This window comes from Lolium perenne, chromosome 3 (genome assembly GCF_019359855.2).
Source record: "Lolium perenne isolate Kyuss_39 chromosome 3, Kyuss_2.0, whole genome shotgun sequence".
In the NCBI taxonomy this organism is placed as follows: domain Eukaryota; kingdom Viridiplantae; phylum Streptophyta; class Magnoliopsida; order Poales; family Poaceae; genus Lolium; species Lolium perenne.
Window position 1 is genome coordinate 234,569,946 of NC_067246.2, and position 143,797 is coordinate 234,713,742.

At 43.7% G+C, this 143,797-nt stretch overlaps 9 protein-coding genes and 1 long non-coding RNA gene across 11 annotated transcripts in view; 7 read left to right on the forward strand and 3 right to left on the reverse strand.

Annotated features, from left to right (window-relative positions):
• Positions 1–21,951: 21,951 nt before the first annotated feature.
• Positions 21,952–24,453, forward strand: LOC127339876 (uncharacterized). Its single transcript, XM_071827470.1, has 6 exons — positions 21,952–22,226; positions 22,479–23,072; positions 23,470–23,569; positions 23,650–23,709; positions 23,823–23,915; positions 24,019–24,453. Exons 1-6 carry the CDS (start codon positions 21,952–21,954, stop codon positions 24,235–24,237), a joined length of 1,341 nt encoding a protein of 446 aa, XP_071683571.1. The 3' UTR covers positions 24,238–24,453.
• Positions 24,454–47,442: 22,989 nt separating this feature from the next.
• LOC127343728 (RHOMBOID-like protein 12, mitochondrial) lies at positions 47,443–55,180 on the reverse strand. Of its 2 annotated transcripts, XM_051369913.2 has the most exons (8): positions 54,691–55,178; positions 54,485–54,599; positions 54,288–54,407; positions 49,162–49,272; positions 49,000–49,038; positions 48,610–48,714; positions 48,476–48,517; positions 47,443–47,945 (listed from the first exon to the last, which is right to left on the reverse strand). In XM_051369913.2, exons 1-8 carry the CDS (start codon positions 55,023–55,025, stop codon positions 47,862–47,864), a joined length of 951 nt encoding a protein of 316 aa, XP_051225873.1. In that variant the 5' UTR covers positions 55,026–55,178; the 3' UTR covers positions 47,443–47,861. The 2 variants fall into 2 exon arrangements, with proteins under 2 accessions (XP_051225873.1, XP_071684490.1); XM_071828389.1 differs by lacking the exon at positions 49,000–49,038 and having other exon boundaries at positions 54,691–55,180.
• A 160-nt stretch (positions 55,181–55,340) lies between these two features.
• Positions 55,341–59,160, forward strand: LOC127343729 (uncharacterized). The gene is made up of 8 exons (XM_051369914.1): positions 55,341–55,517; positions 55,612–55,694; positions 55,784–55,822; positions 55,908–55,960; positions 56,047–56,110; positions 56,213–56,255; positions 56,339–56,386; positions 58,722–59,160. Exons 1-8 carry the CDS (start codon positions 55,437–55,439, stop codon positions 58,884–58,886), a joined length of 576 nt encoding a protein of 191 aa, XP_051225874.1. The 5' UTR covers positions 55,341–55,436; the 3' UTR covers positions 58,887–59,160.
• Positions 59,161–60,636: 1,476 nt separating this feature from the next.
• On the forward strand, positions 60,637–62,379 carry LOC127343730 (UDP-arabinopyranose mutase 1). Its single transcript, XM_051369915.2, has 3 exons — positions 60,637–61,083; positions 61,171–61,590; positions 61,702–62,379. The coding sequence occupies exons 1-3, from the start codon at positions 60,781–60,783 to the stop codon at positions 62,038–62,040; spliced, it is 1,062 nt and encodes a 353-aa protein (XP_051225875.1). The 5' UTR covers positions 60,637–60,780; the 3' UTR covers positions 62,041–62,379.
• A 44,840-nt stretch (positions 62,380–107,219) lies between these two features.
• On the forward strand, positions 107,220–108,140 carry LOC127343732 (uncharacterized). The gene is made up of 2 exons (XR_007877478.2): positions 107,220–107,532; positions 107,916–108,140. It is a non-coding gene; the product is annotated as an uncharacterized lncRNA (long non-coding RNA).
• Positions 108,141–108,346: 206 nt separating this feature from the next.
• LOC127343731 (uncharacterized) lies at positions 108,347–109,154 on the forward strand. The gene has a single exon (XM_051369916.2). It carries the CDS (start codon positions 108,587–108,589, stop codon positions 108,926–108,928), a length of 342 nt encoding a protein of 113 aa, XP_051225876.1. The 5' UTR covers positions 108,347–108,586; the 3' UTR covers positions 108,929–109,154.
• Positions 109,155–111,151: 1,997 nt separating this feature from the next.
• Positions 111,152–118,927, forward strand: LOC127343733 (mitochondrial import inner membrane translocase subunit TIM50). The gene is made up of 10 exons (XM_051369917.2): positions 111,152–111,639; positions 111,749–111,837; positions 112,299–112,335; positions 113,050–113,111; positions 113,206–113,319; positions 113,676–113,780; positions 113,858–113,956; positions 117,169–117,325; positions 117,422–117,512; positions 118,475–118,927. Exons 1-10 carry the CDS (start codon positions 111,318–111,320, stop codon positions 118,521–118,523), a joined length of 1,125 nt encoding a protein of 374 aa, XP_051225877.1. The 5' UTR covers positions 111,152–111,317; the 3' UTR covers positions 118,524–118,927.
• Positions 118,928–119,300: 373 nt separating this feature from the next.
• Positions 119,301–120,653, forward strand: LOC127343734 (uncharacterized). Its single transcript, XM_051369918.2, has 4 exons — positions 119,301–119,552; positions 119,658–119,707; positions 120,079–120,160; positions 120,283–120,653. The coding sequence occupies exons 1-4, from the start codon at positions 119,378–119,380 to the stop codon at positions 120,327–120,329; spliced, it is 354 nt and encodes a 117-aa protein (XP_051225878.1). The 5' UTR covers positions 119,301–119,377; the 3' UTR covers positions 120,330–120,653.
• A 1,289-nt stretch (positions 120,654–121,942) lies between these two features.
• LOC127343735 (uncharacterized) lies at positions 121,943–124,267 on the reverse strand. The gene has a single exon (XM_051369919.2). The coding sequence runs from the start codon at positions 124,217–124,219 to the stop codon at positions 122,111–122,113; it is 2,109 nt and encodes a 702-aa protein (XP_051225879.1). The 5' UTR covers positions 124,220–124,267; the 3' UTR covers positions 121,943–122,110.
• Positions 124,268–139,905: 15,638 nt separating this feature from the next.
• Positions 139,906–143,797, reverse strand: part of LOC127338591 (uncharacterized) — a 3,976-nt gene continuing 84 nt past the window's right edge. The window contains exons 1-5 of the mRNA XM_051364644.1: positions 143,515–143,797; positions 143,260–143,347; positions 142,314–142,515; positions 140,292–140,366; positions 139,906–140,190 (exon numbers count right to left, since the gene is read on the reverse strand). The exon at positions 143,515–143,797 is cut by the window's right edge and continues 84 nt beyond it. Coding sequence (XP_051220604.1) covers positions 139,952–140,190; positions 140,292–140,366; positions 142,314–142,515; positions 143,260–143,347; positions 143,515–143,720 — 810 coding nt within the window. The 5' untranslated portion in view covers positions 143,721–143,797 and the 3' untranslated portion in view covers positions 139,906–139,951. The remainder of the gene's footprint in view (positions 140,191–140,291; positions 140,367–142,313; positions 142,516–143,259; positions 143,348–143,514) is intronic.

The window sequence follows — 143,797 nt, forward strand, 5'->3', positions numbered from 1 at the left end:
TCCGATGAGATTGCAAGTACTAGCGATGATGATGAAGAGGAAAGCTCAAGAGAAGTGGCCGCCATTGTCACCACCAACATTCCCTCTTCCTCTCTCTTTGATTCACTCAATGAGAACCCTCAACGCAAGAATGCACATTGCTTCATGGCAAGGTCCACCTTGGACACATCAATTGTGCTATCAACTCAAGAAGAGTACACCTCCGGAGATGAAGATGTTGATGATGAAGAAGATGCAACCTCAAATGGATTGGTTGCCCTTGCCTCCCTCGCTACTAACTCTTCATCAACAAGCGAATCTCCCAATGAGGTCATTCATGTGGAGGAAGAAAGTTGCCTCATGGCTAAATCTTCCGAGGTATCATCTCCTAACCCCTCTATGCCTAACATTGCTAATGATCTAGGGGTTGACCCCGCTAGTCTAAAAGTGAAACAAGAGATGCTAGAGTTTGATGAGTTCATTAGTAGCCTACAAGGTAACACTAAGAAGCATGTTTCAAGTCTCATGGTTCGTATGGCTCAACTAAATGCTACTCTTGAGAAAAAGTGCCAAATAGAGAGAAGACTCTCTAGAAATACATGCTCTTAAAAATGCTCTTGAGGAATGTCAAGAAACTATAGCATCTCTTGAAGAGAAGCTAGAAAGTCTTGAAGAACCTCAAGATAAACTTAACAAGCTCACTAAAGCTAGAGATCTTGCTAGAGATAAGACTAAAGTGCTTATAAAGGAAAAGGCCAAATTTGGTGTTGATCATGAGAAACTTGTGAAGGATCTAGATGAACTAGACAAGGCTCACAAAGCCTTGAAGAGTGAATACTCTCTCCTCTCCGAGTCTTATGAGCAACTTCAAATTAGGCTTGCTTCATATGACATACCTAGTACCTCTACTCCTTCATGTGATCATGCAAATATTATTGAGGAAAATGCTAGGTTGAAAGATGAACTTGCTAAGGCCTCCTCTCCCCAAAGTAAACTTTCCTTGGATGATCTCTTGAGTAAGCAAAGGTCAAACAATGGGAAGGAGGGACTTGGTTTTAATACCAAGGCTAAAAAGGCAAACAAGAAAAAGACCAAGCCCGCACATGAGAAAGCTAATGGTGAAACCCGAAAGGGCAACACCATTAATGATGATGGTGCGGGAATAGATAACCCTCACTATGTTCTCTTTAAAGATTATTATGGTGATGTCTATGCTAAATATGTTGGTCCATATGATGGTTATGTTGCTTGGTATATTTGGGTTCCAAAGACCCTTGTTGCTAACAAAAGAGGACCCATTGAAAAATGGGTACCTAAATCCAAGAATTGATCTCATGTAGGACTATGCATGGAGGTTCAAAATGGGTACTTGATAGTGGATGTACAAGTCATATGACCGGCAGCAAGAACCTCGTCAAGGAGTTGAGGCCCAACATAAATAATATCACCATCTCCTTTGGCGATAATTCTACATCCGAGGTATTGGGTTTTGGCAAGGTTGTGGTTGCACACAACATTACTCTTGTGGATGTCATGCTTGTCAAAACCCTTGGTTACAATTTGCTTTCCGTTTCCGCCCTTGGCAATATGGGTTTCGCCGTCTTTATTGATAAAGATATTGTGGTCCTCTTGTGGAGCAAGACTCTAAAAGTCGCATTCGTTGGGTATCGCGAACACAACTTGTATGTGGTGGACTTTTCGGGGACCACCACGACAAGTGCGATGTGCCTATTCGGAAAGGCGGACGTGGGTTGGTTGTGGCATCGCCGCCTAGCCCATGTCAACATGAGAACTTTGCAAAGTCTTCACAAGGGGAACCATATTGTGGGACTAATGGAAAATGTGTCTTTTGCCAAAGATCGTGTTTGTAGGGCTTGTGTTGAAGGCAAAATGCATGACTCTCCGCATCCAAGCAAGACCATCATCTCTTCCAAGAGGATCTTGGAGCTCCTTCATGTGGATCTCTTTGGTCCCGTTACTCATGCAAGTCTTGGTGCGAAGAAACATTGCTTGGTGATTGTCGATGACTACTCAAGATACACTTGGGTCTACTTTCTCAAGACGAAAGATGAGACTCAACAAATATTCATTGACTTTGCTACCGAGGTGCAACGCCAACACAACCTCCTTATTATGGCAATAAGAAGTGACAACGGCTCCGAGTTCAAGAACTACACACTCAATGATTTTCTTAGTGATGAGGGGATTCGACATCAATATTCCGCTGCTTACACCCCTCAACAAAATGGTGTTGCGGAGAGGAAGAACCGGACTCTTATGGATATGGCAAGGTCTATGATGGCGGAGTATAAATCCCGCTATAACTTTTGGGCCGAAGCCATCTCCACCGCTTGTCACTCCTCCAACCGGCTCTATCTCCGCAAGGGCTTGATCAAGACTCCATATGAAATACTCACCGGGAACAAGCCTAATATCTCATACTTCAAGGTGTTCGGGTGTAAGTGTTTCTACAAAATCAAAGGAGTTCGCTTATCTAAATTCGCTCCTAAAGCTTTGGAGGGTATATTTGTTGGTTACGGTGCCGAGTCTCACACTTATAGAATCTTTGATAAAGCCTCCGGGATTATCATTGAATCTTGTAGTGTGAGGTTCGAAGAAAATGATGGCTCCCAAGTGGGGCAAGTTGATGTTTGTGCAGGTGATGAAATACCTCAAGATGCCATAGTAAGAATGGGTGTGGGATTTTTCCGCCCCGTTGAGGGACACGGTGTGGCGTCTCGGGAAGGACTATGCTCTACCACGGTGGAGCCCTCATCTTCTCAACATCAACAAACCCCATCAAGTGAAGCAAATGATGCACCAACCCAAGAACAAGAACAAAACCCTCCCTCTAGTGTGCAAGATCAAGGACAAGATCAAGGACAAGATCAAGGACAAGATCAAGGACAAGATGAAGGACAAGATCAAGGTCAAGATCAACCAAGAATTCATGATGGTTCCGACGAGTATCCATTTGATATTTGCTCCGCACCAAATGATGTCCAAGATCAAGCACATGATGTTGAGCACTCACAAGAGATTGTAGTTGCTCAAGTTGAAGGTCAAGACGGGGACCCAAAAGATCAAGTTGATCAAGTGATACCTCCAAGGCCAAGAAGAACCAAGGAGGAGATTGAGGCCCGTCGTCTAGCAAGAAGAGAAAGGAACCTTGAGCTTCGTGATCACACTCATGATAAGGTTCTTGGTGATATAAGGGCAAAGGTTTCCACAAGAAGGCAATTGGCTAATTTTAGCAACCATCATGCTTATATCTCCTTAGTGGAACCCAAGAAAGTATTTGAAGCCCTTGAAGATTCGGATTGGTTGGAAGCTATGCACGAAGAACTCAACAACTTCAAGCGCAACAAAGTGTGGACATTAGTAGAGAAGCCAAAGGGGTGCCGCAATGTTATTGGCACTAAATGGATATTCAAGAACAAGCAAGATGAGTTTGGAAATGTTGTGAGGAACAAGGCAAGATTGGTGGCTCAAGGGTTCTCTCAAGTTGAGGGAATTGACTTTGGAGAAACCTATGCTCCCGTGGCTCATCTTGAGTCCATCCGTATCCTTCTTGCTTATGCATCGCATCATAACTTCAAGTTACAACAAATGGATGTGAAAAGTGCATTTCTTAATGGTCCTATACATGAAGAGGTTTATGTTAAGCAACCCCCGGGGTTCGAGGATCTCAACTTCCCTCACCATGTCTACAAGCTCGATAAAGCTCTTTATGGTCTCAAACAAGCTCCTAGAGCTTGGTATGAGCACCTTAAGGAATTATTGGTAGACCGTGGGTTTGATGTTGGGCTAATCGATCCCACTCTTTTTACTAAGAGGGTCAATGGGGAGCTTTTCGTTTGCCAATTATATGTTGATGATATTATCTTTGGCTCTACTAACAAAGCTTTCAATGATGAATTCTCAAAGCTTATGACCGATAGGTTTGAGATGTCTATGATGGGAGAGATGAAGTTCTTCCTTGGTTTTGAGATCAAGCAATTGAGAGGAGGAACCTTCATCAACCAAGCAAAATATCTCCAAGACATGCTCAAGAGGTTCAAGATGACCGAAATGAAAGGTGTTGCCACTCCTATGGTTACCAAATGTCATCTTGCACTTGATCCCAATGGTAAAGAGGTGGATCAAAAGGTATATCGCTCCATGATTGGATCCTTGCTTTACCTTTGTGCATCTAGACCGGACATAGTGCTAAGTGTTGGTGTGTGTGCAAGGTATCAAGCTTCTCCTAAGGAGAGCCACATGATAGCTCTCAAGAGAATCTTTCGATATTTGGTTGATACCCCAAGATATGGTATTTGGTACCCCAAAGGCTCAAGTTTTATTCTCAATGGGTACACCGATGCGGATTGGGCGGGAGACAAGGATGATAGGAAATCAACCTCCGGGGCTTGCCAATTTCTTGGTAGGTCCTTGGTGTGTTGGTCATCTAAGAAGCAAAATTGTATATCTCTCTCCACCGCCGAAGCCGAATATGTTGCCGCCGCAAGTGGATGCACTCAATTGTTATGGATGAGGCAAACTTTAAAGGCATACGGTGTCATTTGTAACAAAGTGCCTCTTTTATGTGACAATGAAAGTACCATCAAGATTGCCTATAATCCGGTGCAACATTCAAGAACGAAGCATATTGAGATCCAGAATCATTTCGTTAGGGATCATGTTGCCCGTGGTGATATTGAGCTTATCTATGTTCCTACCAAGGATCAACTTGCCGATATATTCACGAAGCCTCTTGATGAAGCAAGGTTCACTTATTTGAGGAATGAGCTAAATATCATCGATTCAAGGAGTATAGCTTGACCATCTTGCAAACACACCTTCGTCTCAAAACTTTATTTGGTTTAGATGTGGGCATGGAAATAGGGGGAGTGCGGTTTAAATTATTGAGCTATCCCTCCCCCCATAATGCCAACATTAAAGATTTCATTCTCGTTATATCATATGTTGATATGTGAGCTTAAATGATGAGTATTGGTTTGGACCCAAGATATATCTTCGCGGTGCCATACCATAACACTCATATATGGTGGCCTAGGCCACCACACTCTTCTTCGTGAAGAGTTGGAGTTGTTTGGATTTTCATTGGATTTTATTGACATCTCCATGTTCTTATGGGAAATCACTCTAGTTTGGCCTTATTTGCTCATATCTTGCAAACTTGAGTGACCATGTACCATTAACAGTTTGTATCTTCTAAAAACTAAGCCTACTCTCTCCTATAAGCCATTTCCATCTTGCTCATTTGTCATGTTTGGTAAAAACTTGGAGTTTGAGGTTTTTCGGTCGGATGATCTAGGTTGCTCCATCTTATTGGTAAATTTGCACCTTATATGTGACGTGATACATTATTGCATCGCATATGGGTCATGCAAATAACCAATGAAAGATGGGCCGGATTCACGGCGATTCTGGAATTTTCCAGAACCCCGGATAATCCGGCCCCAGGAGACCCCGGAAAATCTGGCCCGGCCGGATTATCCGCCCTAAGCTAGGGCCGGATTATCCGACCTGGGCAGATCTTGAAAGGGTTGAGGTCGAGGCCGCGGGGGGGGCAAACGGTTCACACCACCCCCCACGCGCCTCTCTCTCCTCTTTCTCCTCTCAAGATCGCCGGACCTCCTCCTCCTCGCCGGAGACGCTCCGTCCGCCCCCTCTCGGAGTTCTTGGGTGGATCGGGTGCATCTCCTCCCTAGCTACCCTCTCCTCCAAGCGGTTTCCACAATGGATGTGGGTATGATTCACAATCTCTAACCCTAGATGTTGTGTTTTATATGTGCTATTTTCTTGGTGGAATTGGTGTCTAGTTGTTCCAAATCACGTGTAGTGTACTCCTCTTGCATGCTATGAGGCCGATCTAGTCTTAGACAAGCTTTTGATTGAAAAACTGCAAATTTCGCCGGGCCGGATTATCCGCCCCCCGAGCAGGCCGGATTATCCGCCCCCAGGGGACACCGGATTATCCGGCCTGGAGCTTCATCGCCGCTGCAGTTTTTTTTCTTCAATCTATCATGTCTAGATTTGTACCGACTTATAGCATGTTTCTCGAGTATATTACTGTATCTTACATGACTTATGAGCATTACCTTCTCTTTGCTACCCGCCTTTGCTTCTCACAGGTGGTGCTTCTCGGTGTAGTCGGAGACGCTCAAGGCATGATCGATCTAGTGACGAGTTTGCACCCAATGCACCTCGCAAGTCCATCGCTTCAAGGCAGAAGAACAAGGAAGTGAGGGAGAACTACAAGGCCATGGACCCAGTCTCTTATTCCGTTATCCGCATGAAGAACTGGTATGAAGATGTTCCAAGGGATGAAGAGATAGAGGGCAGGAGATACTGGTGCATGGAGCAGGAGTTCATCTACAAGGATGTCTATGAGCCCATGAAGAATCTGAGACCCATGCAAGCGATCAATGTGGACATTCTGGCGGTCAACAATCACTTTGAAGATGCAATCTGGGTAGCTGGAAGGATGGGCTTGCATGATATCATGAAGATTCAATGTGACTATAGCCCAGATTTGGTGAAGCAATTCTTTGCCACTTTGGCCATCAAGAAAGATGAGGAACGCACTATGGAATGGATGACTGGCTCCACTCACTGCAGTGCCACTCTGCGCTGATTTGCTGGTATTCTTGGAGTTCCTGTTAATGAGGGTCGTCGCCTTCATGGACCACAACAGACAGATAAGAATGCTCTTGTGGATCTCTATACCTCAGCGGGAAAAATTGGTTTTGCTAAGGGGCTGCTTCCCATATACAGTCAGTTGCTCCTGTTCTTTCGGGCAACCATTTGCCCAAGTGGCGGTAACAATGATGCTCTCCGGGGAGCCCTTGTGGACCTTATGCACCTCAGCTATAAGTGTGCTCGTGATCTTAATGAGGAACGGAACTACACTCTTGATATCATGGACTTTATCTTCCATGAGATCCATGATGCCATGGTCTCCCGGACCACCATACCATATGCACCCTACATCCAGCTTCTCATCAACAACTCTGTGGCTTTGAGTGGTGAAGACTTGAGTGGGTATCCTTTGATGAAGCACAATGTCAAGAAGGCCTACAAGCTTAAGCCAGTCTCTTCAGCTGTACCTGCACCTGACACTTTCATGGGTTATGCTCGTTCTAGTGGTTTTGCTCCTGCTCGTCATCCTGATGTCCCGGCTATGAGGAAGCAAGTGAGCCGGCTTAGTTGGTTTCAGCGTCACATCCTTTGCATGAACATTGAGATCCATAAGGAGAACTATGCAGCTAGCCGAGAGCATTCTGAGATTAAGCATACTCAGGCGGTTATTCTACACAAGCTCAGTGGTGATCAAGGACCCCCGCCTCAGCCTCCAGCTCACCAGGGTTACAATGGATGGCACTCTGCACAGGTTCCATGGAGTGATCTTGATGATTGCCTTCAAAGGTCCAACACCTCTCGCCGCTCTCCGGATGCATCTGACACTGATGAGGAAGAAGAGGAAGCGGCATCCCAGTCCGATGATGAAGAAGCCTCCGAGTGATTCCCATGGGACGTGTAGCATCGCGCTTGTCCCCTTTTTGGCGTCTCGATGCCAAAGGGGGAGAAGTGTTCTATTAGGATTCTCGGGGATTTGCATGGTTTGGGCACAAGCATATGCGTTTATCATTCTTATATTGCTTGTGTTCCCTCTTATTTGAACTATTTGGTTTGTTTGTGTGCCGTTCAAAACTATGTGCTATGTGGTGTGAGACATTGTTATGGTTTTCGGATTTCTATTTGTTGAGATCAAGGATATTACATTATGTGTGATGCTATATCTCCGCATTATATATCTACACATGGGTATGATTTCTTGCATCCTATCTCAACTTCATATGTGTCAATGTCTATTGTTAGAGCTCATGTTGGATATCTCTTGTGTTGAGGCACCATACTCCTATGTGTTGTGTATTTGTATTCAAATGCAAATTACTTATATGCACACATGTAGGGGGAGTGCCTCTATGTTTTGCCATCATGCTTGTCTCTATAGTGATTCTCTTGCAAATCCGTATATTGTCATCAAACACCAAAAAGGGGGAGATTGAAAGAACATCTCTCACATTATGTTTTGTGTGTTTGATGTCAATATATGTGATACACTAATGTTTGTTTAAGTGGTACAGGGATTACATAGATTCATATTTATGTGTGTTGGATTTGGTCGATCTGTCAAAAGTTAACAGCAAAAAGATGGCCAGGCCGGATAATCCGGGCCGGATATTGTTGAAATATCCGGCCCCCTGTTTTTGGCTAAGGACTGGAAGAAAAACAAGTCTGGCATAGGGCCGGATATTTGGCCGGATAAAGTCACGGTTTTGTCCCGAAGGCCGGATTATCCGGGGGGGGGGGCGGATTATCCGGCCCTTACTTAGGCCGGAATATCCGGCCCCCCGGAAGCTGCAACGGCTCAATTTTGAGGGGAGGTATAAATACCCCCCTTCTTCTACCTTGGTTGCTTGCTCAATCATTACACAAGAAATCTGCCAAGCCACCTCCATTAGAGCCACCTCAAGAAACTCAAGATTTGCAAGATCTCCTTCCTCCCCCAACCAAAGCTCTTGATCTTTGGAGATTCGAAGGAGAAGACACCGATCTACATCCTCACCGAAGCGTTCTTCATTTCCCCCTCTCTTGTTTGAGGGATCTCATGCTAGTGTTCCTATTTGGTTCCCTAGTTGATTTGTGTTGATGTATTGTTGTTGATTGTTGTGTTGTAACAGATTTGGGAGCCTCCAATTTGGTTGTGGATGTGTGCCCCAAGAACCTTGTAAAGGCCCGGTTTACGCCTCGAGGAAATCCCTTAGTGGAAGTGGGCTAGGCCTTCGTGGCGTTGCTCACCGGAGATCTGAGTGAAGCCTTCGTGGCTGTTGGTTTGGCTTTCGTAGCAACCACACTCCTCCAAACGTAGACGTACCTTCTTGCAAAGGAAGGGAACTACGGGAATCATCTCCGTGTCATCGCGTGCTCCACTCTCGGTTACCTCTATCCTATTCTATCTCTATATTGCTTAGCTATATCTTGCTTAGTTGCTAGCCTTGTCATATAGGTAAATTCACTTAGTTGCATATCTAGAGAATTTACCTTTTGTGTCAAGCCTAAATTGAAAAAGAACTAAAAATTGGTTAGCACCTATTCACCCCCCCCCCCTCTAGGTGCGGCATACGATCCTTTCACATGTAGGGGAAATCGAAGAGCTCGAGGCCCAAGTCACTTCTTTTAAGAAGGACTTGGTAAAGGGTCATGAGGGGAAGCAATTCCCCAATGACAAGAGTGGACTTGGATTCAACTCCAACAACAAGAACAAGTCCACCTCGCACAAGTGGAAGAAGGGCCAAGGGCATGTGAAGGACCCCGCCAAGATTGTGTGCTTCAAGTGCAAGATTGAAGGGCATCATGTTAGATTGTGCCCCTTGAAGAAGAAGCCACTTGGCGAGAAGAAACAAGGGAAGCGGCCTCAAGATGGAGTTCATGGTCTACCTCAAGGCCAAGCTCAAGGTCTACCTCAACGTGAAGAAGGGCCGCTACCCGAGAAGGATCAAGCCAAGGCTCCCGTTGCGGAGAAATCAAGTGAGAAGAAGGGGAGGAGAAGAAGATGCTACATATGTCGTGAGAAGGGCCACATCTCCTCCTTTTGTACAAGTGGTAACTCATCCAACCCTATCTTGATCCATGGTGCTTACTCTCTACATAAGGATAAGGTTGGCGATGTGTTTGCCAAATATGTTGGCACTCAAAGTGGTTTCGCACAAAGAACCATTTGGGTTGCCAAGCCTATTGTGACTAATTTCTTAGGACCCAACTTAGTTGGGGACCAACAAGCCAAAACTTGATCAATAGGTACATGTGGAGGGCATGGAGGCTTGACTAGCTCATGAAGACTTAGGGGATCTTCATTATTTTCACTTCCTCAAGTCAAGTACTATTCCTTTCATTCTTTACCCATGCTCCTCCTTGCGGTAACGAGTCATCAACTCCTTCACTTTGAAAGTTACTCGCTCCCCTTTTACATGTGTTGGTTTTGTGCCTTGCATGTGATTGTGTATGTTGTGCTTCCTACTTGCTTATCTTGTTCCTTTTTTGGGTGGCACACCATGTACAATTGTTCTTTGTTGAGCCTATTGCATCTTGTTCATATCTTAGTTGTTGGCTCATGTGAGAAATTAATGGACTATCCCATCTTGGGGGAGTGATATGCTCCGTGCATTTCACAATCCTAAAATGTGTGACATGATGAATTAAAATCCTATAATGTCCATTAATTATCTCACTTGGTTCTTATTTGCCTCTTGCACGGAAAATGTCTTTATCACATTATCGGGGAGTATTGTGCCGTGTGCATTTTACAAGCCTAGAAAATGTGAACATTTGAGGTTGTGTCACATAGTGTTGATATTATAGATTATCTTGTTCCTATGTGACATGTGTGCTCAAACAAATCCCACTTTACCATTTGCTTTCTTGTTGAGAAGATAATCTTGGACATACTCACAAACTACCATATTAATATTTCCTATACACCTCTTGTCCTTTGACAATTGGTAATAAATTGTGTAGTATTGTTCCAGATCATCCTCACACTTGGCTCTTGAGCTCAATTGCTTCATTTCTTGCCAAGAATTTGTCCTTGTGGGTTAGACTCCCATTTGTCTTCCTCGCTTCTTTTGAATCTCCTTATCTCACTTGAACCATATTGGTGTTTTGACAAACATGATTGAGCAAATCCCACATTTGTGCATTTTGTATTCAAATGCAAAATTCTAAATGGTGCACTAATTTTGGGGGAGCTCTCCTATGTTTGCTAGAACACTCCCTTGTTTCAAGAATTTGACCTTGGAAGACAAACCTTTTATTTTCGGTACATTTGTGCCATCATGAAAAGTGTTGAGGGTTTGGTTTATTTAGAACCTTGCTTTCTTTGGGAGTGGGTTATCTCATTTCTTATATTTGGTTTAGATTCTTAACATGAGATAAGTCCTTGAGCATGCTTGTTTTGGATATCTTGCTCTATCTCTCTTGTACCTATCTTGTGTGTGCATGTTTCTTTGTGAATAAACGTCTCCGTGATGTTGTCCACTTAGAGAAACTTATACACATAAGAGATGGTGCATATCTTTTGATATCCCTCTTTGTTGGAGTCTATTCCTTCATTCTTATTTCACTCTTTAATGACTTCACAAAGAACTTGGCTATGAGTGCTAATTTTATATCATTTGCATCTTCAAGCACTCATAGTTGATTTTGGCACATGCCTTGAGTGGTCTTGTGGGAGTAATGATGCCATGCTTGTGCACCTTATTCTTCAATGCAAATTGTTTATCTTGTGCACAAACTTTGGCGAGCTTTCACATAATTACTTAGAGCATAGTGTTGGTTCATTGATTGCTTGCTTCATAGTGTCTCACCTTCATATCCTCTTGCAATCTTTGATCCTCAATATATTTTGATTTCCTTCGAATATTCGTCATTGAATATGTGCATTTGATTTCACTCACAATTATGAGAAATGCACAACTTATGGAGGAACGCTCACTATATTGGCCTTCCAAACCTTTCGTCCATTTTGGCAATTAATGCCAATGGGGGAGAAGTTTCGAGGGTTTCGATGCCTTGCATGTGTTGCTTTGCATTGTTGAATATTTAGAGGATACTCCGCTAGGCTTTAATTGCCGGTATATGCAATGAAATTCAAGTTCATTCACACATGCATATATTATGGGGGAGTTTGTTCTAAATATTCAACTTGGGTTGTTCGCTAAATTCCATATCTAAACCCTCTCAAAGAGATTGTCATCAATTACCAAAATGGGGGAGATTGTAAGAACAAGTCCTTTACCCCATGTGTGGTTTTGGTAATTGATGACAATCCCTATGGACTAACGGTTGCATTGAGAATCGATCTTAGGTCAAGTCCATAGCTATGTGTTGGACTCAAGGTTGTAAGATGGAGAAGACGGAGTACAATGATGAAGATGGTGTCGAAGAGAGACAAAGACCATGTTGAAGATGAAGAGAGAAGACGGCGTAGAAGATGAAGAGAGAAGACGGGGTAGAAGATGGATGACGACGGTGGCGTGCGTACAAGATGGAAGAAGATGGTGGCGTGTATGTTCGAGGAAGACGGTGGCATGGACAAGGGTGACGACGGAGCTTGGCAACTCGAGAAGAACGCGCAAGGACTAGGTTTGTGCTCGATAGGATAGTGGGTCGTATCATCGGAGAGAGCTCAAACCTTGCATGCATTGCATCGCGTTCTTGGTTCTTCTTGGTTCTTATGCATGAAACGGTTTTCGGTTGCATCGAATGTTGCATATGCGAGAGTGATGATTTTCCCGATATACCGTATTGAGAGGTTACACCTCTATGACCATGGGAAAATCATCACTCACTCTTTTCCATGATTTTATCATGTGAGAAGGTAGCTCTTGTCGCCCTCTTTCCAACAAAACTGGTTTCATGTCATTCCGATCTTCCTAGCTCAAGATATTGCGTTTTCCGTGTTGCAGAGAAAAAGAAAACGAAAATAATCTTTATTGGGCCGGGCGGTACTACCGCGGGCAGTACCGGACTAGGTACCGCACGCGCGTTTTTCTTTACTGGATCCAAAGCGGTACCAGGCCGGTAGTACCGTAACTCAATTACGGTACCAGGCCGGTACCGGGCCCGGTAGTACCGGCCAGCCCATTTTCCTTTTTCTTTTTCTCCCTGCCTCTCTTCACCTACCGCCAGCCCACAGTGGGCCGCCACTCCTTCCCGCCCTGGCCCAGCTGGCCACTGCTGCGCTCCACCAGGCCGCAGCCGTCGCTGCTGCTCGCTCGAGCGAGCGTGGCCGTGGGTCGCGCCTCGAGGCGTTGACCTCACGCGCCCAAGCTAGCTCCCGCCCGCGCCTCGACGCTTGCGCGTGCGCCCACGCCCGCATGCCTGGCCCCATGATGACCCACAAGTATAGGGGGTGTATCGTAGTATCTTCGATAAGTAAGAATGTCGATCCCAACGAGGAGCAGAAGGTGTTGATAAGCAGTTTTGATGAAGGATTCACTGTAAATGCTCACAGACAAGTATTCAGGGGGGTTTGATGTAACAGTTGAATAAAGTACGAGTATGTAAAGTGCGAGAGTAACAATTGCAGCGAGTGGCCCAATCCTTTTTAGCACAAAGGACAAGCCGGTTTGTTTACTTATAATGACCAAACGTTCTCGAGGACACACGGGATTTTAGTCTAGTGCTTTCGCTACATACGGCTAAATAATCTTCATTGTTGTGATAAGTGTTGTGTGGGTGAACCTATGCTAATGTACCGCCCTTCCTAGGACTAATACATACTTGTGATTATACCCCTTGCAAGCATCCGCAACTACAAGAAAGTAATTAAGAAATAAATCTAACCACAGCCTTAAACTCTGAGATCCTGCGATCCCTCCTGCATCGATATACCAACGGGGGTTTAGGTTTCTGTCACTCCGGCAACCCCGCAATTGGCAAACGAATACAAGATGCATTCCCCTAGGCCCATAAATGGTGAAGTGTCATGTAGTCGACGTTCACATGACACCACTAGAAGAATAACACCACAACTTAAATATCACACCATTGAATATTACTCATCCATAGTTCACTACTAACATTTAGACTTCACCCCATGTCCTCAAGAACTAAACGAACTACTCACGAGACATCATACGGAACATGATCAGAGGTGATATGATGATGAATAACAATCTGAACATAAACTTGGTTCAATGGTTTCACTCAATAGCATCAACAACAAGTAGAAATCGATACCGGGAGAGTTTCCCCTATCAAACAATCAAGATCAAACCCAAATTGCTATGGCGGTGACGGTGTCCAGCGGTGATGACGGCGGTGATGATGGTGGAGATGATGATGATGGTGATGGCGATGATGTCCAGCGCGATGACGGTGACAATGGCGTTGATTTCCCCCTCCCGGAGGGAATTTCCCCGGCGGATTCCTGCCCGCCGGAGAGCTCTTTTCTCTCTGGTGTTCTCCGCCCCGCAGAGGCGGTCAGTAACTCTTCGCGAGGTACCCTACGTGGCTTAGGTCTTCGGGACGAAGGGTTTGGCGAAGAAAAGGAGGCGAAAGGGGTCGTGGGCCCTCCACACCACAGGCCGGCGCAGCCAGGGCCTGGGCCGCGCCGCCCTAGGGTGTGGGCCCACCCTGGCTGCTCCTGGCTCCTCCTTCTGGCTTCCTTCGTCATCTTGAAAAATAGGATTTTTGGTATAATTTCCTTCCAGAGTTGATCTTCCAAAATATTGCGTTCTGACGGTGCTTTTTCCAGCAGAATCTCGGCTCCCGGTGTTCGATCCTCCAATAACGATGAAACATGCAAAATAGATGAAATAACATAAGTAATGTGTCCCAATATGAAATATATCAATGAATAACAGCAAATTATGATATAAAATAGTGATGCAAATTGGACGTATCAACTCCCCCAAGCTTAGACTTCGCTTGTCCCCAAGCGAAATCGAGCTCGATAGACATGACCACATGTTTATGGAGTGAAGAGTCGATAAATAAAATACGGACAAGAAGCATCATATTCATTCACACAGGACATTATAGTAGACAACCTCTTATAACTCATATTGAAACAAGTATAGGGTAATCACAAGTAAAGGTGCATGAGAAATCATGATTGGTGATGGCAAACTTCGTTCTTGGTCGAGAACAACTAACAGATTATATTTATCTTATTGAGCAGCGCTCTCATTTATAAGGCACAACTTGCATACTCAATCATAATGGTCTTCTCATGGTCATTGATAACTTGCAAAGCTATATTCATTCAGATAAAACTTGTACTAAACAAGGAAGAATAAAAGACATGATGTAGCAAATCACAATATTATGGTTTGATCACAACTACTCAAATGCTTGCTTGAGATGGAGGGAAATAGGTTTACCGACTCAACATAAAGTAAAAGACAGGCCCTTCGCAGAGGGAAGCAGGGATTAAATCATGTGCTAGAGCTTTTTCAGTTTTGCAATCATATAAAGAGAATAAAAGTAACATTTTGAGAAGTGTTTGTTGTTGTCAACGACTGGTAGCGGGTACTCTAACCCCCTTGCCAGACAACCTCCTAAGAGCGGCTCCCATATTATTTTCATTTTGTGTGGCACTCCTTCCAACCTTTCTTTCACAAACCATGGCTAACCGAATCCTCGGGTGCCTGCCAACAATCTCATACCATGAAGGAGTGCCTTTTTATTTTAGTTTTATTATGATGATGACACTCCCCCCAACCTTTGCTTACACAAGCCATGGCTAACCGAATCCTTCGGGTGCCGTCCATCAATCACATACCATGGAGGAGTGTCTATTTAATTTAATTAATTTGGGACTGGGAATCCCATTGCCAGCTCTTTTTGCAGAATTATTGGATAAGCGGATGTAGCCACTAGTCCATTGGTGAAAGTTGCCCAACAAGATTGAAAGATAAAACACCACATACTTCCTCATGAGCTATGAAACATTAACACAAATAAGAGATACTAAGTTTTGAATTGTTTAAAGGTAGCACATGAAGTATTTACTTGGAATGGCAGAAAATACCATGTAGTAGGTAGGTATGGTGGACACAAATGGCATAGGTTTGGGTTAAGGTTTGGATGCACGAGAAGTATTCCCTCTCAAGTCTGGTCTTTGGCTAGCAAGGTTAATTAGCAAGCATAAGAGTCGAGGGAAACAAACTAATATACATGTGATAGAAACAATCATGCATCTCCCTTGTAAGCACAAACAATTTTAACTTCAGAATAATAAGCTATGAGCTAACAAGAAAGACAAGGAAACATCTACATGTATTTCTCTTTTCTATTTAAACCTTAAAGTGTTGTTGCTATTGACCAATGCTAAGTTTGCCAAAACCAAATAGATTTATTCAATGCTCCCAAAGTGATACCAATACTAACAACAAGGTGAATCATATAGTAAAGATTGCAAACTAAAATAAGATGTGCAATATGTAAATGATAAGTCTTCTCATTAATATTCCATAACGATAACTCACACCAAGGGATACATAGACAACCAACTAAAGGAGAGATACTTCCAAACGCAACCCATCTTATATGATAACTTCCCTACTCATGATATGACACTACTTGACAATAAAAGTAAAAGGTAGTGATAATGTGATACCGCGGCACTCCCCCAAGCTTGGAACAAACCAAGGGGATGCCAAAACCGATGATGAATTACTCCTTCGGCGATGGTGGTGATGAATTCCTGACAAGCTTCTCAATAAGCTCCTGAAGCTCGTCAATCCTGTGTATGAGATTGCGAATCATCTCTGAGTTGTGCTCGACGCGGTTAAAGAGTCTGTCTGATGGCGAGTCCCAGCTCTTGGAGTTATTTCCCCACTCTTCAGCTTCAGGCTCCTTCTCTCCTGATGGAGATGTTCTCGGAGCTAGGTAATGACGTGGAACCGCTCCTCCAGTGCGAATTCTTGCGCTCTTGTTTGCACTAAAAGGGTTGTCCATCACCTTGATGCTTGCGATGGTAGCACGCGGGCTTGCGCGCGAGTCTTCCTCCACCTCTTCTTCATCTTCTTCCTTGACGTCCTTGACTTCCTCTTTCCACCCAAGATCTCGATCATCTTCATCCGGAAACTCCTTGCCCTTGTTCTTGGAAACCATGGTGCTTCTAAACCGAAAACAGATCCTGGCAGAAACAGCTTGAAACAAAACACGTCGAAAACACGATATACGGACCTCCAGGGGTCCGGGGGATTATATAGCAAATTTTTTCACGACAAACGGAAAGTACCAGATCGAACCAGAGTCGGAAAGGGGCGACGGGGCGGCCAAACCATAGGCCGGCGCGGGCCCAGGTCAGGCCGCGCCGCCCTATGGTGGCACCCCCTCGTGCGTCCTTTCCACTCCGTTTCGAACTCGTAATTTCGCATATTTTCCAAAAACAGCAAAAATATTGTTCGGAAAGTAAATTGCGTACTTTTCATTACCAGTACTGTTACCTATTCAAAGTCGAGTTCTGGCGGACTGTCAATTTGCCCTTTGATGAAATCCTCCGGTGTTTCCACTTGAATAATATCAACATCAACATTATAGGAATCACCTGAGATATAATGCTTGAGTCTTTGTCCATTCACCACTTGCGTAGCATTGCCTTGGAGAGAGCTAATTTTGATTGCTCCTGAACGATACACCTCCTCGACAACATATGGTCCTTCCCATTTCGAGAGTAATTTCCCTGCAAAGAATCTGAGACGAGACCGATACAATAGGACTTTATCCCCAATATTAAATTCTCTTTTGATAATCCTCCTATCATGCCATTTTTGAACTTTCTCTTTAAAGAGTTTAGCATTTTCATAAGCTTCACTTCTCCATTCATCTAGGGAACTCAATTGCAACAATCTCTTATCACCGGTAAGTTTAGGATCTTTATTTAATTCTCTAACAGCCCAATAAGCTTTGTGCTCTAGTTCTAAAGGTAAATGACAAGCTTTCCCATAAACCATTTTATAAGGTGACATTCCCATGGGATTTTTATAAGCAGTTCTATAAGCCCAAAGTGCATCCTTCAATTTACTAGCCCAATTCTTTCTAGTTTTATTAATGAGTCTTTTGCAAGATAGATTTAATCTCTCTATTTGATAATTCTACTTGACCACTAGTTTGAGGATGATAAGCAGAAGCAATTCTATGATTAATACCATACCTAGCAAGAGTTTTTCTAAAACCTCCATGAATAAAATGAGAACCTCCATCAGTCATAATATATCTAGGTACTCCAAATCTAGGAAAAATAATATCTAAGAGCATTCTTAAAGAGGTCTCACCATCAGCACTTTTTGTAGGTATAGCCTCCACCCATTTAGTAACATAATCAACAGCAACAAGTATATGAGTGTTACCTTCTGAAGACGGAAAAGGTCCCATGAAGTCAAATCCCCAACAATCAAACGGTTCAATAACAAGAGTATAATTCATAGGCATTTCATTGCGTCTCGGAGATATTACCAACCCTTTGGCATTCATCACAAGATAAAATAAACTTTCTCGCATCTTTGAAGAGAGTTGGCCAATAAAAACCTGATTGTAGAACCTTTTGCGCGGTTCTTTCTCCGGGCGTGATGTCCTCCATAAGCACTACCATGACATTTACTCAATATCTCCTGTTGTTCATATTCGGGAACACATCTTCGCATAATACCATCCACTCCTTCTTTATATAAGTGTGGGTCATCCCAGAAATAATGCCTCAAATCATAAAAGAATTTCCTCCTTTGCTGAGCCGAAAAGGTTGGAGGCAAGTACTTGGAAACAATAAAGTTAGCATAATCAGCATACCAAGGACTGTCTCGCGAGCTCACCTTTATTACAGCCAATTGTTCATTTGGAAAACTATCATTAACAGAACAGGATCATAAGCAATATTTTCCAATCTAGACAAATTATCAACAGGGATTATCAGCACCTTTCCTATCTACAATATGTAAATCAAATTCTTGCAAAAGAAGTACCCATCTAATAAGCCTTGGCTTAGCATCTTTCTTTGTCATTAGGTATCTAATTGCACATGATCAAGATGAATAGTAACTTTTGAATCAACAATATAAGATCTAAATTTATCACAAGCAAAAACTACAGCTAATAATTCCTTTTCGGTTGTAGCATAATTTCTTTGAGCAGCATCAAGAGTTTTACTAGCATAATGAATAACATTCAGTTTTTTATCTACTCATTTGTCCAAGGACAGCGCCTACAAAGAAAATCACTAGCATCACACATAATTTCAAAGGGTAAATTCCAATCGGGGTTCAACTATAGGAGCGAGTTGTTAAGGCTTTCTTAAGAGTTTCAAACGCTTCCTTACAATCATCATCAAAAACAAATGGTACATCTTTTTGAAGAAGATTAGTAAGAGGCTTTGAAATCTTAGAGAAATCTTTAATAAATCTCCTATAAAACCCAAAGATGACCAAGAACACTACGAATACCTTTAACATCCCTCGGATAAGGCATCTTCTCGATTGCTTCAACTTTAGCTCTATCAACTTCAATACCTCTCTCAGAAATTTTATGTCCCAATACAATTCCTTCATTAACCATAAAGTGGCATTTCTCCCAATTAAGAACAAGGTTAGTTTCTTCACATCTCTCGCAAAACTTTATCAAGGTTTAGCAAGCAGCTATCAAAAGAATTCCCATAGACGGAAAAATCATCCATGAATACCTCTACAATACTTTCACAAAAACCATGAAAAATAGCAGACATGCATCTTTGAAAAGTAGCAGGAGCATTACATAAACCAAAAGGCATGAGTCTATAATCATAAGTTCCATAGGGACGGTAAAAGTGGTTTTCTCTTGATCTTTAGCTTTAACGACAATTTGTGAAAACCCAGAATAACCATCAAGAAAGCAAAAATGAGTATTTTTAGATAATCTTTCTAGCATTTGATCAATAAAGGGTAAAGGGTAATGATCTTTTTTAGTAACTTTATTAACTTTTCGAAAATCAATGCACATTCTATACCCTACAACTACTCTTTGAGGACTGAGCTCATCATTATCATTAGGCACAATGATCATACCTCCTTTCTTGGGAACACGGTGCAAGGACTAACCCATCTACTATCAGCAATAGGATATATAATACCAGCTTCAAGGAGTCGTAGTACCTCATTCCTTACCACTTCTTTCATCTTTGGAATTAGACGACGCTGAGGTTCAACAACGAGCTTTGCATCATCTTCCATATTAATAGCATGTTGGCAAATAGAAGGAGAAATCCCTTTCAAATCATCAAGAGTGTAGCCAATAGCGCCTCGATGCTTCTTCAATATTTCCAATAACCTTTCTTCCTCAATCTCTGAAAGCTTAGAACTAATAATAACAGGATATATTTTCTTATCATCAATATGAGCATATTTAAGATTATCAGGTAAAGGCTTTAAATCAAAAACAGGATCTTCCTTTGGTGGCGGTGTTGTACCCAAATCTTCCACCGGTAAATCATGCTTGAGAATAGGTTGGCGAAGAAAAATTTCCTCAAGCTCATCTCTTTCTTTCCTAAAAATTTCGCTCTCGCTTATCCTCCAAATGTTGCTTGCAAAGGATTATTAGGAACAAGAACAATAGATGCACATTGCTCCATTTTAATATCATTACTAGGCAAATCAGCTTTATAAGGAGTTTTAGTAAATTTAGAGAAGTTAAACTCATAAGATTCACTAGCAAATTTAGTCAAAATTTTCTCTTTCTTGCAATCTATAATAGCTCCACAAGTATTTAGAAAAGGTCTACCAAAGATAATAGGACAATAATCACTAGTAGCAGAACCAAGTACCAAAAAGTCGTAGGATATTTAATCTTACCGCATAAAACTTCCACATCTCGAACAATACCAATTGGAGAAATAGTTTCCCTATTAGCCACTGAATAACCACATCAATATCTTCAAGTTCACAAGAATCAATTTCGTGCATAATCTCCGTGTAAAGCTCATACGGAATAGCACTAACACTTGCACCAATATCACATAATCCATAATAGCAATGATCACCAATTCTAACAGATAGCATAGGAACACTAGCTTGTTTGGGTTTATTAGGATGTGAAACAATATGAGAAGCATCTTCACAGAAAATAATATGACCATCCTCCACATTTTCAGTCACAAGATCTTTAACTATTGCAAAGAGGTTCAACTTTTATTTGTTCTTCAGGTTCTACAGGTTTCTTTTCACTTTTATGAACCGCACTATTTATAACAGAGTACTCCTTCATTTTAGCAGGGAAAGGAGTTTTTTCAATATAAGCTTCAGGAATAACATGATCAGCAGTTTCAACTACAACACATTTATTAATAGATGAATCAATTTTATCTTTATACGGTTCATGATACTTATCAAAATTCTTCTTTGGCAATTCATAATGAGAAGCAAAAGCTTTATAAAGATTTGCAGCAACTTGAGAATCAAGACCATATGTAGCACTCATATTACGAAATTTATCAGTATCCATAAAAGCTTCAATGCATTTATAATCATAAATTATACCTGATTCTCGATCTTTGTCGTTCTCCCATCCTTCAGTATTTTCTTGGATTCGATCAAGAAGGTCCCTTTTAAACTCTTCTTTGTTGCGTGTAAATGATCCAGAACAAGAAGTATCCAGCAAGGTCTTGTCTTGAAAAGAAAGTCTTGCATAGAAATTATCAATAATAACATTACCAGGAAGCTCATGAATGGGGCATTTGAGCATTAAAGACTTCAATCTCCCCCAAGCTTGGGCAATACTCTCTCCATCATGAGGCCAAAAATTATATATGCGATTCCGATCCTTATGAATTTCACTTGGAGGATAGAACTTAGAATAAAACCGGGGCACAATATCATTCCATTCAAGAGAATCCCCATTATCCAATAATTTATACCAATGCGCCGCTTTACCAGACAGCGATAAAGAGAATAGTTTCTTCCTCACTTCATCCATAGCAATACCTGCACACTTGAATAAACCGCATAATTCATGTAAGAACAATAAATGGTCTCCAGGGTGGACAGTTCCATCCCCTTCATAGCGGTTATCCATAACACGTTCAATAATTTTCATAGGTATTTTAGAGAGTGGATTTAGTAACCGCGTGTATACGTGAGCACGCATCAGCCATCGTTGGATTGCCTTTAAGATTCCGCCATCCCACTTTCTGAACTAACGGCAACATACGGTGTTATCTTTTTTTTGTTATCTGTTGTTCTTGACCCGATGCGCTCTTTCTCCTTCCTCTCTCTTAGTACTTCCTCCTCCCCTACCTCGGGTCTCCCTCCTCCCCTACCTCGCGCTCGAGCTCGCAGACGGTGGGCTGGTGAGGGAGATGGGATTGTGGAGGCTGGGGCGGCGGGCTAGCGGGGGAGCTCCGCTCCGATTCGTTTGATTGAGATGTGCAGGATGGACCATCGAGCACGACATGGTTGTTCGATTGGAGAGCAGCGATGGGGGAATCCGCGACCGTCGTCGTCAATTAGAGGGCAGTGGCAGCAGGCCTCCACCGTCAAGCGCGGCAGGCTCGATTCCGCTCCTGGGAGGTTCGATTGGAGAGCAGCTTCACGAGAGGAATCCCGTTCCAGCGCGGCCGTTGTGCAGGCGCGTGAGGTCGGGCGGGCGACGGGGCTCGCTCCACAGACGGTTCCCGAGTTGATTCTCTCCGGCCCGAGCCGCGAGAGGTCCAACGATTCAGGCCGCGAACTCCTGTTTTTTGGTTCCTGCAATTGAGCTGCTGTTTGGGATGGATGAGGAAATCTCGGAGACGTCCCCAAAATGCAGGTGCGGCGGAAGGCGGTCGACGGGTCGAGGACGGACGGGCCGACGACGATGCGCGGTGGTGGAGGGGGCGTACGGCCATGCCATGGATGAGGACGATTGACAACCGCGTCCGCACGCGTACGCCCTCCTCCAATCCTCCTCTACCTAGTCAGTACTACCTCCCACTGCATTCTCCGAACCACCTTCAAAATCCCCACTCTGAATTTAATCCATGGCGCGCTGTACCAGGACGCGGCAAGCAATACCAAGCCCAGCAGAGGCGACAAGGTCCACCCCTGCGCCACCGCCCCTCCCCACTCCGCCGCCCCACCACTGCACCGTCAGCTCTCGTCCAAACCCCTCGGCGGCGGCGCGGACCCGAGCCGCCTGTCGGAGGACATCGTGTGCTGCATGCGGAACATCTTCATCTCGCTCTCGGACTCCCGCAGGGAGGCCTCCAGGTCCAGGACGAACACCAACCCCTCCTCCCTCGAGAGCCAGCGGTCCGTCCCGTCGCCCAGCGGGATCTCCGCCTTCTGGTCCCTGGCCGAGCCCTCCGCCATCTCCTCCTGGGTGCAGAGCCCCCAGGTGGACCTCAACCAGAACAACAGCCTGCTGGCCTCCGAGACCGTGTTCGATCCGTACAAGGCCAGGGAGAAGCTCAGCTGGGCGGATATGGGGACCTACGGCGCCGCCTCTGAGGTCTCCTGGATGTCCGCCGGGAAGAAGCAGCTTGACTATGCTGCAGAGTCGCTAAGGAAGTTCAGGTATGGTGTCCACCAATTTTTGTTATTTTCATCAGAGTATAAGACAACAATCCACTTTGTTTAGCCCGATGAGTTACATTTTGAACTGCAACTTTGAATACCGTAGAACCTGGCAAGATTCCTTAGCATTCATGTTGTATTGATTTGAAATTCACTAGAAAGTACTGATGGATGCTACTGATTAACAAATTTTGTTATTGTCAAAGTCTACTGACTGCTACTTAGTGACCAGTGTTCAAAACAAAACAATAATTCAATCTATCTAGCCAAGGAATAGATTTCTCTAATTGCAAGTTTGAATACCATAAAACATGGACAGCGTTCTTAGCTCTTATGATGCTTTGGTCTTGATTGAGGATTCACTACAAAGTACTGACGGATACTTGTTGGACTGCAGGTTGCTAATTGAGCAGCTGGCAGAAGTGAACCCTGTTCATCTCAATGACGATGCGAGATTGGCGTTTTGGATCAACTTGTACAACGCATTGTTGATGCATGTACGGTGATCTGACAAACTCGCTTCAGTGTAGCATCTCATGCTGAAAATTACTGATGATGATTTGCCCTTTCTGTACAGGCTTATCTTGCTTACGGTGTTCCACGAAGTGATATGAAACTATTCTCACTAATGCAAAAGGTTTTTCCAAGAACTTAATTATTGTCTATTAAACCAGGCACTAGTCTAGCTAATTTCCATGTACTCATAATTTGTGATGCTTCATGTCTAACATTGTTGCAATAATTCTCTAGGCTGCGTATACGATTGGAGGGAATTCATTCAGTGCAGCATTCATCGAATATGTTATTATGAAGATGAAACCACCGAACCACAGGCCACAGATGGTATGCTAACTTCTTCGGTGCATCTTGCTAAGAAATCTGTTTGGTTGATTACCCTTTGTTCATGAACGCAAAGTGTGATAGTTTCTTCTGTGTTTTGTTCAAGGCTCTGCTGCTCGCCCTTCAGAAGATAAAGGCACCCGAGGAGCACAAAAAGTTCTGCATTTCGGCACCTGAACCACTTCTGACGTTTGCTCTGAGCTGTGGAATGTATTCATCTCCTCTCCCGCTGCTACGAGCCAGCGACCTCCTCTCCCGCTGTTGCGAGCCGGTGGCAGGCTCTTCCCCAGATCATTTTCCAGCAGCGATGCTATTTCCATGGTGATGCGTGGTGAAGAGTACTAGTACTCTGTACTTGTTGAGAGGATAAAGACACAGAGGGGATAGATGCAATGAGCAGGGATCCACGTTTTCTAATCACAACGCCCACCGCTCGGGGCCACACGCGCACATGCGCCTCACAGCTGAACTAACGACGTTAGACACGTGGCAGTCAATCAGCGCGTGCTCACGTATACACCCGGTCACCAGGCTTCATCCGGGTATTTTATATGGTATTACTTCCTCACCTGGCGCTTCATCCACTACCGTTGCAGTAGTAGTAGATTTCCCAAATAGAAATTGAAGAGAAGATCTCTCCATAATGACTTATAGCAGCAGGCAGAAATAAAATCAGCACAACAGTAAAGGTTTTCCTTACCAATTCCACTTACCAATAGCGCTTCACTCCCCGGCAACGGCGCCAGAAAATAGTCTTGATGACCCACAAGTATAGGGGGTGTATCGTAGTATCTTCGATAAGTAAGAATGTCGATCCCAACGAGGAGCAGAAGGTGTTGATAAGCAGTTTCGATGAAGGATTCACTGTAAATGCTCACAGACAAGTATTCAGGGGGGTTTGATGTAACAGTTGAATAAAGTACGAGTATGTAAAGTGCGAGAGTAACAATTGCAGCGAGTGGCCCAATCCTTTTTAGCACAAAGGACAAGCCGGTTTGTTTACTTATAATGACCAAACGTTCTCGAGGACACACGGGATTTTAGTCTAGTGCTTTCGCTACATACGGCTAAATAATCTTCATTGTTGTGATAAGTGTTGTGTGGGTGAACCTATGCTAATGTACCGCCCTTCCTAGGACTAATACATACTTGTGATTATACCCCTTGCAAGCATCCGCAACTACAAGAAAGTAATTAAGAAATAAATCTAACCACAGCCTTAAACTCTGAGATCCTGCGATCCCTCCTGCATCGATATACCAACGGGGGTTTAGGTTTCTGTCACTCCGGCAACCCCGCAATTGGCAAACGAATACAAGATGCATTCCCCTAGGCCCATAAATGGTGAAGTGTCATGTAGTCGACGTTCACATGATACCACTAGAAGAATAACACCACAACTTAAATATCACACCATTGAATATTACTCATCCATAGTTCACTACTAACATTTAGACTTCACCCCATGTCCTCAAGAACTAAACGAACTACTCACGAGACATCATACGGAACATGATCAGAGGTGATATGATGATGAATAACAATCTGAACATAAACTTGGTTCAATGGTTTCACTCAATAGCATCAACAACAAGTAGAAATCGATATCGGGAGAGTTTCCCCTATCAAACAATCAAGATCAAACCCAAATTGCTATGGCGGTGACGGTGTCCAGCGGTGATGACGGCGGTGATGATGGTGGAGATGATGATGATGGTGATGGCGATGATGTCCAGCGCGATGACGGTGACGATGGCGTCGATTTCCCCCTCCCGGAGGGAATTTCCCCGGCGGATTCCTGCCCGCCGGAGAGCTCTTTTCTCTCTGGTGTTCTCCGCCCCGCAGAGGCGGCTGTAACTCTTCGCGAGGTACCCTCTGTGGCTTAGGTCTTCGGGACGAAGGGTTTGGCGAAGAAAAGGAGGCGAAAGGGGTCGTGGGCCCTCCACACCACGGGCGGCGCGGCCAGGGGCCTAGGCCGCGCCGCCCTAGGGTGTGGGCCCACCCTGGCTGCTCCTGGCTCCTCCTTCTGGCTTCCTTCGTCATCTTGAAAAATAGGATTTTTGGTATAATTTCCTTCCAGAGTTGATCTTCCAAAATATTGCGTTCTGACGGTGCTTTTTCCAGCAGAATCCTGGCTCCGGTGTTCGATCCTCCAATAACGATGAAACATGCAAAATAGATGAAATAACATAAGTAATGTGTCCCAATATGAAATATATCAATGAATAACAGCAAATTATGATATAAAATAGTGATGCAAATTGGACGTATCACCCCACGCACGCCGCGCCCTGCTCGCTGCTGCCGCGCGCTGCTACATGCGCTCACACGCCCGCTCGTCGCTTGCTGCTGCTGCGCTGCTCTGCTGCGCTGCTCCTGTCCTCTCTCTCTCTCTCTTTGAATTGCTCAGATGCATTTTTCTCAGCACAAGCGGTAGTACCGCCCCAGACAGCGGTACTACCGGTTTTGTAGGATAACGTTGCATAGAAAACAAAAAAATTTCCTACCGCGAACACGCAATCCAAGCCAAGATGCAATCTAGAAGATGGTAGCAACGAGGGGGTATCGAGTCTCACCCTTGAAGAGATTCCAAAGCCTACAAGAGGAGGCTCTTGTTGCTGCGGTAGACGTTCACTTGCCGCTTGCAAAAGCGCGTAGAAGATCTTGATCACGATCGGTTCCGGCGCCACGAACGGGCAGCACCTCCGTACTCGGTCACACGTTCGGTTGTTGATGAAGACGACGTCCACCTCCCGTTCCAGCGGGCAGCGGAAGTAGTAGCTCCTCTTGAATCCGACAGCACGACGGCGTGGTGTCGGTGGCGGTGGAGAACTCCGGCGGAGCTTCGCTAAAGCTACGCGGAAGATCGGGCGGAGCGGGGGGCGGCTTGGGTTTGGGAGGGGGTGGCCGGCCACTTCAATGGGGCGGCCAGCTTGTGGTCTTGGGGTGGCCGGCCCCCTCCCTTGGCCCCTCATTATATAGGTGGAACCCCAAGTGTTGGACTCCAACTCTTCGAATAAGACCCGAAACCAAAACCTTCCATATGGAGGGGAAACCTAGCCAAGCTAGGACTCCCACTAGAGGTGGGAGTTCCACCTCCTAGATGGGGGGGTGGCCGGCCCCCTAAGGGGGAGTCCACTTGGGACTCCTCCCCCACTAGGGTTGGCCGGCCATGGAGGTGGAGTCCCATGTGGACTCCACCTTCCTTGGTGGTTTCTTCCGGACTTTTCTAGAACCTTCTAGAACCTTCCATAGAACCTTCCGCGACATTTTAATTCACATAAAATGACATCCTATATATGAATCTTATTCTCCGGACCATTCCGGAACTCCTCGTGATGTCCGGGATCTCATCCGGGACTCCGAACAAATATTCGAACTCCATTCCATATTCAAGTACTACCATTTCAACATCCAACTTTAAGTGTGTCACCCTACGGTTCGTGAACTATGCGGACATGGTTGAGTACTCACTCCGACCAATAACCAATAGCGGGATCTGGAGATCCATAATGGCTCCCACATATTCAACGATGACTTTAGTGATTGAATGAACCATACACATATAATACCAATTCCCTTTGTCACGCGATATTTTACTTGTCCGAGGTTTGATCTTCGGTATCACTCTATACCTTGTTCAACCTCGTCTCCTGACAAGTACTCTTTACTCGTACTGTGGTATGTGGTCTCTTATGAACTCATTCATATGCTTGCAAGACATTAGACGACATTCCACCGAGAGGGCCCAAAGTATATCTATCCGTCATCGGGATGGACAAATCCCACTGTTGATCCATATGCCTCAACTCATACTTTCCGGATACTTAATCCCACCTTTATAGCCACCCATTTACGCAGTGGTGTTTGGTGTAATCAAAGACCTTTCCGGTATAAGTGATTTACATGATTTCATGGTCATAAGGACTAGGTAACTATGTATCGAAAGCTTATAGCAAATAACTTAATGACGAGATCTTATGCTACGCTTAATTGGGTGTGTCCATTACATCATTCATATAATGATATAACCTTGTTATTAATAACATCCAATGTTCATGATTATGAAACTAATCATCCATTAATCAACAAGCTAGTTTAAGAGGCATACTAGGGACTTCTTGTTGTCTACATATCACACATGTACTAATGTTTCGGTTAATACAATTATAGCATGATATATAAACATTTATCATAAACATAAAGATATAAATAATAACCACTTTATTATTGCCTCTAGGGCATATCTCCTTCAGTCTCCCACTTGCACTGGAGTCAATAATCTAGATTACATTGTAATAGACCTAACACCCATGGCATTCTGGTGTTGGTCATGCTTTTCCCTAGGGAGAGCTTTAGTCAACGGATCTGCTACATTCAGATCAGTGTGTACTTTGCAAATCTTTACTTCTCCATCTTCGATGTATTCGTGAATCGAGTGGTAACGCAGCTTGATATGCTTCAGCCTCTTGTGTGACCTTGGCTCTTGTGCATTGGCGATGGCACCCATGTTATCACAGTAAATGATTAATGGGTCCAATGCACTAGGAACCACACCGAGCTCTACAATGAACCTCTTCATCCATACCGCTTCTGATGAAGCCTCTGAAGCCGCTATGTACTCTGATTCTGTTGAAGACTTCGCCACCGTGCACTACTTCGAGCTTGCCCACCTTGCTGCAGCACCATTCAATATAAACACGTACCTGCATTGTGACTTAGAGTCATCAGGATCAGTGTTCCAACTTGCATCGGTGTAACCATTTACAACGAGCTCTTGGTCACCTCCATAACAAAGAAACATATCCTTAGTTCTTTTCAAGTACTTCAGGATATTCTTGACCGCTGTCCAGTGTTCCATTCCTGGATCACTTTGATATCTGCTAGTCAAACTAACAGCATGTGCTATATCCGGTCTAGTACATAGCATGGCATACATGATAGATCCTACTGCCGAGGCATAGGGGATTTTACTCATCCTTTCTCTTTCTTCTGCCGTAGCCGGTCCTTGAGTCTTACTCAAGACTTTGCCTGGTAACATAGGTAAGAACCCTTTCTTACTTTCGTCCATTCTAAACTTCTTTAGAATCTTGTCCAGATATGTACTCTGTGATAGCCCTATTAGGCGTCTTGATCTATCTCTATAAATCTTGATGCCTAATATATATGATGCTTCACCAAGGTCTTTCATTGAAAAACTATTATTCAAATAACCTTTAACACTGCTTAATAGTTCTATATCATTTCCGATCAATAATATGTCATCTACATATAATATCAGGAATGCTACAGAGCTCCCACTCACTTTCTTGTAAATACATGCCTCTCCATGACACTATATAAACCCGAAGTCTTTGATCACCTTATCAAAGCGTCGGTTCCAACTTCTTGATGCTTGCTTCAGTCCATAGATTGAACGCTGAAGTTTGCATACTTTGTCAGCATTTTTAGGATCGACAAAACCTTTGGGTTGTACCATATACAACTCTTCCTCAATGTCTCCATTAAGGAATGCCGTTTTGACATCCATCTGCCAAATCTCATAATCGAAAAATGCAGCTATTGCTAACAAAATCCTTACAGATTTTAGCTTCGCTACAGGTGAGAAAGTCTCATCGTAGTCAACTCCTTGAATTTGTCGGAAACCCTTTGCGACAAGTCGAGCTTTATAGACCGTAATATTACCATCAGCATCTGTTTTTCTCTTGAAGATCCATTTATTCTCGACAGCCTTTCGGCTATCAGGTAAGTCTACCAAAGTCCATACTTTGTTATCATACATGGATCCCATTTCGGATTTCATGGCTTCTTGCCATTTGTTGGAATCTGGGCTCATTATTGCTTCTTCATACGTCGCAGGGTCCTCATCATTGTTATCCACAATCATGACATTTAGACAAGGATCATACCAATCAGGAGTGGTACGTTCCCTTGTCGATCTGCGAGGTTCAGTAGTTTCCTCGTTCGAAGTTTCATGATCATTATCATTAGCTTCCTCTGTTGCCGGTGTAGGCGATGCGGTACAACTTCCGATGCTGCGCTACTCGATCAACGAGTATAGATTCATCAATCTCATCGAGTTCTACTTTTCTTCCAGTCACTTCTTTAGTGAGAAATTCTTTCTCAAGAAAGGTTCCGTTCTTAGCAACAAAGATTTTGCCTTCGGATTTGTGATAGAAAGTATACCCTATAGTTTCCTTAGGGTATCCTATGAAGACGCATTTCTCCGCTTTGGGTTCTAGCTTGTCCGGTTGTAACTTCTTTACATAGGCTTCGCAACCCCAAACTTTCAGGAACGACAGCTTAGGTTTCTTATTAAACCATAATTCATACGGTGTCATTTCTACGGATTTTGATGGTGCTCTATTTAAAGTGAATGCGGCTGTCTCTAATGCATAACTCCAAAATAATAACGGCAAATCAGTAAGAGACATCATAGAACGAACCATATCTAAGAGAGTTCGATTACGACGTTCGGACACACCGTTACGTTGTGGTGTTCCCGGCGGTGTCAATTGTGAAAGTATTCCGCATTTCTTTAAATGCATGCCAAACTCATAACTCAGATATTCACCTCCACGATCAGATCGTAGAAATTTGATCTTCTTGTTACGTTGATTTTCTACTTCACTTTTGGAATTCCTTAAACTTCTCGAAAGTTTCGGATTTATGTTTCATGAAATAGATATACCCATATCTACTCAGATCATCTGTGAAGGTTAGAACATAACGATAACCACCGCGCGATGCTACGCTCATTGGTCCACATACATCGGTATGTATGATTTCCAATAAGTCAGTAGCTCGCTCCATCATACTAGAAAATGGAGTCTTTGTCATTTTTCCCATTAGACATGCTTCGCATCTATCAAGTGACTCAAAGTCAAGTGATTCAAGTAATCCATCAGTATGGAGTTTCTTCATGCGTTTCACTCCAATATGACCAAGACGACAGTGCCACATATAAGTAGAATTATCATTCAATTTAATTCGCTTAGCATCAATGTTATGTATATGCGTATCACTACTATCGAGATCTAACAGAAATAAGCCATTCTTTTGTGGTGCTCGACCATAAAAGATATTATTCATAAAAATAGAACAACCATTATTCTCAGACTTGAATGAATAACCGTCTTGCATTAAACAAGATCCAGATATAATGTTCATGCTCAACGCGGGTACAAAATAACAATTATTTAGGCTTAAAACTAATCCCGAAGGTAGATGTAGAGGAAGTGTGCCGACAGCGATCACATCGACTTTGGATCCATTTCCAACGCGCATCGTCACTTCATCTTTCAGTAGTCTTCGTTTATTCTTTAGTTCTGTTTCGAGTTCTGAGATATGAGCAACCGAACCGGTATCAAATACCAGTGTACTAGAACGAGAACCAGTGAGATAAATATCTATAACATGTATATCAGATATACCTTCTTTCTTCTTCTTGACAAGGCCGCTCTTCAGATCAGCCGAGATACTTGGAGCAATTACGCTTCCAGTGTCCCTTCTCCTTGCGAATAGCACTCAGGCATCGGGCTTAGGGCCGTTCTTAGGTTTCATAGGAGGCGTGGCAGCTTTCTTGCCACCCTTCTTGAATTTTCCCTTAGACTTGCCCTGTTTCTTGAAACTGGTGGTCTTGTTGACCATCAACACTTGGTGCTCTTTCTTGATCTCAATCTCAGCAGCTTTTAGCATGCCAAAGAGTTCAGGTAACTCCTTGTTCATGTTATGCATATTGTAGTTCATCACAAAGTTCTTGTAACTTGGTGGCGGTGATTGAAGGACACGATTAATCCCGATCTGTTAGGAATCACTATTCCCAAGTCATGAGTTTCTTCGCATGCCGGTCATGGCGAGCATGTGCTCACTAACGGAGCTGCCTTCTTCCATCATGCGGTGAAGAATTGTTTCGATGCTTCATAGCATTCCACGGCTGCATGAGTCTCAAAAATAGCTTTCAGCTCTTTCATCAACTCATGAGGATCGTCTTTGCGCAAAACGTTTTTGAAGATCGGATTCAGACTGCACGGGATGGCACACCGAACTTGAGAGTACCGAATTTTCCGAGTCTCGTAAACAGCTTTTACTTCATCGGTTTCAGTTTCTGCGGGAGGGTCATCTAGCGGTGCATCAAGCACATATTGCAGATTTCCGCCGAGAGGAAAATCCTCACATGACGGAACGATCGGTGAAGTTGCTACCGTTGCTCTTAAGTTTCTCTTTCTCTAGGAACTGATTAAAATTGATTGGGGACGCCATCTCTACAACATATATTTGCAAAAGTTTAGACTAAGTTTATGACAAATTGAGTTCAAATTTTAATTCAACATAATTAAAAATCTAGGTGAACTCCCACTCAAAACAATATCCCTCGCATTGTCTTAGTGATCACACGAACCAAATCCACCGCACCTATGTCCGATCATCACGAGACAAGGTGTGATTTCAATGGCGAACACTCAAAGTGTTCATCATATCAACCATATGATTCATGCTCTACCTTTCGGTATCACGTGTTCCGAGACCATGTACGTACATGCTAGGCTCGTCAAGGCCACCTTAGTATCCGCATGTGCAAAGCTGTCTTGCACCCGTTGTATGCACTTGTTGATTCTATCACACCCGATCATCACGAGATGCTTCGAAACGACAAGTCTTGGCAACGGTGCTACTAAGGATGAACACTTTATTATCTTGAGATTTTAGTGAGGGATCATCTTATAATGCTACCGTCGCGATCTAAGCAAAATAAGATGCATAAAAGGATTAACATCACATGCAGTTCATATGTGATATGATATGGCCCTTTTGTCTTTGCGCCTTTGATCTTCATCTCCAAAGCACGGACATGATCTCCATCATCTTCGGGCATGATCTCCATCATCGTCGGCGTAGCGTCAAGGTCAATGGCGCCGTCTTCATGATTGTCCTCCATGTAGCAACTATTACAACTACTTTGAAATACTACTCAACATGAAATTTAAAGACAACCATAAGGCTCCTGCCGGTTGCCACAATACAATAATGATCATCTCATACATATTCATCATCACATTATGGCCATATCACATCACCAAACCCTGCAAAAACAAGTTAGACGTCTCTAATTTGGTTTGCATGTTTTACGTGGTTTAGGGTTTTCGAGAGAGATCTAATCTACCTACGAACATGAACCACAACGTTGATACTAATGTTTTCAATAGAAGAGTAAATTGAATCTTCGCTATAGTAGGAGAGACAGACACCCGCAAAGCCTCTTATGCAATACAAGTTGCATGTCGAACGAGGAACAAGTCTCATGAACGCGGTCATGTAAAGTTAGTCCGAGCCGCTTCATCCCACTATGCCACAAAGATGCAAAGTACTCAAACTAAAGATAACAAGAGCATCAACGCCCACAAAACCATTGTGTTCTACTCGTGCAACCATCTATGCATAGACACGGTTCTGATACCACTGTAGGATAACGTTGCATAGAAAACAAAAAATTACCTACCGCGAACACGCAATCCAAGCCAAGATGCAATCTAGAAGACGGTAGCAACGAGGGGGTATCGAGTCTCACCCTTGAAGAGATTCCAAAGCCTACAAGAGGAGGCTCTTGTTGCTGCGGTAGACGTTCACTTGCCGCTTGCAAAAGTGCGTAGAAGATCTTGATCACGATCGGTTCCGGCGCCACGAACGGGCAGCACCTCCGTACTCGGTCACACGTTCGGTTGTTGATGAAGACGACGTCCACCTCCCGTTCCAGCGGGCAGCGGAAGTAGTAGCTCCTCTTGAATCCGACAGCACGACGGCGTGGTGTCGGTGGCGGTGGAGAACTCCGGCGGAGCTTCGCTAAAGCTACGCGGAAGATATGGAGGAGAGGGGGGCGGCTAGGGTTTGGGAGGGGGTGGCCGGCCACTTCAATGGGGCGGCCAGCTTGTGGTCTTGGGGTGGCCGGCCCCCTCCCTTGGCCCCTCATTATATAGGTGGAACCCCAAGTGTTGGACTCCAACTCTTCGAATAAGACCCGAAACCAAAACCTTCCATATGGAGGGGAAACCTAGCCAAGCTAGGACTCCCACTAGAGGTGGGAGTTCCACCTCCTATATGGGGGGGTGGCCGGCCCCCTAAGGGGGAGTCCACTTGGGACTCCTCCCCCACTAGGGTTGGCCGGCCATGGAGGTGGAGTCCCATGTGGACTCCACCTTCCTTGGTGGTTTCTTCCGGACTTTTCTAGAACCTTCTAGAACCTTCCATAGAACCTTCCGCGACATTTTAATTCACATAAAATGAAATCCTATATATGAATCTTATTCTCCGGACCATTCCGGAACTCCTCGTGATGTCCGGGATCTCATCCGGGACTCCGAACAAATATTCGAACTCCATTCCATATTCAAGTACTACCATTTCAACATCCAACTTTAAGTGTGTCACCCTACGGTTCGTGAACTATGCGGACATGGTTGAGTACTCACTCCGACCAATAACCAATAGCGGGATCTGGAGATCCATAATGGCTCCCACATATTCAACGATGACTTTAGTGATCGAATGAACCATACACATATAATACCAATTCCCTTTGTCACGCGATATTTTACTTGTCCGAGGTTTGATCTTCGGTATCACTCTATACCTTGTTCAACCTCGTCTCCTGACAAGTACTCTTTACTCGTACTGTGGTATGTGGTCTCTTATGAACTCATTCATATGCTTGCAAGACATTAGACGACATTCCACCGAGAGGGCCCAGAGTATATCTATCCGTCATCGGGATGGACAAATCCTTTGTTGATCCATATGCCTCAACTCATACTTTCCGGATACTTAATCCCACCTTTATAGCCACCCATTTACGCAGTGGTGTTTGGTGTAATCAAAGTACCTTTCCGGTATAAGTGATTTACATGATCTCATGGTCATAAGGACTAGGTAACTATGTATCGAAAGCTTATAGCAAATAACTTAATGACGAGATCTTATGCTACGCTTAATTGGGTGTGTCCATTACATCATTCATATAATGATATAACCTTGTTATTAATAACATCCAATGTTCATGATTATGAAACTAATCATCCATTAATCAACAAGCTAGTTTAAGAGGCATACTAGGGACTTCTTGTTGTCTACATATCACACATGTACTAATGTTTCGGTTAATACAATTATAGCATGATATATAAACATTTATCATAAACATAAAGATATAAATAATAACCACTTTATTATTGCCTCTAGGGCATATCTCCTTCAGGTTTTGGCCCGATCCAGATCTATTTTCTGCGCAGATCGCGTGCGAGCGGTAGTACCGCTCCGACAAGCGGTAGTACCGCTTTGGGCGCGGATCTGACCGTTTTTCCAGCCCAACAGCTATATTTCTGGGTCCCCTATATATATCTCTCTTCCACCTCCAACCCAACCAACCCTGCACCTCCACTCTCTCTCCTCCATTGTTGACCTTGGGTTCTTTCTTCCTCCTCTTGATCCCCCCACTATTTGTTGCATATTTTTGGGGGAAAGGAGAGAGGAGATCTAGATCTAGAGCTTCACCAATTGAATCCTCCTCTAAGTGAGAGGATCTTGCTAGATCTAGATCTTGGAGTTTCTTGGTGTTTCTCCTCACTTTGTTCTTCCTCCCTTATTCCCCCAATTGCTTCTTCTAGCTTTGTTGGAATTTGGGAGAGAAGAACTTGGGCATCCTAGTGGTGTTCTTGCCATTGCATTAGGTGCATGGGTTGTGCTCTCTCCGGGGTTTCGATCTCGTAGGGTGTGTGTGTTCTTCCTTAGTGGATCTTGGTGATAGGGTTCCTTTAGTGGAGCATTGGAAGAGTTCCTCTTGTGGGGCATCGGAAGGGTTCCTTTGTGGGGCATTGGACAGGTTCCTTCGTGGGGCATTTGATGGGTTCCTTGGTGGGGCATTGGTAGCGTTCCTTTGGTGGAGCATTGGAAGGGTTCCTTTAGTGGAGCATTGGATGAGTTCCTATAGTGGGACATTGGAGATGTGCAGCTATGGAAGCTAGCTTGGTGATGTACTAGCTCCATAGGGTGTTGGGAGCATCCTTGTGTGTGTGGAGCTCGCCCCAACCTTGTGAAGCAATCACCGCCTCGACCGTTGCCTTAGTGGAAGAGGGAGAGCACCTCCGTGGAGCTCTCTCGAGGAAGAAGGTGAGGCCTTCCTTCGTGGTGTGGCCGCCTAGTCTCTTGTGCGAGACTAGCACCTCCTCAACGCAGACGTACTTTCTTTAGTGGAAGGAACTGCGGGAAACAAACCTCGACTCGCCTCCGCGTCCTCCGGTTATCTCGCACCTTACTCTTACTATCTTGTTGATTCCTTTACTTGTTGCACATGTCCTAGTATCATTGTAGGAACATCACCTTTGCCAAAGCTATCACATTTACCTTCCGTTGCGCTAAAATTGGAAAAGGCTAAAACTTGCCACACCGCCTATTCACCCCCCCCTTCTAGGCGACGTCCTCGAACATTCAATAATCAACAGCAACAAGTATATGAGTGTTACCTTCTGAAGAAGGGAAAGGTCCCATAAAGTCAAATCCCCAACAATCAAATGGTTCAATAACAAGAGTATAATTCATAGGCATTTCATTGCGTCTGGATATATTACCAACCCTTTGACATTCATCACAAGATAAAATAAACCTTCTTGCATCTTTGAAGAGAGTTGGCCAATAAAAACCTGATTGCAGAACCTTTTGCGCGGTTCTATCTCCGGCGTGATGTCCTCCATAAGCACTACCATGACACTTACTCAATATCTCTTGTTGTTCATATTCGGGAACACATCTTCGCATAATACCATCCACTCCTTCTTTATATAAGTGCGGGTCATCCCAAAAATAATGCCTCAAGTCATAAAAGAATTTCCTCCTTTGCTGAGCTGAAAATGTTGGAGGCAAGTACTTTGAAACAATAAAGTTAGCATAATCAGCATACCAAGGACTATCTCGCGAGCTCACCTTTATTACAGCCAATTGTTCATTTGGAAAACTATCATTAACAGGAACAGGATCATAAGCAATATTTTCCAATCTAGACAAATTATCAGCAACAGGATTATCAGCACCTTTCCTATCTATAATATGCAAATCAAATTCTTGCAACAGAAGCACTCATCTAATAAGCCTTGGCTTAGCATCTTTCTTTTGCATAAGGTATGTAATTGCAGCATGATCAGTATGGATTGTAACTTTTGAATCAACAATATAGGATCTAAACTTGTCACAAGCAAAGACTACAGCTAACAATTCTTTTTCAGTTGTAGCATAATTTCTTTGAGCAGCATCAAGATTTTTACTAGCATAATGAATAACATGCAATTTTTATCTACTCGCTGTCCAAGAACATCACCTACAGCAAAATCACTAGCATCACACATAATTTCAAAAGGTAAGTTCCAATCAGGAGGTTCAACTATAGGAGCAGTTGTTAAGGCTTTCTTTAGAGTTTCAAAAGCTTCCTTACAATCATCATCAAAAACAAAAGGTACATCTTTTTGAAGAAGATTAGTAAGAGGCTTTGAAATCTTGGAGAAATCTTTAATAAATCTCCTATAAAACCCAGCATGACCAAGAACACTACGAATACCTTTAACATCCCTGGGATAGGGCATCTTCTCAATTGCTTCAACTTTAGCTCTATCAACTTCAATACCTCTCTCGGAAATTTTATGTCCCAATACAATTCCTTCATTAACCATAAAGTGGCATTTCTCCCAATTAAGAACAAGGTTAGTTTCTTCACATCTCTGCAAAACTTTATCGAGGTTTCGCAAGCAATTATCAAAGGAATTCCCATAGACAGAAAAATCATCCATGAATACCTCTACAATATTCTCGCAAAAGCCATGAAAAATAGCAGACGTGCATCTTTGAAAAGTAGCAGGAGCATTACATAAACCAAAAGGCATACGTCTATAAGCATAAGTTCCATAGGGACAAGTGAAAGTGGTTTTCTCTTGATCTTTAGTTTTAACAGCATTTTGTGAAAACCCAGAATAACCATCAAGAAAGCAAAAATGAGTATTCTTAGACAACCTTTCTAACATTTGATCAATAAAAGGCAAAGGGTAATGATCTTTCTTAGTAACTTTATTAACTTTTCGATAATCAATGCACATTCTATACCCTACAACTACTCTTTGAGGGATGAGCTCATCATTATCATTAGGTACAACATTCATTCCTCATTTCTTAGGAACACAATGCACATGACTAACCCATCTACTATCAGCAATAGGATATATAATACCAGCTTCAAGAAGTTTTAATACCTCATTTCTTACCACATCCTTCATCTTAGGAATTAGACGACGCTGATGTTCAACAACAGGCTTTGCATCATCTTCCATATTAATGGAATGTTGGCAAATAGAGGGAGAAATCCCCTTCAAGTCATCAAGAGTGTAGCCAATAGCTCCTCGGTGTTTCTTCAATATTTCCAATAACCTTTCTTCCTCAAACTCTGAAAGCTTAGAACTAATAATAACAGGATATATTTTCTTATCATCAATATGAGCATATTTAAGCTTATCAGGCAATGGTTTTAAATCAAAAACAGGATCTTCCTTTGGTGGTGGTGTTGTACCTAGATCTTCAACCGGCAAATCATGTTTAAGAATAGGTTGACGAAGGAAAATTTCATCAAGCTCATTTCTTTCTTCCCTAAAGACTTCACTCTCACTATCCTCCAAATGTTGCTGCAAAGGATTACTAGGAGCAAGAGCAATAGACGCACACTGTTCAACTCTAAAATCATTATTAGGCAAATCAGCTTTATAAGGAGTTTTGGCAAATTTGGAGAAATTAAATTCATAAGATTCACCAGCGAATTTAGTCACAATTTTCTCTTTCTTGCAATCTATAACAGCTCCACAAGTATTTAGAAAAGGTCTACCAAAAATGATAGGACAAGACTTACTAGCAGCAGAACCAAGTAGCAAAAAGTCAGCAGGATATTTAATCTTACCACATAGAACTTCCACATCTCGAACAATACAATTGGAGAGATAGTTTCTTTATTAGCTAGCCGAATAACCACATCAATATCTTCAAGTTCACACGAACCAATTTCATGCATGATCTCGGTGTAAAGCTCATAAGGAATAGCACTAATACTTGCACCAATATCGCATAAACCATAATAACAATGATCACCAATTCTAACAGAGAGCATAGGAACACTAGTTTTCCTAGACTTATTAGGATGCGAAACAATATTAGAAGCATCTTCACAGAAAATATTATGACTATCTTCCACATTTTCAGTCACAAGATCTTTAACTATTGCAATAGCAGGTTCAACCTTTATTTGCTCTTCAGGTTCTATAGGTTTCTTTGCACTTTTATTAACCGCACTATTTATAACAGAATACTCCTTCATTTTAGCAGGGAAAGGAGTTTTTTCAATATAAGCTTCAGGAAGGATATGATCAACAGTTTCAATTACAACACATTTATTTATAGATGAATCAATTTTATCTTTATACGGTTCATGATACTTATCAAAATTCTTCCTAGGCAATTCAAAATGAGAGGCAAAAGCTTTATAAAGATTTGCAACGACTTGAGAATCAAGACCATAAGTAGCACTCATATTACGAAATTTATCAGTATCCATAAAAACTTCAATGCATTTATAATCATAATTTATACCTGACTCTCTATCTTTGTCGTTCTCCCATCCTTCAGTATTCTCCTGAATCCGATCAAGAAGGTCCCTTTTAAACTCTTCTTTGTTGCGTGTAAATGATCCAGAACAAGAAGTATCCAGCAAGGTCTTATCTTGAAAAGAAAGTCTTGCATAGAAATTATCAATGATAATATTACCAGGAAGCTCATGAATGGGGCATTTGAGCATTAAAGACTTCAATCTCCCCCACGCTTGGGCAATACTCTCTCCATCATGAGGCCAGAAATTATATATGCGGTTCCGGTCTTTGTGAATTTCACTTGGAGGATAGAATTTAGAATAAAATAGAGGCACAATATCATTCCAATCAAGAGAATCCCCATTCTTCAGTAATTTATACCAATGCGCCGCTTTACCAGACAGCGATATAGAGAATAGTTTCTTCCTAACTTCATCCATAGCAATACCTGCACACTGGAATAAACCGCATAATTCATGTAAGAACAGTAAATGATCTCCAGGATGGACAGTTCCATCCCCTTCATAGCGGTTATCCACAACACGTTCAATAATTTTCATAGGTATTTTGTATGGAACCTCTTTCTCACCTGGCGCCTCATCCACTACCTTTGCAGTAGTAGTAGATTTTCCAAATAAAAATTCAAGAGAAGATCTCTCCATAATGAATTATAGCAGCAGGCAGAAATAAAATCAGCACGAACAGTAAAAGTTTCCCTTACCAATTCCACTTACCAATAGCGCTTCACTCCCCGGCAACGGCACCAGAAAATAGTCTTGATGACCCACAAGTATAGGGGGTGTATCGTAGTATTTTCGATAAATAAGAGTGTCGAACCCAACGAGGAGCAGAAGGTGTTGACAAGCAGTTTCGATGAAGGATTCACTGTAAATGCTCACAGACAAGTATTCAGGGGGTTTTGATATAGCAGATGAATAAAGTACGAGTAAGTAAAATGCGAGAGAAATAATTGCAGCGAGTGGCCCAATCCTTTTTAGCACAAAGGACAAGCCGGTTTGTTTACTTATAATGACCAAACGTTCTTGAGGACACACGGGAATTTAGTCTAGTGCTTTCGCTTCATATAGCTGATTAATCTTCATTGTTTTGATAAGTGTTGTGTGGGTGAACCTATGCTAATGCACCGCCCTTCCTAGGACTAATACATACTTGTGATTATACCACTTGCAAGCATCCGCAACTACAAGAAAGTAATTAAGATAAATCTAACCACAGCCTTAAACTCTGAGATCCTGCTATCCCTCCTGCATCGATATACCAACGGGGGTTCAGGTTTTTGTCACTCCGGCAGCCCCGCAATTGGCAAACGAGTACAAGATGTATTCCCCTAGGCCCATAAAGGTGAAGTATCATGTAGTCGACGTTCACATGACACCACTAGAAGAATAACACCACAACTTAAATATCAAACCATTGAATATTACCCAACATAATTCACTACTAACATTTAGACTTCACCCATGTCCTCAAGAACTAAACGAACTACTCACGAGACATCATATGGAACATGATCAGAGGTGATATGATGATGAATGACAATCTGAACATAAACCTTGGTTCAATCGTTTCACTCAATAGCATCAATAACAAGTAGAAATCAATACCGGGAGAGTTTCCCCTATCAAACAATCAAGATTCGACCCTAATTGTTACAGCGGTGACGAGGTGCAGCGGTGGAGATGGCGGTGATGATGATGGAGATGATGGTGATGATGATCCCAATGATGTCCAGCTCGATGACGATGATGATGATGATGATGATGGCGTCGATTTCCCCCTCCGGGAGGGAATTTCCCCGGCAGATTTCAGCCTGCCGGAGATCTCTTTTCTCTCTGGTGTTTTCCGCCCCGCAGAGGCGGCTGTGACTCTTCGCGACTATCCCTTGGAGCTTAGGTTTTCAGGACGAAGAAGTACGCGAAGGAGAGGCGGTCAGAGGGGGATGTGGGCCCCCTCCCCACAAGGCGGCGCGACCAGGCCTGGGCCCGTGCCGGCCTATGGGGGGGCATGGCGGCCCTCCTCGGCTCCTCCTTTTGGCTATCTCCGTCTTCTGGAAAAATAAGATTTTCCGTGTAATTTCCGTCAATTGTTGATCTTCCAAAATATTGCATTCTGACGGTGCTTTTTCCAGCAGAATCCTGACTCCGGTGCGCGATTCTCCAACAATCATGAAACATGCAAAATAGATGAAATAACATAAGTATCACCTCTAAATATGAAATATATCAACGAATAAGAGTAAATTATGATATAAAATAGTGATGCAAAATGGATGTATCACCGCTCGAGAAGATCTACGAGTAAGAGAAAAGAGCAAAAGAAAAGGAAAGATAAATACTCTACCGGCCCAGAAGCAATGCAACGAAGGAGGAAGAAGTAGCTGAGTCTGTGAGGCTAACCTGGGGCGGCGGCGAACGGTGGAGACGACGGCCGCCGGAGTAGGATGAGCTTGCGGGCAACGGTGAAGAATAGAGAAGAGGAGGAGAGTGTCATGGCGGCGCTCGGTGCAGGAAAGGCGGAGGAGCGCGGTGAATCCCTGTGGAGCAGAGCCCTGTGGAGCTTCTTCGCAAGTTCGTCGGAGAATAGAACTTCGGCGGCGAACGGCGACGGAAGGAGCGCAAGGGGCAAAGGCTCAGAGCGCGTGAGAAGTGGTGAATGCGAGGAAGAAGAGAAGGAGGAACCGCTTCGCCCTTAAATAGGGAGAGGAGTTCGTGGGCCAGAAACCGCTGGGCCACGGCGGTTCACTTCGTGGGCCGCCACGTGGCGCGATGATACACGCGAAGAAAACAGAAAGCCACAGGGAGACCACACGGATCTGGAACGGCGGCGAGGATCCGGTGTGGCGCCATAAATGCTAGCGCAGAAGTCGAAGGGAAGTGACCCCTGACACTGCTGCGCCAGAAACAGTGCGCATGTCACTGACAGGCACTGTGCCCAAGAAATTCTCGACTTCGTCGAGGAGAGATTTAATGACAAAGATACCCGAGAAAATCGATATGATGAGATAAGTTCGGCAGAGACGCCGGAAAATTTAAACTGGTTGCCGGAAGGTTTAAACCGGTATGTTGATGATGGGAAACTGGCATGGTCCGTCGGATAGGATCCGCCGGACTATACCAGCTTCAGGGACTAATGTTGGGGTGATGACCCCCGGTATGCCAAAGGCATGCCAAACCGGATGGTTTGAGCCATCGAGATACCGGTTTGAAGGTTGTTCCGGACTAAGCACTTAAGCGTGAGACCAAGTAAATCTATACCGGTATCCCAAAAGGGGTATACCGGAATAGGAAAAAAAGGTACCGGATTACCGGTACAGGCTACACTGTAGCACATCGGCAAGACTGGCCAAAGATGCTCTCAAGAGCTAGAGGACAAAGATGAGCGAAGCACTTCAGGTTTAATCGAAGCCCTGGGGCCAAAGCAGATAATGACGTAAAAGGTACCGGAGGATGTCATCGTTCCTGATTAAAGGTCTACCGGTGTCATCCGGGCCAAAGTGGCTTTGTAAAGTAGTTTGTCTAGTCAAAGATGCCATTAGGGTTTCCTAGGGTTTCTTCCCCTGTAAGCCACCCTCTCCCCTATATAAGGAGAGGGAGCACACCCTTGCGCAGGATAGACCCAGTTTGCAGAGGAGAAGTTAGAAGTAGAGAGAAAGACCTTGTACCGTACATCTTCAACCTCTGGCCAAGGCCAAGTTCATCAATAAAGATACCGGAATCCATCCGAAGTTCATCCCATCCTTACCAAAACCCTCCCCCGAATCCTCTAGCGCACATTCGGCCCCAACATAAGCCATCCCATGGCATCTGTCTGTTCACCACGACGACAATGTAGATGGCAGTCGTGGCCTCCTTCTCTAGTTGTTTCTTCTCGCCCTGCTTGGCCGTGGCGTTTTGAGAGGTGGCCAGCATATTCTCCAACCTCTCGCTCAAGGCAAGGGTTGAATCTTTGCGGGCAAGATCGATCTTGGTGGATTTTTAGCCCCTAGGACGAGATGGAAGCGCATTCTGGCCAGGGGCATTGTCTTCGCCATCGATAGTACCGTATCTGTGCCATTCTTGAGGGCTTCCTTGTAGTCCTTGTAGCATATCTTCCACTTGGGAGCTTGCTTCAACCTATTCCAATAATGGACCATGTGGAAGCCCTTGCTCCATTTTGCCTTGAAATACTCCAGGCCCACGGCACCTGCAAATGAAAATTGTTAGGATTTAACATGGTATGTACATAGATGGGATGGTGATGCCCGTCCCCTTACCATTGCAGTAACGCACGTGCCGCTCTTCGGGTGAGTAAGGACATGGTCGATCACAGCGTAGAACTTGTATGTCTCTTGCTTGATGTAGGCCCATTTTTTTTATTGATTCTTCATTGTGATTGATGATGACGGCGAAGGGCTTGTGAAGTTTTCTCTCATTATAACCTTGGCTAACCTTGCGCCAATATGCATGACCTTTTTGATGGGCTCCATTTATGGAGTCTTGGCTAACAGCAAGCCAAGAGACGCAGATCACTTCGTCCTCCTTGGCCCTGAAGCTGAAGGTCCTATGGTTCTCCCCCTCTTCTTGCCACCGCCCATGCTGGCATCGGTAACCATTGGCTGATCAGGTCCCAACGTGTCCTCACCCTTCTGTAATCCCTCCTCGTCGTCAGGGTACACGTTGGTTGTTGCGTCGGTTGGGTGTAGAACAACGGGTCGCCCTTGATGTCTGACTACGTCCACATCGGTTGCATCTCCGTCCACGGCTGTTGCGTTTGTGCCGCGGGATCATGTTCTCCGACCCGACGACAAAGCTGTTGTCGTAGATCACCGCCTGAATTTCGTCCTCGTTGTGATTCTCCTAGTAGGCCTACAAATCACCGGCTGTGAGATGATGGCGGTGCACAATAAAGGATACGCGGGAGTGTGACAGAGAGTGTATCGGATCGTCCATCGTCAAGTCGGGCGCAGTCGTTTCTTCATATAGGTTGTTGGGCACCGGCATGTTTTCCACCGGCATCGCTCGAGTCTTGCGTAAGGGAGCTGGACCATAATCCATGTTTGGTGTGTGGTTCAGGTCAAGACCGGGGGCAGCCACGGGATGCGACGAGCTGAAGGCGGCGAAATGGGACAGCCTGTGGACCTACATACCAGCGGAAGGCGTTGCGGGTGGCAAAATCGGAGGTCTAGAAACTTACCGAGCTCACTAACAAGGCATGCGGAGCCGAAAGAGCATTGGCGACGATCCTCTCTAGCTTGATGTAGAGCATGGCCTCAGCCATGGTAGGCGGCAGCCTCACATGCGCTTGGCGTTCGCCTGCATCTGAAAGGCAAGCGTGGTAGCGGCCACCTTCATGGCTTTGTCGGTTGCATGCTGCCTTAGCTTCTGCTTCAAATTGGCGTGCCGGTCTCGTTGCTTGGCGTCCTGGACGGACTTCTCCTCCGGCTACAGTAGCTTTTCGGCACCTTCACCTTCTGTCGTCGATGGAGGCGGCGCGCTTTGAACCGTCATAGTCCGCTCAGACGTATTTCGATTCCAAAAGCCAATCATTATGCATTTGGCCCCTAGGCTAAGGTTGTAAATCTATTTTTTTTGTGTGTGGACGCCAACTGTCCGCTAGAGATGCCCTTAGGGCATCTCCAACGCGGCGATTCAAACCACGTCCGCGCGTTCGGATGGGTCGGACCGGACAAATCCGCGACCCAGCGCGGCCACACATCGCAAATGCGGATGCCCGCAGGTGTCCGGGATGACCCAAACCCATGGCATGCGGCATCCTCGCGTGTCCGCCTGGTCCGCGTGGCTGGCCCACCTGTCGGTGCTCCAGTCCTATTAAATGTGGACCGGGAGGGGGGGCTGTCCCTATCCAGTCCACACTCTCCACTCCGGCCGCACGCACGCTTCCGCGCCGCCATGGCCCCGAAGCGGGAGTTCGAGCCATCCGCCAACGACCACGAGGCCAACAACAGCCGGCGAACCGCGCCGGCGCCGTTCGAGATGGGGCCGCCGGCTACTCCCATCCGCGACCGGATCTACGTCACCGTAGCGATGGTGCAGATGTTCTGGGATGCCAATGCCCCAATGCCGTGGGGCGACGTGCACCTCCCCGACGGCTGGCACCTGAGCCCAGATCGGGTTCCGGTGCCGCCGATCCCGGGATCCGGCCGCATCGCGGAGATCCGGAGGCGCCGCGCGCATCTGCCGGCGGACCTCCGGGAGCACCCGGCCTACGGCGACACAAGTCCCAACTGTTCGAGGTGGAGCACGATGCACGCCGGCGCACGTGCTTCACCGCAGCGACGGCGCGGCCTCGCGCGCAGCCGCGCACGACTGCTAGGCGGGTTGGTCGCCGCCCCGGCGGCCTCTACATCAACGAGCCCGCGGCGGCGCCACAAGCCCAGCCCCAGCCCCAGGAGGAGGACGACCCCGAGCTGCAGGCGGCGCTGGCGACGTCCCGCGAGCTCAACGATCTCGAGGAGCTGGCCAAATGGCCGCACTTCGCCGAGACGTTGCGCGCCTCCGCGCTGGAGGAGATGGCCAGGAAGGCCCAGGAGGACGCCCATGCGGAGGCGTGGGCCTTCCTCGCCATGGCGTGCCGACAGGAGGAGGACACGCGCCAGGCACGCTTTGGGAGGAGGAGGAGCGCCAGGCCGCGCTCCGGGTGGAGGAGGAGCACCTGGCCGCCGTCCGGCAGGAGGCGGAGCTGCAGGCCACAACGGCGGCGGAAGGAGGCCACGCGGCTCACACGCCTGCGTAGGCCGGCGAGCCCTCCGGACCCGCACTCTGTTTGGGAAATAGCGCAGTGGTCGCCCTGGCCGGAGTCCCCGGCGCCCTCCGGCGTGTCCAGCCGGAACAACGCGTCACCGCCGGGGGACGTCGTCCTCATCGACGACAACGACGACGAGTACTACTGGGAGTAGGCCAGTAGGGTGGCGCACCGGCGGCCACCGCGTCCCAAACCTAGGGTTTCCTCTTTTTTAAAAGTTTAAAGCCCATATAGAGCTTTCTTTTGTGTACAAAATGCTCAAAATAGGGCTAAGTTTAAAGAAGTCTAGTTTAAATTTACTTTTTTGTTATTTTTCTTTTTTATGTTTTTTTTCTTTTTTTTCCTGATATTTGCGCTATGTCCGCGCATTGGACGCAGCGTGCGAGAAGGCGCCAGCGCTTTTGTAGTGACCCCTCCGGGGTCCCGGGTTGCTTTGGCGCGCCCCACCCCGTCAGTCCTGTGTTGTACTTGACTTGACTCTCCCCCGCTTGCTGCTTGCTGATCGCTGTGTTCAAAAATGACACGAAGCTGGATATGAGTAGATGTTGTTGGTCGAAAACGTCTTTCATTCACAATGAACGTGAGTTGGATTTAGAACATCGTGAGACAGTTCGGTTCCTATCTACAGTGGAAGAACTGTGAGGAGCCAACCCTAGCACGTGGACGCCGGCCGCTGTCCGACCGTCCGGGTGTCCACGCGGCCACCCAAATGGCGCTAAACGGACAGACCAGCGCGTCTGTTTGGGTCGCCGCGTTGGAGATCCTCTTAGGTCCGATCTACCCGTCATGGCTCAATCTGGAAAGAAATGGGACGATACTAGTGATCAGTTCCAGTTTATCGCAGAAGCATGTCCATGGTACTAATACTGAGTAGGTCTATTCAATGTACACAGTCAGATGTAACTGCAATCGACTGCTCCATACTGTATGACTAGCTAGCAAAATGAGTCGTATTCCAGAATGGACACATGGTTTCGCCTCAGCCCAGGCGCGTACAGGCGTACAGCGTTCCTCAAGGTTTAAAGAACATCCCCATGATACAGTGTGCAACAACAGTATCTGGGCTCACACCCACATCGCAATGATGTATTTGCAAAACACAAATGACGTTACCAACTTGGATCGTCGTATTGGATGATCAAGTGTCAACGATAGGAACCAAGAATGATCTTAGACATCCATGAATCTTAAACATTACAACTTCATTCCATTGACATCCTCACTTTTCCTACTTTCAGATGACAAAGGTTGCCCAGTCACATCTGCACTCAAATTTGGCCTTGTTAGGCGGTAGCACTAACATTGCAATTCTAGTTGTGGCATGTTTAAGGATGATCCCATCAAGAATAGGTATGTAAATTTCAGCCAACCAGTTGGCAATATCTCCCATGATGCTATCTAGAATTTGTTTGATAAGTAGCAGAGTTATCTCTCTACCCATACGAAATTTGTCAACCAATCTCAGCCGGAGAGGCCACCAGCTTGGGGGAGGGTGGTTGGATTTGCTCCATATGAACTAGCTGCATGATCAGAACCAGCCCTTCCTAATTCGAGCCCACGCGAGGGCAGCCACTAGGGCACCTCCTAAATGAGTAGAAGCTGAACCCTGCCCCTGAAAATTTGAACAAGCGTCAGTTAACCCTAAGACCAGATAGGTACGACAAGCAATTTGTGGTTTTCACAAGGAATATTTTGAATAGAAGATCAACAAAGATATTTGAAGAAACAAGAAGATTTCCGATAGTGCGAGATATTTATGGGAAGATATATGTGACATTGCTTGACTGCCACACTGAATATATCCCAATGCCAGACCAGACACTACCTTGAAGTACATGTGTTTCAATAAAGAATAAAATGCATGTTATCGGCCAAAAAGATACTCCGTACAAATTATTCCAATCACCCTCGACGATTCAACACCAGTTTGATTTAAGACTAGAAATTGTGCGGCTAGGAAAACGCAAGCACACAGAAATTCAGTTCCTCAACTTCCAACTAACAGATAAATGAAAGGAGGAGTGCCCACACAATCCTGTCAAAAACTCATGGCTGATGAGCATAAGCAACAGAGTGGCACAGATAAAATTAACTTATTACGCAAAGAGTAACAAACAGGAAGTTAACTAAAGTTATGTATACCTTGTTGACGCTCAACAAATCAAGGCCAATCCAAGCAGCCCCCTGAAATGAATTAAGTCAAAGAAACTATGTTCTCATTTCCTATCACTCACATCCTTCACTGAAATTTATGAACAAAATGAGAAGGTTCTCACCACTAAGGCAGCTGGAACAGGAAGGACGAAGTAAAGATAGATTAGTCCCTTTGGATTGAGAAAAATCTGAAGAAGCATAATGGCATTAACTGCACCACTCGCACCCTGGGTGACATTGAATAAAAAGGGTCATATTAGTTTGTAACTGACTAGGAATTAGGAACTTAGTAAAATATCACCTATAAGCCTATTTGGTGGTTTTATATTATGTTATCATAAATCACCATATCACCTCTGATTGCCCCATTTATCTTCTAATTAATTATTTGTAGGTGTAAGATGATGAATAGATCGTTGGTTGGCAACATTTACTGGTTATATAGAGATAATATTGCTTGTTTCATTATCAATACAATAAAAAGTGAACTATTAGAACACGAAATCACATACAAGCCCAAACTGTCTTGATCTGTCCCACCCTACATAAACCTGCAAAAGTAGCATTAATTACTAAATTAGGAATAATATCATGAAACTTCAAATACTAATCCCGATTGGACGAATGGTTCTTGAACTGTCCCATCCTACATAAACATGGCTACAGTATGTTACCTGTTTCCGCGGAGCTCTAAAAGCCTTTTCTATCAAGAAAAATGTGGATCCAACAAGTGCTCCAGCTACGTACAAATTCAACAGAAAAGAAGGACCAAACATGCTGGAAATCTGATGCAAAAAAATGGAAGCAATCAGTATATGCAATGGAAGGTAATAAATGGTCACCACAAAAACACAGGTATGTATTCCCTGCTATTGATTCAAAGAAAATCAAAGCTCACTGAAAAACATGCAATACTCTTCGAAGAAAATAGTTAAGTAATATGTTATCTTTTCATTGCAATGGACAAACCTATATGACATAGATGTACCGATAATGTATGACACTATCTCATACTGAATCAGTTCTTGATTTAGGTCTAACGCTTTACCTGCAAAAGCAGCATCCCACAACATTTCTGCATTGAGCCCTGATCGATACACAACTCTCGGGTTGAATTCTCTAGACATACAAAATACCAACCGAGCATAACTACCATGTGGTTAAGATAAAGTGTGGGTGGAAGGGTGGGGGAGCAGACATATCACAGTTCATGTGGCATCTGCACAAAATTTTGTCATTTCTGAAACAGTTCCGGTGCAGCTGATAATGGTGGCACGCAAATCCCTGGTGGCGGTGGTACTAGTCCCTGATGCTTGTGGTGTCTGTGCTAGTTAGAGAAGTCTCGGACTAACGGGTCAGCCTATGGGAATGGGAATGTATTAGTGAAAGTGCATGGAGCCCCCATTGCCACGTGTGGTTTTGGTAATTAATGACATCGTCTATGACCAATTGTTGTTTTGAGTTATATTTGTAGGATTTGTCCATAGGCAATTCTTGAACCATTTATTGGCGTCAAGGTTGAAAGGTGAAGAAGATCAAGCGATGGCCAAGATGTTCAAGGAGTGATCTGAAGAATGGTCATGTGGGAGTTGAGCCTATTGGAAGCATGTCTTGAAGACAAAGAAGAAGATGGAGTGAGCTCTCATTTGTACCTTCAAGATATCAACATAATGAAGAAAGGAGAAATGAAATGCAAGTTCAAGATAAGCCATCTCGAAGAGATCATATGGTTGAAGTTTGTCGTCCTTATGGTGATCATGGATATGTGAAGATATGTCGAAGAAGAGGCTCTCCCATCATGGGGTATAGGGAAGCAATCCACAAAACTTCACCAAGCAAGCACAATCAAAAAGGCATTCCATCTTGAAACAGGCGAGATCCTCATCATCAAGCTTGAGCGAAATGCGCAAGGATAAAGTGTGTTCTTGATAGGATTTCTTTCTTAGCATTCTCGTGGTGTTAGTTGGGTGACCGATTTATTGGATAGTTTGCCGAACTACCAAGACGGGCTCTCGAATGTATCTTGATCGTATTGTTCGGAGAGAGCTCAAACCTTTGCATCTTTGGCATCATATTTCTTGGTTGTTATTTGAATCTTATCCATATGTGCAATAAAAGCTTGTGGGTACTTTCATGGCAAGCTCTAGTTCATCGAAAGTGGATTTTGTATGAGTAACTTATTGCGCTTTTGGTTTTAGAGGTTTTACCATTCCATCTCATCTTGTGGATTTATACTCCTTTTTGGACTATGTTGTTTCTTTGCATCAAATTGTAGAGCTTCGAAATCAGAGCCTCCAATTAAGTTGTGGAGCTTGCCCCAAGCTTGTAAGGGTTCGGTAACCACCCTCAAGGGTCCCATAGTAGATCGAGGATTTCCCTTTCGTGGGAAGGCTCGAAAAGAATACGGTGAGCCATCGTGGCATTCCTGCTTGAAAATTAAATGCTAGTTTTATTAAGCATTTGTTCAAGCTCATCTCGTATCCCTCCCTCCCTCTCCCTCTCTCTCTCGGCAGCATCCTTCCTTTCAGTTAGCCTATTGGATCCAACATTAACCTGGGCTATCCTTGTTGTATTGTATAGTCATGACACTATGACACTTGTCCGTTCGAATCAGCTCATTTTTATAACAGGACTATCCAACAGGTGAATGGGTCAAACCGGACCACCTGCATCCTGATCCTCACTCTTCATGAGACATCACATAAAAGCATGTTATCTAGTGTGAAGTCCCACAGTTAGACCCGGTTGAAGCTGGCAAGAGTCAAATGGAGTATACACTCCCAATTCACCAATTATACTTCCAAAAACAATTATTATTATTATTGTTTGATATAAAAGCTAAAATAAATGTTTTTCATAGAAGAAAATGATAATGGTATCCATTGCAAAAAAAATGTAAAATTCAACAAGATATATTCTTCTTATATGTTTTGAGAATGCAACCAATCGGACTCAACTGCGATGCTTGAGCATTGCTTCCTAGGTATACCAATTTCACCATGGTAGCTAATTTTAATAATAGGTAACTTGAAAACTGATAGATAACAAGAGAAAAGAGAGGAAACAAAATATACTAGATCAAATTCACAACTATCAAATATAATGTTATCACTCAATTCTACACGATCATGAGAATCCAACGCCTAAGAAATAAGTGGGTGATTCTGCACACTAACTCGAAATATAGAGGATATCTTATACTAATTGGAGGCCCCTTTCTAGCCTCCACACATCCTACAAAAGACAAAACATCTGATCACTATTTTTATTATCGTTATCAAATCACAGACAATACATTCTTCTAGTCTAGTTGGACAGCCATCCAACCAAACCATACATGTACCATGAAGGAATATGTATCGTGCAAGGGAAGTTGAACCGAAGAAAATGCGGCACGATGATATGATATTTCCGTACTTTTAAACAGGGATACTACCTCTCTGCTGTTCTGCCTTAGCAATCAATCCGTAGGCTATAGCCACAGAGGCAACGTGTTGTGGACTGATTGATTGGTACGGATCTGTCTTCCGTACAAGCGGGCAAGTATGGCAGCTGCGCATTGCAGTGAGTCGGTGCCCAAGGACCACACAGGACGATCAGGGAGTGTTTTTCCAGACCAGGATATGCTCTCGTATATGGAGAGTTGTATATATATAGTTAAGATTTAATTTTTTGGTTTAGTATAAAACTTATCTAAAAATTATTTTGTTATCCCAGCATATATACATATAGGAGTATTATAGTTTGAAGCATACAATACATACAAATGTAGAAATTATAAGCCACAGAAAACATCTTTTGGTATAAACATTTCCTAAGAAGTAAAGGTGAAATCAACTTTCTGAAACTTTCAAACTCAAAAATTTTGAACTAAAATTACGAACTTACCTATTCAGAGTCATATGCTGAAGCAAACTATTACAGATATACTTAAACTTACATTATTCAAGATGCCTATCTGCCTTGGACAAAAAAGTGCATGTGCATGCTATGTTGCTAGGTTACGCAGAGATTAGAGATTTTAAATAGAAGATCCTACATTATTTGAAAAAAGCGAAAGCAAAAAGCCATCTATTTATCCTATATATTACTTGGTGACTGTAACTGATAGAACATTGCATTGCGTGTGGGTTCCAATTAGTTTGGTAAATATCTGAGCACCCACCAATAAAAAGGCACCCACTAATAACAAGAGAAACTACTCATGTATCATTGATGGAAGACAATTGCATATGTTCTAATCAAGTCTATAATTTAAAGATAAAATATGTCTAACTAAGACACACCCATCAGAAAAGTTATGTACTTATGTACAATCCAATTCCAAACAATAGTATGAAAAACTGTACATAATTAGTGAAATGATTCTTATGATGGGCTGTAAAATTATATAGTTTTAAATCAGACACGAGAAGCCTTTTATATGCAAATTGCCTTCATTTCTACCTTAGGGATAACCAGTGCAACGTTTTCATAGTACCTGTATTTCTAATAGTGAACTTATTCGTAAATATAACTCCTTTCTGCTATATGGGTATAACTAATGCAAAGTTACCCATGCATTTCTAGATTTTATTTCTAAGAGCTATACAATACTTCCATATATGTTAATAAAATATAAATATATAATTCCTTTCTTCTGTGTAGGTATAACCAAAGCAAAGTCAGCAATGCATTTGTTGATTATTTCTAAGTCATATACAATACTTCCATATATGTTGTATAACAACATAGTTACCCCATTGATTGTGCATATTCCAATACGTACATGCCTACGTGTACACCAAAAAGAAAGCATTTCCCATGTCACTTGATCAAATATTTATTTGCGTGCAGATTTCGGTTACACTAATCCGTGAAATCTTATGTCAGATAGACCACATACATGTCCAATTCATCACTGATCATTGGGGTATGAATATACTAAATTTTGCAGAATATGAATCACTGAATCTCCACAACCTTATTATCTCGATCAGGCAGCACGATGTGAGTGAAACAATGCTTATCACTATACAACTGGAAAACCATGCAAATAGCTCTACAGACTTGAAAAAAAATCGTCTAATCAGAAGGTGAACAAATAAATATGACTACTCTACACAATGGTTGTTACAAAGGAAGGCTACTGAAATTTTTAATACTAACACTCTTTTATAAATGCTTGTAAGTGATTTACATTTCTAATTATTACTAACTCTCATGTATGAAGGGTGGGCCTGGTGCAGCGGTAGAGCCTCACCGCCTGTGACCGAGAGGTCCCAGGTTCGAGTCGCGGTCTCCTCACATTGCACTTCGTGAGGGTAAGGCTTGCCACTAACACCTTCCCCAGACCCCGCACAGTGCAGGAGCTCTCAGCACTGGGTACGTCCTTTACTAACTCTCATGTATAATAAAGTTGACCTGAAACTTCTTTGTGAATTATTTTCAAATTCTCTAGCCCGTGCAGGCATGCGGGTTGAGACTAGTATTCTATCCAACGAAAGGGTGTCGTTCAGACAAGCATTTTATTAAACATACATTACTGAGAAAACTCTTAGGGCTGTGCCATTTTAAGTTCAATAAGACCATGGTTTATCAGATCAGTGACATAGATAAGCTAATAACATACGTTTGGTTTGGGGAAGATAATATTGTGTTACACGCCATTGTGGGGATTTTCACGAAAGTGTGAGCGAACATGGTTTACCACAGGGTGGTACACAAGGGAAACTAGGATTTTATTTCCATTATCACTCCTAAAACATACAAAGCCTTTTTTTCAACAAAGCAAAAGCAGGCAGATGAGTGAGCTTCTTACGCTTGAGCCGAAGAAGTAGAGACCAAGCATATTGCTGAAGAGGTGGCCTGTGTCTGTGTGGCTGAAGGCACTCGTGAGCACCGTGTGCAACCGCCCGCTCTTGAAATTTTCCAGAGAAACCTGCTCATCAAATCAAACTTCATCAACCACTTGTGAGATATAGAAGACGGGGCCCCTTTGATTGATTGATCACTGACCGTGAAATGCCTCCCCATGAAACTCGGATCGGCCACTTGCCAGAGCATGTAAACGGCCACATTTGCGCCAATAAGCGTGAGCACCACCTGGTCCGGCGATGGTAGCCAGCGCGCCCTACCAGAGACACGAACACCAAAATGACAAAACAACCAAAAAAAAAAAATCCACACCGTAATAAATTCGTGCCAACCAGTAAAAATCTCACCAAGGTGAGCGGCGGAGGAATGCAGAGGACGAAGAGAGCAAGCCCGGGGACCTCCTCCGCTGCAACGAGAAGAGATCCAGCGACCCGGCGGTAAGCCACCGCTTGGCAGCGGTCCGCACGGCCGCTGCGCTCGCTGGCAGGACCGTCCCGGCGCTGCCCGAGCTGCGCCGCAGGAAGTGGGACAGCGGGGAGCGGGACGCGGCTGCCGGCGGGGAGGGGCAGTGGAGGAAGCGGCTGTGCGGGATGGGTGGGGCTCTGGGCTTTGGGGTAGCGCTGCGGAGGGCTTGCTGCGCGAGGAGGGTCTGGAATTGCGTCAGTCTCCTCCCCATCGACATTTCTGCCTGCCTAGGAGCTCGCAAGGGTTCTCGTTGGCCGCCTCCGCGGCCGATTCTCGCACCTCGGGCGGTAGCCGCCGCCGCCGCCGGTGATTGTGGCGCCGTCCGGTGGGGTTTTTCTGTTGAGCTCGATCGATTCCAGCTGCCGACTCGGGAGTGGGGAACGATAGGCAGATCGACACTGTCCGAAAACCGGCCCACGACGTTTTGTTCTATGCGGGCCATCCATAAAGTTCGTACTGGGCTTACTGGGCCTACTTGGCCCATTAGACGCAGTTGCAGCATCCAACACGATTATACCATCCCTAGACACGCCGTGCAGCCGCCGCAGCGAGGTTTTGTCGAGGTCACCGCAGAGAGAACTCTCCCGGCGGCGGCGGCGCGAAGCAGAGAGAGAGACGAAGGGCAGAGATGTCGAAGCGGCAGGGTCCTCCGAAGCACCAGAACAGCTACGCGTGGAAGCCCAACCTCGGCCGGAAGATCAACGAGACCGTAAGCCCGTGTGACTCATCTCCTTTCGCTGGTCTTTTCTGCGGTTCCCGTCAGACCTAACCCCGTTGGAATCATCGCCGCTCTGCTCGCGCAGGAGCCCGGAGGCAGGTTCCGTCCTCTGTCGGAGATCACCGGCGTATGCCAGCGCTGCCGGGACCAAATCGACTGGAAGCGCAAGTATGGAGCTCTCCCCCTTACCTTATTGGTTCATCGGTTCTTTGGTTTTACTACCAACTAATGTTCCTCTGTTCGTCTCTTCTTTGCAGATACGGCAAGTACAAGGCAATTACTGAGCCCGCAAAATGGTACCTTTCTTGCCCGCTTTCTGTGTAGCGCATGTCTAGGAAAGATGGAACAGGGGATGTTCATGGTTTTCCTTTATTCTTGCAGTCAGAAGTGCAGTAAACGGAACGTCCGGCAGGCGTACCACAACGTATGCACAGGTGAATTTCGGCTGCTCCGTGGTGTCTTCCGCTGCTGTCGTGCCATTTGATTGTCGCTGATCCGTGCTGTCTCGACTCCTCTGCAGGTTGCTCCAAGGAGCTTGGGATATGTGCCAAGTGCTGCACTTCCGTTAAGCAGCTTATCGGAAGGTTGATCCCTGCTATTTCATTTTGTTGGTATACTAGTACCGATCTGGAATTCATGTGTTGTTGTATTTTGTACTTATGTAACGATTTGGTGTTGTCCTATAGGGATGCTGAGGAAGTGGACAATGAGCGCAAAGAGCTAGAGGAGGTTTGATTGTTCTATATTAGAAGGGGATGTTGTGAACCTTGAGAAATCATTTATTTTTTGCTGACCAGTGAATTATTTTGTAGGCCATGAGATTTGCTAGGGAGAGGGAACGGCGCACACTACTTCGCCTTGTGAGCACCTGCTATGCATTTTTTTCTTGCTGAATAAATTTAATGTTCGCGCCCTTGCCCTGCTGTGTATGCTTCTGCTTGGTGATAGGTCTAAAATGACCTAAGGGACCCGTATGTGTCTGAATAGGGAAAGGAACAAGTCCACTGTAACTCCCTCTACTCTTCCTGAAATTTAGACTATAGGAAAACTTGAGGAGGGGAGAAAACACTTCTTAATCCACCTCTGGGACCAAAAGTAGAAGGCTCCGTCCCTCAAGTTTGAGCCTAGCACAGCAGAAAAACCAATTCTAGTTTTTCTATTTCCTAGCAAGTCTCGGAGAGTCCTATCTCAAATTCTCTGATCTTTAGCTTCAATCGTGTTTTAACATAACTAGTCTCTTCGATTGGAAAGAAGAATTTCATCTATTCATTGTGCCTGTTACACTAACTCCAAATATTTTGTACTAAATCGCATCTCTTATTTCATTGTATCATTACTTAGGTAGTCATGTGTGAAGTTGGCTTTCAAGGCAGGCTTAAAAACATAATTATGTACTTGTTGAGATTCTATGCACTTAAGTGTAGCACAAACCCTATTGCACAGTAATCAGAACAGTTCACAGTTATCGTATTCACTCAACATATGAGCATAATCGCAAGCAGGCCTCATGAGCCTTTTATTTGCTCTTCTATATCATTTTGGGATGCATTGGGGCTTTGGTCAAGTGAGATTATTGGCATCTTAGATTTGGAATGGGTCCCTTGTGTTAGCAGTGATGTTTTCAACTAAATGAAAATACACAGGATGCCATCTTATTCTGGATGTTATGTACATGATTTGTTGCTTTCTGAGATGGTAGTGTCATCAGTATGAAAACTTGAAATAAAGCATGTGAGTTACCACTTTTGGACTGGACCCAAGTGTCAACTCTTCGCATAAATATTTCCATGTTTAATCAGTTGGGTATTTAAAATTTTATTAAAGCATAGATGCAGTTACCATGAAGATGGAAATAGTTGGGCTATTTTAGATTCTATGAATCTCCGACATGAGCTTTGCCTCACTGAAAACAAATTTCGTTGCAGACCTTCTCTCTCTTCAAACTCTTGCCCAGGTCCCGTCTATAGCAATCTAATGTCCCATTGTACCAATTTATTTGTTTCTATTTGCTTTCTGTTTCTGTTGGATTCAGCAGATCATGACATCGTAATTGTACGTTTTTCTCGTTGCTGTGTTCCAGATTTTGCATCCCTGTTAGGCCCTTAAGTTTTGAACACGTATCAAGAATTTGTACTTTGTAATTCAATATTACCAAACATGGAAATATAAAGAACTGGCCGGAACTCAAAGTTCTAGCAGGGTCTTCAAACAATTTGGCCGGTAATTATTTGTTAGAGGACAGTCCTCGAGGCATAAGCTTGTCTGCACAAGAAAGAAAAAATTATAAAATGCTAATAGCCAACAATCGCAGCTGTTTTAATCCTGCTGTAGGTAGATTTTGTAGTTTAAACCTCACACAATCGTCTATGGGGTGCAGAGATGTCTGCTGTTAAGTTTCCAAATTTTTTACTTGTCCCGTTCGCCTGGATTTGCACAATTCTGCTGACTTTGACTCTGTAAAGTCGGAATATAAGCAGCCATCTTTGTTCTTGATTATACATCAACATTGCTCCAAATTTACCTCTTTGTTCGTGGGGCCCAAGCAGGCAAGGTTCCATTTGCCAAAGTACTACTAATTGTAGAACCAACCAAATTTGCATCTGCTGTTGGAAATGAAAAATAAGTGCACCAATTGGTCTCTCCTGTGAGAACTGTTACTGATTTAACCTTTTGGCAACAATCCTATTAGGTCGTAGATCAAATCATTTTTTACCTTAAGCGAACCAATTCAAACATTTATCTTACAGTGTCTATGAAACCAACCATTTCCTTTAAGTAACCAAAGGGTATAATGAGCTAATATCATTGTGTAAGAACTTTGATTATATTTTCTCGAAAAAAATAACTTTGATTATACCCATGCTTAGGTTATTTGTCATATGTAGCATTACGAGATACAGTGTTGTAGTTGCATTGAAAAGTAGCATAGTGTTCTGAATTTTGATAAAACGACATTGACGGAATATGCTATAGAATGGTTGGCATGAATCAAAATCCACCATACATGTGTTGTGCAATTCTTCTTTGGAATAGCAATGCTTAAGAATGTGCAAGTCAAATAAGCTTCTAAACGGTCATGTTGAACAACTGGTACTCTGGTTCAGTATCTTATTTTACCGAGTTAAATCGTTGCAACATTTGTTCTTCCGGGTTGGTAATTCCACAAGTATTCATTAGGTTAATATTTGCTTGCAGATGAACAAAAGCAAGGACGAGGAGAGTGGGCCATCAGTCCCAAAGGTTGCAGACCGAGATAGAGAAGGCGACCTTTTCCCTGTTGCATCTCTTGACGAATATGCTGAACAAGCTATACAGAATGATGATTCTGATGAAGAAGAGCCAGATTTTGTAGAAGGTTAAGTTCACAAGGTTGGCACTGTAAAAGGATTTTTAGTTTTGTGCGCAGACGCTCTTACCTGGTGCTCTAACTCACTGGTGAAGCTCCAATACTTATTTTATCAGATGTACTGCCGTTTATCAGATCTGTGTTGCAGTTTTTACAAATTACAACGCTCCCCAGCAATGCGTCTCCCAAGTGTAGGATTCTGAGGCTGTATTATATGGGTCGTATTATATTGTTCTGTCTCCTGTTTAGCTGAAAAATCTTTTCTCATCGGATTCTTTTGGTTTCTCACCTAGGTGGTCTTTTGTACTGTTTTTCCTTCTTATGTCTATATCTACTCCCTCCGATCTAAAATGAGTATAGATAGTACGACTAAATTGAAGTTGGTGGTGGCAATATGTTGGCCATGGTGTACATAGAACTTGAATAAGAAACGTAGACATCTACAAAATGGAGACGTGAATAGCCTGGGAATTGAGCTGAAAGAAGTTGGTGGTGGCAATATGTTGGCCATGGTGTACATAGAACTTGAATAAGAAACGTAGACATCTACAAAATGGAGACGTGAATAGCCTGGGAATTGAGCTGAAAGGCGCACCCGTTTGCTACGAATCCCACTGGAACAGAAATCTTAATCCTACTCAGTTACGGAGTAATAGTCCGACTTAGCCTGAACCAGTTTCGGCAATAAATATACCGTGCTAGCTAAGTAGTAGCTAGCTTAGCTTCAATTAATTAAGCTGCTTACCCGTGCTAGCAATTAATTAAGCTGCTTAACAAGTCGACTTTCCACGGCGAGCTGACGTTTATCGGCGCTTATTACAAATAACACAACGAGGCATCAGGTCTTCCATAGACATCCTTCAGTATTTACAAACAATGTAACGACCCTCAGCTACATATTAGTTATCGTTGTTTTGAATGCATATAGACATATTTTATAAATAGTTACATTCGTATTCGCAAAAAAATATAGTTACATTCAAATGTGCGACAAACTAATATGAAACAGAGGAAGCACATGCCATGTGTAAATTAAATTTACCCAGCAATTCGGAATTTCCGAACAAGTAAAATTCGATGCAGTCCTCACTAGCATGCATACATGCTCTATTCAACTCAAATAAACGAGCGCAGAGGGTACAACTTTGAATGTAAACGAAGTATAATGAAAACAACAAAGATTAATTGGGGTAGGGATACCCTAGTTGATAGACTTTTGGGCAAAATTTAGGTTGCACCGACAAATTCCGTGCACTACGACTACACGAGCATGCTAGTAATATATTCCCCACATTCTGATTAAATTGACAAACCAATGATACTTGAAAGGAGGAAATATAATGCAAAGGCATGTCATTCCCTAGAAATCTCATTTTCTCAAAGCACACTTGAATTAGCGACACTCCTATACTAAACCTAGTTAAAAAGGTTGCCGTTGCCGTCAAAATCAAGCTAAGCGAAAGTAACCATTGACCAGTTCTGCGTACGCCACGCAGAACAGTCTGCCGTTTAACGAACACGAAGAGGACGTGCCAAACAAACGGAACGTCATATCTGACCGTCGAGTCCAGATCGGACGGCTCTCCTCCCGCGTCTGACGGCACCAAGCCAGCCGCTCCTTTTCTCCCCCCAAGCACTCAACGCCGGGCTCCCGATCCGTCTTTCCCGCGGGTCACTCCCACTGCCGCTCGGACGCGTGGAGTACTGAGCACGAAGCTCGCACTGCAGTTTATATAACGCCGCGTGCCCAGCTCTCCTCCACATTCTCACCGTACGTTCATCGCCTCCCTGCAGATCGAAACCACAGACACGCACACCTTCCTCGCTTCTCGCATCTCAGATCAGGAAGAAGGATCGAACGATCTTGACTGGCCGATCGAAGTAATCGATCCAGGCCGGTGACGAGCAATGGCGCCGCTGCTCAAGGACGAGCTGGACATCGTCATCCCGACGATCCGGAACCTGGACTTCCTCGAGATGTGGCGGCCCTTCTTCCAGCCGTACCACCTCATCATCGTGCAGGACGGCGACCCGGCCAAGACGATCAAGGTGCCCGAGGGCTTCGACTACGAGCTCTACAACCGCAACGACATCAACCGTATCCTCGGCCCCAGGTCCTCCTGCATCTCCTTCAAGGACTCCGCATGCCGCTGCTTCGGCTACATGGTCTCCAAGAAGAAGTACATTTTCACCATCGACGACGACTGCTTCGTGAGTATCTCTGATCAGATCGCGTTCGCTTGCATTGTCGATTCTCGGTGTTGCGTTGTTTGTTTGATCGTTGGTGTTGCGTTGCAGGTGGCCAAGGACCCGTCGGGGAAGGACATCGACGCGCTGGCGAAGCACATCCAGAACCTGCTCTGCCCGTCCACGCCGCTCTTCTTCAACACCCTCTACGACCCCTACGCCGACGGCGCCGACTTCGTGCGCGGCTACCCGTTCAGCCTCCGGGAGGGGGTGCCGACCGCCGTGTCGCACGGCCTCTGGCTCAACATCCCCGACTACGACGCGCCCACGCAGCTGGTCAAGCCGCGGGAGCGCAACGGCAGGTACGTCGACGCCGTCATGACCATCCCCAAGGGCACCCTCTTCCCCATGTGCGGCATGAACCTCGCCTTCGACCGCGACCTCATCGGACCGGCAATGTACTTCGGCCTCATGGGCGACGGCCAGCCCATCGGACGCTACGACGACATGTGGGCGGGATGGTGCGTCAAGGTAACGCACTGACACCAACTCGATCGTCAACAATGTACCGGAAGGCTACAGATTTGTAACGCAGATCGTCTATCAGTTTTGATGACTGAACATACATACATTTGCACGCAGGTGATCTGCGACCACCTTGGGCTGGGCGTCAAGACCGGGCTGCCCTACATCTGGCACAGCAAGGCCAGCAACCCCTTCGTGAACCTGAAGAAGGAGTACAAGGGCATCTTCTGGCAGGAGGACATCATCCCCTTCTTCCAGGCCGCAACGCTCTCCAAGGACTGCGACACCGTACAGAAGTGCTACCTATCGCTCTCGCACCAGGTCAGGGACAAGCTCGGCAAGATCGACCCCTACTTCGCCAAGCTCGCCGACGCCATGGTCACCTGGATTGAGGCATGGGACACACTCAACCCCAAAGAGGGTGCGCAAGCCAACGGCAAGCCCAAAGGGAAGTAAATTCAATCGGGAAGGCAGGCAGTGAGGCGGCGTTTGCCGGCAGCAAGCGTGATTCGTCAGTTTCTAGGTTCAGTGCGTGCTTCGTCAGTTTGTAGGTTCAGTGCGTGCATCAGGTATTCAGGTTCAGGCTGTTGTGTCTTATGCGATCGAGTGCGTGTACTTCAAAAACATTACAGTAGTTGTTGTTCTATGTCATGTCTACATTAAGGGTTCCATTAGTTCCTCCTTTAATTTCCTTGGTAAGCGATGGTGTGTTCTATTGTTTTGTACGGTTGTACTTTTAGGCTACTCATCATGTTTCCGTGTAATCTGCTGAGAATAAAATTGTTCCAATAATCATTGCAACTGTGTTTGTTCTCCAGTAGTGTGTAATGTACATGATCCATTTCACTAAAGAATTTACGAGGTACTCCCTCCGTACACAAATACATGGCATATGCTACTATGTATTTAGTCAAAATTCAAAATTTACTACACACACACAAAAAAAGCTTCCTAACATTGACCAAATATATAGAAGGTAATATCAACAGCTACAATATTGGATAAATGCATTATGAAAATATATATTACGTTGGATCAATGGATATTGATTTCGTATTGTGAATCTTTGTACATTTTGTAATATACTTTGTTAAACTTAGAAAGCTTCCACTTTTGACTAAACCGTACGATATGTATTTGTTGACATAAGGATACCCCTTCCAACCCATTGGCGAATATGATCAGAGCACAATCTCTCTAGTATGAACACGCAGCGAATGCCGTGAGCATGGAGGCGTTGGCCATCCGAGAGGAGGCTAGACTTGCGGTGGAGAGAGGCTACAAACATGTGATTATAGAGAGTGATTCTCAATTGGTTGTTAACCTTTGTAATGGAGGGGATCATAATCGCTGGTTAGGGAGATTGGTAGAGCCTTTTCTAGCTTTAGCATTATTTTTGTTTGGCGTGAAGCAAACTTAGCTGCCCACTTATGCGCTAATCAAACTAGTGTTGATAGGAGAAGATGCCTGTGGATTAACTATAACCCAGGTTTTCTTGCTGATACTCTCCGGAGTGATTGTAATCATATCAGCTAATCTATAAGAAGCTCTAAGAATTCGCGAAAAGAACCATTGGCAAAGCTAGGGGGCAATGCCCCCCCCCCCCCCCAACACACACACCCCACCCACCCCAGTATGCCACGGTACATTTGTAATTTTTTTGAAGGTAGTAGTGTGATTTAGATGGGGGTTTTAGTAAACAAAAGTAGCCTTCTTGCCCCCCACTGATGACCCACAAGTATAGGGGATCGCAACAGTCTTCGAGGGAAGTAAAACCCAATTTATTGATTCGACACAAGGGGAGACAAAGAACACTTGGAAGCCTTAACAGCGGAGTTGTCAATTCAGCTGCACCTGGAAACAGACTTGCTCGCAAGAGTTTATCAGTAGTAACAGTTTTATAGCGATGAGTGAGTGAAATAACAGCAGCAGAGTAACAGAGACAGCAGTAGTGATTTTAGTAAACAGCAGGATTAAAATACTGTAGGCACGGGGATGGATGACGGGCGTTGCATGGATGAGAGAAACTCATGTAACAATCATAGCAGGGCATTTGCAGATAGTAATAAAACGGTGTCCAAGTACAAAGCAATCAATAGGCATGTGTTCCATATATAGTCGTGCGTGCTCGCAATGAGAAACTTGCACAACATCTTTTGTCCTACCAGCCGGTGGCAGCCGGGCCTCAAGGGAAACTACTGGATATTAAGGTACTCCTTTTAATAGAGTATCGGAGCAAAGCATTAACACTCCGTGAACACATGTGATCCTCACATCGCTACCATTCCCTCCGGTTGTCCCGATTTCTGTCACTTCGGGGCCATCGGTTCCGGACAGCGACATGTGTATACAACTTATAGGTAAGACCATAAACAATGAATATCATGATGAAACAATAACATGTTCAGATCTGAGATCATGGCACTCGGGCCCTAGTGACAAGCATTAAGCATAACAAGTTGCAACAATATCATCAAAGTACCAATTACGGACACTAGGCACTATGCCCTAACAATCTTATGCTATTACATGACCAATCTCATCCAATCCCTACCATCCCCTTCGGCCTACGGCGGGGAATTACTCACACATGGATGGGAGAAACATGGCTGGTTGATGTAGAGGCGTTGGCGGTGATGGCGGCGATGATCTCCTCCAATTCCCCGTCCGGCGGAGTGCCGGAACGGAGACTTCGGCTCCCGCGACGGAGTTTCGCGATGTGGCGGCGTTACGGAGGGTTTCGGCGACTTCGACTTCTCTCGTGCGTTTTTAGGTCGAGGCCGATAAATAGTCCGAAGGAGGGCGTCGGAGGCCGGCCGAGGGGCCACACCACAGGCCGCGCGGGCCCCCCCGGGCCGCGCCGCCCTATGGTGTGGGGCCCTCGGGCCTCCACCTTAATTGTCCTTCTCGCTCCGTCATTATTCTCGGGAAAATAGGGCCTTCGCATAAATTCCGAGGATTTTCCCGAAAGTTGGATTTCTGCACAAAAACGAGACACAGAGAGCGATTCTGCTGAAAACAGCGTTAGTCCGTGTTAGTTGCATCCAAAATACACAAATTAGAGGCAAAAATAGCAAAAGTGTTCGGGAAAGTAGATACGTTTTGGACGTATCAACTCCCCCAAGCTTAGCTTATTGCTTGTCCTCAAGCAATTCAGATTAACAACCGAGCGATAAAAGAACTTTCACGAACACATTTGCTCATATGATGTATATATTCTCATGCTATGGCTAATACTTAAGCAGTTCATAATGAGATACATGCAAATAAGATCATCTAACAGCTATGTCAATCATGGAGAGGTACCAACAATTAATAAGAAGCATCATGAATCATGTATATAAGCAAGATTGCAATGTTCATAAGAGAGTATGATAAAGTGGTATCTCGCTTGCCTGTATTTGGTTGGCAAAACATAAATGCCCGGGCACCTTTGGAGTTCATAGAAAGACTAGAAGTAGTGATTGTCAAAGATAAATGCATCAAAGTTATACCACAATCAATCATATTTTGAGACAAGCATATTATACTAAGAATGACAGTTGTGCTCTCAAGATAGTGCTCAAAGAAATAATAGAGACACAACATAAAAGTAAAAGATTGACCCTTCGCAGAGGGAAGCAGGGATTAACATGCGCTAGAGCTTTTTATTTTTATAAAGACAGGAGTAAAATTATTTTGAGAGGTGTTTGTTGTTGTCAACGAATGGTAATGGGTACACTAACTACCTCACCAACCGGACTTTCAAGAGCGGCTCCCATGAATTATTGCATATTTATTTGGCACTCCTTCCAACCTTTCTTGCACAAACCATGGCTAACCGAATCCTCGGGTGCCTGCCAACAATCTCATACCATGAAGGAGTGCCTTTTTATTTTAGTTTTATTATGATGATGACACTCCCCCCAACCTTTGCTTACACAAGCCATGGCTAACCGAATCCTTCGGGTGCCGTCCAACAATCACAAACCATGGAGGAGTGTCTATTTAAGTTAATTAATTCGGGACTGGGAATCCCATTGCCAGCTCTTTTTGCAAAATTATTGGATAAGCGGATGTGCCACTAGTCCATATGAGAGTCCGTCAAAAGTAAATGACAAGGTTGAAAGCTAAACACCACATACTTCCTCATGAGCTATGAAACATAAACACAATTTGAGAAACATTTTGAAGGTTTTAAAGGTAGCGCATGAGAATTTACTTGGAATGGTTTGAAATGCCATGCATAGGTATTTATGGTGGACACTTTTGGAACAACTTGGTTTTCAGGTGTTTGGAAGCACGAGCAGAGTTCCCGCTCAGTACAAGTGAAGGCTAGCAATAGACTAGGGAGCGACAAATCAAGAGAGCAGTAACTGTCATAATCATGCTTGCGGCAAAATAAATTAACGGAGGCATAAAAGTGATACAAAAACTCTGAAGCAATATAGATCATCGAGGCTTAATTGACTTTTTGTTCAGTCATATGCATGCGTGAGCATGTGCCAAGTCGATATAAATGAATTATTCAGAGGAGGATACCACAATGCCATACTTACTTATGAATAAAGCAATGCAAACAAACATACATGACATGCTACTCATATTAATAAATTGGAGCTAAACATGAGAGATCATGAACTACTAGACTTTCTCAAATAACATATACCTCACATGAACCAACTAAGCATGCTCACATGGATGAGTATATGTACAAAAATAAAAACAAATAGAGTTCATACCAGCCTCTCACCACAATCCAATTGTTGTAGATCGTCATTATTGCCTTTTCACTTGTGTAGCTTGGATAATATGAAATGAAAACCACGCTCCAGCCACCAAAGACCATCGAACTCATAAAGAACTTTACAAACCAAAGAAGAACAGCAAATATTTTTGGTGTTTTCAAATTGCAAATAAGAACAAGAGGAAACAAACAAACAAAGTAAAATCTTTTTGGGTTTTCTTATAGCAAACTAGCAATAGCAAATAAAGTGAAACAAATGCAAGAAACCAAAGCAAACAAATGGTGAAGAGAAACAACAGAAATATTTTTGGTCTTTTTGTGTTTTGGGAAGGAAACAAAGCAAGAACAAGAAATAGCAAATTAAAAGAAACACAGAAAAGCGAGATGGCAGAAATCTGCCAAAACCTGACAGCAGTACAGAAATCGATTTTTACAAAAATCTTAAGTTGCTCAGATCGAAAAGTGTTCAACTAATGAAAGTTAGATAACAACCTGGGGAACCTGCACAAAAATTGGCAGCTCAAAATGACGCTCTGGCTATTTTTGAGAATTTTTACGGTAACGTTCCAGAATCTGTTTTCAGGCAGTACTTCCCCAAATATCATCTTCCTCTCATTAGAAAACCACTCAAACGAACAAAACAAGTATGTGCAAGTATCCAGCAACCATAATATGCAAAGAATGAGTGATGCTGGTATACCTCCCCCCAAGCTTAGGCTTTTGGCCTAAATGGAGTTCAACCCCAACGAGGGTCGTTGTTCCTCGCCGGTGGGTAGTCCATGGAGTAGTCATAGTAAAGCTCCTGTGCAGAAGAAAAGCGTGGAGGCTCCGCATATCCACCATGTTGATGCGAGGAACTTGCTGCATCGGATGATGAGTCGAGGTGCTCCTCGACCTCCGTGTCGTCTCTTGCATGTTGACCTCCTCTCTCTATATGTGCATCCAGTGCACCTTCTGTGACCGACCAATCTCCCCTGGAATAAAGGTTAGACAAAACAGGCGCAGGCAATCTTACTAGTTTCTCAGTTTTCTTAGTTATTCTCCAGACTTTCTTATAAAATACCATCTTGTAATACAGGTTACCCAAGTTGGAGGAATCAGAAACAAATTCATGTTTAATCATAGAGGCTATGTCAAGTCTTTCTATGGAGAATGGAATATCAAAATGATGAGGTTCTACATTATGAAAAGATAGTAAACGAGAGGCGATGAGACCTCCACAAATTCCACCTTTCTCACGGTTAGTAGCAAGTCTATAGGCTATCAATGCCCCCAAATTATAAGTCCTACTATTTTGCAGTGCCGCAGCTAGAGCAAGTGGAAGAAGAAAGAGATGTTGTTTACCTCCTCTATGCATATAAAAAGTATTCGTTAACAAGGTTGATCAAGTCTTGCCACCAAATAAATTTTACATAGCATAAGAAGAAATAAACCTCAAATCAATCATGTTACCTTGAATTGTATTGATATGGATCCAATCACGAGAGTTTGATATTCTTCTTTAGGCTCATATATAGGACAATCAATAGTTCCCACTTTGATAGTTCTCACATTAGAAATAGTATTAACTCCACACGCTTTCTCAATCCTCTTGGGGAAATAAACGGTATGTTCCCCATCATCAACATTGAAAGTAACCTTTCCTTTATTGCAATCAATAACAGCCCCTGCGGTGTTAAGAAAAGGTCTCCCAAGAATAATAGACATATTATCATCTTCAGGCATTTCCAACACAACAAAATCAGTTAATATCAAGCAGTTAGTAGTAACTTGAACAGGAACATTCTCACATATACCAACAGGAATAGCAGTGGATTTATCAGCCATTTGCAAAGATATATCAGTAGGTATCAACTTATCTAAGTAAAGTCTCTTATAAAGAGAAAAAGGCATAACACTAACACCGGCTCCCATGTCACATAGAGCAGTTTTAACATAATTATTCTTAATAGAACAAGGAATAGTAGGTATACCTGGGTCGCCCAACTTCTTTGGAATTTTGCCATTGAAAGAGTAATTAGCAAGCATAGTGGAAATTTCCTCATTGGGGATTTTCCTTTTGTTAGTAACAATATCTTTCATATACTTTGAATAAGGAGGCAATTTAATAGCATCGGTCAAAGGGATTTGCAAGAATAAAGGTTTCATCCAATCGCAAAATTTATTATAGTGTTCTTCTTCCTTTGATTTTAGTTTCTTAGCAGGAAAAGGCATTTGCTTTTGCACCCAAGGTTCTCTTTCATTACCATGTTTCTCAGCAATAAAATCTTCTTTAGTATACTTTTTATTTTTAGCATGCTTTTCAGGTTCTTCTTCAACCTCTTCTTTATCAGGAGTATCATTCTTATCATTATCTTTATCATTATCATGTTCATTACCACTTTCAGTTTCAGCATCAGAAATAGAAATACTATTAGGATCATTAACAGGTTCAGAGGATTCTACAACATTTTTATGTTTCTTCTTCTTTTTCTTCCTAGAATGAGCACTAGGTTCAATGCGTTGAGAATCTTGTTCAATTCTTTTGGGATGCCCTTCAGGATATAGAGGATCCTGGGTAGAGACACCACCTCTAGTTGTTACTTCATAAGCATGTTTCTCTTTAGAATTATTCCCTAACAAGTCATTTTGCACTTTAGTGAGTTGATCAATTTGAGTTTGAATCATATGAAAATGTTTAACAAGCATCTTAACATCATTGGAGGTTCTCTCCACAATATCATGCAATTCACTAATAGCTCGAGAATTTTCCATTAAATGATTCTCTACTCTCATATTAAAATTTTCTTGCTTAACAATATAATTATCAAACTCATCTAAGCATTGTGCAGGAGGTTTCGAATACGGAATATCTTCCCTAGTAAAGCGTTGAAGGGAGTTTACCTCAATCATGGATGAAGGGGGAATTATCTCACATATATCTTCTATAGGAGGTAGATTCTTCACATCTTCAGATTTAATACATTTCTCCTTGAGAGACTTCTTGGCTTCCCTCATATCTTCATCATTCAATTCAATTAAACCCCTCTTCTTCAATATTGGCGTTGGAGTTGGTTCAGGCGTAGTCCAATCATCATGATTCCGGCTTATTTTAGCCAATAATTCTTCAAATCGTCTGGAGTTCTTTTCCGAAAACACAACCAGCACAACTATCCAGGTATGCCCTAGACTCAATGGTTAGTCCACTATAAAATATATCAAGTAAATCATGCTTTTCCAGATCATGCTCAGGCCGAGCTCTAATAAGAGAGCAAAATCTCGCCCAAGCCTCAAGCAATTTCTCTTCATCTCCCTGGTCAAAATTATAAATTCTCTGCAAAGCAATATGTTGAGCACTAGCAGGAAAGTATTTGCGGAAGAAAACATCAAGCAATTCTTTTGGACTTTTAATAGAATTAGGTGGCAAATTATTATACCAAGTTTTAGCGTCATCCTTTAATGAGAATGGAAAGATTTTAGCAACAAAGTAAGTACGCATCTTGACATCATCAGAAAACAAGCTACTAAGAGTAGATAACTCAGTCATGTGTTCAACAGCACTTTCTTTTTCAGTACCACAAAAGGGTGTTTTCTCAACAATAGCTATATGAGATAGATCAAGAGAAAAATCATAATCTTTATCCCTAATGTTTATAGGAGATGTGGCAAACTTAGGATCAGGAGACAGTTTATATCTAACAAAGCATGTTACGCAAGCAACTTTTTAATTTTTCTTGCATCAGTAGTAGCATTGCATTTTTCAATAAAATCATCATTAAGCTCCACATAATCTTCATCAGGATCATCACTAAAATAATCAAGTTCAGGTGAACTAACAGGTGTAGTAGCATTAGGAGTTTCAGTATTTCAATTTGTCTAGACCTAGCAATTGTAGCATCTAGAAAAGATCCCAATGAACCACTATCATCAAGCACAGCAGAAACATTATCAATATTATGAGAGTTTTCAGATTCAGCAGAAGTACCCGCATGTGAAGCATGCGGTGGTGAAACAAGTTTATCAATCACAGATGGTGAATCAAGAGCAGCAGATGTATTCAGAATTGTACTTTTTCTTGTAGTGGATGGTAATATGGCAATCTTAGTATCGCGAGGTTTACCCATGATGGAGAATTTGCAGCGAACAATATTAATCCAAGTGAACTTCCAAATAAAGCTATGCTCCCCGGCAACGGCGCCAGAAAATAGTCTTGATGACCCACAAGTATAGGGGATCGCAACAGTCTTCGAGGGAAGTAAAACCCAATTTATTGATTCGACACAAGGGGAGACAAAGAACACTTGGAAGCCTTAACAAATGGAGTTGTCAATTCAGCTGCACTGAAACAGACTTGCTCGCAAGAGTTTATCGATAGTAATAGTTTTATAGCAGTAGCGATAGTGAAATAACAAGCAGAGTAACGAGAGACAGCGGTAGTGATTTTAGTAAACAGCAGATTAAAATATCAGAGGCACGGGGATGGATGACGGGCGTTGCATGGATGAGAGAAACTCATGTAACAATCATAGCAGGGCATTTGCAGATAGTAATAAAACGGTGTCCAAGTACAAAGCAATCAATAGGCATGTGTTCCATATATAGTCGTGCGTGCTCGCAATGAGAAACTTGCACAACATCTTTTGTCCTACCAGCCGGTGGCAGCCGGGCCTCAAGGGAAACTACTGGATATTAAGGTACTCCTTTTAATAGAGTATCGGAGCAAAGCATTAACACTCCGTGAACACATGTGATCCTCACATCGCTACCATTCCCTCCGGTTGTCCCGATTTCTGTCACTTCGGGGCCATCGGTTCCGGACAGCGACATGTGTATACAACTTATAGGTAAGACCATAAACAATGAATATCATGATGAAACAATAACATGTTCAGATCTGAGATCATGGCACTCGGGCCCTAGTGACAAGCATTAAGCATAACAAGTTGCAACAATATCATCAAAGTACCAATTACGGACACTAGGCACTATGCCCTAACAATCTTATGCTATTACATGACCAATCTCATCCAATCCCTACCATCCCCTTCGGCCTACAGCGGGGGAATTACTCACACATGGATGGGGGAAACATGGCTGGTTGATGTAGAGGCGTTGGCGGTGATGGCGGCGATGATCTCCTCCAATTCCCCGTCCCGGCGGAGTGCCAGAACGGAGACTTCTGGCTCCCGCGACGGAGTTTCGCGATGTGGCGGCGTTCTGGAGGGTTTCTGGCGACTTCGACTTCTCTCTGTGCGTTTTTAGGTCGAGGCCGATAAATAGTCCGAAGGAGGGCGTCGGAGGCCGGCCGAGGGGGCCACACCACAGGGCCGCGCGGGCCCCCCCTGGGCCGCGCCGCCCTATGGTGTGGGGCCCTCGGGCCTCCACCTTAATTGTCCTTCTGGCTCCGTCATTATTCTGGGAAAATGGGGCCTTCTGCATAAATTCCGAGGATTTTCCCGAAAGTTGGATTTCTGCACAAAAACGAGACACCAGAGCAGTTCTGCTGAAAACAGCGTTAGTCCGTGTTAGTTGCATCCAAAATACACAAATTAGAGGCAAAACAATAGCAAAAGTGTTCGGGAAAGTAGATACGTTTTGGACGTATCACCCACCACCACCACCGCCCCCCAAGTAAAGATTAAAATGTTTGACCCCTCTTTAATAACGATCATTCCACTCAGGAGCATGACACCACCCAGCGTCCCTAAAACACGAACGCGCGCACAAATGTCCATCAATGCCATTTTTCACCACCAGCACCATGAAAGTTAGGATCTAGGTTTCGAGTGTGGGGTTCCATTGTTGGCCAACAATGTAAAGGACTTCAAGCGAGAGGGGTGAGGCTCCGCTGGTAGCAGGAGACAACCTGCTCTACAAAGACATAGTGGAAGCCACCGAAGGTGATCTAGACATCTAGCATGACTTATGAGGACTTCAAGAATATGGGAGCCGGTTAGGAATGGAAGAGATGCATAAGTCCTTGTGTTGCCATCGGTGAGATATGCGGAAAGTGAGGGAAATTGGCGCGTGGGAAGGTGTTGTCGGGTGGCAGAGGAAGCGAAAGGAATGTTGAATATTACACAAAGAGATTGTAAGAAAGTTAGGATTTATCTAGCTCAAATTCAGTTTTGAGTAAACATGAAATCTAACTGAAAAAAGATCCACACTTATGTATAAGCAAAAAACAAAACTATTATGATCATGATATTAGCACAATAGCGGAGAGAAGAGGAGAAAGGAGGGAAAGAGTTCAAAGGCACTATATGAGGTGGGGGTGGGGGGAGGGAAGCAGCAACCCACGCATCCTGGAACGATTACACTATCACCGGTGGGGCTGGTCGAGGCGAGGGTGGTGGTGCTGACAATAGAGCAGGAGCCGGGAGGAGTATGAACGAGTGGTGAAGCAGCGATACATGTTAGCAATGAGGTAGTTTGGCACGAAGGGGAACAAAAGATGAAAAATAGAGAAATAAATGATATCACAAGGTATATGTATGAGAGATAGTATAGGAGTGACAAAGAAAAGAGCGGGAACCTCATCTCTTGGGCATAAAGAGTAAATTGCAATCATACACTATCTTTTCGATAAAAATCACTCATACAACTACACAAATGCATCCAGAACGTATGTGATAGGACGACGGCACTGCGTCCTGTTCGAAAAATAACATTGTAGTTTTAGAATTTCTTATGGGCGGTGGGCCCAAAATAAATTTCAGTTTCACCGAAAAGGCACGCAACGTTACTAAGGGCATCTCTAGCAGGCCGACTCAAATCGACGATCCAAACGATCCCTTTTTTGTTTATTTGAATCGGCCCGTGGACATGATGCGTCTATTGGTCCGGCTTGTCTAGACAGAGCGTCGCGTCCAACGGCCGACCCATTCGGTCCGCTAGTAATTTGGCGCTCATGTGAAACAAACAATTTGGCATGAAGTTTAAAAAGCGCACGAAAATTTGATAAAAAATGCATTCCTTCAAACATAATTTACGTAGTTTAAAACTAAAATTAGTTTGATGCGCCGCCGTTTTCTTCGTCGTCTGAGACGAGGCGACGAAGAGCGGAGGCGTCCACAACTGTTGCGCCCAAGCAGTGACCTCCGGCGGTGGCGCGTACTGCAGCGGTTGCGCATACTGCGACGGTTGCGGCATGTACTGCGGCGGCAATGGTGGCGGCGGCGGCAGGGAAGCAACGTGTTCCGCCACCATTGCCAAGAGTTGGATGGCGTCCTCCAGCCCTGGCCACTTCGACTCCTCGTCGGCCAACGACGCGGCTAGGGAAGCGGCCGTGGCCACCTCCTCGTCGTAGTCGTCGGGGACGACCGCCTCCATCTTCACAATTACTGGAGGAGGCACGTCCTCCATCTCGTTGTCCTCGTCCTCCTCGTCGTTGTAGCTGATCTCGTCCTCGTTGTCAGATGCGGCGTCATCGTGCATGAAATCCCGCTTACTGCGGATCATCCGGCGCGCCTCATGTGTAATGTCCCAGGTTTAGAGACGATCGAGGGGTAGATTTTAGAAAGGGATGTGCATTGCATTGTAAATTCCGGGGAAATTTCGCGCTTTAAAAACAAAACTGCATCGAAGGGGGACAGGTTTCTCTTTCGACATCCTACAGGGTTAGGATTTCGAGAGTGCGATGAACTTGTTCTTACTTAACTAGATTAGGATTTTGAGAAGAGAGAAGAGAAGATGCATCACAATCTTAAGTTGCATGATTGAATTCAAAATTAAGTTGTATGATTGAATTCAAACCAAATTTGAATTTGAATTTCAAATTCAAACATCAAATGGATATCACATAATTCAAACTTGAGATAAATTAATAAACAATTATCATTAATCAAGAATATAAATAATAAAACACTTAGACAAAGCTCATTAAGAAAAACTTGAGCTTTATTGATAATCACACATAATACAATGTCATTTACAATATCCAGAATAGAAATATGATATTATACAACACATTACACAAATTGGGAAAAATAGAAAATTGAAATAAAAGAAAAGTACAAGTATGATTTTGTCCTAAATACTACAATGTGAATATCATCTGATCTTGGACTTGATGATCTTCATGTTCATCCTGATCAACTTCTTGATCCCTGCACACAAGCAAAACAAGAAGAGCATTAAGCCAAGTGGCAATGCCACTTGGCAGATTAGAAAAAAAATAATGAATCTGGAATGGATATGAACAAGTCTGCCGAGCTGATCCACCAAGTTCCAAGCCCAAGTGCACAGCATCAGGCTACACACACACAGCCTGCTCACAAGGATGTGTGCATGCAGCACACATACACAGCACAGTGAGGAGTCACCAAATTGGTGCCAGGCCAAGCTGTCGACCAGAGGAGCCAACCAAGGTTCATATAAAACCTTTTCACAGCCAGAAACCCTAGCAGCTCATCGGCAGAATCTCCAAAGGGTAAGAACACCAAGAACAACAAGAACAGGAAGAACAGTCAGAGCTGTTCAACCTGTCCAAAATTCCCACAGAATCAAATCAAGTTTCACAAGCTCACAAGGAGGAGCAGGACAAGCACCAGATCTTCACTGGAGCAAATCAACCCAAACAGAAGCTATCCTCTACACCAACAACCAATTACTAGGAGCTGGAGAGAGGTATACCACAAACCATGAGCAAGCAGGGTTTTGCTCATACAAGTCCATCATTTGCATAAGTCACAGAAAGCAAAGTGGGTAGATACCCTGTTTGTGTCATCATCTGGCTACTAAGCCATATGGTGCAAGCAAATGTAGTAAAGGCCATTAGGAAATCATCCTATGGGAACAGCAGCTAGCCAGCTATGTAAATTAATGCATAACTGAAGAAATCCAGCAAGAGATGAAGACACAGCTAGCCTAGCCACATACTTAGCACCTATAGCTACTGATGCCATCAGACTGATAGACACTCTGTGTCTATCCATGTTTGTCAACATCAAAGTCCACTGGGAATCCATCAAGGGATTAGCCAGTGAGCATCTATTCACCACAGAAAGCCAATATAGGTGGGAGCTACCCTAACAACAAAGATTTACTGTCAGGGCCACCTCAACCACTTTACCAAATCCCACAGAGAAGCTACGCACATATATCATTACCCAGAAGGGTTCAAATGAAGCTAGGGTTCCCAATATCTTATTGGCATCCCTCTAGCTCTACTAAATCAACTCATATGATCATCACTGCAAGGCAGTTCATATCATTTATCTATTTAATGAATCAAAACTATATAGATAAATGAAACAGAGAGGTAAACTATGCACCAAGTCTTGCAGATGATCCAATGGATCATTGCAGATAGACACAGGCAATGAACAAGCATGCAAGCAACAAGCAAGTGGTGATCAATTGATCACCAGAGCCTGCTAGGGCATACCAAAGTATGCTAGAATCAATCACTAGCATCACACAGTACTGGTATGAATTAAACAGCCACAGTTAAGCAAGAGATGCTTCATAGATAATCAATTAATAACCTTATGATTGTATCCAGAAGCACATCAAAGGCTTGATGAACCACTGGATCATGCTAAATAAATAAAGCACATATCACTATTCACTGAATCATACAGTTAAGCCAACAGCAATGCTCAGTTGAGCATGCTCATGAATTTGAGCACAAGGAACAGCACACCATTGCTCTGGTACTTGCAAATTTGCAAGTAATACACACAGAAATCAAGTCAGGGCAGCATACATGAATACACTTGATATCTGGCAAGCTTATTAACAAGAACAGAGGCACAAAGATGGAACTAGACAAGAAATGCAAGCATAGCCAGCACTAAAACTAGAAATTCTTGCACAGAGGCATGGCAGGGCTGCACACAACAGTAACACAGGCCTGGCATGGTCCTGGCAGCAATGGCCAAGGCCATCAGATACACAACAGCAGCTCATGAACAGGCAAGCAAGGCACAGCAGCAGAGCATGGGCACGGCAGGCCTCTCCACGAGGAGGAGAAGCCGTGGCCAGAGCTAAGGGAGGAGGAAGAAGAACAAGCATAAGAGAGAGAGAGAGAGAGAGAGAGAGATGGGTGGCGTACGTACCCGGGGTCGAGCAGGCAGACACAGCCATGGCGGCCACGGCGGCACACACCGGGGCGCGGCGGCGCCAGGCCAAGCCAAGCCATGGCGGCGCCACAGCACCACCCACACCACGGCAGCGAAGCCACGGCGAAGAGGGTCGAGGACGAGCGAAGAGGGTCTGGGAGCAGCGGGATCACGCGGATCCCGTAACCCTAGCCATGGCGAAGAGGGTCGAGGACGAGCGGGAGCAGCGTCTGCTCCAGATCGACGCGGAGGGAAAGGATCGCCGTCACGTGGCGGTTCGATTGCGCCCCATGGCGAGGGCCATGGCGGCTGGAGTCCGCCGGAATCGGCCGGCGACGGCGAGGGCGACGCAGGTCGCCAGAGAGAAAGGGGATTAGGGTTTCGTCGAGGCGGCTGATGTCTACGCCCCCTCCTTTTCCTGTAGACAGTGTTGGGCCTCCAAGAGCAGAGGTTTGTAGAACAGCAGCAAGTTTCCCTTAAGTGAATCACCCAAGGTTTATCGAACTCAGGGAGGAAGAGGTCAAAGATATCCCTCTCATGCAACCCTGCAACCACAAAGCAAGAAGTCTCTTGTGTCCCCAACACACCTAATAGGTGCACTAGTTCGGCGAAGAGATAGTGAAATACAGGTGGTATAAATAAGTAGTAGCAACGGCACCAGAAAAGTGCTTTGCCCAGGATAGTAAACAAGCAGCGATAGCAAACGTAGTAACGTGATAAAACAGTAAACAAGCAGTGATAGCAGTATTTAGGAACAAGGCCTAGGGATTAGACTTTCACTAGTGGACACTCTCAACTTTGATCACATAACAGAATAGATAAATGCATACTCTACACTCTTTTGTTGGATGATGAACACCATTGCGTAGGATTACACGAACCCTCAATGCCGGAGTTAACAAGCTCCACAATTCAATGTTCATATTTAAATAACCTTAGAGTGCATGAAAGATCAACACGACTAAACCAAGTACTAACATAGCATGCACACTGTCACCTTCACACTATGAAAGGAGGCATAGATCACATCAATACTATCATAGCAATAGTTAACTTCATAATCTACAAGAGATCACAATCATAGCCTACGCCAAGTACTAACACGGATGCACACACTGTCACCATTACACCGTGCAGGAGGAATAAACTACTTTAATAACATCACTAGAGTAGCACATAGATAAATTGTGATACAAAACACATTGCAATCATAAAGAGATATAAATAAGCACTTCACTATGCCATTCATAACAGTGAATAAGTATTCTGTGAAATATAGCCTAAGAGACCCACACCATAAGGCGGCGCGGCAAGGGCCTGGGCCGCGCCGGCCTATCATCTGGGGCCCCTGTGGCCCCCCTCTGGCGACTCTCGGGTGTTCTGGATGCTTCCGGGCAAAATAGGACCCTGGGCGTTGATTTCGTCCAATTCCGAGAATATTTCCTTACTAGGATTTCTGAAACCAAAAACAGCAGAAAATGGGAACTGGCCCTTCGGCATCTCGTCAATAGGTTAGTTCCGGAAAACGCATAAATATGACATAAAGTGTGCATAAAACATGTAGATATCATCAATAATGTGGCATGGAACATAAGAAAATATCGATACGTCGGAGACGTATCAGCATCCCCAAGCTTAGTTTCTGCTCGTCCCGAGCAGGTAAACGATAACAAAGATAATTTCTGGAGTGACATGCCATCATAACCTTGATCATACTATTGTAAACATATGTAATAAATGCAGTGATCAAAACAATGGTAAATGACATGAGTAAACAATTGAATCATATAGCAAAGACTTTTCATAAATAGTACTTCAAGACAAGCATCAATAAGTCTTGCATAAGAGTTAACTCATAAAGCAATAATTCAAAGTAAAGGCATTGAAGCAACACAAAGGAAGATGAAGTTTCAGCGGTTGCTTTCAACTTGTAACATGTATATCTCATGGATATTGTCAATGTAAAGTAATATAACAAGTGCAATATGCAAGTATGTAGGAATCAATGCACAGTTCACACAAGTGTTTGCTTCTTGAGGTGGAGAGAAATAGGTGAACTGACTCAACATAAAAGTAAAAGAATGGCCCTTCGCAGAGGGAAGCATTGATTGCTATATTTGTGCTAGAGCTTTGATTTTGAAAACAAGAAACAATTTTGTCAACGGTAGTAATAAAGCATATGTGTTATGTAAATTATATCCTACAAGTTGCAAGCCTCATGCGTAGTATACTAATAGTGCCCGCACCTTGTCCTAATTAGCTCGGATTACCTGGATTATCATCGCAATGCATATGTTTTAACCAAGTGTCACAAAGGGGTACCTCTATGCCGCCTGTACAAAGGTCTAAGGAGAAAGCTCGCATCGGATTTCTCGCTATTGATTATTTGACTTAGACATCCATACCGGGACAACATAGACAACAGATAATGGACTCCTCTTTTATGCATAAGCATTCAAAAATTATTAATTTTCTCATATGAGATTGAGGATATTTGTCCAAAACTGAAACTTCCACCATGGATCATGGCTTTAGTTAGCGGCCCAATGTTCTTCTCTAACAGTATGCATGCTCAAACCATTCAACTCATGGTAAATCGCTCTTACTTCAGACAAGACGGACATGCATAGCAACTCACATGATATTCAACAAAGAGTAGTTGATGGCGTCCCCAGGAACATGGTTATCGCACAACAAGCAACTTATAAGAAATAAAATGCATAAGTACATATTCAATACCACAATAGTTTTTAGGCTATTTGTCCCATGAGCTATATATTGCAAAGGTAGAGGATTAGAAATTTAAAGGTAGCACTCAAGCAATTTACTTTGGAATGGCGGAGAAATACCATGTAGTAGGTAGGTATGGTGGACACAAATGGCATAGTGGTTGGCTCAAGGATTTTGGATGCATGAGAAGTAATCCCTCTCGATACAAGGCTTAGGCTAGCAAGGTTATTTGAAACAAACACAAGGATGAACCGGTGCAGCAAAACTCACATAAAAGACATATTGTAAACATTATAAGACTCTACACCGTCTTCCTTGTTGTTCAAACTCAATACTAGAAATTATCTAGACCTTAGAGAGACCAAATATGCAAACCAAATTTTAGCATGCTCTATGTATTTCTTCATTAATGGGTGCAAAGTATATGATGCAAGAGCTTAAACATGAGCACAACAATTGCCAAGTATCACATTATCCAAGACATTTTAGCAAATTACTACATGTAGCATTTTCCGTTCCAACTATATAACAATTAACGAAGTAGTTTCATCATTCGCCATGAAAATTAAAAGCTAAGAACACATGTGCATATGAACCAGCTGAGCGTGTCTCTCTCCCACACAAGCATTTATTCAAACAAAAACAAAAACAAAAAACATACAGATGCTCCAAGTAAAGTACATAAGATGTGACCGAATAAAAATATAGTTTCAAGAGAAGGAACCTGATAATTTGTCGATGAAGAAGGGGATGCCTTGGGCATCCCCAAGCTTAGACGCTTGAGTCTTCTTGATATATGCAGGGGTGAACCACCGGGGCATCCCCAAGCTTAGAGCTTTCACTCTCCTTGATCATAGTATATCATCTCCATCTCTTGATCCTTGAAAACTTCCTCCACACCAAACTCGAAATAAACTCATTAGAGGGTTAGTGCATAATCAAAAACTCACATGTTCAGAGGTGACACAATCATTCTTAACACTTCTGGACATTTTTCAAAGCTACTGGAAGTCAATGAAACAAAGAAATCCATCCCACATAGCAAAAGAAGCAATGCGAAATAAAAGGCAGAATCTGTCAAAACAGAACAGTCCGTGAAGACGAATTTTATTGAGGCACCAGACTTGCTCAAATGAAAATGCTCAAATTGAATGAAAGTTGCGTACATATCTGAGGATCACTCACGTAAATTGGCATAATTTTCTGAGTTAACTACAGAGAATTTTGCCCAGATTCGTGACAGCAAAGAAATCTGTTTCTGCGCAGTAATCCAAATCTAGTATGAACCTTTCTATCAAAGACTTTACTTGGCACAACAATGCGATAAAATAAGATAAGGAGAGGTTGCTACAGTAGTAAAAACTTCCAAGACTCAAATATAAAATAAGAATAATGTAGTAAAAAAACACATGGGTTATCTCCCAAGAAGTTCTTTCTTTATAGCCATTAAGATGGGCTCAGCAGTTTTAATGATGCACTCGCAAGAAATAGTATTTGAAGCAAAAGAGAGCATAAAGAGGAAAATTCAAAACAAATTTAAGCCTAACATGCTTCCTATGAAAGGGAATCTTATAAATAAACAAATTCAAGAAGCATAATGCCAAGCATATAAAGATAAAACAAGTGCAGCTTCAAGATTTTAAGCATATAGAGAGGTGTTTTAGTAACATGAAAATTTCCACAACCATATTTCCCTCTCTCATAATAACTTTCAGTAGCATCATGAGCAAACTCAACAATATAACTATCACATAAAGCATTCTTATCATGAGTCTCATGCATAAAATTATTACTCTCCACATAAGCATAATCAATTTTAGTAGTTGTAGTGGGAGCAAATTCAACAAAGTAGCTATCATTATTATTCTCATCATCAAATATAGGAGGCATATTGTAATCATAATCAAATTCACTCTCCATAGTAGGCGGCACTAAAAGACCACTATCATTATAATCATCATAAATAGGAGGCAAAGTATCATCAAAGAAAATTTTCTCCTCAATGCTTGGGGGACTAAAAAGATCATGCTCATCAAAACCAGCTTCCCCAAGCTTAGAATTTTCCATAGCATTAGCAACAATAGTGTTCAAAGCATTCATATTAATAACATTCCCATTAGCATGCATATAAAGTTCCATGGGTTTTTTAATTCTTTCTTCAAACACATCATGTCCTAATTCAAGATAAAGTTCATAAAGATCTCTCATATTTTTGTTGTTTTCCATTATGCCTAACTAGTGTAAACAAGAAACAAAAAGATGCAATTGCAGGATCTAAAGGAAATAGCTTTGAGCACACACACAATGGCGCCAGAAAAGTGCTGTTACCTGGAACCGAAGTATGAGTGCCTTTTACCTTTCCTCCCCGGCAACGGCGCCAGAAAATAGCTTGATGTCTACGCCCCCTCCTTTTCCTGTAGACAGTGTTGGGCCTCCAAGAGCAGAGGTTTGTAGAACAGCAGCAAGTTTCCCTTAAGTGAATCACCCAAGGTTTATCGAACTCAGGGAGGAAGAGGTCAAAGATATCCCTCTCATGCAACCCTGCAACCACAAAGCAAGAAGTCTCTTGTGTCCCCAACACACCTAATAGGTGCACTAGTTCGGCGAAGAGATAGTGAAATACAGGTGGTATAAATAAGTAGTAGCAACGGCACCAGAAAAGTGCTTTGCCCAGGACAGTAAACAAGCAGTAGTAACGCAGCAGTAGTAACGCAGTAAAACAGTAAACAAGCAGTGATAGCAGTATTTAGGAACAAGGCCTAGGGATTAGACTTTCACTAGTGGACACTCTCAACTTTGATCACATAACAGAATAGATAAATGCATACTCTACACTCTTTTGTTGGATGAGGAACACCATTGCGTAGGATTACACGAACCCTCAATGCCGGAGTTAACAAGCTCCACAATTCAATGTTCATATTTAAATAACCTTAGAGTGCATGAAAGATCAACACGACTAAACCAAGTACTAACATAGCATGCACACTGTCACCTTCACACTATGAAAGGAGGCATAGATCACATCAATACTATCATAGCAATAGTTAACTTCATAATCTACAAGAGATCACAATCATAGCCTACGCCAAGTACTAACACGGATGCACACACTGTCACCATTACACCGTGCAGGAGGAATAAACTACTTTAATAACATCACTAGAGTAGCACATAGATAAATTGTGATACAAAACACATTGCAATCATAAAGAGATATAAATAAGCACTTCACTATGCCATTCATAACAGTGAATAAGTATTCTGTGAAATATAGCCTAAGAGACTCACACGGTGCACACACTGTCACCTTTACACATGTGGGACAAGGAGTCTCCGGAGATCACATAAGTAAAATTCACTTGACTAGCATAACGACATCTAGATTACAAGCATCATCATATGAATCTCAATCATGTAAAGCAGCTCATGAGATTATTGTATTGAAGTACATAGGAGAGAGATGAACCACATAGCTACCGGTACAGCCCCGAGCCTCGATGGAGAACTACTCCCTCCTCATGGGAGACAGCAGCGGTGATGGAGATGGCGGTGGTTTCGATGGAGGAGCCTTCCGGGGGCACTTCCCCGTCCCGGCGGCGTGCCAGAACAGAGACTCATGTCCCCCAGATCTTGGCTTCGCGATGGCGGCGGCTCTGGAAGGTTTCTCGTACCGTGGCTTTTCCGTATCGAGGTTTTAGGTCGAGGGGCTTCTTATAGGCGAAGAGGCGGCGTCAGAAGGTCAACGAGGCGACGACACCATATGGCGGCGCGGCCAGGGCCTAGGCCGCGCCGGCCTATCATCTGGGGCCCCTGTGGCCCCCCTCTGGCGACTCTCGGGTGTGTTGGATGCTTCCGGGCAAAATAGGACCCTGGGCGTTGATTTCGTCCAATTCCGAGAATATTTCCTTACTAGGATTTCTGAAACCAAAAACAGCAGAAAACAGGAACTGGCCCTTCGGCATCTCGTCAATAGGTTAGTTCCGGAAAACGCATAAATATGACATAAAGTGTGCATAAACATGTAGATATCATCAATAATGTGGCATGGAACATAAGAAATTATCGATACGTCGGAGACGTATCAGCGGCGCGAGGTGGGGAAAGAGTGAGCGACCGCTCGGGTCGGTTGGACCCGAGCTGGTCTAACCCAACCCGCTGGGCCGCACTGACATGTGGGCCCAGGGGCAAATGTGCCATTTCATAATTCCTCAAAATGCTGAATCTTTGAAAATACATGATAAATGTATAATACCTCTAAAAAAATAATTAAAAATATGAAAACCACTCAGTATAAAAAACTCTATCATAATAAAATATGAAATAGAATTTTGAAGTTAAACAAGAATAAGTTCAAATTTGATGATTTAAATAATCATTTAAATCACACATTTTATTTTCAATAATGAAAATAAGTCCATAAATTCTTTTGGACTTTAAAAAAACACTTTGACAACATTTCAAGGTTGTATTTTACTTTATAAAGAGTATCTCCAAATCAATCTTAGTATTAACCTCCTACATGAAATAATAATGTCATCGGAAGGGGGGACAAACCCTTGATACGCGTACAGCACGCGTCCGTTGGGAACCCCAAGAGGAAGGTGTGATGCGTACAGCGGCAAGTTTTCCCTCAGTATGAAACCAAGGTTTATCGAACCAGTAGGAGCCAAGAAGCACGTTGAAGGTTGATGGCGGCGGGATGTAGTGCGGCGCAACACCAGAGATTCCGGCGCCAACGTGGAACCTGCACAACACAACCAAAGTACTTTGCCCCAACGAAACAGCGAGGTTGTCAATCTCACCGGCTTGCTGTAACAAAGGATTAGATGTATAGTGTGGATGATGATTGTTTGCAGAAAAACAGTAGAACAGTATTGCAATAGATTGTATTTCAGTATAGAGAATTGGACCGGGGTCCACAGTTCACTAGAGGTGTCTCTCCCATAAGATAAACAGCATGTTGGGTGAACAAATTACAGTTGGGCAATTGACAAATAAAGAGGGCATGATCATGCACATACATATTATGATGAGTATTGTGAGATTTAATTGGGCATTACGACAAAGTACATAGACCGCTATCCAGCATGCATCTATGCCTAAAAAGTTCACCTTCAGGTTATCATCCGAACCCCCTCCAGTATTAAGTTGTTAACAACAGACAATTGCATTAAGTATTGCGCGTAATGTAATCAGTGACTATATCCTCGAACATAGCACCAATGTTTTATCCCTAGTGGCAACAACACATCCATAATCTTAGAGATTTCTATCACTTCCCCAGATTCACGGAGACATGAACCCACTATCGAGCATAAATACTCCCTCTTGGAGTTACAAGCGTCTACTTGGCCAGAGCATCTACTAGTAACGGAGAGCATGGAAGATCATAAACAACACATAGACATAACTTTGATAATCAACATAACAAGTATTCTCTATTCATCGGATCCCAACAAACGCAACATATAGAATTACAGATAGATGATCTTGATCATGTTAGGCAGCTCACAAGACCCGACAATTAAGCACAATGGGGAGAAGACAACCATCTAGCTACTGCTATGGACCCATAGTCCAGGGGTAGACTACTCACTCATCACTCCGGAGGCGACCATGGCGGCGTAGAGTCCTCCGGGAGATGATTCCCCTCTCCGGCAGGGTGCGGAGGCGATCTCTGAATCCCCGAGATGGGATTGGCGGCGGCGGCGTCTCTGGAAGGTTTTCCGTATCGTGGCTCTCGGTACTGGGGGTTTCGCGACGGAGGCTTTAAGTAGGCGGAAGGGCAGGTCAGGGGGCCACACGAGGGCCCCACACCACAGGTCGGCGCGGCCAAGGGGCAGGCCGCGCCGCCCTAGGGTTTGGGCGCCTCGTGGCCCCACTTCGTCTTCTCTTCGGTCTTCTGGAAGCTTCGTGGCAAAATAGGACCCTGGGCGTTGATTTCGTCCAATTCCGAGAATATTTCGTTACTAGGATTTCTGAAACCAAAAACAGCAGAAACAAAGAATCGGCACTTCGCATCTTGTTAATAGGTTAGTTCCAGAAAATGCACGAATATGACATAAAGTGTGCATAAAACATGTAGATATCATCAATAATGTGGCATGGAACACAAGAAATTATCGATACGTCGGAGACGTATCAGCATCCCCAAGCTTAGTTCTGCTCGTCCCGAGCAGGTAAAACGATAACAAAGATAATTTCTGGAGTGACATGCCATCATAACATTGATCATACTATTTGTAAAGCATATGTAGTGAATGCAGCGATCAAAACAATGTATATGACATGAGTAAACAAGTGAATCATATAGCAAAGACTTTTCATGAATAGTACTTCAAGACAAGCATCAATAAGTCTTGCATAAGAGTTAACTCATAAAGCAATAATTCATAGTAAAAGCATTGAAGCAACACAAAGGAAGATTAAGTTTCAGCGGTTGCTTTCAACTTATAACATGTATATCTCATGGATATTGTCAACATAGAGTAATATAATAAGTGCAATATGCAAGTATGTAGGAATCAATGCACAGTTCACACAAGTGTTTGCTTCTTGAGGTGGAGAGAAATAGGTGAACTGACTCAACAATAAAAGTAAAAGAATGGTCCTCCATAGAGGAAAAGCATCGATTGCTATATTTGTGCTAGAGCTTTGATTTTGAAAACATGAAACAATTTTGTCAACGGTAGTAATAAAGCATATGTATCATGTAAATTATATCTTACAAGTTGCAAGCCTCATGCATAGTATACTAATAGTGCCCGCACCTTGTCCTAATCAGCTTGGACTACCGGATCATCGCAATGCACATGTTTTAACCAAGTGTCACAAAGGGGTACCTCTATGCCGCCTGTACAAAGGTCTAAGGAGAAAGCTCGCATTGGATTTCTCGCTATTGATTATTCTCAACTTAGACATCCATACCGGGACAGCATAGACAACAGATAATGGACTCCTCTTTTATGCATAAGCATGTGGCAACAATTAATTTTCTCATATGAGATTGAGGATATTGTCCAAAACTGAAACTTCCACCATGGATCATGGCTTTAGTTAGCGGCCCAATGTTCTTCTCTAACAATATGCATGCTTAACCATAAGGTGGTAGATCTCTCTTACTTCAGACAAGACGAACATGCATAGCAACTCACATGATATTCAACAAAGAATAGTTGATGGCGTCCCCAGTGAACATGGTTATCGCACAACAAGCAACTTAATAAGAGATAAAGTGCATAAGTACATATTCAATACCACAATAGTTTTTAAGCTATTTGTCCCATGAGCTATATATTGCGAAGGTGAATGATGGAATTTTAAAGGTAACACTCAAGCAATTTACTTTGGAATGGCGGAGAAATACCATGTAGTAGGTAGGTATGGTGGACACAAATGGCATAGTGGTAGGCTCAAGGATTTTGGATGCATGAGAAGTATTCCCTCTCGATACAAGGTTTAGGCTAGCAAGGTTATTTGAAACAAACACAAGGATGAACCGGTGCAGCAAAACTCACATAAAAGACATATTGTAAACATTATAAGACTCTACACTGTCTTCCTTGTTGTTCAAACTCAATACTAGAAATTATCTAGACCTTAGAGAGACCAAATATGCAAACCAAATTTTAGCATGCTCTATGTATTTCTTCATTAATGGGTGCAAAGCATATGATGCAAGAGCTTAAACATGAGCTCAACAATTGCCAAGTATCACATTATCCAAGACATTATAGCAAATTACTACATGTATCATTTTCCAATTCCAACCATATAACAATTTAACGAAGAAGAAACTTCGCCATGAATACTATGAGTAAAGCCTAAGGACATACTTGTCCATATGCTACAGCGGAGCGTGTCTCTCTCCCACAAAGTGAATGCTAGGATCCATTTTATTCAAACAAAACAAAAAACGAAAACAAACCGACGCTCCAAGAAAAGCACATAAGATGTGATGGAATAAAAATATAGTTTCAGGGGAGGAACCTGATAATGTTGTCGATGAAGAAGGGGATGCCTTGGGCATCCCCAAGCGTAGACGCTTGAGTCTTCTTAGAATATGTAGGGGTGAACCACCGGGGCATCCCCAAGCTTAGAGCTTTCACTCTCCTTGATCATGTTGTATCATCTCCCTCTCTTGATCCTTGAAAACTTCCTCCACACCAAACTTAGAACAACTCATTAGAGGGTTAGTGCACAATCAAAATATACATGTTCAGAGGTGACATAATCATTCTTAACACTTCTGGACATTGCACAAAGCTACTGGACATTCATGGATCAAAGAAATTCATCCAACATAGCAAAAGAGGCAATGCGAAATAAAAGGCAGAATCTGTCAAAACAGAACAGTTCGTATTGACGAATTTTATCGAGGTACCAGACTTGCTCAAATGAAAATGCTCAAATTGAATGGAAGTTGCGTACATATCTGAGGATCACTCACGTAAATTGGCATAATTTTCTGAGTTACCTACAGAGAAAACAGCCCAGATTCGTGACAGCAAAGAAATCTGTTTCTGCGCAGTAATCCAAATCTAGTATGAACTTTACTATCAACGACTTTACTTGGCACAACAAAACACTAAACTAAGATAAGGAGAGGTTGCTACAGTAGTAAACAACTTCCAAGACACAAAATAAAAAACAAAGTACTGTAGTAAAAACCATGGGTTGTCTCCCATAAGCGCTTTTCTTTAACGCCTTTCAACTAGGCGCAGAAAGTGTGTATCAAGTATTATCAAGAGACGAAGTGTCAACATCATAATTTGTTCTAATAATAGAATCATAAGGTAACTTCATTCTCTTTCTAGGGAAGTGTTCCATACCTTTCTTGAGAGGAAATTGATATTTTATATTACCTTCCTTCATATCAATGATAGCACCAACAGTTCGAAGAAAAGGTCTTCCCAATATAATGGGACAAGATGCATTGCATTCAATATCCAAGACAACAAAATCAACGGGGACAAGGTTATTGTTAACGGTAATGCGAACATTATCAACTTTCCCCAAAGGTTTCTTTGTAGAATGATCAGCAAGATTAACATCCAAATAACAATTTTTCAGCGGTGGCAAGTCAAGCATATTATAAATTTTCTTAGGCATAACAGAAATACTTGCACCAAGATCACATAAAGCATTACAATCAAAATCTTTAACCTTCATCTTAATTATGGGCTCCCAACCATCCTCTAGCTTTCTAGGAATAGAGGCTTCGCGCTCTAGTTTCTCTTCTCTAGCTTTTATAAGAGCATTTGTAATATGTTGCGTGAAAGCCAAATTTATAGCACTAGCATTAGGACTTTTAGCAAGTTTTTGCAAGAACTTTATAACTTCAGAGATGTGGCAATCATCAAAATTCAAACCATTATAATCTAAAGCAATGGGATCATCATCCCCAATGTTGGAAAAAATTTCAGCAGCTTTATCACAGGCAGTTTCAGCAGTTTTAGCAGTTTCAGGCAGTTTCTCGCGCTTTGCATTAGAAGTGGAAACATTGCCAACACCAATTCTTTTATTATTAATAGTAGGAGGTGCAGCAACATGTGTAGCATTAGCATTACTAGTCGTGGTAATAGTCCAAACTTTAGCTACATTCTTCTCTTTAGCTAGTTTTTCATTTTCTTCTCTATCCCACCTAGCACGCAGTTCAGCCATTAATCTTATATTCTCATTAATTCTAACTTGGATGACATTTGCTGTAGTAACAATTTTATTTTCAATATCCCTATTAGGCATAACTTTCGATTTCAAAAGATCTACATCAGCAGCAAGACTATCGACTTTAGAAGCAAGTATATCAATTTTCCCAAGCTTTTCTTCAACAGATTTGTTAAAAGCAGTTTGTGTACTAATAAATTCTTTAAGCATGGCTTCAAGTCCAGGGGGTGTGTTCCTATTATTGTTGTAAGGATTCCCATAAGAATTAGCATAACCGTTACCATTATTATAAGGATATGGCCTATAGTTATTACTAGAATTGTTCCGATAAGCATTGTTGTTGAAATTATTATTTTTAATGAAGTTTACATCAACATGTTCTTCTTGGGCAACCAATGAAGCTAACGGAACATTATTAGGATCAACATTAGTCCTATCATTCACAAGCATAGACATAATAGCATCAATCTTATCACTCAAGGAAGAGGTTTCTTCGACAGAATTTACCTTCTTACCTTGTGGAGCTCTTTCCGTGTGCCATTCAGAGTAGTTTATCATCATATTATCAAGAAGCTTTGTTGCTTCACCAAGAGTGATGGACATAAAGGTACCTCCAGCAGCTGAATCCAATAAATTCCGCGAAGAAAAATTTAGTCCTGCATAGAAGGTTTGGATGATCATCCAAGTAGTCAGTCCATGTGTTGGGCAATTTTTAACCAAAGATTTCATTCTTTCCCATGCTTGTGCAACATGCTCAGTATCTAATTGTTTAAAATTCATTATGCTACTTCTCAAAGATATAATTTTAGCAAGGGGATAATATCTACCAATAAAAGCATCCTTGCATTTAGTCCATGAATCAATACTATTCTTAGGCAGAGATAGCAACCAATCTTTAGCTCTTTCTCTTAATGAGAAAGGGAACAATTTTAATTTTATAATGTCACCATCTACATCCTTATACTTTTGCATTTCACATAGTTCAACAAAATTATTAAGATGGGCAGCAGCATCATCAGAACTAACACCAGAAAATTGCTCTCGCATAACAAGATTCAGTAAAGCAGGTTTAATTTCAAAGAATTCTGCTGTAGTAGCAGGTGGAGCAATAGGTGTGCATAAGAAATCATTATTATTTGTGGTTGTGAAGTCACACAACTTAGTATTTTCAGGGGTAGCCATTTTAGCAACAGTAAATAAAGCAAACTAGATAAAGTAAATGCAAGTAACTAATTTTTTTGTGTTTTTGATATAGCAAACAAGATAGCAAATAAAGTAAAACTAGCAACTAATTTTTTTTGTGTTTTGATTTAGTGCAGCAAACAAAGTAGTAAATAAAACTAAGCAAGACAAAAACAAAGTAAAGAGATTGGGATGTGGAGACTCCCCTTGCAGCGTGTCTTGATCTCCCCGGCAACGGCGCCAGAAAAAGAGCTTGATACGCGTACAGCACGCGTCCGTTGGGAACCCCAAGAGGAAGGTGTGATGCGTACAGCGGCAAGTTTTCCCTCAGTATGAAACCAACGTTTATCGAACCAGTAGGAGCCAAGAAGCACGTTGAAGGTTGATGGCGGCGGGATGTAGTGCGGCGCAACACCAGAGATTCCGGCGCCAACGTGGAACCTGCACAACACAACCAAAGTACTTTGCCCCAACGAAACAGCGAGGTTGTCAATCTCACCGGCTTGCTGTAACAAAGGATTAGATGTATAGTGTGGATGATGATTGTTTGCAGAAAAACAGTAGAACAATATTGCGATGGGATTGTATTTCGGTATAGAGAATTGGACCGGGGTCCACAGTTCACTAGAGGTGTCTCTCCCATAAGATAAACAGCATGTTGGGTGAACAAATTACAGTTGGGAAATTGACAAATAAAGAGGGCATGACCATGCACATACATATTATGATGAGTATTGTGAGATTTAATTGGGCATTACGACAAAGTACATAGACCGCTATCCGACATGCATCTATGCCTAAAAAGTCCACCTTCAGGTTATCATCCGAACCCCCTCCAGTATTAAGTTGCTAACAACAGACAATTGCATTAAGTATTGCGCGTAATGTAATCAGTGACTATATCCTCGAACATAGCACCAATGTTTTATCCCTAGTGGCAACAGCACATCCATAATCTTAGAGATTTCTGTCACTTCCCCAGATTCACGGAGACATGAACCCACTATCGAGCATAAATACTCCCTCTTGGAGTTACAAGCGTCTACTTGGCCAGAGCATCTACTAGTAACGGAGAGCATGCAAGATCATAAACAACACATAGACATAACTTTGATAATCAACATAACAAGTATTCTCTATTCATCGGATCCCAACAAACGCAACATATAGAATTACAGATAGATGATCTTGATCATGTTAGGCAGCTCACAAGACCCGACAATTAAGCACAATGGGGAGAAGACAACCATCTAGCTACTGCTATGGACCCATAGTCCAGGGGTAGACTACTCACTCATCACTCCGGAGGCGACCATGGCGGCGTAGAGTCCTCCGGGAGATGATTCCCCTCTCCGGCAGGGTGCCGGAGGCGATCTCCTGAATCCCCCGAGATGGGATTGGCGGCGGCGGCGTCTCTGGAAGGTTTTCCGTATCGTGGCTCTCGGTACTGGGGGTTTCGCGACGGAGGCTTTAAGTAGGCGGAAGGGCGGGTCAGGGGGCCACACGAGGGCCCCACACCACAGGTCGGCGCGGCCAAGGGGCAGGCCGCGCCGCCCTAGGGTTTGGGCACCTCGTGGCCCCACTTCATCTTCTCTTCGGTCTTCTGGAAGCTTCGTGGCAAAATAGGACCCTGGGCGTTGATTTCGTCCAATTCCGAGAATATTTCGTTACTAGGATTTCTGAAACCAAAAACAGCAGAAAACTTGACAGCGGCACTTCGGCATCTTGTTAATAGGTTAGTTCCAGAAAATGCACGAATATGACATAAAGTGTGCATAAAACATGTAGATATCATCAATAATGTGGCATGGAACACAAGAAATTATCGATACGTTGGAGACGTATCAACCCTAAAACTGGAATCATGCATAATTGCTTCTTTAACCATTGTCCTTATCGGACAATGATGTTATTTTTCAGAAACAGAGGACAAGGGTCAGTCCACACCATCCAACTACAAAACTTTGCAGTGTTCAGGCAAGTTCATCACTTGCTCATGTCATTTGAGTATCTTTATCAAATTACTTGCAAAGTACTATGATTATCACTATTGCATAAAAACCAAAACCACTATTTTCATAACTATGAATATGACTATGTGGTGGGCAATGGAACCATGAATTGTGTTGATATGGTGGAGGTTCCATTGCAAGGGTTTATATCCATCTAGGATTAAACAACAAATGTCGCCAGTGATTCTTGTGCCGTAATACCCGTGTTAACCATAAGATCCGGTGTGGGACGGAGTAGTCAAAAGTGTTTCCACCTCTCGTACATCAACGGATGCGCTCTACCGTAGACACTTGTATCTGTCGGGAGCGAGCGGTTGGCTGGGGAAGCCTTAAGTCCCCACGGCATAGTCCGTAGACACTTGTCGCCCGAAGAACAAGCGGTTGGCTGGGGAAGCCTTAAGTCCCCACGGTATTGCGGTCTATGATGGGTTGCAGCTACCAGCGAAGGAGTTTGGTTAACGAGTCCCAAACTGTTGTCGTGGTCGGGGTCCACCCGTGAGTGGGAATAATGGGACCGGCGAGGACCCAGGGTCGGGGTATGCAACAAAGGGTGGGTGTGCGAGGTAGCGGAGGAACATGATTGGCTAGACCTTATACCGGGCCTCACACCATAGGAAGTGTGGACGGGAAAGCTGCCCGGTTGGCACCAAGGTTAAGATCTCTTATGGGTAAAGCAACACACCTCTGCAAAGTGTAAAGAACTGTGACCTGTCACTCCCTGTTCCGGGATATGGAACTGCGAACGCGGCCGGAAAGGAGCTCCATGAAGTTCTAGTAAACCGGTGAAGGCTGACGGACATAGCTCTTTGAAGTAAAAGCAATCTCTTGAAGAAATGTTTATCAAAACCTGCATTGGTATTAGACTTTCTGGTCTAATATCGTAGCTAGTGCATTAAACACCTCTTATCTATAATGAACTTGTTGAGTACGCTCGTACTCATACCACTCTTAAATCCCTTGCTTAGATTGTCTGAATCGTCTGGAGGAGGACTACAACAACCCTGAAGGAGCCGAGATCATCGGCTATGAAGAACCAGACCTCTCTGGAGGTATTGAAGGTGTAGACTACCTCATAGTCTACGGAACCGGGGAGGCTTCCGGAGGAGATCAAGCCTAGAAGCACCGAGTAGCAGTAGTAGCCGAGCAGTGCGAACTCTTAGTACTTAGCTGCTCGAGGAAATAAATGTATAACTTAATGAGACTTCTATATTGTAAGCTTAGTTGGGTTCGCCTCGAACCCAGGAGTATTCTTCTTACGACCCAAGAGGAGCTCCGAGACGATATGTGTATTATGCTTGTAATAATAAATGAATGAGTTATGGACCTGCTATGTTCTGTTGTACTACTCTGAGGGATGTAATATTTGCGGAATGGTACTTCGTGAATATTATATCATCGACTGGCATACTACAACATGCAGTGGTATGCAGGGTCACCACAGTTGGTATCAGAGCAAAAGTTTTGACCTTAGGTTGGAACCTAGTAAATGGGACCGAACGTTAGGAGTCAAATAGGACTAATAAGGAATTCTCTAAAAATATGGTGTATGTTCTATTGAGAATACAACAATCATATCTTTTAGTGCGATAATTCTTTATTATCTCTATTATGATGCATTATTACTAATCTTATATTCTTTCTATTTCTACAGCCAACAATGGCAAGTTCACGTCCGGGACGAAACGTGAAAGTGATGGATTCAACACTGAGTGAATATGAAGGAGGACTTGCAGATATTCTACGTGCCATGTTACTTGAATTTGGGTGTGATCCCCAGATCCAAGTAAAGAAATACATGTACTATGACGGTACAGTATTGGCGAAGTGTAGGGTATGATTAAGACTTCCAGAATCCCTAGGAATGAGCATAGTAATGCCTGCAGGAGAGGCTAGGGCTATTAACACAGCTTACCACATAGCCATTATGAGAGCCATAACCGATATTCGGTAGCATAAGACGAAAGAGCTTATGGGTTCCGACTTCACTCACATTCCTCATATGGAGGAGGAAGATGATCCTATGCTTAACCACTTCAAATTTGCAAAACGCAAACCAGCAGAAGCTGCTAAGTACATGGACAATAGCCGCAACTTACTATCATTGTTCTTTCAGTTGAACCGTCATTTGACGGGAGCAATTGATACAATGCTAGAGGAGTTTACTGAACCCAAGGAGGAGACTAAGAGGAAGGAAACCATGGAGAATGAGGTGCACACACCAGTTTACTCAGCTGGTGATTACATTAGTATTGACCACCCTGAGCGAGAAACTACACCAGTTACACCTGGGAACTATCTTAGTAGCTCCTATAGAGGATATGAAGGTGGAGAGGAATCCGGAAACAATCAGCGTTCCGTGACTCCTATAGAGAACTCCACGGGTTGGCGTTGGGGATCTGATACTGGAACCCATGGTACTTCCGTATATTATGATGGGGAGATGAATGAAGACGCCACGACCCAGAACCAGAGTTATCCGTGTAATGGGAGAAATGATGGAGAGTATCCGATACAGGTTGAGTCGGATACGAATGTTGGAAATACCTATGGTGGAGTCACCGGGGAGTACACCCGATGGGTGGACTATGATGCACTGAATAACCAGTTCATGAACACCGATTTCTCTCTGGGATCATCATCTGATTCCGACTACCAGCCGACGGGGAGACCTTATGTTCCAGGTTTTGTCAGGAGGACGACACGTTCGACTGGATGGAAGCCTAGGGTGTACCGGGAGTGAAGCACGACTAGAGACCACAAAGGGAGACGAGACTATAATACACAAGTACCACGTGTATTATAGTATGTAATATTTGTAGAAATTTGTACATATACTTCAATAAGTGAGTTTGCATACTCACAACGTCACTGAGTATTGTAATAAGACCACTTAAGTATGTATATACATGGTATATGTTTTGTATGTTTTGGATTTGCTTCTTGATTTCCATTGCGTGACTAGTTCTGTGCACAAAGTTAAGCTCAGAAAACTTACGCATGGAGTAATTATGAGTATCATCTTGTGTTGCAGAACTAGGGGGTTATGTCGGGACCGGTAGGTGAGGAGACAGAAGCGCAGCGCATGGAGCGCGAGGCGAAACAGAAGGAAGAGGCTGACGAAGCAGCCAGGAATCAGTTTCCACCACCACCACCCATGACGCAGCAGAACTTCGTTCAGTATATGCAGATGATGGAAGAGAGGCAACGTATAACATTGGAGCAGCAGAATAAATTCTTCCAGGAGCTGCTACAACAGAACCGGGTGGAGAGACCGAGAATCAGGGAGTCACCTTATTAGACTTCCAGAACACCAAGCCTATATCTTTCGCATACGTGCCCGAACCAATGGACGCAGAAGACTGGCTTATGGACACTGAGCGAAAGCTCAACACTGTTGGTTGCAACGACCTGGAGAAGGTCCGTTATGCTACACACTTGTTGTGTGGACCTGTCGCATCATGGTGGGACAACATCGTAGCCGTTTATCCGGCTGGAAAAGTATTTACCTGGGAGGAGTTTGCGAGGAAGTTCAGGGAATCCAATGTCCCTGAAAGCATTGTGGAACTGAAGCATCGAGAATTTGAAAGTCTCGAGCAGAAGGATAAGGCTATCCTGACTTATGTCAGGGAGTTCTCAAAGCTGTCTCGGTACGCTGTTGAAGAAGTCAACACCGAGGACAAGAAGAAGAAGAGGTTCTTGAGGGGGTTAAGTCCCCAGTACAAGGTACAGCTCCGAATGACGAGAGCAACTGAGTTCCAAGATTTGGTGGATGCAGCCATCACTCTTGAAGATGACTTCAAGCAACTGCAGGATGAGAAAAGGAAGAAGGCTAAATTTGAGCCTAAGAGGTTTGTTGGTAACAAGCCCAATACCAGCTTGAGCTTCAAGCCAAGGTACAACAACAACAACAACTACTACTACTACTACTACTACTACTACTACTACTACTACTACTACTACTACTACTACTACTACTACTACTACAATAGCAGGAGGAACCAAGCGTTTCAGACTGCCAATCCAATGGTTTGCCGAAGCTGTGGACTTTCAGGGCATTTTGCCAAGGATTGCAAGAAGCCAAGGATTATATGCTTTGGTTGTTGCGAGGAGGGGCACATGCTGAAGGACTGCCCCAATAGAAATACTGGAGGAGGACAATCAGGAGGAGGAGGTAGTCGAGGAGGAAACACCGGAGGGAACTGGAAGAACAAGAAACCCTTCGGCAAATTAAACTGCACCAGCCTGGAGGAGGTGGTTAAATCCGATCAGGCAGTGATAGGTACGCTCCAGATACTCACTCATCCTGGCAAAGTACTTTTTGATACTGGTGCAACTACCTCATTCATTTCTCAGCAATTCATCATCAAACATGGGATTAGTTGCACTAAGTTAGAAACACACATAACCATACTTTCCGTGGGGGGAACGATAGTAGTAACCCATACCAAACAAAAACAAGTCATCATGATCAATAAGTGCGCGTTTGACGCAGACCTGTTCATTTTACCGATGAAGGACATTGATGTCATTCTTGGTATGAACTGGTTAGAAGCCAACGGAGCATTGATCGACTATGTGAACAAGACTATGTCTTTGAAAAGCCCTGATGGAAGTAGAATGATCTACCAAGGAGACAAGCATACACAGATCGAAGTCGAGCTACAGCTGAATAGCATGAAGGAGGTGAAGTTGGAGGATATACCTGTAGTGAATGAATTTCAGGATGTGTTTCCTAAGGAATTACCTAGAATGCCACCAGATAGGGAGATAGAATTCACTATCGACCTAATTCCAGGAACAACTCCGATTGCTAAAGCACCATATAATATGGGGCCCAAGGAGTTAAAAGAACTAAAGGAGCAATTGGATGACTTGGAACAGAAAGGATTCATCCAAGAAAGTGTTTCACCATGGGGATCACCTGTGATCTTCGTAGATAAAAGAGATGGAGGTAGAAGGATGTGCGGAGATTATAGGAATTTGAACAACGTCACAATCAAGAACAAGTATCCACTTCCTAGAATCCAAGATCTATTCGATCAAGTTAGAGGCGCGGGAGTCTTTTCCAAAATTGACCTAAGATCCGGTTATCACCAGATAAAGATCAAGAAGGAAGACGTTCCGAAAACAGCCTTTGTCTCAAGGTATGGACATCATGAATACCTTGTAGTGCCTTTTGGATTAACCAATGCCCCAGCAATTTTCATGAATCTCATGAATAAGATTTTCATGCCATATCTAGACAAGTTTGTCATCGTATTCATCGATGATATCTTGATATACTCCAAAGATAAAACAGAACATGCTGAACATCTGAGGTTAGTGTTGCAAACACTAAGAGAACATCAACTCTATGCCAAGTTCAGCAAGTGTGAATTTTGGCTAGATCAAGTGGAATTTCTTGGTCATGTCATTAGCAAAGATGGAATAGCTGTTAACCCGAGCAAGGTAGCAGCAGTTCTAGAATGGGAAGCACCCAAGACTATCAAGGAAATCCGAGGATTCCTAGGAATGGCAGGATACTATCGGAGATTCATAGAAGGATTCTCCAAGATAGCAGGACCAATGACAAAGTTGTTAAGAAAGAACACGCCATTCGTGTCCTCAGAGGAGTGTGAGAAGAGTTTTCAAACTCTGAAGGAGAAACTCACCACAGCACCGGTGTTAGCAGTTCCTGAAGTTGGCAAGGATTACACCGTGTACTGCGACGCATCCAAGCATGGATTGGGTTGCGTACTCATGCAAGATCGGAAGGTAGTATCTTATGGATCGAGGCAACTCAGACCTCATGAAGTGAACTATCCAACACATGATTTAGAATTAGCAGCAGTTGTATTTGCACTCAAAACTTGGAGACATTTTCTCTATGGAGCCAAGTGTGAGCTCTATACGGATCATAAGAGTCTCAAGTACTTCTTCACTCAGAAGGAACTCAATATGAGGCAGAAAAGATGGCTTGAACTAATAAAGGATTATGATTTGACCATCAATTATACTCCAGGGAAGGCTAATGTTGTAGCAGATGCCTTGAGTAGGAAGAGCACTGGAGGAGTGGAACAAGAGTTATCACCGGAGTTGAGGAAGGAAATAAGCCAAGCCCAAATACAACTTTGGGAGAAGGAAGCTCATGAAGGACTATCGGCTTTACAAGTAGCCGATGAGCTAAATGTTAACTTAAAGAATGAGATAATGATGGGTCAATTGGACGATCCATTCATCATAGAGGAGATGAGGAGGATAGATGAGGGAAGACCATCAGAATTTCACCGAGGAGAATCAGGATCACTATGGTTTCAAAAGAGGATTTGCGTTCCGGATATTGCTGAGATCAAGGAAGTAATACTCCGGGAAGCCCATCAAACACCATACTCCATACATCCGGGAAGTACCAAGATGTACATGGATCTCAAGAAGTTATTCTGGTGGAATAATATGAAGAGAGAAATAGCACAATACGTGGCAGAATGCCATACCTGCCAAAGAGTGAAGGCTGAACATCAGAGTCCGGCAGGGAAGTTACAACCTTTACCCATCCCAGAATGGAAATGGGAGGAGATAGGAATGGATTTCATCACCTGACTACCCATGACTAATAAAAAGAAGGACATGATATGGGTAATCGTGGACCGGTTGACAAAAAGTGCACACTTCTTAGCGGTAAATCAGCAAGATAAAGGAGAGAAACTCATCGATCTGTACATCAAAGAGATCGTGAGTAAACATGGAGTGCCCAAGAAGATCGTGTCGGATCGAGGATCCGTGTTCACGTCAGCATTTTGGAAGCAACTACACGAAGCTTTAGGATCCAAGTTGGACTATAGTACCGCTTATCATCCTCAGACAGGTGGACAAACCGAGAGAACTAATCAGATCTTAGAGGATATGCTTAGGGCTTGCGCCCTAGACTTCGGAGGATCATGGGAGGAGCACTTGCCACTAGCAGAGTTTTCATACAACAATAGCTATCAAAGCAGCATCAAGATGGCACCGTTCGAAGCTCTGTATGGAAGGAAGTGTAGACCACCCATATGCTGGTATGAAACTGGAGCAAGCAAAGAGTTCAATCCTGATTATGTCAAGGAAAAGCAACAAATCATTGACATTATAAGAGATAGGCTCAAGATCGCCCAAAGCCGACAGAAGAGCTATGCCGATCAAAAGAGAAGAACATGGGAGCCACAAGTTGGAGACATGGTATATCTCAAGGTGAGCCCGATGAAAGGACTTCAAAGATTCGGAGTAAAGGGAAAGTTAAGCCCTAGATACATCGGACCTTTTAAGATTCTGAGTCAAAACCGAGGGTTAGCCTTCGAATTGGAACTACCAGGAAGGTTATCTCAGGTTCACAACGTATTCCATGTGTCGCAACTCAGAAAGTGTTTGAAGACCCCAGATGAGCCAGTATCACATGAAGAGCTTGAGTTACAACCAGATTTGACATACATCGAGAAGCCAGCGAGGATTCTCTAGGAGAACTGGAAACAACTCAGGAATCGAGCCATAAAATACTGCAAGATACAATGGAAGCATCATCCCGAGAGGGAAGCCACCTGGGAAAAGGAGGAAGACCTGAGGAAAACATACCCCGAACTCTTCAGGTATTACAACCACAACTTCGGGACGAAGTTTTCTTTAAGGGGGAAAGGCTGTAATGTCCCAGGTTTAGAGACGATCGAGGGGTAGATTTTAGAAAGGGATGTGCATTGCATTGTAAATTTCGGGGAAATTTCGCGCTTTAAAAACAAAACTGCATCGAAGGGGGACAGGTTTCTCTTTCGACATCCTACAGGGTTAGGGTTTCGAGAGTGCGATGAACTTGTTCTTACTTAACTAGATTAGGGTTTTGAGAAGAGAGAAGAGAAGATGCATCACAATCTTAAGTTCCATGATTGAATTCAAAATTAAGTTGTATGATTGAATTCAAACCAAATTTGAAATTGAATTTCAAATTCAAACATCAAATGGATATCACATAATTCAAACTTGAGATAAATTAATAAACAATTATCATTAATCAAGAATATAAATAATAAAACACTTAGACAAAGCTCATTAAGAAAAACTTGAGCTTTATTGATAATCACACATAATACAATATCATTTACAATATCCAGAATAGAAATATGATATTATACAACACATTACACAAATTGGGAAAAATAGAAAATGAAAATAAAGAAAAGTACAAGTATGATTTTGTCCTAAATACTACAATGTGAATATCATCTGATCTTGGACTTGATGATCTTCATGTTCATCCTGATCAACTTCTTGATCCCTGCACACAAGCAAAACAAGAAGAGCATTAAGCCAAGTGGCAATGCCACTTGGCAGATTAGCAAAAAAATAATGAATCTGGAATGGATATGAACAAGTCTACCGAGCTGATCCACCAAGTTCCAAGCCCAAGTGCACAACATCAGGCTACACACACACAGCCTGCTCACAAGGCTGTGTGCATGCAGCACACATACACAGCACAGTGAGGAGTCACCAAATTGGTGCCAGGCCAAGTTGTCGACCAGAGGAGCCAACCAAGGTTCATATAAAACCTTTTCACAGCCAGAAACCCTAGCAGCTCATCGGCAGAATCTCCAAAGGGTAAGAACACCAAGAACAACAAGAACAGGAAGAACTGTCAGAGCTGTTCAACCTGTCCAAAATTCCCACAGAATCAAATCAAGTTTCACAAGCTCACAAGGAGGAGCAGGACAAGCACCAGATCTTCACTGGAGCAAATCAACCCAAACAGAAGCTATCCTCTACACCAACAACCAATTACTAGGAGCTGGAGAGAGGTATACCACAAACCATGAGCAAGCAGGGTTTTGCTCATACAAGTCCATCATTTGCATAAGTCACAGAAAGCAAAGTGGGTAGATACCCTGTTTGTGTCATCATCTGGCTACTAAGCCATATGGTGCAAGCAAATGTAGTAAAGGCCATTAGGAAATCATCCTATGGGAACATCAGCTATGTAAATTAATGCATAACTGAAGAAATCCAGCAAGAGATGAAGACACAGCTAGCCTAGCCACATACTTAGCACCTATAGCTACTGATGCATCAAGGGATTAGCCAGTGAGCATCTATTCACCACAGAAAGCCAATATAGGTGGGAGCTACCCTAACAGCAAAGATTTACTGTCAGGGCCACCTCAACCACTTTACCAAATCCCACAGAGAAGCTAAGCACATATATCATTACCCAGAAGGGTTCAAATGAAGCTAGGGTTCCCAATATCTTATTGGCATCCCTCTAGCTCTACTAAATCAACTCATATGATCATCACTGCAAGGCAGTTCACATCATTTATCTATTTAATGAATCAAAACTATATAGATAAATGAAACAGAGAGGTAAACTATGCACCAAGTCTTGCAGATGATCCAATGGATCATTGCAGATAGACACAGGCAATGAACAAGCATGCAAGCAACAAGCAAGTGGTGATCAATTGATCACCAGAGCCTGCTAGGGCATACCAAAGTATGCTAGAATCAATCACTAGCATCACACAGTACTGGTATGAATTAAACAGCCACAGTTAAGCAAGAGATGCTTCATAGATAATCAATTAATAACCTTATGATTGTATCCAGAAGCACATCAAAGGCTTGATGAACCACTGGATCATGCTAAATAAATAAAGCACATATCACTATTCACTGAATCATACAGTTAAGCCAACAGCAATGCTCAGTTGAGCATGCTCATGAATTTGAGCACAAGGAACAGCACACCATTGCTCTGGTACTTGCAAATTTGCAAGTAATACACACAGAAATCAAGTCAGGGCAGCATACATGAATACACTTGATATCCGGCAAGCTTATTAACAAGAACAGAGGCACAGCGATAGAACTAGACAAGAAATGCAAGCATAGCCAGCACTAAAACTAGAAATTCTTGCATAGAGGCATGGCAGGGCTGCACACAACAGTAACACAAGCCTGGCATGGTCCTGGCAGCAATGGCCAAGGCCATCAGATACACAACAGCAGCTCATGAACAGGCAAGCAAGGCACAGCAGCAGAGCATGGGCACGATAGGCCTCTCCACGAGGAGGAGAAGCCGTGGCCAGAGCTAAGGGAGGAGGAAGAAGAACAAGCACAAGAGAGAGATGGGTGGCGTACGTACCCGGGGTCGAGCAGGCAGACACAGCCATGGCGGCCACGGCGGCACACGCCGGGGCGCGGCGGCGCCAGGCCAAGCCAAGCCATGGCGGCGCCACAGCACCACCCACACCACGGCAGCGAAGCCACGGTGGCGCCATCACGCCAGGAGCTCTGGGAGCAGCGGGATCACGCGGATCCCGTAACCCTAGCCATGGCAAAGAGGGTCGAGGACGAGCGGGAGCAGCGTCTGCTCCAGATCGACGCGGAGGGAAAGGATTGCCGTCACGTGGCGGTTCGATTGCGCCCCATGGCGAGGGCCATGGCGGCTGGAGTCCGCCGGAATCGGCCGGCGACGGCGAGGGCGACGCAGGTCGCCAGAGAGAAAGGGGATTAGGGTTTCGTCGAGGCGGCGTGAGGTGGGGAGAGAGTGAGCGACCGCTCGGGTCGGTTGGACCCGAGCTGGTCTAACCCAACCCGCTGGGCCGCACTGACATGTGGGCCCAGGGGCAAATGTGCCATTTCATAATTCCTAAAAATGCTGAATCTTTGAAAATACATGATAAATGTATAATACCTCTAAAAAAATAATTAAAAATATGAAAACCACTCAGTATAAAAAACTCTATCATAATAAAAGATGAAATAGAATTTTGAAGTTAAACAAGAATAAGTTCAAATTTGATGATTTAAATAATCATTTAAATCACACATTTTATTTTCAATAATGAAAATAAGTCCATAAATTCTTTTGGACTTTAAAAAACATTTTGACAACATTTCAAGGTTGTATTTTACTTTAAAAAGAGTATCTCCAAATCAATCTTAATATTAACCTCCTACATGAAATAATAATGTCATCGGAAGGGGGGAACAAACCCTAAAACTGGAATCATGCATAATTGCTTCTTTAACCATTGCCCTTATCGGACAATGATATTATTTTTCAGAAACAGAGGACAAGGGTCAGTCCACACCATCCAACTGCAAAACTTTGCAGTGTTCAGGCAAGTTCATCACTTGCTCATGTCATTTGAGTATCTTTATCAAATTACTTGCAAAGTACTATGATTATCACTATTGCATAAAAACCAAAACCACTATTTTCATAACTATGAATATGACTATGTGGTGGGCAATGGAACCATGGATTGTGTTGATATGGTGGAGGTTCCATTGCAAGGGTTTATATCCATCTAGGATTAAACAACAAATGTCGCCAGTGATTCTTGTGTCGTAACACCCGTGTTAACCATAAGATCCGGAGTGGGACGGAGTAGTCAAAAGTGTTTCCACCTCTCGTACATCAACGGATGCGCTCTACCGTAGACACTTGTATCTGTCGGGGGCGAGCGGTTGGCTGGGGAAGCCTTAAGTCCCCACGGCATAGTCCGTAGACACTTGTCGCCCGAAGAACAAGCGGTTGGCTGGGGAAGCCTTAAGTCCCCACGGTATTGCGGTCTATGATGGGTTGCAGCTACCGGCGAAGGAGTTTGGTTAACGAGTCCCAAACTGTTGTCGTGGTCGGGGTCCACCCGTGAGTGGGAATAATGGGACCGGCGAGGACCCAGGGTCGGGGTATGCAACAAAGGATGGGTGTGCGAGGTAGCGGAGGAACATGATTGGCTAGACCTTATACCGGGCCTCACACCATAGGAAGTGTGGACGGGAAAGCTGCCCGGTTGGCACCAAGGTTAAGATCTCTTATGGGTAAAGCAACACACCTCTGCAGAGTGTAAAGAACTGTGACCTGTCACTCCCTGTTCCGGGATATGGAACTGCGAACGCGGCCGGAAAGGAGCTCCATGAAGTTCTAGTAAACCGGTGAAGGCTGACGGACATAGCTCTTTGAAGTAAAAGCAATCTCTTGAAGAAATGTTTATCAAAACCTGCATTAGTATTAGACTTTCTGGTCTAATATCGTAGCTAGTGCATTAAACACCTCTTATCTATAATGAACTTGTTGAGTACGCTCGTACTCATACCACTCTTAAATCCCTTGCTTAGATTGTCTAAATCGTCTGGAGGAGGACTACGACAACCCTGAAGGAGCCGAGATCATCGGCTATGAAGAACCAGACCTCTCTGGAGGTATTGAAGGCGTAGACTACCTCATAGTCTACGGAACCGGGGAGGCTTCCGGAGGAGATCAAGCCTAGAAGCACCGAGTAGCAGTAGTAGCCGAGCAGTGCGAACTCTTAGTACTTAGCTGCTCGAGGAAATAAATGTATAACTTAATGAGACTTCTATATTGTAAGCTTAGTTGGGTTCGCCTCGAACCCAGGAGTATTCCTCTTAGGACCCAAGAGGAGCTCCGAGACGATATGTGTATTATGCTTGTAATAATAAATGAATGAGTTATGGACCTGCTATGTTCTGTTGTACTACTCTGAGGGATGTAATATTTGCGGAATGGTACTTCGTGAATATTATATCATCGACTGGCATACTACAACATGCAGTGGTATGCAGGGTCACCACATCATGCTCCCAGGAAAGGAAGGCGCGCCAGTAATCCTCACGCCGGTATGCCTCCCTGTGCCACAGTGCTGGCGGCAGCTGCTGGATCCGTCGGCGCATCTCCTGGGGCAGCGTAGTCCGATTGGTGCAGAGGAGGAGTTTGTGCCGCCGCCGCATGTGGACCGACAAACTATGCCGGTTGCGGGGTGAGGAAGCAGGCGGGTGCGCGCAGGGTTCCACCGAGGCGGAGAATCCTGGCGGTGCCGACGGCCGGACGAGGCACCAGACGAGACCCAACCTCGTGGTCGTTGGCGGTCTTCTTCATCCACTTAGAGAGCTTCATCGCGGCGAGATCTTGGAGGAGTTGCAATGGTGGCGGTCGTGGGAGCGTGGGCGAAGAGACGAGCACATCGATGGTTTAAGTACTGCTGGCCATCAATGCGCACGTGCAATTTCTACCGCCATTGGCATCAATGGCGGAGCAGGACTTTAGCGGCGGGCGCGGTGGCCAGCGACCACCTTGATGGCGAAACACTGCCACCGGTCATCATTCTGTCGTCAGGTCGCTTCCAAGCAGGCCCACGACACGCGCAGCCAAACATGCGTTGTCTACGCAGCGTCTGGGCCGACACATCGGTTTCCCAAATATGAAATATCGATGGATCGAGGTGAACGGATCGATCCGTTTGGAGCACCCGCTGAAGGTGCGCTCGCGCACCGTTTCAGACAACCCGGAATCATTTGGATCCACCGCCGGAGATGGCCTAAAGTAAAACAAACGTACAAGTGCTTGATGGCTAGTATACTCCGTAGTACGTTGTTTTGTACCATTACTTGATGAGGGCATGTGGCTCTCGTCCTTCCTGCTTGTGCGCCTGCCTCCCCATGCCTTTTCCAAGACCCAACGATCCGCCGTCGGCTTGGCCTGGCGTCCTAGCACCGGGCCTCTCTGAATCAGCCAACGTCAACACAGGAAGGTCCGGGTCACGGGAGAGGGAAGCAATGGGACCGGTGAAGGAAGCGAGTGCGTTGCACGTGACAGCGTGAGCAAGCAACGCTGCGCGCATAGCCGTACGCATACTACACTGCTGCCTCCACGTTCCCACCCTTGTCCTCCTGCGAGCGTTCCCCGTTTAACGCCAAACGGACCCTGACAATTCCACCTGCTGATGCGTCACAACATCCCTCCCCGAAATGCCCTCTCCGCCTCTCGATCGGGTTCCATCCTATTACTACCACCGTGAAACTTCAAAACTACAATAACTCTACTATCGCTGGCAATCTTTCGGTATCAGCACACGGTGATCCGGCCGGCGATGAAAAACAAAACAAAAACCCAAGGAATGCTCATGGAGAAGTGATGACCATGACGCCGGTGAGCAACCTCTGGGACGACCCCTCATAAAACCCAAGGAATACATCTACGTTGTGTGTGCGGTGAGCTGTCTGGTAAACTTGTAGTATCACTGAATGCTATCACTAGAAAGCCCTCTCAACATAAATCTAGCAACATCAATTGTAATTGAGATATTGTTGTTCAACTCTTTCTGCCCCAAAATACACGCGCTTTATTCGTAGGAATGGAGATTGTTCATCATAAGTTATCCTTGCAGCAGAAGATATGCGATAAGAAATTTTTGTCTTCACTAATGCAACTATATTTAGTAGGACCCTGGCGCGAAACACTACGAGCTCCTTTACTTCATAGCATATAAATAAGAAAAGCATATGATTGGAATGCCATTCGTACTTAAATCTTATGTGAAGGTGAAGTGTGTTTGATTATACTAAAGGAATTTTTCATAAGGTATGATCTGATTTTTTTACTATATAATTTACACTACAAAATTTCTATACAATCATTTCCTATAAAACAAGGTTGTATGAATCAAACAACTTATGTGAAAACAATTCTATAAAAGCCATAATTCTTGTACAAATCCTATAAATCAAAAATCAAAAGGAAACCTACCTATGTCTCGCTTCGTCCCACGAGTGAAGGACATAATTCAACCTCGAACAAATACAAAAGGGCTCTCGAGTCCTGAGAGCATCTCCACTCGGGGGGGGGGGGGGGGGCCCTTAAAGGCCCCGTAAAGGGCTATGGGGGTGTCGGCGCTAAATATCGCGCTCAGACGCCCCCCATCCCACGCACACACACATACCATTTCATTTTGTCGGCGGCTTGGCCCAACAACTAAATCGACGCCCCCATGACGAATCCGACACATGAGAGGGGGAAGGGGGCTACCTGGGATGCTGGATGGACCCGAGTTGGCGGGAAGGAGGATAGAAAGAGAGCGCGCGAACCAGCCGCTCGCCGTGCACCCATCGGTGTCAGCGTTTGCGGACCGGTCGTCTTCCTCCTCGCCTTTCGCGCCATGCCAATATCCACTCCAGCGTGAGGGCATTTGGGGAAACTCCATCCCAAAAGGCAAACGCGCACCGTCGCCACTCTGGCCGGGCATAAAAAACCGAAACCGAAGACCGAAGCCGAAATAACCGAGACCGAAACCGAAAAACACAGTATTTCGGTCATCGGTCATCACATTGGTCTTGACTATCAGGTGACCGAAATAATCTCGTACTGTTCGGTTATGGAGAGAGAGCGACCGAAATGACCGATCCGACCGAGAATTTCAGCCCAGCTAGCCCACATCTCCATGGCAGGCCACCAGCCCATCTAGACATGGACGAGTAGAGACCCTCTCGTCTCGTGTCTTTCGTCTGCCTCTCGCTTCCTTCCCCAATTGACCAGAACGCTGTCTCCTGCAAGCGCCGCCGCCGCGCCACCTCGCCGCCACCCTCCGGCCACCCCAGCATCTCCGTCCCCGCCCCATCTCCAGCCCCGCGTTGGCGCCTCACCAGCACGTGACCACGTTCCAATTCCGGCCAGATATGCCACGCCACCGCCCGATCTGCAACGCCGGCAGCCTCAACGCTTGCAGAATACCAACCGGTCGAAGGATTGAACCAGGCTACTCGCAACCGGCGACTTGCCAGAGTCACGGTAAAGAAAGAAACTTCCACTGCCTCTAATATTGTTCTAGTCTTCTCTGTGAGACTGCTCTGCATCTGGTAGTGCTATACTACTGTAAAGTATAGTGTAGATCTTGGTATTTGTGAGCTCCATTATCATGTTCTGAACGTATTTATGTCCTGTTTCTTCATTAGCTAGTGTTGTGTTAGACTGCTGTAAAATATTGTGCTAGTGTTAGACTGCTGTAGTTAGACTGCTCTGCATCTGCTAGCGTTATTGTTAGACTGGTCTAAAACATAGTTGCAGATTGCTGAAAATTGTGACATGTCTTTTTAGACTAATTTTTCTGTTTAATTTTGCTGGTTAGTTGTGTATTTTTTTACTGAGATGTACTTGTCATTGTATGTTTGTAGATGACAGCCGAATCTGAAGATGAGCTGAGACAATATGTTCATGAGGATGAGCTGAATGTACGTGAGCTTGCCCTTGCGAATGCAGAAGCAAATGAAGCAATAGCTCCAGGAATGGACGCCTTGCTGCCATGTTTTTTCCTGTGCTGCAAAGTATAAAGTGAAATACCTGAAATAATCACCATGTTGTGCTTCCATTTCTTAGATACATGTGCCGCATTTTCTCTATTTGGTCTATATGGTCGTGACCGAAGACCGGACCGAAAAGACCGAAGACCGAATACAGAAAGACCGAAAAGACCGAAGGTATTTTGGGTAGTATTTCTGGATGACCGAAATTTGTGAAGACCGAATAGACCGGACCGAGCAAACCGAACAGACCGAATGCCCGGGCAGAGTCGCCACAGTGCATCCGCCGATCCGCGGCGCTGCAAGAGAAAAAAACATGCCCAAAAAAGCACACAAAGCTTGGCTGGAGGCGGCGGCAGGGCGAATCTCCGCAGTCTCAGATAACCCCACTCTCGCCACCATCCCTTTCCCCACCTTCCCCATCTCCCCCCGAACAAACCTCTCTCTTCCGACGCCAAACCCCTAGCTACCTAGTACGGCCAATCCATCCATCCACCGAGCTAGCTCAAATCGCCAGCCCCAGATCCCTCCTCTCCGGGCCGCCGATGACGACGACGACGACCGCCACCACCAAGGCGAAGCTCGGGGAGCTAGTGTGGGAGCACCGGCTGCGGGCGGCGGCCGCGGTGGCGCTCCTGGCGGCCGCCGTGGTGTCGGTGTCCGCCATCGGGCCCCGGCTCGGCGCCGTGGTCTCCTTCTTCTGGCCGCTGCTCGTCTCCACCGCCTTCTTCCTCGTCGCCATGACCGTGCTGCTCCGGATCTCGCCGCCGCCCGCCGGCGCCGACGACTCCGGCAAGGACCTCGTCGACTTCGTCGCCGGCCCCCACCACATGGACCACTTCCTCCCGGAGGCCTGCGCCACCGTCGAGGTGCCGCCGGAGATCTAAGCAGAGCCGACCAGGCGGAGGAGAAGCATCACACAGCGGCAGCGAGATGGCGTCAGCGGGGTTGGCTGGTAGGGATGTGGGGTAACCTGTGCGGGCCCACCTGGTAGTCGGGGGCCAGGCGCGGTGGTGCGGCCATGGTTCCGGTAGGATATCCTCCGTCTCCGTGGTGTGGTGTACTGTGTACAATACTGCCAATTCAATAAAATTGTTACAGATTCGCCCTGTCGGTCGGCGCACCATTGTTCTGCGATGTTCTTTCGTTTTCCGGCCGGTCGAGGCTTCAGCTCTCGATGCGTTGATGCCAGGCGACGCTGAAATCTCGCGTTTATTTCGGAGAATCTACCATCTACCTTCAGCCTCTTGTTAACATAATGGCCATTTGTCTATCAGAAAAGACCTTCTATCTATTCTCGCTTTGTCATTTGAAAACGACTTTCGAAGAAAGACATGGGATAGAAACAATAGATCTCATCTCAAGACCTTGACGTCCGTTGAGAACGTTGTGAAGACGAAAAGGCAATGGATTGATACTACCAGCTACTAGGATGCATCCCTTTCCCTTTCGGCGAAGCAATGGATGGATTCTTCCTTTGGGGCAGGCTTATCATCCTTTCGGCTGTGTGGGATAGAATTTCCTTTTCTCGGAGCGGACCAGCACCGTAGCAAAGCACGAATTAGGATGATCATGCTCAAAAACCGTGCGTATTTCTTCTCCCAGTCTCCCGTCCTTGTCAAATCTGACTTGGAACGACAACGAGCTAGCCCGGTTAGTCGCTGTCGCCGGCCAACTCGCCATGCTAAAATCCGCAAGTCCGATTCTGCTTTAGGAGAAGTGAGGTCTACGGCACGAGTCAATGCACGCTGGTGGTGGGCATGATTGATGTCTCTTCCTTTGTACTCCTTTTTTATATAGAAGACATTTTATTTTTAAACATTACACACCTGTATAACTAAGATGAACACAGCCGAACCAATCAACAAACTAGAAGTAGAATTAAAACTGAAGCTCTCTACAACTGCTCATGATAGAAACGATAAAAGCGACTAAGACCAATGAGGGCCAACTCATAGATTACGCTGCCATTAAATATTGGGAAAAAATATCCCTCGCCGCATCATGCAACCGTGTAGACATCTCCGTAAACAGTCCATGATGCTCCACATGGTTGTAGAGATGACCATGAACAGGGTGTAGCCATGCACCGGTAGATGACCTGCATAAGAGAAGCATTTTTGTCGTTAAAACCCTTGGCAATTCCACGTAGCCGCAGCGACCAAATTATGTCAATTGCTCCCGCCCTAATAAGTAGCTTAAAACTAGGATCCACACCAACGCTAGCTTCGTAGTGGGTATAAGGTATACCCTTCTCTAGATGGTTGTCCATATAGATTTAGCAAATTTACACCGGAAGAATAAGTGTTTTATAGTCTCTTCATGGTGACAAAAGACATACATTTTTTTACTTCACTGCTAATTTCGTATCGCAAAGTTATCTCTGGTAAGAATTACCCTTCGATGAAGATACCACGTAAACACCTTGGTTTTAGGTGCGGCCTTCAACTTCCAAATCTTCATCTTATTAAGAACTTGTACATCAGGTTGGATCAAAGCCGACCTTGAACATAGAATCCACCAGGAATTTACCACTCTCGTTGAGATTCGATCGAAATTAATCGGATCCCTACGTCAAAATGGACCGAAGCTAGACGATGTAACAGAGCATTCGAAGATGCAGGTGGGCTATAATGAGCCGTGGTCCACCCTTTCCTGCCTGCTTTTCCTAGAATTTAGCTTAAATTTGGCCTGTCAGCAAACACATATCTCATATACTGCTCACTCCCTGCTTACTGGCTCAGCGTTCCTTTTGGCCACACTCGGGCAAGAATCTAGAACTTCTCAGGGCTTGCATGCACCTCTTTGTATTGGACATATACAAGTTTTAGTGAACCCGTAAGAAATTCCGTACCTCTAAATAAAAACCTTATTTATACCACGTTTTTTCTGTATTTTTGAATTTTCTTCCAAGTGGAAAGTCAAGACGGTAGTTTTTTTTTTATATAGAATGTGAGTAGAAAATAAGGGAAGAACGTTGAGCAGGTGGGCCATATCTCCACCCTGCTCGCTGGGCTCTGGGCCGCGTGCCCGTGGGCTTCCTCACCCCAAACCAAGAACGCATCGTCTAAGTTCTAACCATTCGCCTCTGACAAGAAGGGCAAAGTCCCCGAGTCTTCCATCTCCTTCGCCCAACGCCTCGCCGCCGCCTCCTTCCTCCTCCCTTCTCGGCCTCTTCCTTCCACTTCCAGCAGACTCTTCTCCCCTAAACCAAAACCCTGCGCGCAACCAAACCCCGAACCACATTCCTTGCCCCTCCCGCAAGCCGCGCCCGCCATGTCCCGCGCCGCGAGCTCGCGCCTCGCCCTGCGCCTCCTCCCCCGGACCTCCGCCGCCGCCGCCGCCCCCTTCTCCTCCGTCTCCCCCGCCGCAGCCGCCGCGGCGGCCGCCGCCGCCGCGTCCTTCGCTCCCAAGGAGGCCGCCGCCGCCGCAGCAGCAGCTCTCCCTCCCAAGGAGGCGGCCGCCTCCGCGTCCTCCTCCGCTGGCGATCCCGCGCCCGCGCCGCCCCAGGGGGCCCGCAAGCCCTTCGGGCTGCTCAAGGCCGGCCTCCTCACCGCCGTCACCTCCGCGCTCGGCGCCACCGGATACGTCACCTACGGTGCCATCTCCGATCCATACCCCCCCGCAGGATCTCACCGTTGCCGTTCCCGTGCTCACCCTGCATTAACACGGCTCATTTCGGCCTGCTGTCTTCTGTCTGTCTGCAGCTTATTCTGTGGAGGAGGTGGATCAGATGACGCGGGAGTTCCGGAAGAGCGCCAAGGATCCCGTCCCCGAGGACCTGTCCGGCTTCGAGGTAATGCACTCAACCGATGTTGCTTTCGGCTGCTCCTGCTGTTAACTTGTTAGTAGTATTTGGTCAGCTGCGTGAATGCATGATAAGCAATTAACCAGCACTTCCTGTATGTGTTTTATTTCTGCATCGACTATTTAGACGGGGTTAGGAAATTTGACCTTAGGAAATGTGACCTTGGGAAATCTGACGAGCTGTATTATTTGATCAGGTGTATCCTAGTTTTTTATTGTTTACACTTTCTGAAATCAAATATTTGGTCGCTTGGTTAGATTCACAAGGGTCAAGTAGTTGGCATGTACAGAAGTATGGTGAATCTGTATGGGTTCGGGACATGTTTTTCCATGGGAGGTCTGCATGTGGGGGTCTGGGAGAACATAAACTAGACTACAGGATTAATTTTCTCCACCGGATATAAACCGTCAACCACATGTCTAACAGTGCTGGCTTTTTCATATGTGCAGAAGTATAAGGCTACAGCTTATTTCGAGGCTATGAAAGGTAGGCTTTACGACACACTCATTCTTATCTTTATCGTTACCCTTTGAACATGGTTTCCCACATTTTGTGGATACATTTTCTTTATCCTCCTAGTGAGCAACCAACGATCCTCTTATCATTGATTTACAACTGTGGCAGAACAATTTTCTCACATGTCAGTGAATGAACAAGTGTATTTACTCTTATAACTTATATATAAGAAGTCATAGGTATAGTAATAGTAGCTAGAAAGTATCCTTATACAGTAAGTTCTAGTATGACATGAATATTCAGAGGTGAAAAACTAGGCTCTACACAATGTATAAAGTAATTAGGGACCACCTTTTCTTATGAGCACAAGCTTGTGTCTTGCATAGGTTGGCCAGGGTAGATGTGTTAGTTACTTAATTGTAGCAAACATATAATTAGACTGTATGTTTGCATCAAGTTATGAGTCCATTTACTGCAGCAGTTTGATACAAAGGGAACTTGTCATTGGTGCTAAATTAGTTAGATACTAAGAATCCAATCAACCAATGTAAATTAGTTAATGCATGGTAATTTTTGTATCTGCATACTCTAGATTGCTCTATACAAATTGATTAACCTGAGGAAGTAGCTGAGGGTCTTCAGTTAACATCTACCATATTCTTCTTTAACTCTCTCCTATGTTGCTTATTGGTTGAGCCATTTCTCTCTGCCTGCTTAGTGAGAACTGTATGTTTTGTTCTGCAGTTCCTGTTGCTGCTATTGACTTCTACTTGGACGCCAGGAGTCAAATTGAAGATCAAATTAAGGTCAGTCAATAAGGGTAAAAGCTTTGTTCTTCGTGATCCATTTTGATATTTTGAACTATTTGTTTCGTGATACTGACACTTATATGTACTGCAGGGATTTGTTGAACCATCATCAGAAAAACTTCTTCCGGATCTAGCTCCTAACGAACAACATGTCTTCACCGTAGTTCTGGATCTGAATGATACTCTTGTACACTCAGATTGGAAGGTAAAGTTGTGCTTTCAACAAAGCTTAGAATCTTGTTATTTGCTACGTGTGCTGGTCATGTGATGTGTATGGAATAGGACAGTATGAGAAAATCTTGTAATGCACTACAAATTTATCAAGCAAAGCTGTATGGCGAGAATCTGTTAGAGCCAGTACTTAAAAAAGGATACCCTGGGGTAGTATTCTAAATTCTTATAATATGTACGCTCAATGGGAGCACATGGTTTATTTTCTTCATAGAAGCCTTCCTGTTTAAGTTTTATATCATGCACACTTTATTTGTTTCCCCCTGCCCCAGGGGCTGAGGGTTATTTGATGAAGACTATGTATTTAATGTTTTCCGTATATGTTTATAGCGTGAGAGAGGATGGAAGACTTTTAAGAGACCAGGAGTGGATGCCTTTTTGGAGCATATTTCAAAGTATTATGAAGTTGTTGTGTTTTCTGATCAGTTGAGCATGGTAAGTTTGGCGAGATTCTTTAACATTTTAGCATGTGTGCAAAATCTAACTCAAATGAAACTTTTTTACACTTGTAGTACGTTGATCCTATTATGGAAAGACTGGATCCAAAATTCTGTGTTCGGCACAGGCTATCAAGAGTTGCCACTAAATATGAGAATGGAAAACACTATCGGGTATGGGGATCTTACCTGCTGCTCCTGTTGTTAATTGCATAGCTGATATTTCTATCATTATAAGTTCTTAAATATGTCATATATTGGTCAAAATAGTTTTGATTATTGGTGCTCTAAATCCCCTCTTATGTCAGATAAGTCAGATATATCGTGTGTGATGTATTTTTAAAATATACCCTTGCTAATAGTTTAGATTCTAGGCTATATGCTGGCATAACATTGATTGAAATTTGGTAAATGTTAGAACCAGTCACACATGCTTTTGCCTTTTCTCCATCTTGACAGGGTTTGCTATCTTTTGCACAAAAAAATTCAGTGATTATTACTTGTGTCTTGCATTTTATTTTTTTATAGAGCTTTAGTGATTTTTTTGGAGTGTTCACATGTTACACTGTGTCATAGTTTTCACAACAGATCTGTCGTAGTTAGTATCAAGGCTTATGGTGTTCTGAAGTTCCGCAAACACGAAATATGGAACACTATTGGTTGCGTGGTAGAGTCGTAGAGACATGCTAATATGCACAAGTCACGCCTTTTCTTGTAGGTTTTCCCTTTTTTTGTGCAACATTTACGGAGTTGCATAGCTTTGTGTGCTTTTGCTTTCTTGGGTTTCAGTTCCTAAATGTTAGGCTAGGTCACTTTTGATTGATTTAATTAGAATGTTGCCGCAATGCAAGAGGCATGAATGACTAGTGATGTGTGGTTTGGTAAAGTAATGCCAATATACGCTAGTTACTCCATGTCGTATCTTCTTTTTCAGACAGGGAGGTTGCAAACGTTGCATGTACTTGTCTTTGCTTTCCATTGATCGTGACATGGCTTGTCATGTTTTGCTCAACATTAATAGTGACCCCATGACCTGTCTTTGGTTGAGATAGCTTTTGGGTCCTAGGTATGCTTGTTTGATGCCCCACGAACTTGACAAATTATTTGGCAAAAATCTGTTAAGAGAAATAGGTGGACAAGCATTGTCAACTAAACTCTTTGGCAACAAATCAAGCAAACACCAAAATATGATGGGCAGCCATTTTCATGGCAGGGCTAGTTTGGGCACCCAACCAAACACACCTATTTCTTCATCTTGATTAGTTGAGTACCACAAATGTGTTCCTTTGGTGTTTTTTTTTTGGTTGCTTATAATCACAAAGTTAGATGTTTTGTTTTCATGAACATAACTTAAGAATATCATCAATAGCCAAAACAAGCATCGTATTCACTAATTATTTGAACTTTGAACATTATGTATCCATTTCCTTCTGCAAAGTTTCACCATGTGAACAATTCCTTGTGACCTAGTTTGTCATTTCTTCCCGGAAAGAAGTTAATTCTGTTGCACTTATTACTTTCTGAGACTGAGAGGTATTGGTATTTGGTAGCACAATTCGCTATATTTTTATTGCTTCACTTCTCTTCTTGTGACCCATGGCTTTACATTGTAAGTCCATTTATTTTTGCAATTACTACAGTGGCAATGTGGCATATGATACCTGTTCAAACTATTGAAAGTTGGATCCTTCTCATATATGGTTTAGTCTTCGGATAGAATATTAGAATGAGTTGGCTACTGTTAGCTAGTATTATTCTACTGTACTTCTTTGTAAACTATTCAGGATATTACCATTATGATGGGTGCATGTATTTCCTTGTTTGCAACTTATTTCTTAATTAATGTGCTTATTTTCTACTACTTATTGCAAAATCTACTACGGTTGTCCACAAATGTAATTTTATTGTATTTATTTGGGTGGAGGTAAACCTGATAATCTACCAAGGCCCAGCTCTTATCCCGGCCTTAAGCCAAATATGCAAGCTTACAACTCAACCCAATCCAGACCCACTAGATAATTTGAAATCTTGCTCGGCTATCCAATAAAGTGACCCACCTTTTCCAATGTGTTACTCTGAAACCATCTTTCCTTTGGGTTTTAGATATTGCCCATACGAGTGATAATGGAGTGTTCCTGGCTTTGAGTTCATCAAAAGTTCAAGTTGGGTCTCTTTTGTCTCTGCTTACTAGTTTCTGCAATTTCGTCAAAGGCACAGCTAGCATCTGCAAATAGGCTTCCGCTGTCTCCCTCCCTGTGATCAGGTCATGTCACAGCTGCTTTCATTTATATCCCTAGAAGCAGCTTGATGTGGATGTATGTTTGGATTGTCACCGAATGTACCCTACTTGCATTTTGGTCATGACCAAAAAAATGGTCTTTGCGTGGATAGTAGCAAATCTTTTGGCATGCCAATTCCACTTTACCAACTCTAGTTCATTTTTTCTAGCCAATGTTTTCTAACTAATGGGCAAGCAAAACCTCAACCAAAATTTTGGCTAGCCTAATCTTTGGTAACCTTGGGCAAAAACCAAACACACCTGTATGTCATGTCCCAATCTCTGCCTTCGCTAATGACTTTCATGCTGCAGCGGATTTTTGTCAGGTTGCTGCTGGCATGATTGCTGTTGGACTGGATGGCCTATCTTGAGCTCTTTCATGCTTTTGTAGTCTCTCTGATATGGGTGGGCCTCTTCCCTTGGTGTATAAACCAGAGTCCTACCATTTTAACTATGGCCTGTTTCAAAGTGACTGGATGTGAGAATATAAGAGGACCCGTCCCTTTAAGCCCTCATGAACTAGGTCCATTACCAGGCATAAAAGGGGTGCAATTATCACATATGTATTCATAGGGCTAAGGCCTCATGTAGGGGTCTTCATAGTAGTAGAGTAAGTTCATTGACCAGCTTGAGGTGTTTGGCTAGTGCCAAAAGTAACAGCTGAACAATCACTTTTTTGGGTGTTTGAGGAAATTGTATTTGGACTGCTGTTTCTCTCCTGTTTTATTTATTTATCAGAAATAATTTTTATTAACATTAATCATGGAAGTTTATTCATTTTAGTACAATCACCTTATGTCTGATCATGCTACTTATTTCTGGTAATTAGTACTGAAGGGGTGGCTGATAATTCCCCACTAGGTCATTCTTTTGGTGATGAATAATGCTTGTTCCAGCCTATTGAAATGTGTAAAATATTTTTCTAAAAGCTGGTCAATATTACAAGTTCTTAGTAACATATACTGCTAGGCAATGTGCATTCTTTCATCATTATTTAAGTATCCGATGTTAAGCAATTTTCTAGTAGCTGGTCAATATTACAAGTTCGTAGTAACATATCTTCAGTGTCAAGCAATTTTCTTATCTAACATTATGCTGCCATTATTAGGATTTGTCAAAGCTGAACAGAAACCCTGCCCAAGTTATCTACATCAGTGGTCATGCTCTTGAGTCATGCCTGCAGCCTGAAAATTGTTTGCCAATCAAACCTTGGAAGCTTGAAACTGATGACACTCAACTGATTGATCTTATTCCATTTCTCGATTGTAAGCTCTATGAAATTGAATGGTTTTTTGTTCTAGGTTTTGAGATCTGCTAGGTGTTGCGACCTGTGGAATCTGATAAACTAACAAATGCTGCAGATCTCGCAATGTCAAGGATTACTGACATCAGGCCTGTCCTTGCATCCTTCCAAGGTCGTGACATCCCTACCGAATTTCTTGAGCGTTCGAGGTAAGCAAATGTGTTATAAGCTCCAGGCTTGTAACCGCTTCCAGTTGTAGGTAATAGATATTCTGAGTATAAGTGTCCAATTCTTTGTGAAACTGACTAACTTTAAGCATCGCAATCGATGTAAATATTTTGTTTCATATTGGTCTTTACAAGCATCCCATGAGCTGTTGAGTGACTTGAGTATGCGCAAAGAAACAAAATATTGGTTGTCACTAAACTGACATGATAAAACAGTATGTTCAACAAGAAGTTAATTTATTAGGTTAAGCAAAATACACAAACACTTTTGCCACCATGATTCGCTAGGTTTAACAACAGAAAAGAAGTAATGTAATCTAGATAGTTCAGGGAATCATTATTAATTCCAGTACGATTTTACTGTTATGTTGAAAAAAAAGAGTTGTTTCCAAGGTTTTTTTAGTATTGAAAACCCAAGTGCACGGTAATGTGCCACTGGAGTGCAAGTACTGCCAAACAGGGGACTTTATCTAGCTTACACAAGTTAATCCACCAAATAAATTTGTTTTTTTTCTTTTGTTACGAGGAGTAATAATTACTATTTAGCCATCTCCATTATATACAATTGGTGTTTATGTATGGTTGATATTTTAGTTTCCAGCTTCTTACAACTGTGATCCTGGTAGGCACCAGCAAGCAGTTTAGGTGTGAAGTGCTGCTTAGCTTCGTTTTTTCCAGACCTAATTTGACTCGGTTGAGCAGAAGTTATAGGTTCTTACAATTGTAGGTTGCAGTATACTTTAGGGAACTTCCACTTTATTGTACAACTGTATGCTTCGTGAAGAACTTTAGCTTGTCCGAAATGTGAATTGATAACAACCCAGCCACCAGAACTATACATGAGTGCACCATCTCAAACTGTCTATATTTTCTTATTCACATGGTAGTTCAAGGATTCTTTATTTGATTTAGAGGTTCTAAGGACATAATCCATCGTTCTGCAGGCGTCTACAAGAACAGAAGCAGCAACAGGGACGCATTTGGCGGCGATAATCTGCTGTAGGGCAGCGATGGAATCAAGACTTCTCTTGGCAATTTCGTCGACTTTGATTCAGAAATCACCTACTTTCAGTAGTTACCTCATGTTTTAGTTACTATAGGCGTCTTGGAGTGATATCTGACCAAGCTATGTGAGAATTTCACGATAATGCGGGAGACATATTTTTGGACAAAGATGCGGGGTACATGCCACTTAAAAGCTCACTTTGCTGGCAGTATGAGAATTTGTCGAAATGAGCTTCCAGTTCATTGATTGCTGTAATCATGTGCAGTGTTACAATGTGAACCGATATGGCAATGTAGTAAGTTGGCGTATTGGATCCGTTTGTTGATAATAAGGTTTGTTATTCCGGAGCCCTGTATGATGGGATAATGTGAACAAGAACCGTTGGGGTTTATACCTGTTTTCTTCGTTTGGATGTCCGGTGCTTGTCCTTGGAAGCGAAATTGTTACTGGTCGAATGTCATTTGCTAATGGTTTCGACTTTCAGTGCCACAAATTGTTAGTTTACCTAGCATGTCTTTAAAATGTACAAGCGGAGTTGCAACTGAGAACCTTATGAATTGTTCTAGTCATGAGTTGCAGTTGATAATTAATATCAACTTAATTCTCATTCGGCCACACCCTAAAATCCCGAAAGAAAAAAACATTGTTAAATTGCCAATGATTTTCCCCTGGGATTTATAGTGGATGCAGCAGCGTCGCGTGGCCGATGCATGGTCCCTCTCTCGCGGGTTTCGACCTCAAAATCGATGACAAGTGGACGTGTCTGCGACTCGTGCGCCCAGACTTGAGAGTTTGTGGACTGGGGCGCTGCAACCCGGCGGCACAGCGAAAGCTTTTGGCGATGCAGGCGCGCGCGCTTCCCCCGTGCCTGCCGGGCGCCGGCCTCTCAGCCGGCACCGTCGGCAAGAAGGCTCCGGCGGTCCGCGTCCGAGCCGTCGATGGGCCTTCCGCGGCAGCCGCCGTCGCGGACCTCCCGCCGGCGGAGGTCACCTGGCAGATCGTCGTCGGCGCCGTAGGTCCGCTGCTGCACACGCTTGATTTGCCCATCGCGTATTCCCTCCTCCCTCCGGCTAACTCGTGTGTCTGATGCTATCTTGGCTTCGGCTTCCTTGTTCCTGCAGCTGGAGTGACGCCCTTCGTCGTTGCAGGCGTCGAGTTCGGCAAACGAATTGTAAGTGTCCTCTCAGTTTCTCGCCCTTCTGTGTGCTGCTCGACTCTTTGGCTACAGGAGATGCATTCCGGGCAAATTTTTACAACACTCCGCCCTCCTCTAAATCCAACCCAACACTAGTAATAGCGCTACCCAACCTGACCCTGATCATCAGCTTCCTCGCCGAGGAAGGAACTGATTATACGCAGTTTACTTATGATCAGAAGCGGTATTCTGCCAGTACGGCCTTCCCACTGAATTCTGATAGGCGAAGATTGTAGGTCCATCAGTCAGACCGCCGTATCCACAACATCTGATGTTCTTATCCGATCGTCATATTCGTGGTGCATTGTTATCCTCTGCCTCACAATGGGATGTTTTTCTCTGTTCAGATTCAGCAAAAGAAATGCGAGGTCTGCGGAGGGTCTGGCCTTGTGATGAAGAACGATCTGTATGTCCGATGCCAGGGGTGTGGTAAGCATATTTTATGCTTCAGCCTCACCTTTGTTCTCCCCTAGCAACAGTAGTTTTTTCTCTTATACAGTACCTTTTGGTGTGCAAACCTTGTGACATTGTGTTGGGCTCCTCTTTCTCAGGTGGTTTTCTGCCATGGCAATCGTGGAGGAGATTCTTCAAAGGCTGAGAATCATCATCTGGCACCTCGGTCGTATGGGCAAAGGTGGGTACTAGTATAAGGGGAGACTGTAACTAAGAGCAAGTGGGTCGACAGCGTTTAATCGCGTTTTCACTCAACCGGCCAAGTATACTTCAGACTGTGGAGTTTCTCATGCATATAGTTTGTACTACATCTGTCCGTAAAAGGATGTCCTATGTTATTTCTCTCAAGTTGGATGTATGTAGACAAATCTAGGAATGACTAACAGATCACTGAAGTGTATCCTGTTGAGTCAAATTGGGCGTCCTGCAATGACTAACGGAGCAAAGAAATATAATGCTATTCTGGCAACTGGCATTGAGCTTATCCACTGCGCAATGTGAACGATCTGAGTGAGTACATTTGTTACGTTCTGACGCTTGCTGGAGGAAGCTGGAGCGGTAGGGCTGCCAATCATCCTGCCACAGATTACATACGACAGAGCAATTGATCATGCAATCTTGGTAAGATTCAGAATGAAAATTGCTAGCATGATCCTTGTGTGGGGCTTAAAAACTGTGCGGCCGAAAGACGAGTTCACACTGATCCTTGTGACAATTTGGTTGCATCTCATGGAACCAGGGGTTTCCACCCCTTTTCATCTAAAAAAAATTGCAAGCATGACTTTGGGTAGATTTCAGAAAAGTTTAGGATAAAAGCAAGAAATTACTACTATGCATATATTGATAGGGCTCAGTCCAAATCGGTGGTTTATCATGAAGTTAACAGCAGCACGCCAACTGCATGGCCTGCTATCTCTCTCAGAAGAAGTTAATAAAAATAATCTAAAATAGGAATAAATGCTTCAAATCTTCTAACTACATATTTTAGCAAAGTATTCCTGTCGAGAGAGGTACAGAGACATTTGTACAAAATGCATTTGCTTAAGTTGCATGACCCATCAGTGCCATTTTATTCAGTATTCTCTTTCAAAATCAGCTATAGAATTAGTATAACTAATCAGCTATCGATCATCTATCTAATTTTATTTTTGAGTGGGATAATCACGTTAAGAAGGCTTAAAGTAAAGCTGGGAGTAGAGATACTACAAGATTAACTGATCGAGCTAGCTTGGTAAGATTCAGGAAATGTGGAAAGACAAAATTGCAACCATGATTTGGTACGAATTCAGAAGCACGAACAAACACACAGCAAGCTGGTCACAATCCAGAAAAGAAGGTAAGCAAGGCCATCTAGACAGTGTTTTATCAAAGCTGCATGATCAAGAATGTGAAAACTCACAAAGTCTTTTTTGTTTCAAACTTGTGTACTTGCATTCCTTGCTATTCCATAGTCATCTTGTTTTAAATCAACTCTAAAACGTATTACTTATGATCTATATAAACAGCACAAGTCTCCATTCAAGAAGGTTTTTGTTGCCAAAGTTGGCTCAGCTGCTTTCGTATGTTATTGAATCCAAAAATTGAATTCTAGACCTGCCCTTAATTCAGTGTATACTGGTCTACCTATGCCTGTAGTACAATGCAAGCAACAGTTTCAATCGAAAGATTTCAATATGGTCAGAGGCACAACGAAGTTATTAATCATTCAAGCACTCAAAAGCTAAACCATTACAATCTCCCAGAGAGAGAATAGAGACAGAGCAACTCAAGGACTAAAGATCAACAAGACAATTGCAAGCACGATTATTTTGGTTCGAATTCAGAAAAGAACTAACCAAACACAGCAAGCTGTTCATAGTTCAGAAACAATGAAGCTAATCAAACACAACGACATTTAAGCTGTTGAGAACTAACAAAGGGATCGATCTAATCGAACACGGCTAGCTTCTGGTACTCCTCGCCGGCGATGGCCGTCTTCATGATGGCCTCAGGGTTCACCACGCCGTCGTTCTGCAGGAAGATCTTGAGCATGTTCTTGGAGAAGCCGCTCACCATGGCCACTCCCGGCTGGGTCGACGTCACCGGCGTGGACTTGGAGTCGCGCAGGTTCCAGAAGACGATCTGGGGCACCACGTCGCCGTAGCCGGCGGCCCTAAACTTCTTGCAGATGACCTCATAGTCAGTATCCCACGGCCCCGCTGCCGCTCGTGCCCCGTAGCTGTAATACCCGCCCCTCCCTGACGCCTCGTCGAACTCCATGTCGCTGTACACGAACACAGTCCTGATCATCTTCTCCGGCGCCAGCCGAGCTTCCACCGCCGTGCGGAGAATTTGGTCGAACACGGCCTGGAAGTTGGTATTCATGTCCCACTGCATGGTCTGCACAAACGCCATCTTCTCTTTGAGGGTCTTTCCCTTGATCCGGTGGATCTGGGGCGTTGCACTGAAGGTGATCACCTTGCCGGCCCATGGCTTCTCGCTGAGCTCCGACGTGAGCACTCCCAGCGCGACGCACACCTCCATGGGAGTGCCATGCATGCTCCCGGACACGTCGCAGACGGAGATGCAGTTGCGCAGCGACCCCTTGGCTTTGAGGTCGTCCACCATGCGCCGCCACTGCAGCTCGGACACGTCGTCGTCCTCACCGCGGTAGGCAGCGGCGGCGATCTCGTGCGGCAGGAGCGCGCCCGCGGCGATCTTGGCCTTGCCCGCCTCGACGTCCTCGAGGTACTTGGCGAAGCGCACCTCGTCGTGCTTCTTGAAGAGGGACTTGTAGCGCCTCATGGCCACGGAGGCGACGCGGGTGTAGGGAAGATTGGACCATAGCTGGGCGCTCATGTACACCTCCGGGAGCTCGAGGATCTTGCGGAGCGGCACGAGAACCTCGCGGCGGAGGCGGCGGATGACTTGGTAGGTGTAGTGCTCGTCCGAGAGCTGGGCGTACTCGGGGTTGGAGTCGCGCGGGAAGAGGCGGCGGGCGATGGCCTCGCAGAGGAGCGTAGTGCAGTCGAACGACGAGCCTGGCGTGGGGCACCACTTGGCGGCGAGCCCGATCTTCCTTGTCTTCCCGCCGGCGGCCATCTGCTCGAGATCGGAGGCCAGGAGGTCGGCGAAGAACTCCGCGACGGAGTCGAACAGGAAGCGGTAGGCGCGGTCGCCGTAGTACGTCTCGAGCGACTGCACGGCGAGCTTGGCGACCCTCCGGACCTTCTTGGTCATCTTGCGCTTGGGCGTCTTCTTCTGATCCACCTCCATCGCCTCTGGTTTCTTCTCAGCAGCCTCCGCGGCGGGCTCGATCTCCATGGCCGCCGCGGGCTTGGTCTTGGCGGTCTTGGAGGAGAGAGCAGCAGTCAGGTAGTCGCCGAACGTGGGCTTGGGCGGAGCCAATTCGCGGGCGCGCTTGCGGCTGGCCAATCTGGCGCGGAGGCCCTCTCTCTGCTTGCTCAGGTCCTTCTCCTTCCTGCGCGTCTTGTCGGCGGCGGCGCGCTCCTTGGCGGCCTTGCGCACGTCGGGGCCGTGGATGAGGCGGAAGAGCAGCTCGGGGAAGTCCTTGAGGTAGCCGAACTCGGCGAGCGCGGCGACGTTGCAGGCGAGCGTCTTGGGGTGGTTGGTGTGCATCCAGAGCGCGGCGGCGTAGAAGCCCTCCTTGTCCGACTTGCCGGTGCCGCGGACGCCGCGCAGGTTGCAGGCGAGCTTGAGGGCGGTGAGCGCGTCGTGGGCCCAGGCGGCGGCGAGGAGATCGCGCACGCGCTCGGGCGGCGTGTCGGGGACGACCTGGAAGAAGAAGTCGAGGCAGGGGTTGCCGGAGTTGGCGTAGGTGGCGGAGCAGTTCTCCGTGAGGGCCACCCGCGGCTTGAGCGATGCCTTGATCTCGGCGGCGGACGGGGCGTTGAAGGCGGCGTCGAGAAGGTCGAGGAACGGGTGCGACGCGGGGGCCCCGTCGTCGGCGGCGGCTGGATCGCTCGATGGGTGAACCCCGCGGATGACGGGAGGGCCGAGGAGGGGTTTCGCGGCGGATTCCGTCTCCATCGCCATGGCTGCGCTGCGGCTAGGGTTTTGGCAAGAGTGAGGGGGGAGATTGGTTTGGCGATCTGATCTGGTACTCTGGCCAACACGGGTCTTATTTAACAATTAAATCCTAAACCGACATAAAACAAATTACGGGAAGATCCCTATAGCAACCGACATAAGAAATACGATTTATTCAATTTCAAAAAAAAAAAGAAATACGATTTATTCTTTTATTTTGACGGAGAGAATTACAAGATATTTCACGGTACCCTCTATAGTGTTTCGTGTGCTTTGTGCACGCGCGTGAGCACGTTGGCTATGGTGTGTCTGCCCGCTAGCATTATAAAACCACAATTTTTCATATTTTTAAAAAATACCACTACTGAGAACCAACATGTGGTTGGATGGTTAGGAGGACAGTGGCACCCCCAGCCCACCAGAGTTCAAATCCCAGATTTGACACTTTGGTGTCTCGTAACGGCGTAACATTCTTCAGTGGGAGGCGACGTTCCCGTCAACAGCGAGGCGCCTGTGGTGACTTCGTCAATCTCAAGACTTGCCGGATCAATTCTTCAACGCAGTCTCTTGAAGGTGCTCATAGGGGTAGGGTGTGCGTGTGTGCGTTCATAGGGATGAGTGTGTGCGCGTATGTATGAGCGTCTTTGATTGTACTGTGTTTCGCAAAAAAAAAAAATACCACTACTTTTCAATTTAAATTTATCAAAACCCACCACTTTACGTTTGTGGGGCAAAAGCCACTAGATTTTGCAAGTTCTTTTTTGAGAATGCGCTAGTAGCTAATTTTGAGCAAATTGACATGAAATCAAACTAGCGTGGGTCAGGTCGATTCCAGTATTTTCACCAAGCGGGTTAAAGGGGTTTGCTTGTTCATATGCATATCAAATATATGTATGATATTATATTTGTTGGAACTAATAAATCTCATAAGCTTTTGAAGAATTTATGAGTAGAACATTTGAGATGTCTATGATAGGGGAATTGAAGTACTTTCGCAACATCCAAGTGAGGCAACTCGCAAGTGACACCTTCATCTTCTAAGAGAAGTATGCGAAGGACATGCTCAATTTTTTTGATATGTATAAGGTCAACACCGCAAAGACGCACATGCAAACCAATGGGAAACTTGGACCATGTGAATGATAGCAAGACACCGGCCAAAAAGTACATCGATCCATGATAGGATCATTGTCTACCTTTGTGCTTCTAGGCCGGGTATTATGTTAAGTGTAGGGATCAACTCTCTCTTGCGAATTTTAAGGTATCTTGTTCTCTATCCAATTCTTGAGCTATGGTATCCAAAGGGGTCAACCTTTGAGCTTGTGGGCTATTCGAACTCCAATTGGGTGGGCGTTGGGAAATTCTTCCCGGGATCCCACACCTCTCGAACGTGAAATACCATCCTCCTAAGAAAAAAACACATGAATACATCTTCGTCTCCGCGTGCTTCGGTTAATCCTAACAAATCTCTTTACTTGTGTTATTTACTCTTGTGATGGCCTTTGTGCCTAAAATTGCAAAAGCAGTTAAAGAAAAATTGTAGAACTTATTCACCCGCTGATACGTCTCCGACGTATCGATAATTTCTTATGTTCCATGCCACATTATTGATGTTATCTACATGTTTTATGCACACTTTATGTCATATTCGTGCATTTTCTGGAACTAACCTATTAACAAGATGCCGAAGTGCCGCTTCCGTTTTCTGCTGTTTTTGGTTTCAGAAATCCTAGTAAGGAAATATTCTCGGAATTGGACGAAATCAAAGCCCAGGGGCCTATTTTTCCACGAAGCTTCCAGAAGACCGAAGACGAAACGAAGTGGGGCCACGAGGCGCCCAGACTACAGGGCGGCGCGGCCTAGGGTTTGGCCGCGCGGCCCTGTCATCTGGGGCCCCTGTGCCCCCTCTTGACTTGCCCTTCTGCCTACTTAAAGCCTCCGTGACGAAACCCCCAGTACCGAGAGTCACGATACGGAAAACCTTCCAGAGACGCCGCCAACGCCGATCCCATCTCGGGGGATCCAGGAGATCGCCTCCGGCACCCTGCCGGAGAGGGGAATCATCTCCCGGAGGACTCTACGCCGCCATGGTCGCCTCCGGAGTGATGTGTGAGTAATCTACCCCTGAACTATGGGTCCATAGCAGTAGCTAGATGGTTGTCTTCTCCCCATTGTGCTATCATTGTCGGATCTTGTGAGCTGCCTAACATGATCAAGATCATCTATCTGTAATTCTATATGTTGCGTTTGTTGGGATCCGATGAATAGAGAATACTTGTTATGTTGATTATCAAAGTTATATCTATGTGTTGTTTATGATCTTGCATGCTTTCCGTTACTAGTAGATGCTCTGGCCAAGTAGATGCTTGTAACTCCAAGAGGGAGTACTTATGCTCGATAGTGGGTTCATGCCTGCATTGACACTCGGGACAAAGGATGTGACAGAAAGTTCTAAGGTTGTGTTGTGCTGTTGCCACTAGGGATAAAACATTGATGCTATGTCTAAGGATGTAGTTGTTGATTACATTACGCACCATACTTAATGCAATTGTCTGTTGCTTTGCAACTTAATACTGGAAGGGGTTCGGATGATAACCTGAAGGTGGACTTTTTAGGCATAGATGCAGTTGGATGGCGGTCTATGTACTTTGTCGTAATGCCCAATTAAATCTCACTATACTCATCATGATATGTATGTGCATGGTCATGCCCTCTTTATTTGTCAATTGCCCAACTGTAATTTGTTCACCCAACATGCTGTTTATCTTATGGGAGAGACACCTCTAGTGAACTGTGGACCCCGGTCCAATTCTCTTTACTGAAATACAATCTACTGCAATACTTGTTCTACTGTTTTCTGCAAACAATCATCTTCCACACAATACGGTTAATCCTTTGTTACAGCAAGCCGGTGAGATTGACAACCTCACTGTTTCATTGGGGCAAAGTACTTTGGTTGTGTTGTGCAGGTTCCACGTTGGCGCCGGAATCCCTGGTGTTGCGCCGCACTACATCCCGCTGCCATCAACCTTCAACGTGCTTCTTGACTCCTACTGGTTCGATAAACCTTGGTTTCTTACTGAGGGAAACTTGCTGCTGTACGCATCACACCTTCCACTTGGGGTTCCCAACGAGCGTGTGCTTTACACGTCATCAAGCTAAATTTCTGGCGCCGTTGCCGGGGAGATCAAGACACGCTGCAAGGGGAGTCTCCACTTCTCAATCTCTTTACTTTGTTTTTGTCTTGCTTAGTTTTATTTACTACTTTGTTTGCTGCACTAAATCAAAATACAAAAAAATTAGTTGCTAGTTTTACTTTATTTGCTATCTTGTTTGCTATATCAAAAACACAAAAAATTTAGTTTACTTGCATTTACTTTATCTAGTTTGTTTTATTTACTGTTGCTAAAATGGCCAACGCTGAAAATACTAAGTTGTGTGACTTCACAACCACAAATAATAATGATTTCTTATGCACACCTATTGCTCCACCTGCTACTACAGCAGAATTCTTTGAAATTAAACCTGCTTTACTGAATCTTGTTATGCGAGAGCAATTTTCTGGTGTTAGTTCTGATGATGCTGCTGCCCATCTTAATAATTTTGTTGAACTATGTGAAATGTAAAAATATAAAGATGTAGATGGTGATATTATTAAATTAAAATTGTTCCCTTTCTCATTAAGAGGAAGAGCTAAAGATTGGTTGCTATCTCTGCCTAAGAATAGTATTGATTCATGGACTAAATGCAAGGATGCTTTTATTGGTAGATATTATCCCCCTGCTAAAATTATATCTTTGAGGAGTAGCATAATGAATTTTAAACAATTAGATACTGAACATGTTGCTCAAGCTTGGGAAAGAATGAAATCTCTGGTTAAAAATTGCCCAACCCATGGACTGACTACTTGGATGATCATCCAAACCTTCTATGCAGGACTAAATTTTTCTTCACGGAATTTATTGGATTCAGCTGCTGGAGGTACTTTTATGTCCATCACTCTTGGTGAAGCAACAAAGCTTCTTGATAATATGATAATCAATTACTCTGAATGGCACACGGAAAGAGCTCCACAAGGTAAGAAGGTAAATTCTGTCGAAGAAACCTCTTCCTTGAGTGATAAGATTGATGCTATTATGTCTATGCTTGTGAATGATAGGACTAATATTGATCCTAATAATGTTCCATTAGCTTCATTGGTTGCACAAGAAGAACATGTTGATGTAAACTTCATTGAAAATAATAATTTCAACAACAATGCTTACCGGAACAATTCTAGTAACAACTATAGGCCATATCCTTATAATAATGGCAACGGCTATGGTAATTCTTATGGGAATTCTTACAATAATAATAGGAACACACCCCCTGGACTTGAAGCCATGCTTAAAGAATTTATTAGTACACAAACTGCTTTTAACAAATCTGTTGAAGAAAAGCTTGGGAAAATTGATATACTTTCTTCTAAAGTCGATAGTCTTGCTGCTGATATTGATCTTTTGAAATCAAAAGTTTTGCCTAATGAAAATTATCATAGTAAAATTGCTACTACAGCAAATGCCATTCAAGTTAGAATTAATGAGAATATAAGATTAATGGCTGAACTGCGTGCTAGGTGGGATAGAGAAGAAAATGAAAAACTAGCTAAAGAGAAGAATGTAGCTAAAGTTTGGACTATTACCACCATTAGTAATGCTAATGCTACACATATTGCTGCACCTCCTACTAATACTAATAAAAGAATTGGTGTTAGCAATGTTTCCACCTCTAATGCAAAGCGCGAAATCATCAAGTCGCTAAATCATTAAACTGCTCTGTGATAAAGCTGCTGAAATTTTTTCCAACATTGGGGATGATGATCCCATTGCTTTAGATTATAATGGTTTGAATTTTGATGATTGCCACATCTCTGAAGTTATAAAGTTCTTGCAAAAACTTGCTAAAAGTCCTAATGCTAGTGCTATAAATTTGGCCTTTACACATCATATTACAAATGCTCTCATAAAAGCTAGAGAAGAGAAACTAGAGCGCGAAGCCTCTATTCCTAAAAAGCTAGAGGATGGTTGGGAGCCCATCATTAAGATGAAGGTTAAAGATTTTGATTGTAATGCTTTATGTGATCTTGGTGCAAGTATTTCTGTTATGCCTAAGAAAATTTATAATATGCTTGACTTGTCACCGCTGAAAAATTGTTATTTGGATGATAATCTTGCTGATCATTCTACAAAGAAACCTTTGGGGAAAGTTGATAATGTTCGCATTACCATTAACAATAACCTTATTCCCGTTGATTTTGTTGTCTTGGATATTGAATGCAATGCATCTTGTCCCATTATATTGGGAAGACCTTTTCTTCGAACTGTTGGTGCTATCATTGATATGAAGGAAGGTAATATAAAATATCAATTTCCTCTCAAGAAAGGTATGGAACACTTCCCTAGAAAGAGAATGAAGTTACCTTTTGATTCTATTATGAGAACAAATTATGATGTTGACACTTCGTCTCTTGATAATACTTGATATACACTTTCTGCGCCTAGCTGAAAGGCGTTAAAGAAAAGCGCTTGTGGGAGACAACCCATGTTTTTACCTACAGACTTTGTTTTTATTTTGTGTCTTGGAAGTTGTTTACTACTGTAGCAACCTCTCCTTATTTTAGTTTTGTGTTTTGTTGTGCCAAGTAAAGCCGTTGATAGAAAAGTAAGTACTAGATTTGGATTACTGCACAGTTCCAGATTTCTTTGCTGTCACGAATCTGGGTCCACCTCCCTGTAGGTAGCTCAGAAAATTAAGCCAATTTACGTGCATGATCCTCAGATATGTACGCAACTTTCATTCAATTTGAGCATTTTCATCTGAGCAAGTCTGGTGCCATTTTAAAATTCGTCAATAAGAACTGTTCTGTTTTGACAGATTCTGCCTTTTATTTCGCATTGCCTCTTTTGCTATGTTGGATGAATTTCTTTGATCCACTAATGTCCAGTAGCATTATGCAATGTCCAGAAGTGTTAAGAATGATTGTGTCACCTCTGAATATGTTAATTTTTATTGTGCACTAACCCTCTAATGAGTTGTTTCGAGTTTGGTGTGGAGGAAGTTTTCAAGGATCAAGAGAGGAGTATGATGCAACATGATCAAGGAGAGTGAAAGCTCTAAGCTTGGGGATGCCCCGGTGGTTCACCCCTGCATATATTAAGAAGACTCAAGCGTCTAAGCTTGGGGATGCCCAAGGCATCCCCTTCTTCATCGACAACATTATCAGGTTCCTCCCCTGAAACTATATTTTTATTCCATCACATCTTATGTGCTTTTTCTTGGAGCGTCGGTTTGTTTTTGTTTTTATTTTGTTTGAATAAAATGGATCCTAGCATTCACTTTATGGGAGAGAGACACGCTCCGCTGTAGCATATGGACAAGTATGTCCTTGGTTTCTACTCATAGTATTCATGGCGAAGTTTCTCCTTCGTTAAATTGTTATATGGTTGGAATTGGAAAATGATACATGTAGTAATTGCTATAAATGTCTTGGGTAATGTGATACTTGGCAATTGTTGTGCTCATGATTAAGCTCTTGCATCATATGCTTTGCACCCATTAATGAAGAAATACATAGAGCATGCTAAAATTTGGTTTGCATATTTGGTTTCTCTAAGGTCTAGATAATTTCTAGTATTGAGTTTGAACAACAAGGAAGACGGTGTAGAGTCTTATAATGTTTTCAATATGTCTTTTATGTGAGTTTTGCTGCACCGGTTCATCCTTGTGTTTGTTTCAAATAAGCCTTGCTAGCCTAAACCTTGTATCGAGAGGGAATACTTCTCATGCATCCAAAATACTTGAGCCAACCACTATGCCATTTGTGTCCACCATACCTACCTACTACATGGTATTTTCCGCCATTCCAAAGTAAATTGCTTGAGTGCTACCTTTAAAATTCCATCATTCACCTTTGCAATATATAGCTCATGGGACAAATAGCTTAAAAACTATTGTGGTATTGAATATGTAATTATGCACTTTATCTCTTATTAAGTTGCTTGTTGTGCGATAACCATGTTCACTGGGGACGCCATCAACTATTCATTGTTGAATTTCATGTGAGTTGCTATGCATGTCCGTCTTGTCTGAAGTAAGAGAGATCTACCACCTTATGGTTAAGCATGCATATTGTTAGAGAAGAACATTGGGCCGCTAACTAAAGCCATGATCCATGGTGGAAGTTTCAGTTTTGGACATATATCCTCAATCTCAAATGAGAAAATTATTAATTGTTGTCACATGCTTATGCATAAAAGAGGAGTCCATTATCTGTTGTCTATGTTGTCCCGGTATGGATGTCTAAGTTGAAGAATAATCAATAGCGAGAAATCCAATGCGAGCTTTCTCCTTAGACCTTTGTACTGTGCGGCATAGAGGTACCCCTTTGTGACACTTGGTTAAAACAGTGCATTGTGATGATCCGGTAGTCCAAGCTAATTAGGACAAGGTGCGGGCACTATTAGTACACTATGCATGAGGCTTGCAACTTATAAGATATAATTTACATGATACATATGCTTTATTACTACCGTTGACAAAATTGTTTCATGTTTTCAAAATCAAAGCTCTAGCACAAATATAGCAATCGATGCTTTTCCTCTATGAGGACCATTCTTTTACTTTCAATGTTGAGTCAGTTCACCTATTTCTCTCCACCTCAAGAAGCAAACACTTGTGTGAACTGTGCATTGATTCCTACATATTTGCTTATTGCACTTATTATATTACTCTATGTTGACAATATCCATGAGATATACATGTTACAAGTTGAAAGCAACCGCTGAAACTTAATCTTCTTTTGTGTTGCTTCAATACCTTTACTTTGAATTATTGCTTTATGAGTTAACTCTTATGCAAGACTTATTGATGCTTGTCTTGAAGTGCTATTCATGAAAAGTCTTTGCTATATGATTCACTTGTTTACTCATGTCATATACATTGTTTTGATCGCTGCATTCACTACATATGCTTTACAAATAGTATGATCAAGATTATGATGGCATGTCACTCCAGAAATTATCTGTGTTATCGTTTTACCTGCTCGGGACGAGCAGAACTAAGCTTGGGGATGCTGATACGTCTCCGACGTATCGATAATTTCTTATGTTCCATGCCACATTATTGATGTTATCTACATGTTTTATGCACACTTTATGTCATATTCGTGCATTTTCTGGAACTAACCTATTAACAAGATGCCGAAGTGCCGATTCTGTTTTCTGCTGTTTTTGGTTTCAGAAATCCTAGTAAGGAAATATTCTCGGAATTGGACGAAATCAAAGCCCAGGGGCCTATTTTTCCACGAAGCTTCCAGAAGACCGAAGACGAAACGAAGTGGGGCCACGAGGCGCCCAGACTACAGGGCGGCGCGGCCTAGGGTTTGGCCGCGCGGCCCTGTCATCTGGGGCCCCTGTGCCCCCTCTTGACTTGCCCTTCCGCCTACTTAAAGCCTCCGTGACAAAACCCCCAGCACCGAGAGCCACGATACGGAAAACCTTCCAGAGACGCCGCCAACGCCGATCCCATCTCGGGGGATCCAGGAGATCGCCTCCGGCACCCTGCCGGAGAGGGGAATCATCTCCCGGAGGACTCTACGCCGCCATGGTCGCCTCCGGAGTGATGTGTGAGTAGTCTACCCCTGGACTATGGGTCCATAGCAGTAGCTAGATGGTTGTCTTCTCCCCATTGTGCTATCATTGTCGGATCTTGTGAGCTGCCTAACATGATCAAGATCATCTATCTGTAATTCTATATGTTGCGTTTGTTGGGATCCGATGAATAGAGAATACTTGTTATGTTGATTATCAAAGTTATATCTATGTGTTATTTATGATCTTGCATGCTTTCCGTTACTAGTAGATGCTCTGGCCAAGTAGATGCTTGTAACTCCAAGAGGGAGTACTTATGCTCGATAGTGGGTTCATGCACGCATTGACACAGGGACAGTGATGAAAGTTCTAAGGTTGTGTTGTGCTGTTGCCACTAGGGATAAAACATTGATGCTATGTCTAAGGATGTAGTTGTTGATTACATTACGCACCATACTTAATGCAATTGTCTGTTGCTTTGCAACTTAATACTGGAAGGGGTTCGGATGATAACCTGAAGGTGGACTTTTTAGGCATAGATGCAGTTGGATGGCGGTCTATGTACTTTGTCGTAATGCCCAATTAAATCTCACTATACTCATCATGATATGTATGTGCATGGTCATGCCCTCTTTATTTGTCAATTGCCCAACTGTAATTTGTTCACCCAACATGCTGTTTATCTTATGGGAGAGACACCTCTAGTGAACTGTGGACCCCGGTCCAATTCTCTTTACTGAAATACAATCTACTGCAATACTTGTTCTACTGTTTTCTGCAAACAATCATCTTCCACACAATACGGTTAATCCTTTGTTACAGCAAGCCGGTGAGATTGACAACCTCACTGTTTCGTTGGGGCAAAGTACTTTGGTTGTGTTGTGCAGGTTCCACGTTGGCGCCGGAATCCCTGGTGTTGCGCCGCACTACATCCCGCTGCCATCAACCTTCAACGTGCTTCTTGACTCCTACTGGTTCGATAAACCTTGGTTTCTTACTGAGGGAAACTTGCTGCTGTACGCATCACACCTTCCACTTGGGGTTCCCAACGAGCGTGTGCTTTACGCGTCATCACCCGCCTCTAGGTTACCATATCTATTCGTTCAGCGGCTCGACGAGATCTAGACTCATACAACTAGGACACCCAACGTTCCTCCGCTTGATCGTCGGGAAGACCCAACGTTCGCACTAGACTCATACAACTAGGACACCCAACGTTCCTCCGCCTGATCGTCGGGAAGACCCAACGTTCCTCCGCCTGATCGTCGGGAAGACCCAACGTTCCTCCGCCTGATCGTCGGGAAGACCCAACGTTCGCACTAGACTCATGCAACTAGGACACCTTTGGTGCCTGGGAGTTTGACCCTCGCCGCAGTGCCGGGTACCTAGACGACGTAGCCTACTTGGGCCTCTAGTACTGCGGTGGCCTCGACGACGATGACGACATCGACGAGGAGAATGATAACGACGGGTTGCCCAATCTACCGATTGTCAACCAACAGGTCCAGCCACCCGAGCTGACCGAGGAGGAGGCCATGTAGATAGCCATCGCCCAAAGCAAGCTTGTCGAGCTCACCAAGTGGGATGGCCTTGCCATACAGCTCCAGGAATCCGCGCTAGGGACTGTCAGTGACGCAGTTGGTCACCCCATCTCGCAACCAAACGTGTGTCACCTATGGCGTTAGCGCCACCGTCTTGACCTCCTCCGACGCTATGGCCCTGGAGCCCACCGGTCTTCATCGACCTCAGCAAGGAGGACTAGACGCAGTAGCTAGGGTTTATCTATTTTTATTTAATTTAATTTTCATTTCATTTTCACCCCTCTTGTAAATTACTTACAGTATATTAATATGAAGTTTCATCAAAATTAAATTTGCGTCACTGGGAAACACCGATCCAAACGGACATGTGTTGTGATTTGGTCATTTAAGTGTCCACGACCGACCTAAAAGGACCAAAATGGACAGTTTTTGTGTCTGATTTGCGTTGGCCAACTGGAGATGCCCTGAGGTGGATGTTAGTTTTAGTTCCACAGCGGAAAAGAATAATATGGGGCAAACCTCACCCATGATTTAGGCTTATTAAGGGCACCTATACCGGCCTAATGCGAACAAACAATGCAGTCCGTTTTGGTCCAGGTAGACAGGAAAACCAGCCCATCACCCCGACGCAAACGAACAAGCGTATCCACGCGACACATTTGCAACCCATTTGGGCAACGAATGCATTGCCGTAGACACAATGTGGACCCGCGTGTGTCCTCCTGTTGCTAGCTTGGGCCCACTGACATCGTTTGCGCCCACTTCCTTTTCTATGCGCGCGCTGGTAAGTGAGATGCCATCAATGGCCTACTTCAGCTTCAGCGGCCACGCTATGTATGTCGTGCGGGCGACTGATCCTCTACACCACCATCAATGGCACACGTGCTTGAAGTCCATCGTCGGCATTAATGGTGGCCGCATACCTGTCTTTTTATGCCTGCTTCCCTTTATATGTGTGCGCTGCCGCTGGTAAGTGTGTCACCGTCAATGGCCCACTTCAACTTCAACGGTCGCGCTAGGTATGGCGTCAGAGGCTGATCTTCTGCGGCACCATCAGTGGTATATGTGGTTGGAGTCTAGAGTCAGCATTAATGGTGGCTGTGTCCCTATCTTTTTAAGTACCGTGACCACACATGTACTTCTAACCATCCAACCATAGATCTGGAACTTGTTGGCTTCAGTGAACTTTGCAGCTGTACGTCAGATTTTTTTTCAATTATTTTGCAAGCCTACATGCACTTTTGCTAGTACCTGCAGAAGTACTAGTACTTGCAAAAGTAAAATTGGAAGGGCCTTTATACCTACTTAATGGTCTACACCAGAGTTCATTGACCTAAACGGCCCTTCCCCAAACTTTAAAGCCTTTGAAAACCTTTTGAACTTCTATGACCCGTTTTAGTCCCACCATGTTGAATGGCTTGACTGAAGCATACAACATGGAGTAGTTGGGATGGCCAGACTGAAATGGATTAGCTGTTTTTGTCCCAAAATAGCTAGATCACACCATTTAGGTTGGCTAGTTTGCAAAGATCTTGAATCTTCTGAGAGTGTTGTTGGGCCCTCTTGTAGGGGGTCGTAGCATAGAAAACAAAAAATTTCCTACCGCAAGAACGAACAACAACCCAAAATCTAATCTAATAGATGGTAGCAACGAGATGGGATCAATATACCCTTGAAGATTGCTAAGCGTTAACGATATAAATCACATGGATGATGTAGTCGAGCACTTGCCTCTCTCAGGAGCGAGTAGAAGATCCCGACGGCGCCGCAATCGGGCAACACCTCCGCACTCGGTCACACATACGGTGTTGATGAAGACGTTCTTCTCCCTGTTCCAACATGCATCGGAAGTAGTAGATCCTCCTTGGAATCCAGGCAGCACGACGGCGTGGTGACGGTGTGGTGGTGGAGATCTCCTGCAGGGCTTCGCCGTAGCCGTGCGGGAGAGAGGTGGAGGAGGCTGTGGCGCTAGGGTTTGGGAGTGAGGGAGGGGTGCGGCCAAGGGCAGCCTTGATGTGGCCGGCCAGCCCCCCTCTCCTCCTCTGGATATAGGTGGAACACCCAATGGTTCAAACCTACTCCTAAGAACTCCTCTTAGGAGTCCTAGTGCAAACCTTCCATAAAATCACATAGTCAAACCTAGTCAAAGGTGGACTTGGGGTGGGACTTTCCCCCTTCCTTGTGGGTTGGCCGACCAAGGAGGTGGATGCCACCATGGACTCCACCTTCTCCTTTGTGGGTCGGCTGGGCCACCTGCCATAATGAAATATTTCGGATGAGTCTAGAACCTTCCATAAATTCACCGGACTATCCCCAAAATTGGAATATGACTTCCCATATATGAATCTTATTCTCCGGACCATTCTGGAGCTCCTCGTGATGTCCTGGATCCCATCCAAGACTCCGAACAATATTCGGTCTCCATTCCATATTCCATATCTACTTAAACAACATCGAACCTTAAGTGTGTCACCCTACGGTTCGTGAACTATGCAGACATGATTGAGACACTTCTCAGATCAATAACCAATAGCGGGATCTGGAGATCCATAATGGCTCCCACATGTTCAACGATGACTTCGTGATCGAAAGAACCATTAACATATGATACTGATTCCCTTTGTCGCGCGATACTTTACTTATCCGAAGTTTGATCATCGGTATCTCTATACGTAGTTCAACCTCGTTACCGATAAGTACTCTTTACTCGTACTGTGAAATGACATCCCTTGTGACCTAGTCACATGCTTGCAAGCTAATTGGATGATATTCCACTCAGAGGACCCAGAGTATATCGATCCGTCATTTGGATGGACAAATCCCACTCTTGATCCATGCGCTTCAACCCATACTTTCCGAATACTTAATACCACCTTTATAACCACTCATTTACGAAGTAGTGTTTGATGCCATCGAAGCATCCATCAGGTGCAGGTGATTAACATGATCTCATGGTCGAAAGATTAGCTTACTATGTATCATAAAGCTTGTAGCAAAACAAACTTAATGACTTGATCATATGCTATGCTTACTATGGGTGTGTGTCCATCACAACATTCTCTGTAATGACATGATCTTGTTATTAATAACATCCAATGTTCATGATCATGAAACTATGATCATCTATTAATCAACAAGCTAGTTTACAAGAGACTTACTAGGGTCTCTTTTATGTTTACAAAACACACAAGTATTAATGTTTCCGGCTAATACAATTATAGCATGTGATGAAAATATTTATCATGAATACTAAGATATAATAATAAACACTTTTATTATTGCTTTTTGGCATATCTCCAACACCTCTAGGTAAGAAACAGGTAGGCCATGTCATTTGGTATGGCTAGATTCAAAAGATAGTCATTATTAACATAGATTTTGAGAAAACATGCCAACCAACTGACGTAACCTCCATTTCAGTTACCCTTTTGCCAATTCCGGGTTGACGGGAATTAAGTTAGTTTCAGATCAACTCAACAACCATTAGATTTGCATCGTGATCATGCATACGAGAATTATACATAGTTGTATTATTGCACATACATGTGCAATTGTAAATCATTTGCCCTAGTTGCACGCGAATTACACATGAAATAGGTGACCGAGAATTAAGCTAATTCTAGGTTAATTGTGAATTAGCCGCGTCGTATTAAGCCATACTGCATGGCGTGACAAAAAAAATCATAGAAGTACTAAAGTTTTAAAAAAGGGCCAAAAGTCATTTAGGACCAGCACCTGGAAGGGAACAATATTGAGCTGACAAACGACGTTAAGTGGTGAAATTATTACTAGATACTTGTTTCCGAATTCTGTATTTCTCAGGTTTTGGCTGTGTTTATTCATGTAATGGTCAGATTACGTGCTAAGGAAGTGACCCCGTGTGCAGTGGCGAAGGACGGATAATTTTTTGAGCTAGAGCAAACTAAAAAAAAATTATGTAAATATCAAAATAGTCGTAAGACATGAACGTTATATATGATTCTAACGAAATAACTTAGTACAATTAAAATAAAGGCATATTTGATATACGTAGAACCCAAAAACATAACAATAATGCCACCTCAATGCCAAATGTTTACTTTTTTTGTAAAAAAGATAATTTTATCGATTAAGACTTCTAAATATTCATCGTGAGCAACTAGGTCTTAATGATCTTTGTCGCCAAGAAACCCTTCCAATTCACCATCTCAATGAGGTGATAATGTCTTTAATGAAATCATGACGTGTCTTTCAAATATCAAGAAATCTCTAAATTTTCAATTCTACACGTTTGAATAATGAATACCACAAAGTTATCCTGCATATACTAAGATTCATGATAAATCTCTATAATAATATTGAATCATTTTTATATACATTAAACCTAGAATATGAGTCTATGTTTCCAGTTTGAAGTTGATTTTACACAATGTTCACTAAAACAAGCATAAATTTCTCATACGGATTTTCGATGCATAACCACTCAAAATATTCTGAAAAAAACATGTGCATCTAAATGTATTCACAAAAAATTAAGGTAGGATAGCTGCCCTGTCTTGCCCTAAGGGGAGCTTCGCCCCTGCCCGTGTGCATTGTTTGTCAGTTACATTGCAAGAAAATACTACACGAAAGGTATTGTTTTACTAACTTCAGAGATGAGGAGCAACACACTCGACAAACTTCAATACTAGATAGAATCATCGACGGTTTATATTTTACAAATTATTGGTACTATAGGACTTCCATTTAGACAACATACTTGACACATATTAGGTTACATGTTATTGGCGAAGTTCTCATATTTCGAACAAAATGACCTGAAATGATGTAACCAACGTTCAAAAATGCATCCCTAAGCATACAAAGCCCTTCCATAGTTCCGCTCAGCTTTCGGCTTGAGCGAGAGGAAAAACGAGGAGGAACTGTGGAGGCGGGCTCTCTCGCGGTGTCAAGGCAGAGGGTTATGGTTAGGAATCCCGTACTGGTTCAATTCCACTCGCGTGTCGAGGCGGAAGCAAGAGGCGACACCATTGGAGCTCCTTCGCGCCGCTGATCAACCTCCTCTTCCGCGCCGCCCTCTAGATCTTCGACAAGGCCGCCTAGACATGGACCCCTTCCTCTAGCCTCCAGCAGCTCGTTTCCCTCGTCCGCTTCCAGTCCAGATCGAGGGGATCGAATTGAGATAGGCGGCATGCAGGGGATCGAATTGAGATAGGCGGCATGCATCAGTGGCGGTTACGATCTAGGAGGCAGGAGGGGATCGATTTATTTGCAGTGTGTGAGGTTATTGGGCCTCTTGGAGGGGATCAATTTGTTTGGCTACAACCTGGGAAGCAAGAGGCGTCTTGTTAGACCTTTTATTGGACCACAAACAACGCAGAACTACGTGAGATTATTCAATATTTCGTATTTTGCGCTTACATATGCCTATTTCGCCCTGCACGCTTAAAGGGTGCTTAAGCTCGTAGTAGTTCCTCTAGGTAGAGCCTCCCTGCTCGCTTAGCGCTCAATGCTTTTTTGAACCTTGGATGTAACAGTGAAGTGATAATAATAAAATGCATGTCATTCAAACCGGCAAATACATAGTTCTACTAGCAGATAGCCTCAAGGATCATGGGTGCTGAATTAGAAGTTTGTTTTTTATGGGGGCGAAAAAAATCACGCTCAAGTTTAGTGTTATAGCCCAACGCGAACCCTCCTTGGATTGGATGAATGACACCGAAGCGAGGGTAGCACATGTCACATACTGGCTCCACCTTGCTATCTTCACATACGCATGTACTCAAATCATAAGGGTGTTGACGGTAGCATGTCTTGCAAATGCAGTCCGCTGAAGAAGAAAAACGCAGGAAGCTAGGTCAAAGACTATGTAAGAAAGCAACAATTCAACATGAAGTAAAAGATATCAGAGAGAGGGGAAGAGCGACGTACAGCCACCATGACGACGACCCCCCCACCCAACATGGAAACCAAGGACATTGTAGGAGGTTTCAGTAACTGGTTCATCTGAAAAAAACAGACATGTTTTAGCCAAAGAACATGCAGTGTACAAAAGAATCTAACAAGGTTTTTAATATCTTTTTAAAAAGGTTACACAAATAATGCAATGATGACTTCTGCTAAATATCTAGACAGCATAATGCCCATCTATATGCCAACAAAGGGGCAAGTTCCTGCAATTAGTTCGCACATGAATCTAAACTGCACATAATGTGAAGCAGAGATGCATAATCAGGAATCGGAAAATCCAGCGAAGCAGTTGATGGGGGACTATACACGGTTAGAAAATTTTGTCATTCCCTCTGGCTGCTGATGTAATGAAATAAGCAATGGAAGATAATAATGAGAGAACAGCATCACTACAGGAGCTGGAAGGGTCAGTCATAGAGTACGCAGTTCAGACTGGAAGTATTTACTTATACACTCTCTCCTTTCCTAACAGAAATTAGAACTCAAATCACTTCCCTCAGCAGACCTAGGAATCATACATGTTGATCAAAGAATAGGAATGTGTAGTGCATTTTTATTTTAACATTTCTGATACAGCATGTCTATTCATGAAGTTTAATTTTCTCTTGATTATAAGTAGATTATATACTTTTACTACTTCAGTCCATATAGCATATAAATCATAAATTACAGAAATCATGTACGGACGTATCTCTAACTAAAGATACGTGTCTCAACTTTATCTAAACCCGTCTAAAAATAGGTGTCTCAACTTTATATAGATACGGACATATCTCTAACTAAAATGCAGTCAGACACCTATTTTTAGACGGAGGTAGTAGCTAAAATATGTTAAGAAAACTTAAAATTTACTAGAAACTAGTCATTCGGGATAGTAAGCTCGATACAAAAACTGCATTGTTTAGTGAAAAATACACTTCGGAATGACAGATATCTATGTCTTAGAAAAAAAATAGCTCTACACTCAGGCTGCAAAATAATTTGTGTTTCTAACCATCCAATGAACATGACAGCCCATTTTCAGCTCGTTTCAATTTTGGTTTTATCAATTTTATTTTTCTTTTAATTAAAAAGGAATATGTGAAATAAGTTGTATTTTCTAAACAAACTCTAGCTGAGTTTGTGTTTATCTGTTTTTTATTAGAATAATATTGTATTAGTTGAGAATCGTACCTTTCTGTCTTTAATTGCCTGTTCTTTAACTTTGACGCATAAAGAATGAAATAAGCAGAATGCACAAAATGCTATATAGTATATACTTTAAAATAACCGATGACACAGACATGATCAAAACTCTAATAGCAGGAATATTTAAGACGGTAACTAGAACCCTTGTCATAAGAATGGTAACTCTTTTTTTCCTCGTAAATCATGAAGCCTTCAAATTTACTAGGTCAAGAGACGAAAGCAGTTTCAAACATAAGTCTCAGAGTACTTTTTTTATAAAGTAGTACTCTATGTGAGCGACATTTCAGCTCCCAGGTGCATATGATCCCAGGATGAAAAGTAAAATAATTAGAAATAGTTTAAAACTTCAAAAACTCAGAATTGTTTTGACTATATGTGTGTGTCTCGCATGGGCCAGCAAAGTTTCATGAATAAGTACATGTCATGTCGTAGGAATAAAAAACAAATCCCGGAGCTCTAGGAAACATTTTTTTGAAGCACCAAATTTGTTTTTTCCGCACAGGCCACAAAACTAATCCTTTTAAAATAAAATTTTACATGAACACACACAACAGACATTTACTGTATTAAATTTTTCGGATGTTTTTTTGAATCGGAATTTCAAATTTCACCTGGGAAGGTATGCTCTTGGGAGCAAATTCGAATATCTGAGTATTCTATAAGCTAAGGTGAATCTTAGACATATAGCAGTAGCTTTCTCAACATGATGGCATGTCTTTTGATGAAAATGCCATGCTCTTTTAAAGTTCATACTCTTGCACAGACAAAAGAGAATCAGATCAAGTAGATACATACCTAGAGGGGTGCATGTGACAACTTTATTGATATTCTTTCCTCTAGTGAGTTCAAAAAAGAACAGCGTTGGAGGAGCGGGTGGGAAGGACAAGCAGCCAGAGAGCTTCCGACGTGCCACGAAGTTGCCATGAGTCCAGCACATGCCCCTGTCAAGTCCGCTTCCGTCAATGACCATACCAGGAGCAGGTTCATACTCCTCACCCTAATCAACCAGACAATCAGGAAAAAGGAATCGGTACAGGTAGCAGCAAAGGTTAAAAAAAATCATAGAAAAATAAATTGGTTTGTTTTAGGAACCAAAAATAATTTGGCACAGGAGGAACATCATGGAAAAAAGAACATATTACTTTAGGTACGAAAAAAGAAATTGGTACAGGGGAGCAAGGTAAAACAAAACAAAAAGACCAAGGACTTAATTTACTTAGTTGTTACCTCCTGACTTTTTACTGGTAGTTTAGGATGATATCAACACTGTCTTCAACACACATTGGCCACACTTAATATAATTATAATTATTATTGCTTAACAAAATCAGTTAAAACATATATTATCTGAAGATACTATTTTTTATGACAAATCCACTTGCATAATTGTCAACTTTCAAATCCAAACAGATTTATACATTAAGTATCAAAGTCTTTAAGCTTTATACATTAGGTACCGATATTCACAATCACATTGTCGATGCAACGCTCAAGTCTGAAGTGAAAACAAAGAGCAGTAAAGGTTGTTCTAGTAAAGAGAAGTAAATAAATCAAGTCTATTTGATGGTTTGAGGTAGTAACTAATGACTTTATCTACTCTATCAAATCCATGATAAGTGTAGTGGTTTTAGTTCAAATTATGGATCAGAGGGAGTAGCACATTTTGGTGATTTTAATTAAAACAGTGAAAATATAGGCCCAAGTTGCTAGGCAGAAAAGTTGAGCAAGGAAGAATAGATCACCGGATGCATACTGTTGTACCACCCAAGGCATTCCAGCACAATCTTGCTATCGCGAGCTAACCTTTCCAAGCGCCCCAGCACCGTCGGACTACAAAAAAAAAAAACATACACAAGGATCAACAAAATAAGAGACGAAAATTTTGATGATAGACTGGATGCAAAAGCGCAAGTCATCCGATTCGATTCTAATCTATGCGAGTTTGGACTTGTGCGTATCAATCAATCGAATAGGATGGAGGGCCTGATCAATCGAACCTGTCATCAAACCTCTGCAGTTGTAGGGTGTCCAGCGGCACGCCGACACGGGCGGGATCAGGATCCGGTCGGGGAAAGAGTAGGGAGGCGAGCGGCAGCCACCCCCACCCCCACGCTCGCCGTGCCTCCTCCTCATCCTCATGGACTGGCACCACGGCAGGGTTGGGTCCAATGAGGCAATGTGTCTCTTCCGCCTTGTTCACCATGTCGACGGACGAGTCTCCTTCTGTTTGCAAGATGGGACCGCCTAAATCGCCCTCTTTTTCCCCACTTTGGCAAGGAC

What these genes read in the sequence shown, in the direction of transcription:
- LOC127339876 (XM_071827470.1), top strand. Translation starts at nt 21,952, where the DNA reads ATGGACCATCGAGCACGACATGGTTGTTCGATTGGAGAGCAGCGATGG. An exon ending in TCCGGCCCGAGCCGCGAGAG is followed by an intron (nt 22,227 to 22,478) that starts GTCCAACGATTC and finishes CTACCTAGTCAG; the next exon opens with TACTACCTCCCACTGCATTC. An exon ending in CGAACCACAGGCCACAGATG is followed by an intron (nt 23,916 to 24,018) that starts GTATGCTAACTT and finishes GTTTTGTTCAAG; the next exon opens with GCTCTGCTGCTCGCCCTTCA.
- LOC127343728 (XM_051369913.2), bottom strand. Translation starts at nt 55,025, where the DNA reads ATGTCGATGGGGAGGAGACTGACGCAATTCCAGACCCTCCTCGCGCAG. An exon ending in TCTACTTCTTCGGCTCAAGC is followed by an intron (nt 49,273 to 54,287) that starts GTAAGAAGCTCA and finishes TTTTTGCATCAG; the next exon opens with ATTTCCAGCATGTTTGGTCC. An exon ending in CTGTTCCAGCTGCCTTAGTG is followed by an intron (nt 48,518 to 48,609) that starts GTGAGAACCTTC and finishes AATTCATTTCAG; the next exon opens with GGGGCTGCTTGGATTGGCCT.
- LOC127343729 (XM_051369914.1), top strand. Translation starts at nt 55,437, where the DNA reads ATGTCGAAGCGGCAGGGTCCTCCGAAGCACCAGAACAGCTACGCGTGG. An exon ending in GCCGGAAGATCAACGAGACC is followed by an intron (nt 55,518 to 55,611) that starts GTAAGCCCGTGT and finishes CTGCTCGCGCAG; the next exon opens with GAGCCCGGAGGCAGGTTCCG. An exon ending in GTTAAGCAGCTTATCGGAAG is followed by an intron (nt 56,111 to 56,212) that starts GTTGATCCCTGC and finishes GTTGTCCTATAG; the next exon opens with GGATGCTGAGGAAGTGGACA.
- LOC127343730 (XM_051369915.2), top strand. Translation starts at nt 60,781, where the DNA reads ATGGCGCCGCTGCTCAAGGACGAGCTGGACATCGTCATCCCGACGATC. An exon ending in CCATCGACGACGACTGCTTC is followed by an intron (nt 61,084 to 61,170) that starts GTGAGTATCTCT and finishes GTTGCGTTGCAG; the next exon opens with GTGGCCAAGGACCCGTCGGG. An exon ending in GGGCGGGATGGTGCGTCAAG is followed by an intron (nt 61,591 to 61,701) that starts GTAACGCACTGA and finishes ATTTGCACGCAG; the next exon opens with GTGATCTGCGACCACCTTGG.
- LOC127343731 (XM_051369916.2), top strand. Translation starts at nt 108,587, where the DNA reads ATGACGACGACGACGACCGCCACCACCAAGGCGAAGCTCGGGGAGCTA.
- LOC127343733 (XM_051369917.2), top strand. Translation starts at nt 111,318, where the DNA reads ATGTCCCGCGCCGCGAGCTCGCGCCTCGCCCTGCGCCTCCTCCCCCGG. An exon ending in TTTCTGATCAGTTGAGCATG is followed by an intron (nt 113,781 to 113,857) that starts GTAAGTTTGGCG and finishes TTACACTTGTAG; the next exon opens with TACGTTGATCCTATTATGGA. An exon ending in TCTTATTCCATTTCTCGATT is followed by an intron (nt 117,326 to 117,421) that starts GTAAGCTCTATG and finishes CAAATGCTGCAG; the next exon opens with ATCTCGCAATGTCAAGGATT.
- LOC127343734 (XM_051369918.2), top strand. Translation starts at nt 119,378, where the DNA reads ATGCAGGCGCGCGCGCTTCCCCCGTGCCTGCCGGGCGCCGGCCTCTCA. An exon ending in GATCGTCGTCGGCGCCGTAG is followed by an intron (nt 119,553 to 119,657) that starts GTCCGCTGCTGC and finishes TTGTTCCTGCAG; the next exon opens with CTGGAGTGACGCCCTTCGTC. An exon ending in TGTCCGATGCCAGGGGTGTG is followed by an intron (nt 120,161 to 120,282) that starts GTAAGCATATTT and finishes CCTCTTTCTCAG; the next exon opens with GTGGTTTTCTGCCATGGCAA.
- LOC127343735 (XM_051369919.2), bottom strand. Translation starts at nt 124,219, where the DNA reads ATGGCGATGGAGACGGAATCCGCCGCGAAACCCCTCCTCGGCCCTCCC.